Source organism: Cryptomeria japonica, chromosome 4, assembly GCF_030272615.1.
Source record: "Cryptomeria japonica chromosome 4, Sugi_1.0, whole genome shotgun sequence".
Lineage (NCBI taxonomy): Eukaryota > Viridiplantae > Streptophyta > Pinopsida > Cupressales > Cupressaceae > Cryptomeria > Cryptomeria japonica.
In genome coordinates this window covers 493,608,915-493,753,093 of record NC_081408.1, presented here as the reverse complement: position 1 = coordinate 493,753,093, position 144,179 = coordinate 493,608,915, and the positions used below count along the sequence as shown (strand labels likewise).

At 35.7% G+C, this 144,179-nt stretch overlaps 1 protein-coding gene across 8 annotated transcripts; it reads left to right on the top strand.

Moving 5' to 3' along the window:
- The first annotated feature begins 68,868 nt into the window (after nucleotides 1-68,868).
- Nucleotides 68,869-115,994, top strand: LOC131060381 (uncharacterized). Of its 8 annotated transcripts, XR_009110346.2 has the most exons (14): nucleotides 68,920-69,199; nucleotides 72,200-72,265; nucleotides 99,642-99,703; nucleotides 100,065-100,198; nucleotides 100,815-100,873; nucleotides 102,405-102,428; nucleotides 104,495-104,577; nucleotides 104,709-104,773; nucleotides 105,026-105,075; nucleotides 109,114-109,215; nucleotides 110,042-110,101; nucleotides 111,843-111,974; nucleotides 112,081-112,138; nucleotides 112,253-112,451. XR_009110346.2 is itself a non-coding variant. In XM_057993576.2 (13 exons), the coding sequence occupies exons 1-12, from the start codon at nucleotides 69,197-69,199 to the stop codon at nucleotides 111,951-111,953; spliced, it is 819 nt and encodes a 272-aa protein (XP_057849559.1). In that variant the 5' UTR covers nucleotides 68,920-69,196; the 3' UTR covers nucleotides 111,954-111,974; nucleotides 112,081-112,298. The 8 variants fall into 8 exon arrangements, 7 of the variants coding, with proteins under 7 accessions (XP_057849561.1, XP_057849560.1, XP_057849559.1 ...); XM_057993576.2 differs by having other exon boundaries at nucleotides 112,081-112,298; XM_057993574.2 differs by lacking the exons at nucleotides 112,081-112,138; nucleotides 112,253-112,451 and adding an exon at nucleotides 115,628-115,994 and having other exon boundaries at nucleotides 68,922-69,199.
- Nucleotides 115,995-144,179: the final 28,185 nt, after the last annotated feature.

Here is a 144,179-nt window from a genome sequence, read left to right as displayed (position 1 = left end):
ACATTAGGATAAAGAGTACAACAACAGGAACATACCAACCCAAGGACCAGCATTTGTCAAGGACAAGTTGGGACTAGATGTGGAGGAAGTGATTGCTGTAAAGGAGAGAGGATTTGGAAAAAGGAAGTGGAGAGAGTTCTTAGTTCATTGACAGGGCTAGTCCCAGGAAGAGGCAACTTGGGAGAAGGCTGAGAACCTCTAGAAATATGAAGCCAAGGTTTTGGAGTTCTTGGAACGGAACTCCAGCCTCCCCTTCTAAGTGAAAACAAAGTTGGGGACCTCAGCAGCACGAGTCTGAGACTGTGTTGCCAGGGTCAAGGACTTCACCTATTTTAGGTGGGGGAGGATGTAAGGGGTTGTTGTCTCGGGGAGATCAGTAGGCTTCTGGGGTTGTAATTCCCTTCTGATTCTCAGTAGGTGGAAGTTGTGGTGATTTACAAACAGTTAATGCCAAGCTACAGTTGTGTGAGAACTGGATGAAAAACTTATATAGGGGGGAGCAGAGTACCCCACTGTTCATGAGAGAACATTTCTATAGTGTGCTTTACTTTCCCAGGTGAAGGTTCATGGTGGATAAATTCAAGGAGGACCAAAATAGCATTCCAATGAGAAAAGGTGTTCATAGCGATTGTAGAGCAGAGGTGTGAAGTAGAAGCAGCAATAGAGAAGCAATGAGACTTGGAGTCCTTGTTCAAGGAGGGGGTCTGGGTCGTGTACTAGGTAAGTCATCATGGGCTCACGAGAGAGTCAGTGGTGCGCCAGGTTGAGTTCTGAAGGAGACAGGGTCTTTATGGATTTGGAGTCTATGTGAGAAGCTATAGCCAAGGGCGAGGTGCAGTGGGATTTGTACCAGTGTTTCAAGAGTAAGCGCAGATCCAGGGGTGGGAACTTGTAATCGATTGCTTGGGAAGTACTCAGGGTAGTGACCAATGACATAGTTGGAATTGTTTGTAGACCAAGCCAAGGGTCATTTCTTCATATCAATAAAGCTATCTTATTGCCCCAACATTGTGTTCATTGTGTAAGGATTCCAATGTGCAAGTTTGTATGTGTTGTGCAAGTGTGTGTGCAGATTCTGGATCTTGGGAGTGCTTACAGGCATATTCGAGTTCTTGGAAGTGCTTGGATCTCACAGACAAGTACTTAAGAGATTGTCGATGTCGCACGGGTAAATCTAGCCCTGTGACAGTATGTATATGTATATGTATATGTATATGTATATGTATATGTATATGTATATGTATATGTATATGTATATGTATATGTATATATACATACACACACACATATACATACATACATATACATATATATATATATATACATATACATATACACACACATATGCATGTACATACACACACACATATACATACATACATACATACATATTATGTGTGTATAGGTATTTATATGTATTTATAGGATAGAATCAAGTATATAGCAAGATAAATTTATTACAAAGGGAATGCAACATACTCAATCAACTATTGGATCATCCAAAAGACATACCAACTATAATCATACTTAGATATAATGACTACAATATACAAGAAAAACACATGAATTAGAGAAATATATGATGTGGATGAAAGTAAATATATGAAAAAAGAATGAGAATAACTATGTATAAGTGAGCAATGTATATTATATACATGTATGTATATGTATATGTATATGTATATGTACATACTATTACTACTTATCAGATTGCCATTAGTTTTATGTCAAAGTTATACTATATACTCTAGTCGGTTATCTATTACCGAAATATTCAGTCGGTATGTACAGTCTAGTCGGTTACAAAAGAAAGCAGTCATAGAACGCAGTATACACCAAGCTTTCTACCGAGTATCTTTACATGTCTACCGAGCAACAAAGATGACATACCGAGTTGATTTACACCGAGTGAAACGTGTTACCAGATTCATTGAACCTGGACATGCATATGAAAACGTGTTACAAGATTGAGGCACATCTAACCGTTATCACATTGGAAATTGCACTTAAAGGTTGTGTATGATTTTGAGGTTATCTAACCAATGAAATATTTTGCATGGTTATTCATTCAATAAATCATGTTTGTAAGATCGAAGCAATGAATTGGATCACTGTCATAAGAGATCTATTTATACAGCATGAGTTAAGAGTTAAAGGTGTGTGCATGAGTGTAAGAAGACTGTTACAGAGACACAGAGGTCACCGAGAAGGTTTTCAGAGAACAGTCGAAGAATAGAGTAAACAGAAGGGTTTACCAAGTTACTATATGGGTTACCGAGGTATGCTATAAGCAAGGTAATCTATTCTGAGCACATAGAATCTGCTATAACATTCCAGATGTAAAGTTGTAGATATTTGTAATGATTTTATTGTAATATTTTGAAGTTGTAAGAGAAACCTTTAATAGGGTAAAAGACTCTAATCAAGTCTATAAATTGTAAAGCCTCTAACCAGGTGCAGCATTTAGATGAAGTGTTGTAAAATCCTTTATCAAGGTAGATCTAATAGATCTTGTTACTCCTAACAGGGTATGCTATCAGAAATAGCTAAACATGTAGCTCTAACCAAACACTCTTTATTATTGCAGTAGTGAAGTTGTGGGTGCCATCCCCACTGCAGTTTTTCTCTCTAACCAAGAGTTTCTGTGTAATCAAAAGATGTGTTATGGAGTGAATCATGTATGATTGTTATCTATTTGTTTTAGTTTTATATTATGTTGCTGCACTATTCGGTTTATGCATAATAGTAAAGATATTGTTGAAGAAATGTTTTGAAGTACTGATTCACCCCTCCCCTCTCAGTACATTAGCTTTCCATATTGGGCCTAACAATTGGTATCAGAGCTTGAATCTTGGAAAAGGGTTTAACTACCTAAAGAGAAAAATCTTATCAATGAAAGGCTATAAACAATCTCGGAGGATTGTGTATCTGCAAGAAGAGCTAGATCATGCTAATCAAGTGATTGCAGACATGCAAAGGCAAATGCAAAAATCTCTGAAAGGGAGAAGAAGATTATCTGATGATTTGCAGGACTCTCAAGAGTTAATGGAACAAATTGAGACATCATCTAAGAACAGTATATTTGAAGAAACTGAAGAAATGATTGGAGTATTGAAAGAAACGAACAAAGCACTGGCTGATCAACTAAAAGCAATGAAAAGAGAACATGAACATTTCAGCACATAGATGACTGAAAATCTTGATGCATTGAGAACAGCTAAGGATAAAGTAAGAGATCTAGAAAGAGAGAAGCAACAACTTGAAATCTTAGTATCTGATAAGAATGATGAAATTATAAGGTTGACTGGAATTCAACAAAACCTATCAGATCAACTAGGTTATGCACATCATGAAGCAATTCTGAAGAATGATGAGAATCAAGCATTGAAACTTGAAGTATCAAGGTTGACCGATGAACTTGAAACAAAGAAGAAATCCAAAGAAACACTGAAGAAGAGCTATGAAACATCAAAGATGTTGGATGAGCAACTAAATACAAGAAGACCCAACAAAGATGTAGGACTCGGTTACAAAGGAAAAGTCTCTACCGAGAAAGGAATTCATACTACTGAGAGAGGAGAATCATCAAAGCAAGCTGGAAACAAGAATAACATCAAAAGAAAGAAGCCTATTTGCAACTACTGTGGAAATCAAGGTCACACTGCTAACATATGCCAAATCAGAAAAGGTAAGCAACCGAATGCCACTAAGTCCAATGATTATTGTTACAATTGCAATAAATGTGGTCACACATCTAATCAATGTAGGACAAAGTTTGTTAACAATTATCAAAAGGCAAAATTCAAAGGGTTTTGTAAAAACTGCAATAGATATGGACATAGTACCGAGAAGTGCTGGTTTAAGCAAAAGAACTATATGTGGTATGCACACCGAGCAAATGCTAGAGGTTACCAAACTCACACAGATCCTTACCGATAGTATTCTACAGTACCATGGGATTACAATACAAGGATATGGTGTGAATGTTGTGGAAGATATGGACATATAAGTGCCAACTGTTTTATAAGGTTTGGGATGTACAACTGAAGATCATGGAGAAATCCTGGTATGGCATGTTTTCATTGTCACAAAGTGGGACACTTAGTTGGAGATTGCAGAGATCAACCTAGAAAAGACACTGAAGAAATAAAAGAAAAATTAAAGATGATTTGGAAAAAGAAGGAAATTGTGTCAAATGAAGAAAGCACCTTACCTACCGAGTTAGGTGCACCTATTCCAAATTAGTCGATAAAGGTATGAAGGGTCTGCATTCTCTGAAGGTTAAAATCTTAACAATTCCTATTCTATTATGTACTTAATTCAAAATCTGCATAGTTAAGATGTAATAGTAAGTTTGAAATTCTATCAAAGTCTTTTGAAGCACTTTACAGGAAGTCTGTCAAGTCGGTGAATATAGGAAACCTATCAAGTCGGTAAATGAAGGAAGTTTGGTTACTCGGTTAAAATGAAAAAAAAGAGAGTAAATCGGTTAAAGAGGAACCGAGTGCACTTAATGTTTTTGACCTAACCCGCACGGAGCCCAATAAGGTATTTTATGTACTTAAAAGCATTTTCGCGGTCATTTTCACTTACCAAGTTTTTGAGAAAGTAGAGCAAGCGATTCAAAGGCGATCAAACCTCCTACAAAGCAAATTCAAGGTATTTACATCAAATCTCAACACATTGTTAAGCTGGTTTACCGATCTTATCTAGTTGCCATTATTTGCTAAGTATAAAGCGTCTGTTGTTTGAAATCTTGAAACCCTAAGGACTCTTGCTAGTTTTTTAATCTGAAATCTTCAAATGGCGCCCAAGATCCAAGATCCCATAGTTGTCAAGAATGTAGAGAAGCCCTCACTGAAATACTCTTTGACCCCCAAAGTCGCTTCTAAACCGGATGAAAAAATCACCTTTTCACTCATCCCAAACAGAGTGTTGTTAGTCGAAGATGTGAGATTCTTCACCAAATGTCGTGTTTAAGAACTCGGTCATGTTGAAATCAGAGACACCTATGATGAGCTATGTACTGATGGTATATTGAACAGCAAGTATGAGCACATCAAAGTCAAGGGATTAACTGAAGCCCTAACCTATCCAAGTGTGTTCAAACCCCAGTGGGTCAAGTTTGTTCTGAGCAGAGTTCGTGATGATTTCATGTGGCTAGAAGAACAACCATTTAAGATTACCAAGGAAATCATTCATCTGATTACCGGTTACCCTATCTATGATCATGCCCGAGCCCAAAAGATGATATCACAGAAGGAATTGATCAGTTTAATCAGAGTGGAATCTAATTACAGAGGATTGAAACTGAATAATGTCACTGATGAAGAACTAAAATTTGCCATTAGAGTAAAGGGCTACTATTTCTTCCAATTGGCAAGGGAAAACAGTGTTCCCTATGCAGCAGTAGACTTGGCATACAAAATCATGAAAAAGGGAATGAAAATTGACCTATGTGAGGTGTTTCTGAAGAACCTATTTGAAAATCTGAACACCATCAGGAAGCCGAAGAAGAACAACTCGGCTAATACTCTAAAGTTTGGATCACTACTAGTATGCATGTTTTTCTACTTTGAAAAATTCTTTCCATCAGTCGGTAAAGTTGTTTGGGAGCTACACCAACCTATCACCCATCAGATTAATGACTTCATTCAGAAGTTAGGTGATAATTTCAATGATATCATGGATGATTACTTCAGTAAATTTCAAGAGAAAATGCATAACAGATATAGGATTCCACCCCAGCTAGTAGAGAAATACAAAAATGATATATGTTTTGAAGTTGACACCGATTACTGTTATGTGAATGTTGTGGAACTGAGGACTCAATCTTTGTCACCAATGGGTTACGAGATTGATTTTGACATCACAAAATAGCAAATTGATGCATTTCTTACATTTCCCAGACATGCTACCGAGCTGAGGTATGGTACCTATGAGGAAGTAAAGGAAAAGGTAAAGATGAATATTGTAGTACCCAAAGCTACAAGAAAGGCAACAAAAATGATAAAAGCATTGTCTAAGAAATTCAGAGAAGACTCTTCCTCTACACATGTCAAAGGCACCATTGCCATTACCGAAGAGGAATCTGAAGCCCAAGAGGCGGCTATAACACTGAGCACTAAATTGCCTAAGGGTAAAGTGTTAAAGAGAAAGAAACAGGACACATCAAAAGTCTCACCAACTCCACCTCTAGTAAAATGACCTAACACTAGAGCATCTGCAGCTTCACCGAGTAAGAAGACAAAGAGTGTTACTATTCCCAAGGTAACAAAGACATACAAGAAATCTACTCGGAGACTCATTTTGGCAAAAGAGTCTAGTGATACCGAATCAGAAGATGCAAGCAAGTTTCAGATTGTCAAGAGCAAGAAGGTAAATATACATAGTGTTGAAAACTTATGTGCTAATATGAAAGAATATGGTGGATTTGGAGGATTTAGATATGTCAAGTATGAAACCAGGAACAATGATGAAAAGAGACAAATTGAAGAAGCTATCATCTTCTAAAGTTCTGGCTAGCTCCATTAGAACTAGCTAAGTCACTTCCAAATGAACTGTATCTGCACATTGATAATAGGTGGAAGTATGCAATAGACTAAGAGAAACAAATCAGAGAGAGAAGTCTAGTTCATTTATTCCCTGATATGTCAATAGCTGAAATAAAAGAACATCTGACAACCTACAATTCAAAGTTTCTTGTCAAACAGAGAGCCTTAAAACTTATGAATGGGCTATATATTGAAGTAGAAAATGAGACAAAAGCAAAGTGGCAGGAAATCTTTAAAATCAAGGATGTTGGTGAGAAAGGTATGTTAAATTTTGTGAGAAACAAGAATTGAGCCAGGATCTGATGTTGGTCATAGATCACATGCAACTCCAAGCAACGGATGATCGAAGATCAAAATAGCTGAATGAAGATAAATCTGATATGAGAGAAAAATAGAGATAAAGAAGAGAGTTTAGAGAAGACTCTCACCGAGCTATCACTTAACTTGTGAAGGTGAGAGTATATTGCTTATTATATAGAAAAATAATAGCATATACAACCAAGAGGTGCATTAACTCCCACCTCCATAAAAAGTGGGAGGTTTTACCTACTACCCCATAAAAGGTGGGAGGTTTTTACCTACTTGGTAAATGCCAAAACATGTGGCATAACCTCCTTACATGAAAACAAAAAAGGAGTTATAAGAGGTGGCACATAAGGCCAAAAGAGGGTGAGAAACCCAACTACCCCATAACCCACTTAGGAAATGACAAAATAGTGGTTATGAGAGGTGGCACAACAAGCCAAAAGAGGGTGTGTAACTCAACTACCCATGTGAGGTGGAGAGTTACACATGTAGCTAATGTATTCCGCCACGTGTCCTCATATTAACCACACCTAATAACCTAAGCAAGCTTAATAATATATGTGTAGGAAAAATAAATACCCCCTAACATAAGGAAAATAAAAAAACCTACACTAACACCCCCCCTTAAGCGTAGCTTAGGTGGGTGAAAAGATGGGTCCCGGCAAATGAGGCCATGTTAGGTACCCATGTACATAAATATCCCCCCCAAAAGAAGAAGCCCCCCCATAAGAGGAATAGACCCCCCTAAATAGAGAGAGAAAGAATGAAGGACTAAGAAGCCCCTCCTGAAGTAGACACCTTTTGCATCCCAAGCAAAGATCGCAAATGAAGGAACTTGCTTTCGGTGAAAGGTTTGGTGAAGATGTCCACAGTTTGCTCTGATGTAGAACAATACTTAAGATCAATGATGCCTTCCTGAATGAGCTCCCGAATATAGTGCATATGTATCTTAATGTGTTTCGTCCTCTGATGATGAACTGGATTTCTTGAGATCTGTATAGCACTCTGATTATCACAAAAGATGATGGTAGGCTTTCTAACTGGAATACCAAGCTCAGTAAGAATATTTTGAAGCCAAATAGCCTCAGTGGTGACATTGACTACCCCTCGATACTCGGCCTCTATCGATGAAAGAGCAATTGCAGATTGCTTCTTGCTCGACCAACAAACTGGACCAGAACCAAGTGAGAAGCAATACCCAGAAGTAGACTTGCGATCCTGAGAATCACCTGCCCAATCTGAATCCGTATATCCTACCAAGTCAATATCCACACCTGCTACATACTGAATTCCATAATTGTGAGTACCCTGAATGTAGTGGAGGATCTGCTTAGTTTCTTTCCAATGCAACTCATGTGGCTCCTGCATGAATCTAGAGACCATGCCCACAGCATAAGAAATGTCGGGTCTTGTATGAGTCAAATAAATGAGGCTTCCAACAAGCTGTCGATATAAAGTGCCATCTACCAAGGGTGAAGAGCACTTAGCCTCAAGTTTGACCCCTGACAAAAATGGAGTAGGTGCAAGCTTACAATCAGCCATGTGAAATCTGGAGAGCATATCAAGTGCATACTTGGGTTGTCCAAGGAAGATTCCTGAAGATGATTGAGTGATCTCAATTCCCAAGAAGTAATACAAAAGACCCAAGTCTGACATCAAAAATCTATCATGTAGAGCAATTTTCACTGCTTTGATGGTGGATGAGTGACTCCCTGTGAGTAACAAGTCATCAACATAGAGAACTAGAAATGTGAGAGTTTCATCCTATTGCAGAATGTATACGTTCGGATCAAAATGGCACCGAGTGAAACCAACTGTCAGAAGAAATGAGTCCATCTTGGCATACCAAGCTCGAGGAGCCTGTTTGAGGCCATAGAGAGACTTTCGAAGTCGACACACTAGTGAAGGATCCTGAACAAACCCCTGTGGTTGCTCCATGTAGATTTCCTCCTGAAGGTCACCATGAAGAAATGCACTCTTCACATCCATCTGATGAACTTCCCAACGATGGGCTGCAGCTATAGCAAGAACAAGTCGGATGGAATTCATCTTAGCAAATGGAGCAAAAGTCTCAGAGTAATCAACCCCTGGAACTTGGGAAAAACCTTTTGCTACCAAGCGAGCCTTATACTTATCAACCGACCCATCCGCTGCAAATTTTGTTCGATAGATCCACTTGCATCGAACAAGTTTCCTTCCCTTAGGAAGAGGAACTAAATCCCACGTGTGATTCCTTTCCAAGGAATTGAACTCTTCTTGCATTGTAGCATCCCACTCAGGAACACCTGAAGCTTCTCGAAAGGACTATGGATCAGAAGCTGAAGCAATGAAGAGATGTGGAGCTTGCTGAAATTGTGACCTTGTTCTTCTAGTATCTAATGGATCACCAAGCCAATCTCCTGCTGATTCAAAAGTTTGTCGAGCCCAAAGAGGCACTGAGGCTGGAGAGTCTCGGGGAGAATCATCAGCCTCTGAATGATGACTATGAGAGGAATGTGAATCCTCATTATCACTATCACCATCTGAAGTAGAGGAAGAAGACTCCTCATCAAGATTAGGAGGATTAAGATCCTCTGAAGAACTGTCATCATAATGCAATTTCTCCAATGTGATAGTGGATGGAGAGGTGGTATGAGAAGAACTAGAAGAACTCTCCTCAAAACGAACACTCCTCTCAATGAACAACTCATGAGTAGTGGGATGGAGAAGCCTATACCCTTTGACATCATCTGGATATCCAACAAATATGCAAGGCTTACTCTGCGGATCCATAGCCTTGCATTTTTCAGCTGGAATGTGGGCCCATGCAAGAGAACCAAACACTCTAAAGTGTTTAACTGTGGGTTTTCGACCAGTCCAAGCTTGAAAGGGAGTTACCCCCTTCACAGCTTTATGAGGAACTCGGTTCTGGATGTAACATGCACAGTTGATGGCCTCTGCCCAATACTGAGGTGCCAAAGACTTGGAGTGAATCATACAATTATCCATCTCCTTCAAGGACCTATTCTTTCGTTCTGCTACACCATTTTGTTGAGGACTATATGGAACTGTGTGCTACATGTTGATACCTTCTGAAGCACAAAACTGTTCAAATTGATTATTAACATATTCACCCCCATTATCTATACGCAGAATCTTGATGAACTTCCGAGATTGTTTCTCTGCAAAAGCTTTGAAATCTAGAAAAATTTCAAAGACTTCAGACTTTTGTTTGAGAAAGTAAACCCATGTATATCTGGAAAAGTCGTCAATAAATGTCAAGACATATCTAGCCTTGCTGAAGGATGGTTGTGGAAATGGTCCTGCCAAGTCACTATGTACCAACTCCAATAGTTGTGTAGCTCTCCAAGCTTTACCTTTATCATACTTCTCCTCTGGATGCTTACCAAGAATGCACCCCTGGCAAACTCCATCAAAAAATCGAATAGAAGGCAACCCTGAAACAGTAGACCCATTATGCATTTCGCTGATTACCACTGCATCTGGTGTGAACTCAACTCGCTTGCCAGAACCAGTGTGAGTGATCTGATAAACAGATAGGAGATTAGTTGATAAAGATGGAACACAAAGGACATGTTGAAATGTTCCTTCACCCACATCAACAGACCCTCTCCCATGCACTTCAACAGGAGTGTCATCACCCATTAGGATGGAAGGCATAGAACATGGCTCTAAAGATATGAAATCATCTTCTGAAGAAGCCATGTGGTGTGAAGCACCTGAGTCAATTATCCAAGAATTTGGTTGTGAAGCAATAGCAAGTAGGGCCTTACCCTTTCCTTTCCCCTTACTCTTATCTATGTCCTTAGAAGATCCTTCTGATGAACTCTGTTTGACTGAATCAGGAACCTTGATATTATTCTTTTCAAGAAGATTTGAAAGGTAATCAATTTGTTTCTTTAAACACTTATGTTCATCATGACCAGGCCTCTTACAATAAGAACACTTGACCTTCTCCGGTTGTTCACCTTTTGATGAAGAGGTCTCATTGTCTGCTTTTGAAGTAGCAGATTTCTAATCTTTCTTCTTCTCTCCTTGGTTCTTTGTTTCTTATCTTGCTTACTAGACCCTTTCTATTCTTTTATGCCTTGATTTACAACTAAGGCATGTGACTTAGAGGGCTTTATTGTACCCATTTGAACCGATTTGTCCTGCTCCCTAGTGAGTTCTGCAGCAAAATCATCTAAAGAAGGCATTTTGAATGTGGTACCTAGGGCACATTTGGTAGCATAGAATGTAGAAACAAACACTGAATAGTTAGGACCAAGCTTAGAAAGAATACTCAAGATCAATTCTTAGTTCCACACTGTCCCAACTGCAATCTTATAGACTTAAGTTTAGTGAAGAAGTCTTGTATAGTATCAAAATTGGTTGGATTCAACCCTATGAGTTCATTCTCCAATTGATGACCTCTTAGTTCATCCTGCTTACCAAAGAGGTTTCCCAAAGTAGTCCATACTGCATTTGGTGTAGTAGCAGATTCAATGTGAAAAAGAAGGTCAGGAGAGACTGACATGCACAATGTACCAAAAGCTTCATCACATTTATTAAACAATTTAATCTTTTCTGTAGCATCTTGAGGTTCAGTTTCAAGTCCCACAGTAACACGATGATATCCATGTCTTTTCAGATATATTATCATCTTAGATTTCCATTCAAAGTAATTATATGGTGTTAAAAGTGGAACTGTAGATGTATCCATGATAGCAGAAAAGAAGATTGCAAAGAGTCAAGAAGAGTGCAAGAAAGAAGACACAAGAGACACCCCCCCTTTTCACTAGTCTTTGAAATCACCCCCCCCAAATATTACAAGGTTGGCACTTTATAATTAGTGCATTTGCAAGGCTTTTATCAGATTACAATGCTTTCTAAGGCTTTAATGGCCAAAATAGAAAGTTTAAATGCATATAAATTTAACACAAAATCTGAAAAAATTAGCCTTATAGCTGCTCAATGTATCTTAATACCTTTCCAACAACTATTCGTTTTTGTAAAATAGAGTTGTGAGAAGAAAGATATGATCTATAGAAGGGAAAAAAACATGCAGCTGATTCAACCTGCAATATCTAACAAAGAAGGGTAGAATATTTCAATAAGACCTGCAATTATGAAGAGTGCTCATTTCCAGCTTTCCGTAAAGTACTCTGATTTTTTTTACTGTGTTCTCCAAACTCTGAATTTGGTGAAATAAAAGTCACTTATGATTTTCACAAGCCTTCCGGACACTCTGGAAATGCTAAAGAAGCCTCCAATATTACCAAAAATGCTGCAATCGCCCAGATCTCAAAGAACACATATATAAAACCAGATTTAACTAGAAGCTTATTTTCCTTTAAACTGTTCTGATTCTCCAGATCACACGAAAATGTAGGAGAAGAGCATACTTGATTTTTAAGAAAAATATTAGCTATCTAACAATCTCAAATCTCTCAAATAAATCAGAAAAGCAATGAGCTATACCAGACAACACGGCTCTGATACCATGTTAAATTCTGTGAGAAACAAGAATTGAGCCAGGATCTGATGTCGGTCATAGATCACATGCAACTCCAAGCAACGGATGATCGAAGATCAAAATAGCTGAATGAAGATAAATCTGATATGAGAGAAAAATAGAGATAAAGAAGAGAGTTTAGAGAAGACTCTCACCGAGCTATCACTTAACTTGTGAAGGTGAGAGTATATTGCTTATTATATAGAAAAATAATAGCATATACAACCAAGAGGTGCATTAACTCCCACCTCCATAAAAAGTGGGAGGTTTTACCTACTACCCCATAAAAGGTGGGAGGTTTTTACCTACTTGGTAAATGCCAAAACATGTGGCATAACCTCCTTACATGAAAACAAAAAAGGAGTTATAAGAGGTGGCACATAAGGCCAAAAGAGGGTGAGAAACCCAACTACCCCATAACCCACTTAGGAAATGACAAAATAGTGGTTATGAGAGGTGGCACAACAAGCCAAAAGAGGGTGTGTAACTCAACTACCCATGTGAGGTGGAGAGTTACACATGTAGCTAATGTATTCTGCCACGTGTCCTCATATTAACCACACCTAATAACCTAAGCAAGCTTAATAATATATGTGTAGGAAAAATAAATACCCCCTAACATAAGGAAAATAAAAAAACCTACACTAACATGGTACAGTTGAAATCATTGATGTCACCGAGCACGATCCTGATGTCACCAAGCAAGGTCCTGATGCTACCGAACAAGACCCTACTGACACCATTCAAATAGATGAAGATGTCATGGATACAAAGGCACCGGAATAGGAAATGATAGAAGGCACTGCATATGCAAAACTTGTATCTAGTGAATCCATTTTGGAACAAGTTCAGCCTTATCCACCGGTCAAGCAACTTGTCTCAACCAAAACTCCTCAGGATACCGATCAAGGCACTGAAGGTCACAAGTTTGCAACAGGAGAAGGTACTACTCAAGAACAGACATCTCAACCACCTTCTGGCACTGAGAATGTTCCAATTGAGACACCAAGTATCGAGACATCGAAGGACTCTACAGAGGCTAAAGGAACCGATCAAAGTGTTGCCTCTATCGAGCAACCTATCGAGGGTAATCAAGCCTCACAAGCAATTGTCTTAGTTCCATCAGTGAAAGGTAAAGAAAAGAAAGTGAAGAAGCATAGTTTTAAAGTTGATTTGTCAAACCCCATAGTGTTGCCCAATGTAGACATAGCAAAATTAAAGGGGCAAGAACTCATTGATTTTGGTGAACTGTGCAAAGCAAAGGCCGAACAAGAGAAGCAAATGGCTATTCAAAAGAGAAATAAAGTACTTCAAAAGGTAAAAGCACTTTTAATAGATATGCTACCTGAAGCTACAATATCAACTGATGCAACCATCCACATTCAACTGGATGAACTCCTAACAAAGATAGAGACATCTGGAGTAGATGCATCAGAGTATTTGAGAAAGTTGAAAGACAAAGAGCTCACTACCAAAATGATAGAAGAGGTACAAAAAGCTATAGCTATTGGCAAAGTTAAACTTGTCAAATTTATTGCTGAGTTGACTCCTCAACTCAAGCACATTCATTATTTATTTTAGAAACTCTGCACATTTTCATTATTCATTAAAGACATTAAGAATAAAACAGAGGAAATTGAGGAAGAGATCACCGATCTCTCAAATAAGTTGACCACTGAGCCAAATTCAGTTCAGAATTTTTATACAAAGCTTCAACAGCTCATGGCTCAACAATTGGACTTAAGAAATGATGAACACAAGATCCGGATGGACATAATGACCCTTCAGACATTATTCCTTCCACATCTTTCATCAGTCCAAGAACAGATCAACTGAGCCACATACTTATCTACTACTCAAGAGCGAAGCATTCTAGATGGCTTAATATCACTATTGGCTAATATTCAAGCACAGAATTCTTTAATGGACAGTGTAAAGGATGCACTCTCTGTCGCTCTCACTAATGCCTGAACCAAGTACCAATCCATTTTTGACCAGTTACTGCCCCCGAATGGAAATTAAGTTTTTGATGTTTGTCAAAAAGGGGGAGTGATACTATATTTGGGAAGTAATATGTTACAGTACTAGGGGAGTAATACAATATATTTAGGGAGTGATTCAGTATTGAGAGAATGGTATAGTTTTCAGAGTATAGTATACAGGGGGAGTATACCGAGCAGAATAAGCAGAGTATCCAAGAGCAGTAAACCGCACAGTGTACAGGACAGTAAGCACAGAACAGGAACAAATCACCAAGCATGCAAAACTCAAAATTTTATACAATATATCGATAAGGGGAGTATATCTGATATATTATTTTATTGACTATTATATATACTGTTAGCATAGTCAAATTTTGCAAGTATATAGATTATTGTGTTATAACTTTGAAAGTAGTTTTTGTCAAACATCTCAACTAATGTAAAAAGGGGAGATTGTTACTACTTATTAGATTGCCATTAGTTTTATGTCAAAGTTATACTATATACTCTAGTTGGTTATCTATTACCGAAATATTCAGTCGGTATGTATAGTCTAGTCGGTTACAGAAGAAAGCAGTCACAGAACGCAGTATACACCGAGCTGTCTACCAAGTATCTTTACATGTCTACCGAGCATCAAAGATGACACACCAAGTTGATTTACACTGAGTGAAACATGTTACCAGATTCATTGAACCTAGACATGCATATGAAAACATGTTACAAGATCGAGGCACATCTAACCGTTATCACATTGGAAATTGCACTTAAAGATTGTGTATGATTTTGATGTTATATAACCAATGAAATATTTTGCATGGTTATTCATTCAATAAATTGTGTTTGTAAGATCGAAGCAATGAATTGGATCACCGTCATAAGAGATCTATTTATATAGCATGAGTTAAGAGTTAAAAGCGTGTGCATGAGTGTAAGAAGACTGTTACAGAGACATAGAGGTCACCGAGAAGGTTTTCAGAGAATAGTTGAAGAACAGAGTAAACAGAAGGGTTTACCGAGTTACTATATGTTACCGAGGTATGCTATAAGCAAGGTAATCTATTATGAGCACATAGAATCTGCTATAACATTCCAGATGTAAAGTTGCAAATATTTGTAATGATTTTATTGTAATATTTTGAAGTTGTAAGAGAAACCTTTAACAGGGTAAAAGACTCTAATCAAGTCTATAAATTGTAAAGCCTCTAACCAGGTGCAGCATTTAGACGAAGTGTTGTAAAATCCTTTAGCAAGGTAGATCTAATAGATCTTGTTACTCCTAACAGGGTATGCTATCAGAAATAGCTAAACATGTAGCTCTAACCGAGCACTCTTTATTATTGCAGTAGCGAAGTTGTGGGTGCCATCCCCACCGTAGTTTTTCTCTCTAACCAAGAGTTTCTGCATAATCAAAAGATATGTGTTATGGAGTGAATCATGTATGATTGTTATCTATTTGTTTTAGTTTTATATTATGTTACTGCACTATTCGGTTTATGCATAATAGTAAAGATATTGTTGAAGAAATGTTTTGAAGTATTGATTCACCCCTCCCCTCTCAGTACATTAGCTTTCCATATTGGGCCTAACACATACATACATATATATATGTATATGTGTATATGTATGTTTGTGTATGTATGTGTGTGTGTATGCATGTATATGTATATACACATACATACATATACACACACATATACATATATGTGTGTGTTTGTATGTATGTATGTACACACACACACACACACATATATATTTGTGTGTGTACATATGTATGTATACATACGTACATATATGTGTGTGTATGTGTGTGTATTTCTCACTTATACTTCATTCTGCTCATTCTTTTTTCATATATTTTACATTCATCATCATATATTTCTCCAATTCACGTTTTTTTCTTGTACATTGTAGTCATTATATCTAAGTATGATTATACAAAGAATTATCTATCTTATAGTTGGTATGTCTTTTGGATGATCTGATAGTTGATTGAGTATGTTGCATTCCCTTTGCAATAAATTTATCTTGCTATATACTTGATTTTTATCCTATCAACACATATGAATACCTATACACGCATAATATGTATGTATGTATGTATGTATGTATATGTGTATGTGTATGTGTACACACACACACACACATGTGTGTGTGTGTGTGTGTGTATTTATATATATATATATACATATATGTACATATGTACATACATATATAAATATGTATGTACATATGTACATGTGTGTGTGTGTACATATATATATATATATATATATATATATATATATATATATATATATATATATGTACATACATACATATACACATATGTATGTATATATATATGTATATATATGCACATACTACCTAAATATAAATATGTATGTATGCATGTACATATGTATGTATATATGTATATGTGTGCATATATACATATATGTGCATAGATATATGTATATATGTATGTGTACATATGTCTATGTATATATGTATGTGTATATATGTATGTGTATGTATATATATGTATGGATGTATGTGTATATATATATATATATATATATAAGTACATGTACATGTATATGTATGTGGGTGTGGGTGTGTACACACACACGCGCACATATATGTACATGTACATATATATATATTTGTACATGTACACACACACACACACACACACATATATATATATATATATCTGTACATGTACATATATATATATATATAGATGTAGATATATAATATATACATGTACATATATATATATGTATATATATATATATGTATTACATATATATATATATATATATATATATACATATATATATATGTACATGTATATATTATATATCTACATCTATATATATATGTACATATATGTACATATATGTACATATATATATATATATACATGTACATATCTGTACATGTACATGTACATATATACGTATATATGTATACATTTATATACATACATATATACATACATGTACATGTACATATACATATATATATATATATATGTACATATACATATGTACATGTACATATTTGTACATGTACATGTATATATATATATGTACATATATATATATATATATATATATATATATATATATATATATATATATATATATATATATATATATATATATATTTGTACATGTGCATGTATGTATATATGTATATGTACATATGTATATACACACATATATATACATATATATATGTACATTTATATACATACATATATACATATATATGTATAAATACATATATATGTATATATACATATATATGTATGTATATATGTATATGTACACATGCATACATACATACATATAATTATTTATTTACTTATGTATTTATATACATATGCATATATATGTATATTATATATGTATGTATATACATGCATATATACATATACATATACATATACACATATATATGTATATGTATTTATGTACATATATATGTATGTGTGTGTGTGTGTGTGTGTGTGTGTGTGTGTGTGTTTTGATTGTTAAATTACAACTATATGGGGTTGCACTATGATATTATATCAAATACTAGTTCATATCCAATTTTAGTGACTATATACTCCCCATTCCCTATTAACCCAAATCGAGTACTCACTACAACATGACACCCTGCATACTCCAGATGCATAACCACTAACAAACCCAAAATTTGGGATACCCCCAAACAACTAGCACTTCTACTATGAATATATACATCATGTCTTATACAAAAACCTAGAAAAAGTCAACCAAATAGAGGACCACCGATTCCCAGCCAAGCAAAAAGTAACCTATATTCGACCACAAGTAGTGATAGTTGCATGTGCCTTCGTAGGACACTCTATCCATGAGTGCTATGAGTAGCCATTTCCACTTTTGAAGGCAGCCACCCCAAAAGTGCACACCATGTTTGTGTTCCCTTTGTACTCGTCCCCTTATCCTCAACACCATTGACCAATCACTCAGACACCACATACCTCTACAACCACCTAAAACCTCCTTTCTTTGATAGGTCCAACATTTTTTTAAGAAACAAGGCATTTCTCTCCACCACCTTACATTGTTGAGAAGTCCTTGTTTCATCACCAAAAACAAGAAGAGGAAATTTTATCACCTCCTTATCATGCCGATAAATGATGTAATGATCCTTAGGAAGGGGAATCATCCTCATTTCATCCCCATTCTATAGGACATCCTCTAATTCACCAAGATAGAATCTTTTGATTAATTTTCTGCATAGAGTGCTCACCATTTTTTCCTCACCCGCATCTAACAAGCATCCAACAAACATCGCAAAGATGTTTGTATTAACTCTATACTAGTGCTTTGTTTTCAAGAAAACATACCATATAATTATTTGGATTGGATGAACCACCATCCCATGACTAGAGTTAAGAACTTATTTCAATCTCTTCTTTGAGATGTCCCCCAAGAAAGACATTTGTCTCTTTTTGCATCGAAGCCTAATAGGTGTATCCATTATTGCTAGACAAATTCCTAAAACTCACTAAGGAAGAGAGGAATGAATTGTCAATATAAGACACACACACCACAATATATAATAATGCAATTCAATAATCTAATGGGAACCACTCATGAAACTTTGTACCGTCTCAACCCTCAAATGCTAGAATGAAGCACTAATACTACGATTTCATATAGGTGATACTAAACATATTCGTCCTCCTAGCATTGTTGTCTCAAGCAATAGAAAACACGTTTCCACCCACCACACCACCCTTGCTTCCATTTAATCTTTGTTGGATTCAATCAAATCTCATAATAAATACCATACTCATCACATTTCACCACTTCAAGCCCAATTAAAATGTGTATCCTAACAACATATGGGGGACAACAATAAGCTCAACATCTGACATCACACACCCCATGATGAGCCTATAAATTATCCTATTAATTTAATGGTTTATGACACCTTATCCATGTTTATAATGTCATTCTAATACATTTCAAAATATTACCTTGGTTTCATGAAGCGTTAGCTATGATTAATGATGTTTAATTAGCATTTGTATGTCTAGCTAGTTAATGTTAAATAATGGTAATACATTGTGATGAATGGTTATTATTAAATGTTAGGTATTTTGAAAGAATTAACTTTTTTTTGTGAGAGGTTTGAGTCATTCATGCAGTTGTAGAAAAATAGAAACAAGTTGATAGTCGTCACCATGTATTTGTTGCTTAGACATTCAAAAAAAGTCAAAAACCTTGTTTCAGTAAAATGGGCATGTCTCCCTTGTTTCTTAATGAAATTTGGATTTTAAAAATTATTTAAAATTATTAAAAGGATATTTACCAACCCATTAAATTATTTGAGTTGATTCACAATAGTTAAGGAGCAACATTCACCAGAAGTTGATTGAGACAAAATTGACAAATTTGGAGGCAACAATTAAGGAATGAATTCTAATTCAATATGGACTCTTCTGCCTCTATCTAATCTCATGGATTTGTAGTTATTGAAGTCAAGTAGCATTGGAGAAACTTGTGGAAATAATAGATCATGATTCATAAATGATTATAACATGTTAGCTACACATTTTCAGTCATAATTGTATTAGATCACTCTCAACTCATTTGGTTTGATCTATATTATTAGTTATATAAAGAATAAGTCATCTCATTATCATGAGAAAATGGACATGTGTTGTAATTTGTTTTAGGTCTATAATTAATCCAACTCTCGGGCCTCATGTATAAATCTAAGACCTTGTTGAGCTGACAAAGAGAGAGTATTTAGTTAGTGCTAGATTTTGTTAATGGTGTCTTTGTTTAATGTTGAATTCTAATAGCTAATTTATTATAGCCACTCAAGCAAGGGCCACTTGAGGAACTATGACTCCATAGTACTTTAGATTGTTATTCATTATGCTTTATTGTTAGTAGTGAGTTGTTTAAGATAGATTTTGTTTCAATGTATTTAATTCCGTTAGTTTTATAACAATCAGCTTGCAACATGTTGGTTTTTCCAACTGATGTTCCAGAAAATCCTAAGAATGACCCTATTTCTATCCATAGATGATTGGACTCAGTGGCCAGTGAACAAGGCTATGGAAACATTCTGCACTTTACGTTTTGTAGGACCAAGATGAGTATACCTATATTGACACCACTTTCAAATGTTTCTCTATGATAGACAATGATGTTATGGGAGATATACTTCATACAATATGGTATGGTCTCCATACAAAATGCTTTTTGAATAACACGTCCCTCTAATCTATATTTATAACTAGTATGAAGTGGAGAAAAAGAAAAACAAACAACAAATAACAAAGGAAATGAAAGAAATGATTTTCAAATTTGATTGTATGGTTCCCTTCATGATTTGCACAAGGATAACCTCTATGACAACCCCTTATCCACTTACAAATTCAGAAGTTAAAGCATGCATTTATGATAACAACTTTCAACATAAAACTAGTAGCCTTTAGAACATCGTTGCATTACAATGATAGGACACAAATGAACATGCTAATCATATTATTATTTATCCTAAAAATATTACAATAAATCCCAGCATTTAATTACAAGCAAGCTTTAACATGCTCCTTGAGCATGAGCCTCTAAGATAAACACTTATCACAGAAAATGTGTGACAAACAAATTAAAATCTTTTATTTCTTTGATTTAAAAGAGAACTGAAATTATTTATCATAGCAGGTACAGGTATCATATTCATTGCTGGATTATTTTACACTGAAATCTAATATCACAGCATGTGGAGTGAAATGGGCTTCCACAAGGGTTGAGCCCAGCTTGTTGTCATGTCATTATTTTCATTATGATACCAAGACACAGATAAATATGTGATATTGCAGTAAGTTTTTGAAAAGGTTCTAAGCCAAGGAGGTAAGAATACAGTGAATAAGCGCTAGTATGGTACTCCATTAGAAGGCATGACAGTGAATGAATACAGTTTGCAGCCCTATAAGCATGACAGAGACAAATACTAAGAGAAAAGAACAGTAGTCCCAAGTATCAACGACAAAGATCATAATGGTAGAGTTTCAAAAAATAAACAACACAAGCTTTCAGAACATCCTTTAGCAATATACAACAGTTCATAGTGCCTTCAAGGCAAGGTTCAAAGAGTCCAAGAAGGTATTATGGTCATAGGGTAACCACTGGAAGGAAAATTCAGAGGTATGATGAACAGATCAGGGATAGCTATCATGCTATATGGTAGACCTACATCTCAAAGGAAAATAGTGTGCTCCCTTCAAGGCATCAACATCTAAGAAGAGCAATCATTAGAAGATTTTGGCCGCCTTAGATATAATTTTTTTGTCAAATCAGTGAATATAGTTGATAAGGATAGCACAGTCAGCACTAAAGGCAAATGATGAAGAAAAAATTACTCAAGCAATGGAAAAAATATCATGGCAACCGTTATGTAGAAGATTTGCATCTATTAGTTACTATTCATCGATCCTCAATACTATACCTATTCACTGTACCTAATTTCACAAGGATCAAGAATTGAATCATAGTTAGAAAAATCAGTCAATTTTGTCTTTTATTGACCTTATTTGCATTAGAAGGATGATCATTGTCATAGTGATAATCAAGAATCACATGATTGAAAATTATAAGAGAGTAGCCTCGAATTTGATAGGATTGTCAAAACAGTAAGTTTAGCAGGTGTAAATCAAAATTAAAGCAGTCAATGCAACACATTAGAAGCATCTTCAACAAGTAATATGAACACTGAGAATAGAGATAGAATATATTCTCCTACAAGGTATGCAAAGAGGATAGATCATAAGTGCAACCATTATTCCTATGAATTCATTCTATGCAAATCATAGTTTCAATGACAAATCAGGTTATAAACCCTTGAGATTTCACAATGAGGTGACAGTGGTATGTACTCCACTTAATAACAATCTAATGTAGGATATGACGGATTATAATTGAATAAATTCTTCTTCAATCCATGTGATAGTCCTTTCACAAAGCTTCAAGGATTGAATACCAAAGCTTTATCAAGTCATCAAAGAAGATACTGCATTCACAACTATTGAGAATAGTGAATAAAGAGGTGAAATTCTGAGATGAATGAAAGTCTCGGGTCTTTAAAGACACTCAAGAAACAAGATCAAGTCATTACCAATAGCAAAAAGCAAAAGAAGTATAGCCATATGAAGACAAGATTGTAATGTATGAGCAGCCTCAAAGCACATGTTATGATACACAAAGACAGTCAAAAGAAAATCATCAATCCTTAAAACTAAAAATAGAGATAGATTAGTGTTGCCCAAAGTCCATATAAAAAAATAACAAAAACAATCGAGCAATCTCATCAGTGAGCCTAAAATCTAAAGATATTTATATAAAGCTTCCTAGAGCTTAGCAAAAGAGACAGTCAAAAGAAATGTATCAGCCTGTAGCAAAGGAATAAGATTGAAAGTGAGCAAATCTTACATGTATCGGCTTGTTGATGGATGCAAACCGCAAGTAAATCCTCCAATTAGATTTCCAGAAAACCCTTGAGATCACAGCAAAGCATGAATTTTCCCACACATTTTCTTCAAACTTCGCGACCAAAAACAAAAAGAGCAAAAGGAGAGCAAAATAAGATAAGAGCCTGATGCATCGTAGAAGGGAATAAGAGTTCCATGAAATCTTCATGTTGTGCCAAGTTTCGCGGCCTCACAGAGAGAAAAATGTGAAATGTGAAATGAGAGTGTATGGTCGTAAGTTTGTCATCTTTTTACCCTAAACTCATTCAACCATCGAAAAGGCATTTTTGCCTTTCTTCTAAATCTTGTCATAAAAATCTAATATCTTCCTCGCATCCTTAAGTCTTGTTTTATGCCTTTGAAAACAAGTATCTAGCAAGTTAAAGTGTTTCTTTTTGTTTTTTATCTTTATAACTTGTTTGTTATGTAACTTGCATGTTACTAAAGTGATGATTTATGAATTACCTTAGTAAGTATTATGAGTAAAGGGAAGCGTATATTCAAGAGTGCATCAAAGCAGTTTTGAGAAGGTGTTTAAGAATTTATGAACATTTGACAAATATTGAAAAGTGTCAAAGTGTGTGCCAAGGATATAGGGAGGTTGGAAAGGTGGCAAGATATATGGAGGGAATATAGGGATTGTTTATGAGTTGATTTAAGGATGTTAATGATTTTTTGTAAAAGTCATCATGTTAGACTAAGTCAATTTAGACATTTTCACCTATTTGGAGCTCATTTGGGGGGAATCTAGTTGCTAGATTTTGGGTTTTTTGAGGGCATCCGACTCACAGTAGTTTTAGTTTCTCATTTGATGGGTTTTGAGGAGAAGTGGATATATTCCCTTTATGGACTCATTTTTGTACTTAGTTCTTATTTTTCTTTTTGTACTTAGTGACTGTTTTGGAAAGGTCTTTTGGCAGTTTTGAGCATTTTTTGTAACTCATTTGGAAATGAATATTCAGTGACAGACTTGAAGACCAGTATTTGAGTTCTTTTTCCTTATTTCCCATCTGTGTGATTTTGTACACATACTGATTGATCAAATTTCTAGTGAATGACTTTGTTCCTTGTAATGTTGTCTCATATTCAACACCTTTTTGCAAAAAAGTATATTGTTTGCAGGTTATGATATGTGTCAAAAGTGCAGGTCTCTTTAGCTATGAAGTTTTCTTCCTCCTAAGAGTCTAATATTAGGACCTTGTTATAAAATATTTCTGCAGGGATATGCAAGTGTAGTTTGTGCAATTTTAACTTAGTCGTTGCAACCAAGAATCTGGTTTTATGAGTTTCACGGTCCTTCAAATTTGGTGTATCACCTTTGTTTTTATTTCGAGTTTTTTAGTTCAAAGTCTTTTCAGTTTATGTTCCTTACTAGCCTTTTCCCTCTAAAAGCAGTAGAGTTAGATTAGTTTAGGTGAGAACCAATATGAAGCCAACCTTCTCTGGAGGTTGATCTCATTTTGTTTTCAAACCCCACACTTTGAGAGATCTTCCATTGTTTCACTGAATGGTTGAATGTAATTCAACAGAGGGTGCACATTCATGTGATAATAGTTACAACACTAATATTTCACACTAGCTTGCTTATTGTTATCAAAAATATCATTATAACACTCAGAAATTGAAAATATCAAAAGTTAAGTCCTAAGCTACCCTGCACAAAAACATTACATAGCTCACTTGGAGCCAAAATTTGGAACCATTCAGAATGAGAAAATAAAAGAATAAAAAGACTAGAAGAAAAACCCTAGAGAAGCCCTAAAATAAACCACAAAATGACACACGACTTCCTTTTGAAATTTTTGAATTTCACGTCTTCAAAAATCTGCACTTTTCTCTCCCATCTCTGGCTCTTGACCTACACCTTGAATTTACCCTAAGAAATCTTGAAAATCTAAAAAATTATCTCTGCAATCACTTATCACATTCAATACTTTTCTTTTTTACTAGAGATTTCCCCATTTGGCCTCTTTGTCTTCTCTACCAATAGTTCACCTTTTATCTTGGATCTAAAAAAATATAAAAAAAACCCTTTTTGCTAGTTTGACTTTCAACATGAATTTTCTCTTTGATTAATAATAGAAAATATCTCCCCATTGGCTAAAAGTGCCCTGTCCCTTTCACTTTCTGCATACTCTTCTTTGATGCAAAACACATCTTAAGTGTAATCTACACACCTCACTCAAACTAATGTTAGTTATAATTGCACCTCTTTCCTAGATAGAAATGAAATCCCATTATCTGCATAAAATGCCTCATTTTCATGATAGAGCAGCCTGTTTCTTTGAAATAGAAACACTTAATCTTAGGTAAAATAATTTCCAATTACTGCAAGCAATTTCCAGATTTATTGAAAGTGTTTTGTTGCCGCATATCACCCCTTTAGTGAAAAGCTACTTCTTCTAAATGAAAAATATTTTACTACACAACCTTTTCATATTCTGAGTAAACTAATTCCCTCCAACCATATTGAAGAAAATTACTTACATATCCTTTTGTCAAACAAAATCATTTTCCAATTGTAGTCTTTATTCTTCAAGCTAGCTCTATTTTCAATTGAAGGCAAACCTTACCATTATGTGAAATAACATTGTCTAACATACACATTTTATTTCTTCTAGTAACACTCACCTAGTATGCAATATTCAACATACGCCCAACATCCACGCTCTATGACACTTCAAAATATTTAGTGCATCTCAATACTTATCCTTTGCTATACCCCTCTCAGTATACCAACTATATCTTCCATCCTCTGGCTTGTACCTTTTCGTTCACACTCACCGATTTCCCAAGATGCAGAAATTCCACATATGAAAAAGAATGTCCATTTATACATCCATGCTTGAAATACTCAACGCAATCATCAATGTTGACCATACATCTCTAATTTCCAGCATAGGCATCTGAATTCTGCTCTTGCCATCATCATATCTGGAAGGATCTTGCATTATGGCAACCTCCTTCTCACAGTCCTTAGCGTTTGTGGAATGAAGATCATCAATAAAATAAAACTAGGATATATTGATTTGTCCCTAATCACAAATCAATTTTATGATTTGCATTGCACACATCTATCATTCCACTTTACTCTTTATGCATGTTAGATAGTGCCTTCCTATTATGTGCATATGATTAGGCCCAAAACCTTTACCCATAGCTTACATCATTGGAAAAAACTTGGAATTTGACCCCTCTTCCCAATGTCATCCATTTTTTTACATTCATCGGGCACTAGCGTCGCTTTTTTCTTTTGGTCCTTCTCATAGCCTTGTGACACTGCATGCTATGCTCCATGCACCAAAGATTCAAACAAACATTACATTGTCCATGCCCCTTATATCTTCGCAACGCTACAAAGGTATGCTCCTGTGGAGGGATTCAACCTATTTTAACTATATCACTACCTCAAATCATTTCCAGTTTCTACCCAAAAATTTGGGCCCGAGAGAATGCATCCACACAACCACATAATGATCCTCACCCAGCGCACAATCCAAACATTTGTCTGAACTTTTTGCTCGATGATCATCCCATTAAAGCACTCAGGAAACACACCAACTATCGGCTATACATGGCTCCCCCAAGCATCAAACTAGTGCGCAACATATCACCAAACACAATTGTTTATCCCCATGGGTTTCTCCTGCATAAGCCTAACATTTCACTTCCTAAACTACCCATAAACCTGTGTGTGCATCCCACATTTTGCTTGTGTATTCCTTTAGAACACAATACATTCTTTAATGGTGAAGTTTGAAGGGGGATTTTGAAGTATTGCTTTTCCCCATACTTATGATGTGTATGATGAATACTAAGAGGGGGGGTGAATTAGTATGCCAAAAATCTCTGCACTTAAATGCTTTGCAAGACTAATAGTAAACCGGTAAAACAATTTAGCAGACAAACTGGTTAACACACATGCAAACCAAATAGCTAATAATGCATTCACCCACAGAAGCAAAAACACCATAACACAAGAGATTTTGACGTGGAAACCCAAATGGGAAAAACCACAGTGAGATGGAACTCACAAGTAACTATCTGCAGAATAGGAACCAGACCGGTTAAGGTCAGACTGGTTAAGGTCTTACAATGTTCTTTACCAAAATAGATCCTATTAGGAATCTCAATCTCTGTTAGGAGATAAGTCCGATTAAAGACTACCTTACTAGAGGATTTTAGATCCACGAATGTGAACCACCTTGTAAGAGGATTTACAAAAGGCTTTTGGGCCTACCCGATTAAGGGCTACAGACTTGTCAAAGATGTGAGTAATCAACAAGTGTTTGATCTACCTAGTAGCACAGACTGCTCGGTTAGATCCTTGATAGCTCATTCTTAATGCATTCCAGCATTACTTTAGTCTTCTACACATTCATATTCTCTCCAACTCCTTAACCACCTTAAACCCTAGCAACAGCATAAACTTTCGCTATAATCACATCAACAACCTAAAACCCTAGACATGATGTCCTTATAAAGGAATCTGATTTCATGTCGGTCCAATAGGATTACCTAACAATTTCCTAGGTTCAATGAACCTGGACATATTTGGTACCATGACACAAAAAGCACCGTTTAGGTGTCGGCACAATCAAACAATCGGTGGATGGTAACTCATCACAAAATGTCGGTTGGTAACTCATCACAGAGGATTACCAGTTCATATAAAATGCTAGTTGTCAGTTTGACAAAAATGAAGACTAGTAAAAATGTGTTATGCCGCTTTAATCCCTCGTACCGCTTGGGATCCATGAACTGCTTGGGGTCAACATGTCACTTCAAACCGCGAAACACATTCTGCAAAACACCAATAGTCTAAAGATTATAATACAACATACCGGTTGGAACAAATACCGGTTGTACTCTAACTCATACATATAAAGGAGATCTCAATGCAAGTGTGTGTCCATCAATGACAATCACAACATAAACATAAAAAATGCCAACAATCTCCCCCTTTAGCATTGATGGCAACACTTAGGAAAATAAAATTTTGACATCTAAGTGTTTTACAACAAAATCATGCCATTAGCAAAATTGCTCCCCCTAAGCATATACACTATCCCTTTAACAATACAATGTATAACACTTTTGCATATAGAGCATAAACATTGAGATATTCAGAGCATATATCAAAATTTTGATTACCAGATACTTCTCCCAAATAGAATTCTTCTCCCCCTTTGCCAACAATGACAAAGTACAGCTGAACAGCCCTGTTTTCATTTGATATTAAAATAATAAAATTTTATGACAATAAGGAATAATACTTGTCAAAAACATATTTAAAGTCCTGCAAGAATTGTTTCATCGATAAAGACCAGGACTCAAGTAGGGAGGTGGCTACTTCTTTTTCTGTCTGCATCTGGGAGACCTGTTCTTCCATGGCATCAATTGTGCTCATCTCCTGTGTAACTGTTAAGGCATCCAGGTTCAGATAGAACTTTTGAAGAATTTGCAATCGTGGGAGTAGAACTAGTTGTAGCTCCTGCAAATCTCTAGACCGGGTGCTGATCTCTTGCTCCATTTTTGTTGACTGGATGTGAAACCGGTGAATGGTTTTCTCATAAGTTGTAAAGGAATCATAAGGTGGCTTGAATGTGCTCATGTAGGATTGGAAGTCTGTTTGAAGCTTTTGCTTCTGAGCTAGCACATCATCATAGAATAGATGGTGTTGGCAGATCTTGCTGAGTAGAAGATTCCCCTCATCTAGAGCGTCCCTTATATCCTTTTGTTCTTTCTTCAGTTCAGACCGGAGCTCATTCAACTTCTTCACTAGAGCTATATTAAGAGATTTTTGATGCTCCTTCTTGACATTTGCCTCTGCTACCTCTTCTAGGCTCTGCACCTAATCATCCACTACTGTGCATAGGAGCTTAAGTTTAGCTAGTGATGAATCGGTGCTGGGAAGATTTGTACCGGGTATCAAACCGATAAGAGTGTCCACAGCCACTTGAATTACATCCTTCTCCTTCTTCCTTCGAATAATTTCAAGGCGCTCTTGAGCAACCTTGATGCTCTGCATTAGCTCTGTTTCACTTGTAGGCTGGAGATCGATAGGACTAGTGAGATCAGCTCGTTTGGCTTGACTCCCAGTTACCTTCAGAGTCTCCATCTGGGTGCTCTTTTCCACTTCTCCTGCCTTGTCCTCTTCCACTTTCTTCTTCTTCGCTTCTCTCCTCTTCTCTGCTTCCTTATCCTCCTCTGCTTTTTTCTTCTCTGCTTCTTTCCTTTTCTCCTCTTCTTTTTCTTCCTCTTCCTTCTTCTTCTTCTCTGCTTCCTTCCTCTTCTCCTCTTCCTTGTATTCCTCTTCTTTATTTTTCTTTTCATCTTCTTGCTTCTTTTTCTCTTCTTCATCCTTCTTCTTCTTCTCCTCTTCATCTTTCTTCTTCTTCTCTTCTTCATCCTTTTTCTTCTTCTCTTCTTCATCCTTTTTCCTTTTGCTCGGCCTGTTCCTTTGTCGCTTCCTATTTGTCCTCGGCTTGCTTATCAACCTGTTCAGCCTATTGCTCCTGTCCTCTTGCCTTAGATGGTGTTTCCTAAGTAACATCTTCTACGTCCAGGGCATCGACATCAATAGTGTCGACCGATTCATCAACCAGATTTCCTTCATCATCAAGTACTTTGTCCGATTTGGATATAACCGGTTCTTTCTCAGCTTGCCGGTTGGCTTCAGCCACTCGATGCATCTTCAAAGCTTGTAGAGTATGAGTGTGTGTATCCTTGAGCACTTCCTTACCCTTCCCTTCCAATAACAGGAGTCTTCTTCTTCTCATGAAGAAAAGACCTTTGTATTTGTTCATTACATCGAACAGTTCTGAATTTGATACATCAGGAAAATGTTCAGCAAAAACTTTTTCTCTCATTTCCTATTCTTGCTCTATGGAAATGTGCCATTTATTGTCTAAGGATTTATACAAAGAATCCGGTGTTTTGGATCTAATTTCTGAAGGCGGTCGATTATTAACACATAAATACTGAATTATTTCCTTTTCGACCGCTTCCTTTTCATCATCATTAAAGTAATCAAAATACTCAATTAAATCATGTAGCAATTTTCTCCTAATATTCTTTATTGTTCTTTGACAATGTGTCAAAGGTTTATAGGAGGAGATATCAATATTTACCGGTGCAGATGACGTCGGTTCATTCTTTGTCTTCTTTCTTGTTTGTCTCGCCTTCTTGGGCTGCTCCTCAGACATAGTTTCCTCTGAGTCCGATGTATTGCTTTTTGTCTTCCTTTTCCTTTTGAAGACTTTAGCCGGTGTTGCTTCTGGTTTCTTCTTGGCCGGTGACCATTTGGTCACTTTTGGACTTGTTGTTGTAACCGGTGCTGATGTTGTAGGTACTACCTTTGCCTTCTTTACTGCAGGTTCTTTTCCTTTCCTTGCAGAGGGTTCCTCGACCGATGTAACCCTTTCTAGATAGGTTCTGATCCTCTTTGCCTTAGGGTCAAGAGGTGAGGCAATAAGGGTAGAGGCATACCCTTTTAGCATATTGTACATCACCTCATAGCCCATTGGCTCCACTTCTTCCTGTCTGGGCTCAACAGCCTCCATTATGCATTTATCCACTCGGATGGTGAAACAGATATCATCTTCATATTTCTTGACGATGTCACCTGGTATCCTCATTCTTTGGCTCATTTTCCATCTGAAATCATCAAAATACTTGTTCAAAACATCAGGGTAACCAGTTCCAATTGCTTGAATGCTTTCCTTGATTTGCTTGGTCACCGGTTGGTCAGCAGACCACTGAACATCTCCTACTCCTGGAAAGTAGCCTTGGAAATAGAAGAACAACCCAACTAGTAGTTGTCCAAACTTGAACCTTAGTGCATTATCCTGTTTGATCGACTTCAGATTCAACAGGAGTTGTCTCTACATACCGGTGCACAGGTCAAATGATGCATCCTCCTTTATCATCCGGTAAGTAGCATTTACCGCTACAGCAAATATAGAGTTAATTCTGCTGGCAGAGAATGTCCGGTAGCCTATCACCATGCAGGCATACTTAACCAGATCGTCCCTGATAAAATTGACTGTCATGCCTCGTGAGTCGCTCACTGAACCGGTGAGCTTGGACATTTCAGTTTTGCTTACCGTCCTTAGGGCTGGCACTTCCCCTATGTTGTAGAAACCGGTGACTGCATGAATTGCCTGCGGTGTGATATCATGTGTTCTTTCCAGGTACATCTTGTCACCATGGACTCTGCTCAGAATGATCCATATATGATCCTTTGTGAAATCCTCCAGGAAGTAAACAGCATTGTGGAGCTTCTTCTTCTCCAAAATATTATACTCTGGTTTGATCTTCTTATCCTTTCCACAAAATAAACCTAACTGGGAGTGGATAGCTAGAGACCCTAGGTCTTCAATCTTGCAATCTATGTAGTCAAAAATTCCCTCTTCTACTATCACACCAGCCGGAACTTGTAATAGGGCATTATACTTAGACTTTCGTTGAATAAAACTTGCAGACTCGAGAGATGCACTAGAACTAGTATGAGATGCGGAAGCCATGATAGAAATTTTAAGAACTCGAGAAATACCTTTTGAAACACGTGAATTTAGGGCTTGTAGATTCTCCTTCACTTCACACTTCGTCGGTTGCTGAATCGTCACTTTGTGTTCTCCACTTGAGCATTTGCAGTTTGGATTTGAGTCTCCTTCGTGGTTTCTCAATTTCTCAAAATCTCAGCTCAAATCGCCTTTTCGTCGCTCTGCTCTTTGAAAAACTTTTCTTCACTCGAAAACTGATAGTGAGAAATGATTTGAAAAATGCTTTTAAGCATATTCCTCACCTACCATCATTAATGCTCCTCCATTAGGGCGTAAACCCTAATTTGCCTTTTTACCATTTTTGGTCTTCTGCCAAATGATAGGTATCACATATTGGTTAAGGTCTTTTACCGGTGTAAACCAGGGGTTCGAAACATTTCATCGTTTGCTCCCCCTAAGCTTTTTCTGAATCTTAGTTTGTCGGTTCCGTGATTTCCACACTAGGTGCAGAAACCGGTTCCTCTTGTAACACCGTCGGTTTCTTCTTCTAGGTTTTGTTCATGTCCGCTTGAACAATGTCAACATCAATATTTCCTTTCGGAGTGACTGGTATATCATCATATATGTTCTTTCTTGATCTACAGAATCTGGTAATGTGACCCAGTTTGTTGCAGTGATAGCAGACCAATCCAGGTGCTCTCCAAGGTCCATTGTTCATGTTTCCATTCTTCCTTCTGCATGTTGCAGCAATATGACCATGACCATGACAGACCATACAATTTGCTCTCCATTCGGTTGCCGCTTGATAGCCACCGCTTCTTTGCTGCTGATTGAAGGCATTAAACTGATTGTGATTCTGGTTCACAAAAGGTTCAGGACCAGCTCCTTGGGTCCTCTAAGGATATCTATCAATGTTGTTCATAACTGACCTGCATTCAGATGCTCTATGCCCATACTTGTTGCATGCATAACAGTTACCATTGAATCTATAGGATCTAGGCTTATCATTTAGGAAATAAGGAAAATTGTTGTAAGCCTTACTCCTACACACATTTGCAATATGTCCTTCTTTAAGACAGTTGAAGCAAATAGGTTTAAACTTTTTCTTACCTTTATCCTTTGATGTCAGTTGTTTCTTTGGTGTTCCAGCATTTGTACTAGAGGTCTCACCTTCCTCATGACCAGAATAACCAAGTTCATTGGTATTCTTGACCGGTTTGGCAGATTCAAGCTTTTGCTCTAGCTTGACAGTACTCTTGTTGAACTTAGCAAGTATTTCCTTTGACTCAGAGAGTTCTTTGGAAATAGCAGCATTTGTTTCTAACAGGTTTTTATTCTCAGAGATGGCAATGTTTAGTTCTCCTTGCATGTCTTCCTTTTCCACTTTGCTTGCATGGAGTTGAGCAGTTAGGGCACTGATCTCTTGTTTCAGCTTGGAGATCTCATGATCTCTTTCTTTCACCAGATCTTCAGCTTTCCTCTGGTTCTCAAGCTCTTGACACATTCGGATAGTCAGTCCTTCCAACTCCTTTCTCAGGTTGGAGTTTGACTCATTCAACTTATTTACTTATGCAATCAGGGCTTCCATGTCTGCTTCATCTAAAGAACTATTTTCAAATAGCTCCATCATCTTTTTCAGCATGTTCTCTCCTTTTTGCTTGAGATGCCTTGTATTTGACCATAATATCATCATAGGCTTGCTCAGACTGAGTGAGTTGATGTGTAAGTTCCCTTATAGAATATTCCCCCATATCTCTTTTCAAGTGGTTAAACTTATAGAAAGGTAGGCTCTGATACCAATTGATGAATACTAAGAGGGGAGGGTGAATTAGTATGCCAAAAATCTCTGCACTTAAACACTTTGCAAGACTAATAGTAAACTGGTAAAACAGTTTAGCAGACAAACCAGTTAACACACATGCAAACCAAATAGCTAATAATGCATTCACCCACAGAAGCAAAAATACCATAACACAAGAGATTTTGACGTGGAAACCCAAATGGAAAAAACCACGGTGAGATGGAACTCACAAGTAACTATCTACAGAATAGGAACCAGACCGGTTAAGGTCAGACCAGTTAAGGTCTTACAATGTTCTTTACCAGAACAGATCCTATTAGGAATCTCAATCTCTGTTAGGAGATAAGTTCGATTAAAGACTACATTGCTAGAGGATTTTAGACCACAGATGTGAACCACCTTGTTAGAGGATTTACAAAAGGCTTTTGGGCCTACCCGGTTAAGGGCTACAGACTTGTCAAAGATGTGAGTAATCAACAAGTGTTTGATCTACCTAGTAGCACAGACTACTCATCCTTGATAGCTCATTCCTAATGCATTCCAACATTACTTCAGTCTTCTACACATTCATATTCTCTCCAACTCCTTAACCACCTTAAACCCTAGCAACAACATAAACTTTCACTATAATCACATCAACAACCTAAAACCCTAGACATGATGTCCTTATAAAGGAATCTGATTTCATGTTGGTCCAATAAGATTACATAACAATTTCCTAGGTTCAATGAACCTGGACATACTTGGTACCACAACACAAAAAGCACCATTTAGGTGTTGGCACCGTCAAACAATCGGTGGATGGTAACTCATCACAGAGTATTACCGGTTCATATAAAATGTCGGTTGCTGGTTTGACAAAAATGAAGACTGGTAAAAATGTGTTATGCCGCTTTAATCCCTCGTATCGCTTGGGATCCACAAACCGCTTGGGGTCAACATGCCGCTTCAAATTGAGAAACACATTCTGCAAAACACCAATAGTCTAAAGACTATAATACAACATACCGGTTGGAACAAATACCGGTTGTGCTCTAACTCATACATATAAAGGAGATCTCAATGCAAGTGTGTGTCCATCAATGACAATCACAACATAAACATCAAAAATGCCAACAGTGTATGTCATTGTATCAGATACCACCATTGTGTTGCTCTAGTATTAATTCACATACAAATTACAAAAACTCGATCTCTCTTTTCTACACAACTGCAAAAAAATGGAACGGTATTTTTCATCTCTCCGAGTGGTATTTTTTTGTACACTTCTTCAACTATGTTTCACTCTTCACATGACCTTTCGGTGAGTGACCCATCACAGGATGATTTACAACTTGGCCACCTACTTTCAAATCGCAGGCATTCGATGGGTGTTCTCTTCTAATGCTATGACTAATCTTTCATTTGGCTCCTTATGTAGTACACCCTGTGATGCAGAGGCCTACCCAAACTCCTAATGCCAAGCCCAAATGAGGTTAGGCTAGTGACCCTTCAACTACTCACAAGGGTCCTGCAAGGAAGGACTCTACACCTTGGATGAAACTACTCACACACTCACTAGTCATGGGTCTACTCAAGATGAGTAAAAGGCTCCAACTCTTCAAACAGGCCTTACCAGTCAAGCTTTACCGGTAAGATGAGTAAAAGGCTTCAACTCTTCAAACAGGCTTTACCGGTGATCCCCACTCCTTGGGATTTGGGACATGGTCAACACACAACATCTAAGACCTCTTTCAAGCACTAGTTTTGATCTTGGGCATCAAATCCCTATACTTCCTTTGTAAACGTACCCCTCTGGCTAGTAGCCCTTTTATACCGGTGTTTTGGCTTGAACTTAAAAATATTCCACACACTCCTACAAAAAACTTAGTATTCCAAATACCCTTTTGGAAGTTAAACTGATCCCCAAAATTGTTTGGCCAGATCTGCAAATACAAGGTCTACTCCTTCAGAGGCTAAGAGACCTAATAGGGGCAATTAGCCCTATTTTCCAAAGTAACTACCTCTACCAGTAGACCAAATGAAAAATAAACTTAATAGGAATGTGGGGGGTAGTGAGAAACTTCTAATTCTAGAGTTGCACACTTGGAATCCATCGCTAGGACAATTTATGATGACTGTCCTAAAACTTGTCCTGGGTAGTCACATAGAGATGCCTACCTAAATCTGTTCATTTCTCCACACAACAAAATCTTCCCTGCAAAAAAACATGAAAACACTAAAATACAAAGGCTTATCCTGCATCCCTCCAAAGGAGGAGTCTTCTAATGGACCGGAGTGCAAGATAAAGCCATCTTGGTTCAAAACCCTCTCCAAACCCTAGATTTTTGGGTTACAGTCAGTAGAATGAAGGTTTCTCTCTACTCCTGAATAATTAAGACCTCATACCACCACCAAAAGAAAACTATTTCATCCTCCTATATACTCCATGGATTGTGTGGTTCAAATCAATCCATACAATCACGTACAACGCCTGCAAAACTCAAAATTTCAGAGAAAACTGAAGTATTTTGAATATTACTGATTCTCAAACTCCAACTCCAATCACAAAAACCTTGGTAATCAATCCCACAAGGATTATACAACTCTCCAATGGTTTCCCACCAAATTTGGAGTAGGTTGGAGCCGTTGAAAGGCTTCCCCAACCGAATTACAAAAAGTTGCACTTTTGCACTCAAAAGTTGCATTTTCAAAAGTTGTATTTTTGCAATTTTACTCACAAAGTTGTCATCCTTCCTAAGGTTGGTATCCACCCACATGGACCAACCAAACACACACAAAACTGACTAAATGGTTTGTAATTTTATACCCATTGACGTCATTTAGGAAGATTGAACTAATTCCTTCTCCCCTTTTTCTTAGGCTATCATTTCACTAAATCGACTAAATGGTTTGTAATTTCATTTCATATGCAAATATCCATTTATTTGAATATTAATTTATTCAAATCAAAATTATTTAAATAAATAATATGCAAAATTATTTTCAATGGGTTCCAACTAGTCACACTGGGTCTTATCACTAGTCGGGCCCTCGGTGGACCCAACTAAAAAAAATCATTATTAAACAACATACCATTGAAAACACTCGAGAACACCAATTGGACTAAATCTAGATGCAAAAATTTGAGCAGGTAACCATTTTAAATTTGACGTTTAGCACTTCTGAATTTTGAATGAAACAACCTGAGTAGCCCCTGGAATCAGCTTCAAAAACTAACCAAATCACCTCAAAGGATCTTGAAAGTTGGCACACTAATAGAATGTTATAAAGAGAATCCAAAGAATCAAACAAATGCTTATTATGATACTTGATGTCAAAGATATTAATCTTCGAAGATGCCTACTCGGGCTTTTATGAAACTGCACTTTTCAAATCACACTGAAAGCCATGCAAACATTGATTTGAAAAAATATTAAAACTTCATTTCATAGGCTACCACTTGGCAAGCTAGCACATTTGGATACCTTGAGCATTTTTGCAAGAGGTATTGACCCAATTCCACCATATGTGCAAAATTTTAATGCCCAAAGTTGCCCTTTCTGAAAATCTGGAAATGTTGATCGTGAAACCTTGAAAAAATGTATCTGGAATGGACTTTGCAAAAATATCAAATGAGGAGTTGGGGGGATACAATCCAAAAAAATGATAGATAATTATGTAGAGAATCATGGGGAACTTTCACTTTTGCGTGAAGTTTAGCAAGTGATCGAATATAAATTCAAATGTAGGGCCACTTTCTACAGATTTGCATAGCCCAGTTTGCAAATCTAAACTTTTCACAAATGGAATCAAGCTGGGAAACTTGACAAATGGATTCATGGGGATTTTCCAACTGACAGGGGGATTCGTAAAGATGCAAAAAATCACTAAAAAATGTTAGTTTGGCTTAATATTCAATCGGCACAAAGATACAACATTACAAAGATGGCCTACTCAAAAAGGTGCAACATGTGCAAATAGCAAACCAACTTTTGGACCTCCAGACAAGGGCATTGAAAACACATCAAATCTGATCATGGGAGGATGCAAATGGATATATAGAATCTCTGATAGGTTCTCAACAATATTCCAAAGAGATTTTGCATGACAATACAAGGGTGCCAAAATACAAGCTCTCAAAGTGAGCAACTTAGGCTTATTCTGCAGGGTACTTTCTAAGTGCATTAGACAATTTCAAACTTGGGTCCTCAAAATTAGGCAAATTTTTTTGACGTCCCAACGTAACCATTGTTGTGTCAAATAACCAATCAACCTGCAACCACTATTGTATATTTAGATTTATTTCTAGCATTGTTATCTTTTCAATTCAGTTTATTGCTTTCAATTTTATTATTATAGATAATCGATTTTAACAACCTAGAAGACTTCCCTTAGTGCACATATAATGTTGGCATCATCTTTGAAGATATGTCCTTGGTTGATAATTAAATGATTCTCTACTTAGGACATTCGATTACTCCATTAGGCACTCTAACCGAGTTGAGTGCATGACATACTATGCCAACCTTATGTATATAGTGGAGACCAATCAAGCCCAAGCCACCCATTATGTCCCTTGTGACCTCACTCCTTATTTGTCCCCTTCATCCACCTCAGCCACATTATTTTCTAGATTGTATGTTTCTTGATTCCTTCATAGTGTATGTGAGATATTTTAAACTCATCAAACCTCCTAATAGCCTTTATAATTGGCCTCAACCATCTCTCAAGTTTCTAATTTAGGATAAAATTTCTACTAATAGCATTGATCATAATGAGGGAATCCCCTTTCTAGATGAATTCTTATTGCTCTAACTTCTATCCCACACTTCAAACCAAGCAACACAACTCTAAATCCTTCATTATTTGTTATATCCCCTAGATGTATATACTTTTCACAAAGGACTCTATCTTCATGATCTCTAGATATACACCCTACTCCACTTAATCCAATGTTACCTCTTGAAGCCCCATCAAAGTTCAACTTGATCAATCCTTCTTCTAGTTCCATCCATTTGATTTTCTCCTAGTGATTGAGAGGAAGATTCATATCATCATCCAAATTGGAGTAGCTTCACTACCTGTCTTTCTATATTAGCCACCACCTCCTCCCTTTTCATCTCCTTATCCTATAATATTCTCCTATTTCTTACTTTCAATATTTCCCACATGATGCTTCAGAGCAGAATCTCCCATATATAGCTAAATAATGTTTTTTTCTTATTTATTGCCCATATCACTAGCCAATCCCTAATATCCTATGGTATCGAGCACTTCCAATTTAGTTTCTTCATTAAAAACTTCTAGTAGTATTTCTAATATCGGTATCCCAATAGCAAATGGTTAGCACCATCTTTTGCCTCTTTGTAGAGCACACACCACCTCGATCCCTGTATACCAAATTTTTTTAGCCTATCTCATGTCAAAATATTCTTCTTCTTCAGCATCCAAGTGAAAAAACCAACCTTTGGTAGACACCGTTTCCCCCAAAACAACTTTATCAACCAATTTTGTTTCACCATCACATCTCATTTTATTTTGTATCACAATTTAACCTTATGCCCACCCGTTTTAGAATAGCACGAGCCGATTCAGTCTTCTTCTTAAGGTATAATTGTCTTATTTTGTAAAATATTATGGAGAGCCTCTTTCTATTCTTTAGGTGTGTTGATCTCTTGAAACTACTTCCCTCTCCATTCTTTATGATCATCAAACGTCAACCATTTCCCCTAGTTACACACTTGGCTACCCAAATCCTACTAGTCTCATTTTTAATACTCTTTAGGTTCATGTTCTTGTCAAGGGGCTTAAAGCCTTCCCAAAAATACTTCCAAAAAGAAGCATTTTTCCCTTTCCTAATCTCCCATGTGATGTTTTTAGTGATGATGTTGTTGCACTCAAGGATAAAATTCCAAATTGTAGATCCTTGCGGTGAGTCCTTTATTACAAAGATCCTATTAGGATGATTATAATATAAGTACTTTCCTCTTAGTATTTTGAACCACTTCAAACTCCCTTGAGCAAAGATATTCCATACTAACTTCACCCCCATGGCTAGACTCATCAATGTGAGTTGTCTAATTCCAATCCCCCTGGCCTACTTTGGCAAACAAATCTTATCCCATTAAATAAGCAAAAAATAATAATTGCTTCATTGTACCATTCCAGAAGAACCTATTCATGACTTGAATCAATATCTCTTCCACTGATTTGGAGATCTTCATATAAGACATTAAGTATATTAAAATTGAAGACAAGATAACTTTTAGCATCAAAATTGTCCCTACCAAGTTTTAAGCCACTTCCACTTCCATGATTCCATTCTACTTTTGAAACTGTTAATCAAGTTTTCCCAGTAGCATTTCTTGTTTACTCCTACAAGCAACTAAATCCCTAGGAATTTTTTAGAGAAGTTAGTGATATGTAGACCAAGGATCGTGGCAATGTTTGAATGCAAAACTAGTTAATTATCGAGGAAGAAGACTTTTTATTTTCTCTAGTTGTAGCCCTTTGTTACAACTTGGTGTCGTATGGGTCCATAGACCCAAACAACACCAAGGGATGGTGTTGTTCAGGTCTGTGAACCTAAGTGTCACCTCTCTTTTTTTATGTGCCCTAGTGTATGTCAGGCCTATAAACCCAACACACACAAACCCAAGTCGATTTCATTTTTTGTGCTAATCGGGTCTATAGACCCGATTCACACCAAAGCCATGTTCTACCCCAAGTGTAAATTGGGTCTATAGACCTAATTGACACCAACACTTGAAACTTTTCTAAGTGAATATGTAACACAAAATAATTACTTAGATATTTTCTAAGTATGAAGTTGAAAGTTTCATCTATGAAAGACCATTGAAGACAAAATATTCTCAATTTTTTTTATGAGAATGTTTGGGCTAATTTGAAGACTTTTTCTCAAATATATTGCAGTCACAGGTTCCAGAGTATGACTTCACCTTCTCCAAGCCAGAAGAAGATGAAATTTATAAAGCAAGATCTACATCCTACCTTTCCATAGTCTTCAATGACCTCTAATATTGAACATATTAGAGATATACAAAGATAGGTCATGTTTGTAGTGCCCCTCCCTGACTCATCCTTTGTGAGAGGATGTAATAAACACTTTTGGATTTGTGCCATGATATTTTCTTTGACATTAGTCCCTCCTTGACTTGCAATTTGATTTATGCATCGACGGACATGTATAGACTCTTATCTGATGCTAGATACTTTATATGGACATATCCTATCTGATAACTTATGAAGATGATTAATATATCTTGGACTATATTGATGATGAAACTATATTTGATGATTTATATGTGTCTGTTATTCATGATGGATCATATTTCTTATAGCATTTTGATGATATTATGATTACGCTAACCTTACTCTATGTTAATGATGATTGATTTGATGCTTCAATGATTGTGATTGTCTTCTAGTGTGTCTATGATTAGAGACAATGTCATACCACTCATTGCGAGCACGATATAACGTTGCAATTCTCTATCACTTTCCTAGTCATTTATGATGTATATGTGTTGTATATATGTTTTATTGCGTTTAATAGTGGATGAAGGTTTACAAGCAGCAGACATCGACTCCACCTGGTCACACCGACTCCACCTGGTCTCATAGGTCTGAGCATGTCTTTATCCCAATGGAAAGTTGTTGGAGATGGCATGTGTTTCCCTCTCATACTCTAGGCTTAAGTTGTCTATCTTGTCTATTTTGTGTTGTGGGGCAAGTTGGTGGCTAGAGCCTTGTGTTGTTATTCGACCCTATGTCAAGTTCCTTGAGGTGTCGTGAGCATGTGATTATTTAATTAAGAATTTTATTAATATAATTTAGTAATGTTTAAATTAATTTATTGTATAGTATGGTTATTTAATTATCTCGATAATTTATTATTGAGATTTTATATTTATTTTATTGACTTGATTATTATTGACTAAGCTTGATTTATTTAATTTATTTATTTATTGTTTATTGGCTATGTGTTTGGTTTATTTAGTGATTAATTGATTGTTTGATATTTAACTATTGTTGAGATTTTATAATTATTTAATTGAGATTAATTTATTGATTTATTTTTTAATTGATTATCTAATTATTTATTTATTGTTTAATGGTTATTTATTTATTATTTATTGTTTATGCTTTATTGTTGATTTGATTTTATATTTTATTATAAGTTTCTATTTACTAAGCTTTTATTTATTTATTTATTATCAGGATTTGATTTGTTATTATCCCATTTATGTTTATACTACTACCTTATTATTATTATTTGCATAACTGGTAATAATATAAAGTTTGCCTACCCTCTATTCTGATTGGTTGTTTCATATGAGGGTAAGTAAATAATATAGTTTTATATTATCTACCTCGTATTCACGCATGGTAGGTATAATATATAGTTTTATGGAATTTTCTTATTAGCCAATGGATTTCTATAGTTTAGTTTAATTTTCTATTTAATGGATTTTTTTGTGCGTTGTCGGGGTTGGAATTTTCTGGAGATTTTAGGATTGAAGCTTGAAATTTGATTGAATTTTGGATTGGATTGCTAGAAGTTGGATTGAATATTTTGAATTGGAGTCGCTGGATTTTTGGATTGCTCTTCACCAGTTTGATTCTTGCCTTGGTTGCAATTTTCCAGGTGGGAGCTTCATTTCCTTTCTGCAATTTATTTTGAAATATTGGTTGCATCGCATTTGTTGAAAGATAGTTTGGGAAATGGACTTTGATGTTTAATTTTTCAATTTGGTTTTCAGTAAAATTTATGGATGATTGAAATACATTTATGAAGTATTGTTAAAATCTAGGAATAGTGAGTTGTCGGGAATGCATATTCTACATTTTCCCATAATGAATCTTGTTTTCCCTTCTTTGTGATCTTGATTGAGATTAATGAGCTATTGGATTGATATTTTGAATTCTATTATGTCTTTTTGCATCCCCTTATTCAATTATGTGTGCATTGACAAGATTAGTGGTGTTTGAGGTTTTGTTGGGAGTTGTTTTCTTGAGTCTTGTGAGTTGCAATCTTGTCTTAACCTGCCTTGTAGTTGGATTGAGTATTTTTTGGGCATTATAATGCCTTTGGAATGTTTTTTTGTATCTCTCTTGACTTTATTTCATCTCCCCAAGTTGTTGTGCAAGTTTGGTGGAGTTTTGTGCACTTCTGAGTGTGGTTGTGGCTAGATATTGATGATGAATTATCTTAGTATGATAATATTATTTTATTTAAGTGTTTTCCCTTATGTTATTTCATCCTCTTGCACCTTCTGGGAGTGTCTTTTGGTCAATTGAGAGTCCTTATTCAATTCTAGGCAAGTTTCACTACCTATTTTGTCTATTTTCTCTGATTTTTGCATTATGGACCCAAAACGCTATTCTTTGGCTCCAAAATGCTAAAGTATAAACCTTGAACACTGTAGGATGCCATGGGAATGATAATTTAGCTCCCAAGAATGTTAAAATGGGTTTTTGTTGTGCTCAACTGTCTCCAGGGTACAGGTTTTGTCAGTTTTGGTCATTATGATTGCTTTGTCAGATTTTGGGAATTTACCAAAGAAATTTTGTGATTGCATTGAGCTCCTCAGAGGTGTTTATGATGTTATTTGGTTTGTTTTATGTTGTTTTTGTGCTCCAGTAAGATGAATTATGCCTTACCATTGAGGATATTGTTCATGTGTTGAATTGGTCCAACGAGAGGAAGAAAGCCTCATTGTTGAGGAATGAATATGAAAGCTCCAGTGGGATGAGTTTGCCTCACTATAGTGGATTAGAATGACTTTTAGATTATCTTTTGATCTCATATTTATGTTGCAGTTCGTATTGGTAATGTTGAGACTATGTTTATGTCTTAGAGAGCCTTCATGATGTTGATGTAATGTTATTTTGTTTGTGTTATACCCTAAGGTATTGGTCCATGGTTAGGGAGAGTGGGCTCTTGCATGTGTAGGACCAGAGTCATGAGTAATAGGCTTCTAAGAGGTTCCTAGAGAGGATGCTTAGGGTCTAGACCTGTCATGGAACCACATGAAGAGTTTTCCTATGTAATTTCAAGTGATAAACTTAATAATTAATCATTTGGTTTGGGTAATTAGGAATTTACTTAATCAAGATAATGAAATTAGTTTATGGTGCCCCACCTCATAGCCCTTGAGTGATGACTCGGAATGAGCTTGGGAAGACCGTTGGAGTAGTAAATCAATCTCCCTTGATTGGCTCCAAGGTGGAGATGGTTCCACATGTCTATCAAGGTGTGATGTAGACCCTTGTTTGTGAGGATAGCTTGTGATGACACTCTTCCCTACATGTGTCCATTATCCTTATGCCTTCATTGTTGATTATGCCTCTAGGAGTTTATTGATTTATGATTAGCCTTGTGATGTGATTTGATTCATCATTCTTGGTTGTTATCTTGTGGATGTCTTATCGAGTCCCTTGATTGTTAGGTGGCATCCTAGGTCTTAAGTGTAAGTTGTAACCTCATTTCATCTCCTAGCATGGGGGGTGGTTCCTATTTGGTTTCATATGGTCGGGTGGTTTGATGCCTTCTTCCATTAAAATGTTCTTCATTCGATGCTTGCATGTATGGACATGGATTTATATTACCTCATCACGTGGATGGATCTTTGGAGCATAATATTTGTAATTGGAATTGTTATCATGTGTTATTGTATCTCGAGAAATATGTAATAGTAAAGAAAACTATGTAAATAGTATCTTGTGAACATATGAATTAGGACTTGTAGTAGGTTGATTTCAGAATGAGATGTATTAGATGAGATTGCTATAAATGGATAATCAATGTGTATTTAATTCTATATTAGAAGGAAATGAAATGATTAAGTGATACAAATGTAATTATCTTGTGTATATATTGTGAACGTTAGTGGTTATGTTAACGATCATGTATGTTTTGAAATATGTTAATCCTTAATGTTAGTTATCTTTGGATTATGGAAATGAATGAGTAGTTGCAATTTTGTAAGGACTTTATGATTCTTCATTACGTGGAACTAATTCCTAGGTGTTGAGATAGTATATTGTATCATGATGATATTGTAAATGTAAGAGAGATTATGTTTTTTTATGCCATGTTTTCTAATGTAATAGGACATGATGATGTAGAGACGATGATCTTGTAATGGAATAAGATGATGTATTCATTGTATGGTTCATGTTGTAAGAATGTTCATTATGTTAAGATTCAGGTCCTAGGTTGGATTAGGAAATTGAATGATTAGATTATATGCATTCTTGTTGTATCATATGGTTCTTGATTTGGTCTAGTAGCATGAAATCATATTTGAAAGAAGATAAGTGCTAATTGTTATAATCATGCATAAGTGTACGGATAGTATTCTTGATGAGATGTGCAATGGTCTTTCTTAAGGAAATAATCTAGTTCCATATGTAGGAGAAGGATATATGTATATAGATTAACGATGGGATAGGTGAATAATGGATAATGATAGGAGATAGGAAGATTTGATTTGGTGATTTAAAATGAACTTAGATAGTTGATGGGATATGATGATATGCATTGATAGATCATAATCTCATTATAGGAAAAAGTATTGATAAGATCTTAAATGGGATTAACGTTAATGATTTCATGGTATGGATGTGTTATTGTTATGTTGTTAGCAAGTAGTGGTGTTAGGATACCCTAGGGAAAGAATGAATGGACATATGTTTATAGTTGTGATATTTATTCTACTTGTGTTATATGTTATTTATAGTTATGGTGATGTTAATGATGTTTTATGAATTCTTGTGAAGTTAATCTATGAATTGAAGTTATGATATCTCACTGTGTTGCATTAGCAAATGATTTTAAAAAAAAAATTGCTGGTTAGATTAGTTATTTTCTCTAGGGTATTTTGGTTACAATGTTGACCTAGAAGAGTTTCTCAAAAGAGTGGAGAATACTCCAAATTACTATTTGATGGAACCTACTATCAATAGTTGTATACACCAAGTTGCAACTTTTCCTATGTCAATGCAGAATCTTGAGTTTGTCCTTGCAATAGTGAATCATTTTGATCATGTGAGTAGAAGTGTTAAGGATGTTGATGGAAATAAAGTATTGGTCCTAGATGAAGAATTGTTTGATTCATTGTTCAAGTGTCTAGACATAGATTCTTTGCCAACCTGGATATGGAATCAACTGAAGTATATTATGAGAAGAATCCAAATAGGCATAGAAAGAAAATTAATGACAATTGGTTGAGAACTCCCAGGCTGAATATTGCAAGGTGGCCCAATACAATTCATAGGAGTGATTTCATAGAGGAGGTGAATGATCTAATCACTCTCCTGAGCAAGATTAAAGGTTTATCTACTTTAGATACATATTATGTATGGATGTATTAGTACATTCATGTTATAAGATAGAACAATAAAAGAATCTTTTGGGGTAGACAAATAAGTGACACACTCTTTGATCAGCTCACCAAGGTTCCCACTACCTTGAAGTTTTATATGATATCATATTTGGTATATACAACAATAACTATGAGGAATTTTCTAGGTTTGTTTACAAAATGTGATAAAAGCTCTATCCTTGTTTGGAAATATTGTCCACAATTGACTTTGAAGAAAAGTCAATATCATTTTAGGAGAATCAATGATGCATTTTTTAGTCATTTCTTATGTTTGTTTGATAAGAGCCTTGAAGATAAAAGAGTTTCATAACAGGCTTGGGAAATGGTGAACAAGTATGGATGCATGTTCCTTCAATTTCCTACTTTCACTTACTTGAGAGTTGGTTTCTTTGATGACCAGCCATTCACACTTCCCAGGTACCCATCTGACAAAATTTTCTTGATGGATTTGGCATGACAAATGGTTTATGTTCATGAGAGGCAACCAAGTTCACATAGGCCAGGTTTCAAATTCTCTTTGACCATTGACAAGTATTCAATCAATTCAATTTTCAAGGCTAGAACCATGGATGAGGAAATGATAAGAGTCATAATGAGGTTCTTCAGAGCTCAAAAAGATTTTAATTATAGGAGTATAACGAATAAGTTGAAAAGGTCTTATACGCATGTCCATAGAGTTGAAGGTGTATGACTAGATCATAGAATAGAAAAAGAGATTAGGAAACTTGATTATTGTCATCTTACTAAAGATCAAATAATCAGTTTCAATTTGGTCGATGTACCAGAAGAATTATGATGGCAATATTCTTGAGCTTGTATATGAGGATAAGAAAATAAAAAGTTATCTTCTTTCTTTGATCCAATGGTCACAAAAGGAAGTGGTGTCTATAAAAGCCCATTTTCAAAAGATCCTTGCAAACACAAATGTGTGGCTCGCCTCAAAGGGCATTCAGCTTAAAGATTTTACTACAAGATCAGAAGAAGATATTGTCAGACCAATTGGGAAGAAGTTAAAATTGAGGACAAAGAATAAACAAGATCCCAATGCCCTGATTGTTGTTCCTAGATTCAAGTTCACAGTGGGTAAAGGTAAAGGTACAGAGCAAGCTGAAACATCTGCTCCTAGTACTCAAGAAGAAAAGGAGTCAGAGTTCTTAGGTGAGCACCCAGACTATGAACCTCTTGATTTGGATAATGAAGATCTAATTGAAGAGCAGTCTATAGAAGGAGAGCATGTTGAAGAATTGGAAGAAGAATTTGATGAAGAAAGTTTTCTAGAGACTTCAAATGATGGAGTGCCATAGAATATTTTAAAACAATTTTCCCAAGCACCCGATCTGGTAACTATCATTTAATCTTCACAAGTTTCTATTACTACCTTTGTACCTTTTGGGTCAATAGTTTCATATGTACCCATAACTATTTTTGAATCAATAGCTACTAGAGTCACTCTTGTAAATAGCATTCACATACCTACCAATGAGTCTACATTAGAAACTCCTCAAGATAACATTGTCAATGTTTTCTTATCTCTACTAGAAAGGACATCCAATATGTTAGATGATTTTGACAAATTCATAGTAGAAACCTGATCCAAGTCTAATGAGAAATCTATTGAAAACCCTCTAGTTTTGGTTGTTACTACCTCCACTTCACCTATAATGGCTATTGTTTCTCCAAGTCAAGGGGTTGCATCTCAAACATTAGTTTCTGGTTCTAAAAATGTTTATGTACTTCCTCCTTGGTTACTTTCAAATACTCCCAAAGCAAAGACATAGGCAATTTCCCCCAATGAGTTTGATTTTCGCCAATTAGTTCCTATGAAGTGAAAAACTGCCAAGAAGGCCAAAACCATCTCAAGGGTAAGAATTGAACAGGATAGGAACAAGTATGTTGATATTGCAGAACCTCCCTTGGATAAGAATGTGGACAAAGTTCAAACAAAATATTATAATGTCAAAATAATAGATCTTGGAAAACAAACTCATGATGGTACCAAGCAGGATGCACAAGAGGCTTCTAAGTCCCTATTAGTTATGATGAGGAAAAGATTAAGAAAGATAAAATCAAGGATCAAGTGGAGTTGCTTACCAGTGTTTTAGCGAAAATTACTAAGTCCACTGAGATAGTTGAGCTAGTGACTTCATCAATTGATGAAACAACCACCAGGCAAGTTGAAAGACTCACCTCAAGGGGTACTACAATGGGGGATGGATGGATAGGATGCAGAGTCAAGGAGCACATCTTACGACTTCCACGACCAAGTTGATTGACATCATTTAGAGTGTTGAATTTGAATTTGACATAATGTTGGAGACATTAACATAGGGAATAGAAACACATGAGAAGAATTTTGAATCTTGGCTCAAATTGAGAGGCTTCCCTTTAGATGTTCTTGTTGACAATAATATTGTTCCTTCTAGTAAATTCTATGTGCAACCTAAAGAGATTCCAAAAAATAGAATGGAGATTTTAGAGAAATTGGTTGGAGATATCAAGAAGGCTAGGAAAACAAATAAAAGTACTATCAAAGAAATCCTAGCCAAGGTTATAGAATTTCCTTGTAAAATGTTTAGTGAAGAGAAAAAACTGCTACCCCTGGATTCATGCATTCAGGCTTTCAATTTGTTCATTCAAATTGAAGTCGAGCGAGAATATTTCCCAATAGTCTCGCTTGACAAGTTGATAGCAATCTAAATTATTTTGGATGGTCTAGAATCTCTTTTAAAGAGATCTAAGAAGGAATGCACCTTACTAGAAAATTCTCTCACCAGGATATTGGTTATCTCTGGTTATGAAAATGGACCAGATGAAGTTGAAACTCAAGTTTCTCTATAGAAGTATGAAAAATTTATGAAGAAAGATCGAGATGATGAGACACAAAATGGAGCCCTAGTTACTTAGTCATTTTTGCATTCATGTAGATAGTGTCATTTTTTATTTTCAATTGGCATCTTCAAGTGTCAGTTTAGATAATAGTTTTGCATTTAGGAGTGCATATGTCCTAAGTCAAATCGAACTCTTTCTTTGACTTAGTCATGAGTTAGTTGTAACTTTCCTATGTTTTCTCGTTGCACCTCACCTATATATATGAGGTTTCTCATTGTAATTAGTATCTTTATTTTTTGCAATAAAACTCTATTGAAGTGAAAAGCAAAGTGAGACTTTGTGTTCATATTGTGAACTTGAGGGCTTAATCAAAGAGAAGACAAGTTTGGCTTTCAAACTTTGTGTTGGAATAAATCTTGTGTATGATATAGATGTTCTTATGTCATTTAGATTTATATGTTCTTGGAAATTTAAGTTGAGTAGTGTTATTTGTGTGAAATATTGAAGAGTACTTTGAGTTCGTATAAGTAGACTTTGTGTTACTTTGAGAATTAGAGAATAGGAACTTGGTATGGGTAATAGTTTAAAGACTTTGAGATTTTTCTCATTATCTACATTGTTTATTGATAATTTGTATATGAATAGCAGCCTGAAGACTTTGTGCTTTAGTTGTTATTTTGAAAAAATTGTTAGAAAAAGAGTCATTTGTAAAAGTTTGATAGGACAATAATTAAAAGAAGACTTTGAGCTTGGTACTTTCCCATCCCATTAGTTATTTTCAGAAAAGAGAAGCAATGGGAGGCTTTGTACTCTTATAGAAACTTTCCTTCTTAATTAGCATAAATTTTACTATTACTGCAAATGAGAAATTGTTTTCAGTTTTAAGGAAATAATTCCATTCTAGATAGAGAATTGGGAAAGTACTTACTCTAAAAAAGAGAATAAAGTGATTGTATCATCCTGGATTAGCATAAAATTAGCAAGTAGATTATTAATAAAAAAAATTACAATAGAAAGGAGGAGCCTTCCATTATAAATAGGAGAGACTGTATCTTGCCTTCTGAGAGATATTGTCTTGCATACTGTGGTGAAACCCACATTTTGTAAACCTCCCTAAGGTTACAAAATTTTCACCCAAAAAATCCAATGCTTCTTCCCAAAGCCTCAACCATAATGATAAACATCAAAGGAGAGAGTGGGTCCCCTTGTCTCAATCCTCTTGAAGATAGAAAAAGCCTACAGGCGCCCCATTGACTAGAACTAAGAATTTAGGATTAGATATACAACCTTTAATCCACTTAATCCATAACTCGCCAAACCCAAACTTTGTTAGAATATCCATAAGAAAATGTCTATCAACTAAATCATACACTTTTAGTATATCCAATTTGATTATCATACTCACTTCCCTTGCCTTTCTAGTAGAATGAATGGCTTCACAAGAAACAATCATTCCTTTAGCAATTGATCAACCTGAGACAAAACCACTTTATTTAACTAAAATGATCTCCAAAATTACCTCTTTCAATCTATTCACCATGACTTTTATAACAATCTTATAAAAAAGTTTGCAAATGGATATGGGCCTATAATCCCCCATTTCCCGTGCATCTTTTTTCTTGGGGATTAAATCTAGAAAGGTGTGATTAAGAGAGCCTAACATGGTAGATCTCTTTCTAGATTCTTCAATAGCCCTAACCAAATCCAATCCAACAATATCATAAAACTTCTAAAAAAATCTAGTAGGGAAGCCATCCCGACTAGGGCACTTTTCCAGACAAGGTTGTAAAGTAATCAATCTCACTTCTTCTAAGGTGACAACTCTTTCAAATCTTCTATCATTTTTATTTGAAATGAGTGAAGGGATGCATCCGAGAATGTGTTCCTTATTTGTAGTGTGCTCCACTATTGCCTTATTCAACATTGTTTCAAAAAATCTAGTTGTCTCACTATTCACTTCCTCATTGATTTGTGTAAAACTCCCATGCTCTTTTTTAATTACCACAACTATGTCCTTGCATTAATTAGTTATGGAAGAATCTGGTGTTTCTGTCACCCTCTCTTAGATAAACCTCCCTAAACTTATGTCGCCAAAAACATTATTCCCTTGCCAAGATTTTTGGCAGCTCCTATTTAAGTCTCTTCTCTGATTTAAAGTCATTGTTGCTCACCCCCTTCTCTATAACTACCTCATTGAGCTTAGTTAGCTCACTCTAAATTTTTCCCTTCTCTATAGAGATTTTCTTAAAACTTGATTCAATACACTCTTTCAATTCATGTTTAACATGTCGCAATTTTTCACTTAATTGATACATCCATGTGTGATTTCTTTTTTTTGACTTCATTCCATCATTCTTTCATTCAACCTTTTAGACCTTCATCATGAAACTACATAATCTCAAACTTGAAGAGACACTTCTCTGGTGGTTTATTTTGAATGATTTGAAGTTGCAATGGGTAATGGTCAAACCAAGTGAATAGGAGAATATTTGCCTCATGTTCCATAAACAAGTTCTCCCACTCCCATGCTACTAAAAAATGATCAAGCTTTTCCTTATATTTGTCCATGCAAATATCTCATTCTTCGACACTATATCTGTCAATTGATTATGATCTGTTTAAGGTTATGGAATTCCAATTGAACCTAAGAGAGTTGTGAAATACCCCCCCCACCCCCACCTTTTCAAGTTATTCACTGTGACATTTAAATATCCTACCAATATCACCCTTTCCCCTGACAATCTCTAAATATTTTCTAAGATGCAATTCCATACCACTTTTTTGCTAGAAATAGAAATATGGTTGCATATATTTAAGACAAAGACATTGTCTCTTTTGTAGATTAAAAACTTTAGCCAATTTCCAAAATTAATTGTCCTCTATCATCTCCCCCACCACCATTAACAAGGTTCCATAAAATGCCTAAGCCACCTGAAGGATCATTGGTTCCTACAGAGCTTCCTTTTCACTACCTCCAGTTTCTCAATCTCCTTTCACTCTCCTCCTTACTCCGTTTAGTCTCCTATAGAAAGACCACCTCAACTTTTTCTTGGTCAATTTGGCGCTTGACCATACACCACTTGTTAGGGGTATTAATTCCCCTAAAATTCCATGTTAAGGCCCTCACTATCACTTGGGAAGAAGGATTTACTTCCTAGGTCCAAGCTTTCTTTGTCCCTTTGCATTAGTTACAATTTCTAGTTTTTTCTTGTTGGACTTAGGTGCCCTCTTGCCTTTTGGCATGATATTTGGTTTCTTCAATTTGGACTAATGCAAATATCAATGCTTATTGATCTCTCTCTCTCTCTCTCTCTCTCTCTCTCTCTCTCTCTCACACACACACACACACACACACACACACACACACACATGTACATACATGTGTGTGTGTGTGTGTGTGTGTGTGTGTGTGTGTGAGAGAGAGAGAGAGAGAGAGAGAGAGAGAGAGAGAGAGAGAGAGAGATCAATAAGCATTGCCATTGGGGGTAGATCCCTCTATTAAAATTAAAAAGATCAGTTGCATTAAGTACATCATTCTCTTTACAAACTCCAAAAGTCACATAATCACTAAAGGTTCTCATGTACCTTTATTCTAGTCCTTATACAAATGCAATGCCATTGTGGAGACTTTCTTGTGATTTGTTGCATAGGCACAAAAGATCTATGGAATCGTTCATATATATATATATATGGGAATATGTCAAGAGAGGAGTGATAGGAGATGTTATATATGTGCATATATGTGTGTGTGTGTGTGTGTGTGTGTGTGTGTGTGTGTGTGTGTGTGTGTGTGTGTACATGTATATATATGTATATATGTATATATATGCATACATTTACATATACATATACATATACATATGCATATGTATGTATGTATGTAGATTTATATGTATATATATCTATACATACATACATACATACATACATACATACATATATATATATATGTGTGTGTGTGTGTGTGTGTGTGTACATATCTACATATGTACATATGTACATATGTAGACATGTAGACATGTATATATATCTATATATATATATATATATATATACATATATATATATGTATATATACATATATATATATGTATATATACATATATATATATGTATATATATATGTATATATGTATATATACATACACATATGTATATATACATATATATATGTATATATACATATATATACATATATATATACATATATATATATGTATATATACATATATATATATGTATATATACATATATATATGTATATATACATATGTATGTATATATGTATATATATATGTATGTATATATATGTATATATGTATACACATATGTATACATATATGTGTGTGTGTGTGTGTGTGTATGTACATCTATACATATATATATGTATGTATATGTATATGTATATATGTGTGTGTGTGTACGTATACATATATACATACATATATATATGTACAGATATGTATACATACATACATGCATGCATACATATATATAGATATACATATACATATACATATACATACATATAAATATACATATACATATACTTATACATATACATATACATATACATATGTATAAGAGGCCCCAAAATGGGCCTTGATTGGGAGGACCGGAGCATTGGGTGCTCTGGTCCCTAAGGACTAGGGTACTAGCGCTCTATTCCTAACCAGTTAGGGACACAAGAAGTTGGGGAAGAAAGTGTGCATGATGAAAATTTTGAGTTTAGTGCATGGTGTGAGTAGAATCAAGACTCCAATCAAACCTCAGGAGGCGAACACCACGGTGAGGGCCCAAATAAGGACAAAATTGTAAGGGAGTACAATTTGGGATGCTACACACACACACGCACACAGGTGTGTGTGTGTGTGTGTGTGTACTTAATGAAAGTGATCTTTTAATAAATATATGTATTTGATCAATAAGATTTGCCATTGGGGGTAGATCCCTCTATTAAAATTAAAAAGATCAATTTCATTAATTACATCATTCTCTTTGTAAACTCTAGAAGTCGCATAATCACCAAAGGTTCCCATGTACCTTTATTCCAGTCTTTCCTTATATAATTGCAATACCATTGTGGAGACTTTCTTGTGATTCATTACACTGGCATACAATATCTATGGAATCTTTCCAATTAATGGCCTTGTAACAATGGAGGGTAACTTATTCTTGATTTCTCCCACATAAGCTTCCACTACTTGGTCATGGGCGGCCATAGATCCCCATATCGGTGAACCCATAATTTGCACTATATTGGAGAATAAAATCTTAAACACCCTCCCATCATGAAGGTAACCCTTGACAAATTAGATCACCACCTTCCTTGTTTCCTCCTCCTTTGCTTTGAATAGCCTTCAAATGTGTTCCTCCTTTGTTTCCTCCATGTATGTGCAGGTAAAACCAAAGATACATGACCTCGCCATATTCCCTTCACATGTCTCTCATACTGTTTAAATAAAATACTGGCACAGGTGAAGGGAACCCCAAAGGATCTCAGTATTGATTCCCCATGTAAAACTATCATTCATAGTATCGTCAAAGTTGAACTACCAATGGCTAATTATACTTATCATTCATCTTCTGTCATTCAATTAGGCCAAATATTGACACACAAGATCCCAAATTTATTACAAATTTATTGGAGAAGAGTACCATTTTCGTCCCCCCTACACATCAACATCCTCGTAAGCCTTTCCTCCTCCACAATTCCAATAAGTTCCTACCACAAATTTGCTTGATTGTCTATCACTTTGATTGATTCTCGAATGACTCCCACATTTAATAAGAAGTCTGCAGTCTTATTCACCTCCCTATTGACATGTCAAGTAGAGAAATCTTCTATTGACATGATGTCATTAGTATCTTGGATCACTTAACCTATGTCCATTGGACCTGAGTTACCTTTCACTACCAAAATTTAATCTTCTCTGGGTGGGGTGGGCACACACACACATACGCATATCATGTATGTAGACATGTGTACACACACACAATTATATGCATATATGTATATAAGACATGTCATTTCTATACGTGTTATATTTTATTTTAAAAAAAAAATCTTTCTTTCTTAAGCTTCCTAATCATTATTTTGTTGATAAAATTAAATTTAAAATATTTAGAAATACATCATTAAGATAAACATGATTTCTCCTTGAAGATAATATATTAGATCACTTATTGATTAATCATGTTTGCTGATATTTGTGCTGCGTAATGCAATTGTGAGGGACTATAAATACTAGGTTATAGATATTTGTATATCTATAAATATACACATGCATATATATACACACACATAGATATACACATGCATATACATGCACATATTTATTTATCCATAAATATATACACATCTATATATCCATAAATATATGTGTGTATATGTGTATATTATGGATATACAAATGAATACATATATACCAATAAATACACACACACACACACACACACACACACACACACACACACACACACACACACACACACACACACATGTGTGTGTGTGTGTGTGTGTGTGTTTATTTATTTATATTTATATTTATATGCATGCATGCATGTATGTATATGTATGTTATACATATCTATATATCTATAAATATAAACATACATCTACATATCCACATATATATACTCATACATATACATACACACATCTATATATCCATAAATATATACACACGCGTCTATATATCCATAAATATATGTGTGTATATGTGTATATTATGGATATACAAATGCATGCATGCATGTATGTATATGTATGTGTAATTTGTGGGTAGATTTATAATAAACATTGTAAGAAGATTTTTAGAGTTAGAGGTTGGTGATTTTTAATTACCCATGTGAATGTCAAGTAACATAATATAGACACACACGCGCGCGCACACACACACACACACACACACACACACACACACACACACACACACACACACACACACACACACACACACACACACACATATACCTATACATACATACATACAACATATATACATATACATATACATATACGCACAAAGATATATATGTTACATGCACATATGTACATGTATATATCTATATAATCTCTAGCTAACTATACATGTGTGTATAGATTGCTTATTGAGCAACCCTGTTTTTTGATATTTGTGTTGCTCCTTCTCCCATATTTGAACATACAATTATGAGGAACTAAATAAACACTAGAGACACGCACACACACGTTTGTGTGTGTGGACGTGTGTGTATATATATGCATATGTATATATGTATTTATATATGTACACATGCATGTATCTATATTATATGCATGTGTATGTGTACACATATATGGGTGAATTCACAATACTGGTTCCCACTTTTTGACCAACTTTGACACTTAGATGAATATTTTGAAAAAAACCTTTACTTTCCGACACCTATAACTTTTAAACCGTTAAGAATTTGAAGATGATATAAACTAGTAATTTTTAGCATCTTGTTTGTAGATTCTAAATATGTTTTTTTCAAATTTGTTTGAATAAAATTTTATTGATTTTTCCATCTCCCTCAAAAAGTATTTTTTTACAACAAACAACATTTTTTAAGAGTGATGTGTATCCCAAAACGCATAATTTTTTTCTATAAATGATAAAAACTCAATTCTTTTGAATTTTGGTTTGTAACATCAATACCCAGGGCATGCAGTTGGTTTGATAGTGATATGTTGAATATTTTTCATTTTATTAAGTTTTGAAGATCGGCTAATTATAATTCAGATATAGGTGTACGTTTGAACACATAACTTGTTCTATATATATCAAAATTCAATATTCTTTTTTCTTTTAGAAAGAAAACACCAATACCTAGTGCATAGATATTTTTCAGATTTTTTTTGAATTAGTTTACTATTTTTCCCAATGCATTGAACAAAAAAGTTCATGTTCGGTGAAAAACCTACATTCATAAGAAATAAAATAAACATATATTAATGAAATTAAATATATTAAAAGTTATACTATTTGGAAAGCTTATAATAAGGACTAAATACCTAAAAAAATTAAAAATTAAATGAATTAATTTGACCCCCCAAAAGCTAATATAAAATTGGTTTTTTATTAGCATTTGATAGATGCAAATGAGACTCCATTGCAAGTATGATTTAGAAGTAGAGAGGTTCTATCCAAGAAATTTTGATCTAAGAGCCTTTGATTTAACTCTCTTCAATTAATTGCTTGAAATGGGACCTCTTAAAGCTTAAATCATTATATTTTCTAAAAAATGTACGATTTTAGCAAAAATCAGGACATACCAAAAAGTGGGAACCAACTTTGTGAGTTCACCCATATACTTATGTGTGTGTGGAAAATATTCTGATTTATATGTCATTAAGATAAACATGTTTCATCCTTCAAAACAATATGTTAGATTTCTTATTGGTTAATCATGTTTGCTAATGTTTGTGTTGCTTTGTCCATTATAGTTGGTCATGCATGTAATGATGAATTTTGAAAACCAAAGTGAAACACAAACGATGTCATATACCGATCTTTTTCTTTCATAGTTATGACATTATGATATATGGGAAAACTAGATTAGGCCTTTGATGGTGTCACATGTTGATCTGTGTGTGATGTTATGGATGATAGTTAGATGTATTTGATTTTGATGCATATGTTATATTGTATGATGATATAATGCACATGCATCATTTTGTCTATTGGTTTATAAAATAACACTACTAATGAAATTAAGTGCAAATGAATGTAGGTAAATTGTCGAAGACAAAAACATGGCCAAGGTAGGGGTGTCTAGCCAATCAACATCTTTGAATATGAAGGAATCTTGCACACACTGCATAGTTTCAATCATTCTTGCATCACATTTTGTTGGCTCAAGCATGGTCGTGAGTGTATTTGTTGTGTTCAATTAAAAATGAAGAAATAGATTAAATTTTATATTTATTTCATTATGTTAGTCAAAATTTAAAGTTTGATTTATTTAAAAAATTAATTATAGTTTTAATTAGTATTTATTTGATAAACTATTATATTTTTTGTAATGTTTATTTTGATAAATTAAAATAATCCCACATAATATAATTTCATAACTATGAAAGCAAAAGATTTGTATGCGACAAACAAATGCATGCAAATCCCCTTTTAAATCAAGCAAAACCTCTAGACAGAGCTCACAATTAAGGAATAAACAAATGAAGATAAGGAAATTTTCCCCAATAGAGTCACCAAAATATAATGCTAAATTTTGAAAATCAAATTGGAGCACAAAAAATGCATGCAAATTCCCTTTCAAATCAACCAAAACCTCTAGATAGAGCTCACAATGAAGGTATGAACAAATGAAGCAAAACACAATCAATCAAACTCGACGGTTACCAAAGCCTCCATTGTTGAAATATTTGATCCACTTGATGGTATGTGGATTTTCCTTTGCTTGAATATTACTTAATTTTACAACACATACTTAGCAAGATGATAATGGATGAGAAACAAGGAGGATTGCCCTAATTTATAGATTTTTCAAGGACTGAACGGATGGCTAAGATTTAAGGATTAAATCAACGATGGAGAATTCTTGAGAGGACTCCCCTAGGATAGAGGAGGAGATGGAGGGATGAGATGGAAGTAGTTAGAATGTGAATGACTAACATTGATTTACTAATTTAGCAAGTTGTTTTGACCATGAGAGGAATAAAGAGCATGCACATCTAGAGAGGCTAGATTCTTGGGTTGGTTGGAGGGAATATTGGAACCCCAAGGATAAATGTTCTTGTGTCCCCTTTTTTCATTGATTGTGTTGAGGGAATATAGGCCTAATTAAATAATATTATTAGTTAATTATTTTAGTCACATGGGTGAGGTGGATAATAGGATGAAATAATTATTATTTATTTATTTGATTTGTTGTGAAGAGATGGAAAAGGTGTTTAATTGAATAATAAGAACTAGTTGATTAAGCATGAAGTTTAGGTGAAGGGGAATTAGACTAAGTGATGAAATAGGTAATACGGACTAGGTGATGGTGGATCGGATTAGCGAATTATTTAGGTGTTTAAAACACAATTGTGAGGCATTAAATAAATACTAGAGGTGTATACACACATCTATATAACATATAGATTGTATATATTCATGGTTATATAGATGTGTGTATACACCTCTAGTGTTTATTTAGTGCCTCGCAAATGCATGAGCAACTATGATGGACAAATCATCACAAATATTGGCAAATGTGATTAACCAATAAGCAATCTAACATATCTTTTTTTAGGAGAAAATATGTTTTTGATTAAGGATCAAACAGGTTTTGAAGGGAATTGAAATCATAATTACAAAACATTTCCATCAGCATAACAACGGTAAAAAGGAAACCAACCAACCAAATAGACATAATTAATATTCTTTAAGGCCTCAACAACTTCAACTTCTAGCTGGGTCACATTCATAGAAATTTTCTTGAAATCATGGATCTCTTGGTCAGGTTGCTTCACAACCCTCTTGAGGTTGCCATAGGTACATTTGCACAAGCCCAAATCCTCATCTATCAGTTGTTTACCTTTATCCTCAATGTCCACATCCACCACACTATTCTTACTCTTATACCTTTTTCTTGAGTTTGTCAACCATAGTGTTAATGCTTTTTGTGCTGCTCTTGACAACCTTGTGGCTGAAGGCAACCACAGTAGTAATATTGTCATTAATGTGCCTCATTTTTTTCTCTAAACCCGTGATTCTTCCCTCATAATCCAATTTCATGGTCTCAACATTATTGACAACTTTATGAAGTGGAGCAATCCGATTTCTACCTTCATTTTCATCCTGGGGGGCTCCTCGTTCTCTTGTCAGCTAGAAATGGATTGAGCTTGAGGTTAATATTCTTAATCTCATGGAACACCCACTTGTTCATATGAAAAGAGTCAACAATTTAATTCCTTACAATGACTAACAAATCATTGGGGATTTCTTGCTCCAAATTAAGAAGGGGGAATCAACATTCAAATTCAGAGGAAAAGACATTCTTCCCTCACAGTTTATAGCAGGCATGAAATCCCCCGAATCACTATGAATAGACAGATCTGTCTCCTCCTTCCTAGCCATAATAGGGGAAACCCTTTTCTTAATTACAATTTTCTTTCCCTTGTTGGCTAAAGAGGCATTATCAAAATTATCATATGTGATCCAATCTCACATGAAGTAGATAGAGTATTAACATATGGGTTAGGCAAAGCTTTACAATGCTAAAAAGTAAAAAGCATAAGCCACTCGTGAAGAACATGGATTTTAGGATATTTGAAAGAATGGAATGATGAGTGGGAGTGGAAGGACAGAGAGTGGAAGTGGAAGGAAGGGGGGGTCTAGGGTTTTAGCTGATGCTGCAGAGCCGAACAAGGATGAGGATGATGATGGGGAGCTGGATTATGTTCCCCTGTTGGCGTGTTTCATGGCTTGGAGGGCTTCCTTCTACTGGGTCCCTGTTGGTGGGAAGCGGTGTGGGTGGTGCATGTTTGTAGTGGGTTACCCTGCCTTGGAATCCTTATCTTCTCATTGTGCAATCTCTGTTGGTGTGGTGTGCGGCTATGGTTGCAGATGGTGTCAGCCAAGTTTGGGGTGTCACTGCGGCTTTGTTTTTGGGCTGTAGACCCCTTCTTGATGGAAGCTTCAGTGGCCCGCACCCTCCCCTAACTCTCATGGGGGTGGCTTTGACTCTGATCTGGTTCATTGGGTGCATGCTCTCGCTGATGGGTACGCTGATTTTTTGTGGCTTTGGAGCTGGTGGGAGAGAGAGGTGGAACTTGGCTTCTTCGTGCAAAGCGGGAAGCATTCTGAGAGGCCTATGGTGGGTGTTGCTTATGCCCATTTGACTGAGCCCTAGAGTGAGGGGATTGTCTGGGACCCAGGTGGCATTTTAAGGGTTTGTTTCTATAGACTCCTTTTTCCCCCTCTTCTTTTGGGTTGTCTTTTGCCTCTGGGGTTGTTTATATTGATGTTTGGGATCTATGTGCGGGAGATCCAGGTTTTTGCTTGGTGTGATTTTTTTGAGTGTCCTCTTGTAGGCTTTGAATGCTTTTATGGTTCTATTTGTATCAAGAGGTCCTCTATTTTTTCTCAGGTGGCCATCTATCATTCTTTCTCAGTTTAACCTTTAGAGGTGAACCACTCTTCTATAGAGGGGAAGAGTGGTGTGTTGAGGTTTGGCGGATGGCTCCTGCTGGGGGTTTTTCGGACCCTAATTTTTGAGGCTAGGTGTTCTATTAATTTGGTCTCCTTGTTGATGGGTTTATCTCCCTCTTCTCCTATTGAGGTGGAGATTTTGGTGGAGTATGTTGGCATGGAGTCGATTTGGTGCATGCCTCTCTCTATTTGCAAGGTTTTGGGAGCCTTTTCAAAACCCTTCTGTCCATCTAAGCATAATGAGTTTTTCCTTTGGTTGCTGGTTTTTGCTTGGAGGATTTTATTCCTTTGTCTGGTTATGGGATCCAGGTTAAAACCCATCGAGATGGTTGAGGATGGGGTGGATTGTGTTGGGTTTGAATGCTATATCATTACCCCTATCTCTTTGATCCAGAACAAGACTAAGGGAGTATTTTTTAAACCCTGTTTGGCTCTGAGTTTGGAGTTGGGTGTTGTGGTGCAGTCTGGGTGCTCCTATCCTATTAAGGTGGATAGATGCTTTGTTGTTAGAGGTGTGGCTATCAGTTGCTTTGAGATTGTTGGCTTCACTTAGTGGTTTTAGGAGCCATTTCAAAACCCATTCTAAAAGTTAGGGGAGCCTTTCAAAAACCCCATGTTTTGGTTCAACTTTTGGTGGTTTTGGGAGTCATTATAAAACACAAATTAAAGGTTAGGGGAGCCTTTCAAAAACCCCTTGTTTATATCTGGCTGGATGCTAACAGTTTTGAAGGGCCCAACTTAGATTGTTATAGTTTTTGGTTAAGGGTCGGGCTAGCCTTTTCCTGCTTGGTTTTTTTGTATATGGGTAGGGGAACCTGAAATATCCCTAATGTTCGGATGTGGGAGTCTATCGACTTCATATAAAGGCTTAGGTTGTATTGCCAACAGGTTTTGTAATGTTTTTCTCTTAGTTTGGCTGGCTTATTTCTGCTTGTGGTTATGCTGGCTTTTGGCTGGCACTAGCCAGATTTGTTGAAGTGGTTTGTTGATTTTATTTGCCTATATTTCTTGGCAGAATTTTCATTGTAGGTTCCAGATCCTGGTAAAAGCTGAGGGTTTTGGGTCCCTTCAAAACTTGTTGTTTGGGGTTTCGGGTCCCCTTCAAAACCTATTTTTCCCTTAATCAAAAACATGGATTTTAGGATTCTTTTTATGATCCTAAATACTTGAATCCAACGAGGACCAAAGATAAAAAGGGAACAAGATTTTGCTCTTATGCCTGTAGTGTTGTAAATTGTACACCCTTAATTGGGTGGTACAATTTCACACTTAGGCTAGCACTAGCCTCAGTGTGTTGCATTTTGCATTTTAAAATTCCCTTTAAGCATTTAATTAATTAATTTAATTAAATCTAAAGTCCTATGTTATCACTACACACATCATAAAATTGGGCCCTTAACCCTAAGTGTGCCCCTTTTTATTTTATCCTTTTATCAATTAATTCATCAAGGCCCTAATTAGGTCCTATTTTGACCCTCAAGGCCCAATTTTTCATATCTAAACAGCTTGAATTGTCACATCGAGTTAAGGATCACCTTATAATCATGATACTTTGCATCCCTAAAAATTTGGAAAAAAGTAGGTTGGACTAGGATGATTCATCTTGGTCCCAAATTTTTCTCCTCAAATTTTGGGATCATGTTTTGGCGGTATTATAATATTTAAATCCAGCTTTATGTGAAAATACATCAATTCTAGGTTAGCCTGTGATAAAAAAAAACAAAGTTAGGGTTTCATACATATAGCCTTTCCTTTCCTCATTGGAAGGATCCATTCTCTAGCAATTGAAGCAGCCTCTTGTGAAGTGAAAGTACAGGTTATGTGAAGTTTTCATTCAACAAATCAAACATTCATTGAGTCTACATCAACCATTTTCATCATCAATTGAAGCTTTGAAGATATTGAAGCATTCTCATTTATATCTAGGGTTTATACTCACAGCAAAGGGTAGAACTCTAACTCTTGCATTCTAGCTCATTTAGGATCTTGTAGACACGTGAGATTCTAGCACACACACACATTTCAATACATTATTGGCTATTTGTGGAGGTGGAAATAAACAAAACAAGGGGTTAGAGTAAGGAAAAATCCTATATAGCCACCCAAACACCATTTTTCAAGTTGCAGGTGTAGGTAGAGAAATCTGACAGAGCTGCGATCTTCGCGAAAGCCAAAATTTGCAAGGACAGGTCCAAATCCAGAAGGAGGCCCTAGATCCCTGGGACTGGAGCACCCAACACTCTGGTCCAATACCAGAGTGCCCAATGCCATAGTCCTCTGCATTATTGGGCATTCTATGGCTGTTATGCATCTCAAAGCATCAGTTTATAGATTCCAAAGTTTTAGATCAGTACAGTTTCCAAGACCAGAGCACCCAATGCCATAGAGTCTCTTCAAAAAGGGTGCAACACCCCCCTTTTTAAGGATTCTCCAAATGCTCATGCATTCTTCTCCAGTTCATCACAATTCATGGGTTTTAATTACTTCCTGTTTTCACCCGTAGTTCTATCCCTACACAAGACCTCTGCTAACTAGAGACACTAGTGCACAATCACAAGTTCCAAGTTGAGAATAACCTAGAAAGTGTGTGAAATACACTTCAAATTATTACTAATCTTTACCAAAATCTTCCACATCATCATTAGAAAATGCTCCTTTAACACAAACTTAGAAGACATTTCCATCAAAGTTAAGTAACCCTAATAGGATGCACGTGTATCCTATCATAGGCTACTAGTTGGGCAACATCCTTTGGACATCGATCACCCTCATACCAAAAAATGATTTTGTCACTTTTAACACCATAATTAGCAAAAAGGTTAGCAACCCCATTCTCTCCTCTATAGATATGGGAAATATAACATTTATCAAAGGACCTTATGATATATATGGAGTTCTCGATCCAATAAGATTGAGACCATGAAGGATTTTGCTTTCCATTTAAACATTGGATAATATTATGAGTCACCCTCTATCCACACATGGGTGTAGTTTAGCTGTTTAGCAAGACATAAACCATAGTAAGCAACAATAGCTTCAATTAGGTGGTTAGTCTGACTCCCCAAGGGGAGTGCCACTACCGATAATAACCTACCATCTTCATCTCTCACCATGAAGATCCCTGTTAACCCCACAAAGATCCTTCCTTGTTAACCCCATGGGGATCCTTCCAAACACCATTTGATATGTAACCAAAAACATAAACCCCAAAAAAATTATAGCAATCCTCCATGAAGGCTCCAAACTCTTGGTCCCTTGTAAGGGGTTCATGACCAATCCAACTATCCTCCCAAAAACAAACCTTTCCACTAGATCCCATACTCCAGTGGACCCCTTTATCAATAATTAATATATTTAGCATGAATCACATTGTTCCAAAGGAGACAACCCGAGGGCAAATTTTTCATGTTGATGAACTCTCCCAAAGATCTTGAGTTTTGCAAATACTTACTCCACCAAATACAATTCCATTTTCTAGTTGAGTTAAAGAGCCTCCAAATTTGCTTAGTCAACAAAGCAAAGTTGAAATTCCTCAGTGTCCTCAGACCCAGACCTAGGCCTGCAAACACTCTCAAAACCAATGAGATCCTTTTTCTATCTTCGACTCCAGACCAAATAAAATGCTTTTGAATCTTTTCTAAAAACTCAACATATTTAGAGGGAATTTTAAACAAGCTTATCGCATACTGTACCAATAAATTTTGAAGAGAAGCCTCTAGTAGTTGAACTTTACCAGCTTGACTTAACATATCACATTTCCATCCAACCAACTTGGAGTTAAATAATCAGGTGCCTCAAGGCACAAAGGTTAAGGTAAATAGAAGGAAGCACATCAACTCTACATCCCAATGTACCGACAATATTTCTCTATCTAGCCTCAAGAGAATTAAAAAAGAAGATAGAGCTTTTATTCATATTAACCTCTTGGTCTGAAGCGACTTCATAAGTAGATAGAGCTTTTTTGAGACTCCTAGCTTCAACAACAAAAGAATCACCAAGTATGATGTTATCATCCACAATTTGCTGATGGGAGCAAATAGAAAGGCTAGAAGATTATATTAACCCCTTCAACAAACCCCTATTCATGAGGCTAAGAACATATATTCCAAGAGTCTCAACCATGATAATGAAGAGGAGAGGGGAAATAGGATCCCCTTCTCTTAGGCCTCTAGAGTTACCAAAGAAACTCGATGGAGAACCATTGATAATGATCGAGAACCTAGTGGTAGAAATGAACTTCAAATAATCTCCTAAAACCTTTTAGTTAAAATCAAAAGCTCCAAGAACTTTAATTAGAAAAAATGAATCCACCCTATCATAAGCTTTCATGAGGTCCAACTTCAGCAAGAAACCCTGCTTCTTATTAACTTCTAGAGAATGCATGTTTTTATGTACCGTAGCAATGGAATATAAAATCTACCTACCGGGAACAAAATCATTCAATTGATCAACAATAATATGAGGAAGAATGAGTTGAAGTCCATAGGCCAAAACTCTAGAGAAGATCTTGTAAACATAATTGCACAAACTAATAGGCCTTAAGTTATCAAAAGAGTTAGCCCCAGGAACCTTATGGATAAGCATGATGAAGGTGGAGTTAAATTCTTTTAAGATATTCCTAGACCCAAAAAATTCCTCCACAACATCTCCAATATCAGCCCCAACAATGTCCCAGAAGGTCTGGAAAAAATATCGGAACCCATCTAGACCTGGGGCTTCACTCCCTTCAAAAGAAAATGCACGCCTCTCCTAATTTCTTCTAAAAAAGGAATTGCCACCAAAGATTAAAGTACTCTCATTGATAATTCTAGGGATAACCTCAAGAAGACCCCACTGACAACTACCATCCAACTATCCATCCACAAATAGGAGATTAGAAAAGAAGTGAACAACTCCATGCATGATATCCTCATCCTTATCAATTTTATTCCCATTGAACATAATATGAGAGATTCTGTTTGATGCCCCATGTTTAAGAGTAGTCATATGAAAGTAGTAGGTGTTTCTATCATATGAAATTAAAGGAGAAAACATGTTTATCTTAATGATGTATTTCATAATATTTCACATATGTGTACACATACACATACACATACACATACACGTGCACATACACATAAATATACACATATCTATGTGCACATATATAAATAGATACATACACATACATACATTTATGTATATACACACACATGTGCATGCACACAAACGTGTGTGTGTGTGTGCCTATAGCGTTGATTTAGTCCATCAAAATTGCACATTCAAGTATAGGGGAAGGAACAACACAAACATCAACACACATGGTTGCTCAATAAGCAATCCATATACACGTATATAGTTAGATATAGACTTATGTAGATGTATACACGCACCTATATGCATGTAACATGTATATCTATGCGTATATATGTGTACATGTATGTATGTATATATGAATATATATGTACAAATGTCTACGCACACACACATTTATATGAAGTGTGTGTTTTCACATCTATATATGTATGTATGTGTACATACACATATTAAAAAAGAGGCTACAAAAATACATCCTATGATGTATGAAAATGGATTCAAGTGGCTAAGACCTAATCCCACTCCGATGCACACATTGGAATACGAAAGAGCCTAAGGAGATGATTCACTTTGACTTCTTCTTGCAAGAGAGAGTCAAGGAATATCTTTAGGGTTTCTATTCCTTTGTTGCTATGAAGAGGAGATGTGCAAAATGCAACATGGTAATCAACTAGGCTAGGGGATGAACAAGATGTAAACATAAATTGAAAATGCAGAAACTTTCAGATCTGAAACTAAATGATTGAGTATAGGGCTGTAAAAGGAATTCAGATGTGCACCTATCCCTGAATTTTGGTGCTAACTGTGCCAAGGCGGTACGTCCTGGTCATTGATGTCACAGAGGGCTGGATTTTTGGATATGAGACTTTGAGAGGCAAAAATGCATAACTGCCCAAAAACACTGCAAAACCTTGTGGACCAAGACGCTATGCCCTAGTCATGGACTAGGGCGCCATGCCCCAAGCTCTGAAATTTGAGCTCAAATTCTATAGCTGAGTCTACACTTGTGTGTTCAGTCGGTCTTGAAATTCGTTCATGTGCCAGATTCCTGTACCTACACCCGCAACTTGAAAAATGGTGTCTAGGTGGCTATGTAGGATTTTTCCTTAGTCAAACCCTTTGTTTTGGTGGTTTACACCTCCATAAATAGCTGATAACATACTAAAAATGTGTGTGCAAGAACTTGTGTGTATGCAAGATCCTAAATGAACAAGAAAGTAGATCTAGAGTTCTACCCTACACTTTGAAGAGCAAACCCTAAATGATGGTAAATGCAAATGTAAATGCTTCAAATCACAAATGCCACAATGGATCTAAAGCATGAATGTAAATCTAAAAATGAATGCTATGAAGCTCATACCAAGACATGAAAATAACATGAAACTATACCAAACCCTAAGGGAGAGGTACAAGCCAATCAATAATCGGTGATCTCCTATTATTCTTCACTGTCTTCAAAGCTCCTAGTTGACGTTGAGGATGATTGATGCAGACTTGATAGATGCTTGATTTGCTGATGAAGTCTTCACATATCCTGCACTTCCACTTCATAAGAGGCTCCTTCAATCACTAGAGAATGGATCCCTCAAATGAGGAAAGGAAAGGCTATATGTATGAAACCCTAGCTTTGTTTTGGGTCATAGGTTGACCTAGAATCAATATAATTTCACAATCTCCTGGATTCAAAGATTAAAATACAGCCAAATCATGCTCCCGAAATTTAGGGAGAAAATGTCGGGACCAAGAGGCTGCCTCTTGGTTTGACCAACTTTTTCTCAAATTTTTGAGGAAACAAGATATTGTGATTCTAAAGTGAATTCCAAAAGGATGTGGAGATTCAAGATGCCTAGATATGCGAAATTAGGCCTTGAAGGTCGAAGTAGGTCATAATTAGAGTTTGATGAAATAATTAATTGGAAAAATAAAATAAAAAGGGGCACACTTAGGGATAAGGGCCCAATTTTATGATGTGTAGAGTGATGAAAAAAGACTTAGATTTAATTAAATTAATTAATTAAATGGTTAAAGGGAATTTGAAATGCAAGATGCAAACACACTAAGATGGGTGCTAACCTAAGTGTGGAATTGGACCACCCAATTAAGGGTGTACAATTTACGACGCTACACATCCAATATACAAGTTGAGACGAAAATAGACTTTGTGAGAATGAAGAAAGGTTCCTAAAATTTATAGTTGATTCTAACGTGCCTAGACATGAAAATTGGTTACTATACGTGTGCATGCAAGTAAGTACGCGCGCGCGCGTGTGCATACACACATGCATACATATAAGCGTGAATGTTTCCCAAAGTCTATTACTAGTCTCAATTTGCATATTGGACATGTTTTTCTAACCTCCTTTCTAGTCCTTTAATAATATAGTCAATTTTAATAATTTACTCAACTCTTATATTATTATTAAATTATTAAAATTGAATAATTTTAACAATATCTATTGCCACTATGTGTGTATACAATTTGGTTTGTAAAAATGTTCAAAGAATAGTTGATTTATGCTTAAGCCATACTTTGCATGCTACTTAATGTTCATGTAGGGGGTTAAAATTCTACATTTAAGTATAAGCTTCTTAAATTTCTAAAGACGATTTAAACAATAATTATCCATCTTCAAACCATACTTTACATGTTACTTGACATTCATATGGATAATTAAAAATTTAACTTGAGCAAAAGCTTCTCATTGCAACCATGTACCAATATTAGAGTTAGGACCCAAATTTGATGATCAATCTTGTTTGTCAAACAATTTGTTTTGACTTTTATTTGCTTAAGGTTGCCTTTAAAATACTATTACTCATTCTCTTTAAAAAATACATGTCTAGATCACACACACAATTTCATAAAAGTTTTGATAATTTATTAAAAGTCTCTTCTTTCATATCATACAACTTTCTTAAAAATATGAATATATTTTACAATAAATATACCCAAATATAACCATATAACCACCAAATTTAGCGCTATATAAAATAATCACCATATAACCATCTTCCCACAACCTTCCTCTATAACATTTTTTTTGAAAAAAACTTCTTTACTTGAAATAATAGAGAAAAAAACACCTAACCTCTCTTTTGCCCCTTATTAGAAATGAGATGGATCCCATTAACAAGTTATAATTTTTAACACCCTTAATAAGGAAAATTAAAAGATCCTCCTAATTGTATTTTTTTGGTAAGGCGTATAATCAATCTAATATAATATCTAAACCAAATACCGGATTCTCGTTCATCATTTCGAGATGTGAAAAAAAAATGCATCCAGAATATATGCAAAGGGGCGGGCGCTCTCTGCTTTAAATATAATAAATAAAAATTTATAAAAATTGAATTAACATATATAACAGCCTCTGTATATATCTACAAAGAGATATACATTGTATATACACACAACAACGATCTGCCTCGGTTGGCCTCACAAATCGCTCAATAGCAACGCCGCGTTTTCTTAGCCAGCGGAGAGAAGGTTGCAGGAAAGCCCACGGATCGAGCTTGCTTGGCTGCAAGAATCTAAATTTTTGCTCTTTATTAAGCCGTGAAGGCCTCTGCATTTCGTCTGCCGCCAAAATGGTTCGTATATTTCATCTCAAATTTATTGATCACACAGCATAAGTTTTATGCTTTTATCGGCACTTCATGGATATTATGTTTTTACTACAAATCTTTCATGCTAGGGTTTAGAAAGACGTTAACGAATAGGTGAATTTCAGTAGTAAAGGCGGAGAGGAGTTATTTGGAATACTTTCTGGTGGATTTTGTTTTCGAATATGACGATTCATAATTCAACGGATCAGACTGCTATAGCTTTTTTGATTTGATTTTTTGTTCTTGCCTGATTGAAAGTGTTAAACAGAACGACAAGGTAGGAAAAGTAATTATTTTTCTTTTTTTCTTTTTGGTTTAATCTGACTGCTCGAGAGGATTGCGAGGCTAGAATGAGTAGATTTAGCATGTTTTGTAAAGGAGTGGGAATTTGCGATAAAATCGATAAACTGAGAGTCTTACCTTGTGTTTATTGAGAAGAGTAAAGTGCTTTTAGTACGAAGCTCATTTACAATTTAAGTAAGGCGAAGTTTTAAGTTCGTAGAGATAGGGTTATAGTTGAACCAAAATTCACAGATGTGGGGAAGCAAAGAAACTGTAATAATATGACTGGTTGCGGTTGCGTTTTGTCAAACTTTACACTATGGAAATGGTGGTCCATAGCACTTCACCAATACCAGGCAACAATGTGTTGTACTGCTTGGTGGACTTTACCCGTTTATAATATTTTTTCTTACTTCACTATTTATGATGTCTTGCTTGTTTGCACCTGCTACAATGTCTTTTAGCTGATAAGCCCTTCAGATTTTGTGTTTCACAGCTTGAATTTTGTAGGTTTAGTATTCCGTGAGTTTGAATCTGGGTTTCTGGTATAAAACTAACACAGCCACTGCCTTAAGAATATTTGTGATATTCTGCTTATTAAGTACACCAAGAAAGGCAAAGATTGGGGAGGTCAGGATTCAGCTAAATTAAATTTACAAACACAAGGAACCAAAACCATTGTGTCAATATCACCATCTGTGATTGTATTGTAAAATTGCATAAAATCTGCCGAGAATTCAAAACAGTCCGTGTTATTTGTTTGATGTCTAGGCACCTACGTGTCATAATGTTTAGTGGACTTCATCCATTTGAAACACTTTGTTTGATGTATCACTTGCAATATCTTGATTGATTGCATCATTTGCAATGACTTTTATAGTTTGTTTTTGTACTTTAATATAAATGCCAGAAGAGGTGCAAATTGGAATGGCCGGAACTTTTTTATTCATGGATACGCCTTAAGCATGAATATGTATTCTGTGCTGTAACTTTTAACTAAGAAAGCTGATGATAATGTTGCCTTTATACTTTGTAAGAATAATGAAGAATCTGTAATATAAAGCTAATTAGAAATTCATGCAAGGATTAGGTTTAGGTTTGTAGAGATTAAGGTTGTAGTCGAAATAAAGTCATAGATGACAGGGACCGGAAATTGTTAGTGAATATCATTTTTTGTGATTGTATTTTGTATAATTGTCTACAATGCCCCAGTACGTACATAAATACGGAGACATACTATTCAGATGAACAAAAGGAAGGGTCTCCCCATTCAATTTCAATGAAGCCTTTGAATTTTCCAAGGGCGGTTTTCTCCATTTTCTTTTTGAGTGGAAGATAACATTTTACATATTGAGTAAATAATATTTTAATTTAAAGTATCTCGTTTTATAACATAATGTTGCTATGGTCAATTGAGGTCGGTATTTGAGTGGAGATATACAAAAGGAATGCCATATATTAGGTACTAGAAATATATAGCTTACTTATTTGTCATAGATGTTTTTTTATAACATTAATAAAACTTGAATATGAGTGTCTTTACCCCGTCGAGGTTGGTACTTATTGGAGTTTAACAGATATATTTATTTAGGATATCTGAGCTAGTCTTAAGCATACTACTCAGAATTCTGCATCGATCCTTTTCAAGAATAACTAAGGGTTTGGAATCAAAAGCTAACTAGAAATTCCTAGTAAGGCTGAGATGGTAGACTCTAGGGTTGCACTTATGCTATGGTTTATACATGCAAGGAACCAAAAATTCTTTGCCAATAAGACTGTTTGTGTTTGCATTTGCATTTACAGCTGTGTAGAATGCACTGATGATCCATAGTATTCCACAACTTAGTGTTCAATAATCAATGCTTAACAAAGTCCACCCATTTGCAACGTATTCTTTTGATGAACAATTTGCAGTATCTTGTTTGATTGAACCATTTCCTTGCCCTTTAGCAGCAGCCATCTTGTTGTGATTCATGATCTCTCTTAAATGGAATAATTGGTAGAAATGTAACCTGGAATGAGTGGATTTATTTTTGAATATAAATAGCAGATTATGACATTGAAACTGAGTTAATTTGATATAACTAAAAAGCTTTTGAGAATCATACCTTGATCTCTGTAAGAACAATGAATTATTTGTAACATGAAGCCAATTAAACAGTCCTAGTAAGGGCATGTTTGGAGACCTCGGAGTTCATAAATTCACATGTATAGATGCAAGGAACAAAAATACCTTCCAGATAATTACTGTTTGTGAATGCATTATAAAATTATGCAGAATGTGTTGATTATGCATGACATTTTATATTTATCTATTCAAAGGTCAGGAACTTATGTTTTGTTATGGTGCTTAATGAAATTCACCCCTTTGCAACATATGGTTAGTGCTCCCGGTGTTTATATGGGCTCATTCTAGGGACAAGTGGTGTGGTCACTTGGCTGGCCTCTTAATTCAATCTCATGGTTCTTGTCCCAGCATAAGGCCAAATTTCAACATACTGTGCAGCATCTGGTTGAATGCTATCATCAGATTTTAGGGATATAACTGGTTCACCACAGCTTGCACAGCAGTCACTTTCTGACGGTTTCTACCTTACGACATTGCCAGCATTTTTGTTTTATATCATAGTTTTTCCTAGGAGAACATGAAAGGAATCAAAATTAGCCTTCTTCTGTTTACTGGTTGTTCCATTGTTTTTCAAGGTGTATCAACTACTGAGAGAGCAACCATTAATCTCCAGGCCTCAATATTCTATCTGTTTCCAAAAGGTAGACTCTTCAAGCAGCAGAACATTTCTCAATGTATAGCTGTGTTATTTACGTAAAAATTGCAAGTACTTAATTTAGAACTTTCATTTTTTTGAATCTTATGTGATTTTTCATTGTTGAAGATCAAGTGTTCAGATAGCACTAGATTATAATTGTACAGACATCGAATTTAATCATATAGAAAAGAATTTAGAACTTTGAGAAAGGGAGAGAAGACAGCTGATGTGTCCAGGTGTCATTTGCAGGCAAGCTGACTGTGTGCTGTTATACACCTGCTGATATCATTGTCTTGAATGCTGACATTACTTCTCTAACTATTGATGTTTCTTTCCTAAGGCTGTTGTTACCTTTTCCAGCTGTTCATGACACCTTTTGCTAGAACTGATGTCACTTTTTGATTGCTGATGTCACCTTTTTGGCCCCTGACATCACCTTCATGCCCTCTAATGATGGCATTTTGTGGTTGCTTTGTCACCTTTGCTGCTGCTGATGTCACCTTCTTGATTGCTCATGTCCATTGAAGTCACCTATCTGATTTGTTGCAACAACTGCTAACCCCTTGCCAGCTCTGAAGATTAATGTTAGAAAACCTCAGTTACTCATTCGGGTTCGGGTACAGATTTACAGATTTGTGTGTATGGCAATTTTTTTTTCCTTGGGTACTGGTACGGGTATATATATATAATTGCCAAAAAGTAGAATATTTAGATACCCCATATTCACAATTTGCAAAATTGAAAATACTCAAAAGTCTCAAAATGTCATATTACACAATGAAAATTCAAATTACAATTGATATTTAATATTCATGTTCTTCTTCATCAGAAGCATCAAGGTCAATATCAACATTTGGTTCAATTTTATTTGAACCACAATTAATTGGATAGCCACTACCACTAGCTGTGTCAAGTGCAAAAGCTGGTTCAATCCCATTTTTTAAACATTTGACAAAATGCCAAATCATTAACAACAAAAGGAAAGTGATTCACAAAATATAAGCAAACAGCTGCTAAATATGCATAATGTAAATCAACCGAAATCAATCTCATTAATTCTGATATAAAGTTTACTAGCTCCGTGGTCATAGGTATAGCTCACAAATGCAACTGAAATGATATTTAACTGCTTGCTTGCCGGCATATTCTGATTAAAAAAGCTGTCACAAAGATATGAAGAGTGAAACTGAGGTTTCAATGTATGAAACTATGTTTGGGTTCTTCTTGGGTGCCTGGGTTTTCTGTGGGTCCTTCTGGCCATACCTGAACTGTACTTGTACCTGTACCCGAAACGTACCCATACCAGGACCTGGGCTTTACTAGCAGTACCCAGTGACTTAGTAGAAAACCTTTGGGGATAGAGTTGAGGGCCTACACAAATGAGTTTATTGTTGAACAAAAAATGGATCTGTAATGACTTTTTTGCAATAAACTTAAAAATTTAGTCAGATCTTATCAATGCCACACCTGAACAAAATAATTTCACACTGGAGAAGTGATCAGACTGATATGGATCCAAATCTTTTTGAATGAACTCTTCTTTGTTCCTTTGGCTCACAAATGCCTTGATCTCTCACTTTAAAAAAAACAACCCTTTGGAGAACAAAAAATTGGGACTTGACAAGCAATGAGGTAGCACCACTTTTCCTTAAGCCATCAGTGCATTCAAATCAATGAATGTTAACATGGGTTGATGCATTCTTAATTTTAGTCCTTACATAATAAGATGATGTTGGAATTTTGAAGACTTGCAAGTCTAATCCAAAATTGATAGGTATTTTAGATTTTGATTATTAGAAAGTTGATGCATTTTTAATTTGAGTCCTTACGTAATAACATGATGTTGGAATTTGGAAGACTTGCAAGTCTAATCCAAAAATGATAGGTATTTTAGATTTTGATTATTAGAAACATTGCTGAAGCCTGTGAACTTGTAAACGTTCCCATGCACTTTTTAATAGGTGAACTGAGTGTTGCAATGGATTCCTCACCCTTAAATGATTGAAAGATTCCTTTTGTTTTGGTTGTTTTTATTTGAAAGATATTTGCCAACATGCACGCTTGGAAGGTTGCTTCAGGACATCTGCAAGCTGCTACAAGTGTATGGGAAGTTGCTGCAGGCAATTGACAGCATTCTACAAACATCTCAGAGACTGCTAGAGTCATTTAACAGTATGGTGTAGGCATTTGGGAGACTGCTAAAGGTGTTTGTGAGCTGTGTGCTATTCTGACTGCTATTGGCGATGTGTTAACATGCTACAGGCCTTTGGTTGATAGTGTATAAGCTGGGTTGATTCTTTCATTGGATTATCACCGCTTGAGCAATATAAATTTTCGACTTTCACTAGTTTAAAAATTTAACATACTGCTGAAATTCAACATCTATTATATTTAATATTTGTTGTCATGTAGAATTGATAGCTATATAAGCTTGATACGCATTGTTTGTTCCCCTAGCCTGTGGCCGTTTGTTTCATTTCTGGTCACTATTTATTTTGCCAAGTCTTGTGGCCAATTTGTTTCGCTCATGGCCAATAAAAATTAGCCGCAGGTTATAGTAAACCAAGGATTGTGGGAGATGTATATTAATAGAAACATTGCAAACTAATGATTGTAGGAGCCCAAATTGTTATTATTAGCAGGAAAATGGAAGAACAGCTGAATGGTTTTTTGCCCCATAAATTGTCAGAGGATAGCCCACATGTTAACATTTTCCACAGGGTCATGTCAGGTTTTCCTGAAGATTTCCTCTTTCAGAAATGCCAAAATGATCATGTTATTGAAGATTCATGGCTGCTAATCGATAGCCAGTCTAACTCCATATCTGGCAGAAATCCCAATTTATTTGTTTAGTTGCCATAATTGTAAGGGCACAGCAGAAACTAATACCCATTACCACTTAAAAGGAAATGCTTAATTATGAGAAAAAACATACATTCATCCAAACCTTTGATGAGATGGGTTTCTAATGCCACCTAGTAGCCTGAATTGTAGCTTCTGCTTAATAATATCTGAAAGTGAATTCTTTAATTTCTTTCTCTTAATAGGAATATATGCACTTAGCTTTTATGTTTATGTTCCTTTAATATTATGTATTTGGTTATACTTTCCTGTAATCTAGAGTTTCATTACTGTAGTATTTCTCAATTAAAATTGAATAAACTTTTGTAGCCTCATTAACCTACTGATGGTCATTTGTGTACATTAATATAATTCCTTTCATTATCTCAAATGCTGTGGTCCACAAAGGAAAAAAAATGAAATCAATTTTACGAAAAATGTTAATTTACTAGCAGGGTGGTACAATTTATCAACATAGAAGTACTTTTTTTCTGTTTTTGAAAACAAGAGATTTTATCATTACTGTACAAAGATTACAAGGAGATGAGAGAGGAGATCAGAACCAAAGAAACACCATAGATTTGCATGGTTGTGAGATTGTCAGTGGGAAGTTTAGCACCAATATTGGCCTTAGAATCAGCAATTGTATTTCTGGCTCTTTGAAATGCTGGTAGCCAATAAAAGAAAATGTTCACCCAATCTAGACTACAAATTTGCCTGTGTTGCAAGTGGATGTTTTTGTGATGAGAGAATTTCATCACATTAATGACAAGCTGAGTGTTGTCCTTTATGCTGATTTGTTGTATTCTTTACAAAGCAAGTTGCAAGGTCAATTTTTAGTGCCTGGGCTTCAGCATTGCTATTAGAAGCAAGACCCAGGCCAGCAACATATTTTAAGATTATATTTCCATCAAAGAATAGATTGCCAGTACAACCAACAATTCCAGGATTAGATTTCAAAGCTCCATCAAAGATGTAAGATTTGGCTTTGAAGGTAGCTGCCCAAGATCAACAAAGCCTAAGAGCTTTTTATGGATAACACAAGAGACCGATATGACAGAATACTGCTATTTTTCAAAAGGATGTAATGTGCAAATATAGAAGAGAGATATCGAATTGCTCATATGAGAGCAAGATGTGGGTATATATAGGATAAACCACCACGAGATGTGAACCTACAACCAATGTGGGATAAAGGAGAGTACATGTTTTCACCAAAGAAGGAAAGTACAACCACAATTATTAATGCAAATGCAACCTACCCAAGGAGATACCAACGTAAATAAGCTTATAGATGCATATGCAATAAAGTAAATAAACTAAATGAAGGGAAAATAATAAGCACCAACACACCCCCATAAGTGTAGCTTAGGTGGGTAGGAAAGATAGAATATGAGAGAATATAACTCATAATGAATGTCTTGGGAAGCTGTACAAATTGTACCATGTTGATATTAAAAGTTGCACTAATCAAAATAGTCTTAGGTCTAACCAAAGAAAGTGACAATCTAGAACCATGTGGAAATTGATGTGGAAATTGATGTAGAATAGGAACCAAAGATGTTGATGATGCATTTGGATATTGCTCAAGTCCCTTCAAGTTTGTAATGTCCCCTTTTGGTTTCACCTCATACTTTGCCCTAAATTAACAAATCCAAAATGCAACAAGGGCAAAACATAGTTAGAGATATAATATTCACTTAAGAATAATATGAGATAAGCTTGTTTTGGAAACCTGCAACTAGATTAGACAACAATGTAGATATAACTCATGAAATACATCCAATTTTGGGGTTAGTACACACACACACTAAGTCACAAGGTTCGAATTTGAATTCAGCAAGGGTAAAAATTCGGTAAAACTCTTCTATCCCAACACAATTGAGATGGCCATTTCGTGTCCCTGAGTCTTCTCCTTTGAACTGCATAATCCATATTCACCTTATATTCCCCTCTTTTCACATCACACCATACCAACGAATCCTCCTCCCCCGAGTAAATAACCGTTCTGTTTTTCAACAATTCACCCAAAAATCTACAATTCTCCTCATTACTAGATCCAACCGACTTCCATTTTACTTGAAAAAGTCTATTTAGAGGGAATTTGAAGTAATCTGCAACCAGTTCTCCTATTCTCCCCTCCACCTCATATATCCATTCCTTATCTTCTATATAGTCAATCAAGGCATTCTCCACATTCCAAAATCTCTCTAGAAATTACCAATTTTCCAAGATAAATGATCAGTCATCAATAACCTGCTTTCCCAAATGAACCTCCAAACCGCCGATCCTGAATCGGAATTAGCTAGAGTGAAAATTCTTTTCGGATCGTTTGAGTCTAAATATATTTTCCTCATGATTTTGCATTATGTCTTATGAGGGTACTTGTACATCTTCCAGGCCAATTTGGCTCCCAGGGCTATATTCTATAAGTCCATTTTCCTTAGTCCAACCCCTCCCTCTTCTTTCAACAAGCAGGCCTTGTCCCAATTGATAAGCGGAATTCTCCTGTCATCCTTTGAACCTTCCCATAAAAACTTATTGAGCTGTCCGTCCAATGCTCCAATGGCTCGGACATAAAGTCTAAAGCAAGACATGCTATAGATAGGGACTGCAGATAACACTGATTTGATCATTTGAATCCTACCTGCCTGCAATAGCCACTTGTTCTTCCATAGCGATGCTTTTGCTTGACATTTATTAATGGTCTCCTCCCACAACAACATATTACTCCGTCCTAAGAAAAGAGGAACTCCCAAGTACTTCGAGGGGAAGGTTGCTATATGCAACTGTAGTAACTTAGCAATCCTGTTCTGAATCCTTTTGCTCGTGTTGACAAAGAACACCTGTGACTTTGTCTTGTTCATACATTGGCCCGATACCTCCACATAATCCTCCAATGTGCTCTTGATCGCCAAAGCTTCTTGCTCCGATGCTTCTCCAAATAGAATAGCATTATCCGCAAATTGCGAATGAGTTATTGGATCTAAATCTTTATGAGCCTGAATGTCCTTCCAGCATCCCATCGAACATTTCTTCTTAATGTTCCTACCCAAAACTTTTGCCATGAGAACAAAAAGAAATTGAGACATGGGGTCTCCTTGTCTCAACCCATTGGAAGCTTTGAAAAAACCGCAGATCGATCCATTGACCAAGACTGAAAAATGAGTGGAAGAGATGCAATGTCTCACACAATCTAGCCATCTCCTATGAATTCCAAACCTCTCCCAATACACTCAATAGAAAATCCCAGACAACCCGGTCATATGCCTTGCTAACATCTAGTTTGACCACCATCCCTTTCAAGTTTTCTTTGGTCATGGAATGAAGAGTCTTCGCGGCTAGTATGATACTATTTGTGATCTCTCTGCTTGGGGTAAAGCCATGCTGCTCCTCCGAAATGAATTTGTGCAGAATCTTCTTAAGCCTTATAGCCATAGCCTTCAAAATAATCTTGTAGATTGAGTTGCATAAAGAGATGGGACAATAATCTGCCATCGATTCATAGTTTTATTTTTTAGGAATGAGAATAATAATGGTATTGTTGATCCCTTTGACAAATCTCTTCCTTCTAAAGTCTTCCACAACTCTCCAAATATCCTCCCCCCATGAAGTCCCAACATTTTTGAAATACTTCTGCAGTAAATCTGTTAGGGCCAGGTGCCTTATTTTGATGCAACGAGAAAGTTGGCCTCTTGACTTCCTGAACAGAGAAAGGAAACATTAAAGCTTCGTTAGAAACTTTCTTATTGATCACTTCCAACATGTAATCCATCCTCCCAATATCACTACCCACAACAGTGCCAAGCTACTTTTCAAAATGCTGAACGACAACCCTCTCTATATCATTTGTAGTCGAACACCACGATCCAATATCATCCTTGATCACTTCAATTCTGTTAATCGACCTTTTAGCTTTTATCGAGGAGCGAAAGAACTTTGTATTAGAGTCTCCTGCCACAATCCACAATTCCCTAGACTTGTCACGCCAGAATATCTCCTCCCTTTTCAAAACCTCTGACAAGCAATTCTTCAGTTCCTTTTCTTTCTCGAATTCAACATTGGACATCCCCGAACACATCACTTTCTTGTTTAGAGCCATGATCTTTTCTTCTAATCTCAATTTCTCAGAAAATATATTCGTAAAAGTCACTACATTCCACTTCTTTATTTTATCCTTAAGGAAATGCAGCCGTTTCACAAAGCAAAAATTGGGCGTTCCCACAAAAAGATTACTCTCTTTCCACCAACTTTTTAAATTTGTCAAAAAATTCCTATCCCGCCACCACATACTTTGAAATTTAAAATTCCCTTGCAGCCGGGCCTTCCCAATATCTATTACCAATTGAATTGGGAAATGGTTGGAGACTGAAATCGTAAAATGCATGATACCAGAGAGTAATGTCCCTCCATCCATGTTGACCCCACCAAAAACCTGTCTAGTTATTCCGAAATCTTGGTAAAATTCAATCTCCTATCTGTCCATGTAAATTGGCCATTTTTAGGAACAACATCAGTCACCTCATTATCTGCTACGAACCCTCTAAAATCTTCCATGATTTTGTTGGATTTCCTTAGTCCCCCATTTTTATCATTCAGATCTAGAATAGCATTGAAGTCTCCTGCTACCACCAACCAATCCTTACCGATATAATTGATGTAGTTTGAAAGTTCTTTCCAAACTCTTGCCTTTTCCTCTGTTTTAACAGATCCATAAACATTGATCAAAGGGAACTCCAAATCGCCAACAAGATACTTCACTCTACAAATCATCCAATATTTTGACATATCTCTAGGGAAAACTTTCACCACATGAGGGTTCTAAAGAATCCCCAATCCCCCTGTTGAACCCCTCGCTTCTTGGAAAAAACCTTCCCGTCTTGAACAATAGTGCCAAAAGCTAAGCGCTTTATCTATACTCAACTTGGTTTCTTGAAGCAGAATTACGTCATTAGAGACCTTCTCTAACGAACTCTTGACCAAGCGTTTCTTGTCAGGAGCCGAGAGGCCCTTGACATTCCAAGTAAGGATCCTCATGATTCTCCAAGGGAGGGTTTACCTCCCTTGGATCTTTTCATAAAATCAATTAAACTGATGATACCTTTCTCCTTCACCTTGTCTTCTTGCTTTTGTTTGTTTTTCCTTCTGCCTTTGCCTCCTTTGGGTCTCCTCAACAGGGCATCAGCCGATTGATTGATACATCTCGAATCTAAAATATATAATTCATCTTCTTTGTCAATCTCCTCCTCCGACCCCAAATCATAATCAACCTCCGTATCTGACACACCCATGCAAACATCTTGGGATTTGCTAGAAGTCCCACCTTGGTCTAAGACCCTGCTAATGTGAGGACCACCATCCCCTCTAGAGATGTCTCTATCATTGTTCCCTTCCTTGGAGCCATCCGAACCTAAGGGGATCATAGCCCTTGAAGGGACATTAGTCTCCTTCCTCTGAGGCGTAACTGCCTTCTCAACCGTCTCCTGTCTCTTGGGTCTTGGAACCCATCTCCTTGCTGGTCTAACAAAGACTGCACTCTTCAACCATGTGATTCCTACTCCCACAGCGACCACAATAACACTTAATCTCTTCCACTTCAATCTGTTGCATCCAATTTCTACCAACCGACGTCAAATCTTTTTTTGAAGGAATTTTCTTCATTGCCGCAATTTTTATTCTTGCATATAGATAAGAATCATTCTCCACCAATTCTTCATCAATTTCCATTAAAGTACCCAACATTCTGCCTATCCTCTCCAAACTCCTCTCACCCCAATATTCAATCGGGAGGTTGTACAGACGGATCCAAACAGGTCTTTCATACGGGACCAAAGAAACCTAGTGAGGGCTTTATACCGTTCCCCTCCATCATGTCAACCTCTCACCTCTTATGATTGATTCACTTCAGCAATTGATCAATGTAGATATAGTAGGGGAGCTGCAGTAGGGTTCCTTGACCCTCAACCCTAGGCCTAAGGTCAAGATTTTATCCTCCTTGGCCTTATGTGGTCCTTAACCATCATCATGAGGCGGTCTTGTGGTCCTTAACCATCTTTACGAGGCGCCATACCTAGTGAGGAATCTTTCAACATTCCCCCTCCTTGCACTCCCTTCCTTCCTTCCACATGATCGATAAGTGTATGGATATTTAGATTCAAGCATATTTCTAAAGTAATCTAATAGTTTATTGACCATCAGATTTCCACAATCCATTTTGTTCATAGTTTGCAATTTTTGGATTCGATTGTGTGAGTTTTTGCATCAACATTTTGGATCACACTCCATGATCCATCATCAAGATTTGAGAGTGCATAAGGAGGAGAAATGGTAAGTTGCAGACCAAGACACACTAAAAAGGAGGGGAGGGGAGGGGATGGGGGAAGAGAGGGAAGGAGGTACACATGAGAACCAAAGCGAGTTGACCAAACAAGAGAGGGTTATTGAGGAGTTACACACAAGAACCAAAGTGAGTTGACCAAACAAGAGAGGGTTATTAACTCGTTGTCTATTTTTATAACCTTCTCTTGTTTGGTCAACTCAGTTGGGTTCTCGTGTGTACTTGCTTCCCTCTCTTCCCCCCGCCCCTCCCCTCTTTTGTAGTGTGTCTTGGTCTGCAACTTACCATTTCTCCTCCTTATGCACTCTCTCATCCCGATGATGGATCATGGAGTGTGATCTGAAATGTTGATGCAAAAACTCTCACACAATCGAATCCAGAAATCGCAAACTATGAATCTAATAGATTATAAGAGATAGCCTTTCTGTAGATATGATTGCATTTGCTGATGCAGATGTTATTCTGGTTTGATTACTGCTATAATCCTTAAGTTCTGCTCACAAGTCTGCTATATATCTGGTCATAAGTCTGCTATAATGATCTTCAAATCTGCACATAAATCTTCTTTCGAAATCTGCTATAATTTACACTCAGATCTCGTCTAAATAAAAGTCTATGATCTTTCCTTTATACTTTATTGGTGAAAGAGTCACCACCTTTCATAGGGATTGAAGCACCACCTTTCATGAGATTTGAGTCACCACTTTTCATTGGTGCCTTTGAGAATAATATTGTTCTTCAAACTGATCTCCCTTGGATCCCTTCCTCCAATGAATCTTCTTCCCTTTATATCTCCCAATGTGAGGGAGAGGTTGCACCTCTTCATCATGTATGCCTTCTGGCAAGAGACACCTTACACAATCAGCACCCTTTGGAAAGAGTGCAGCCACTTCCTTATCTACTTCCCATTCCTTTTCTTCTTCCATTATTATTTCCTTGATTTAAATGCTCCCCTCCTTCCTTTCTCTCTCCTCTCCCTCTCAAATGAGGTTCTCTTCTCCCTTTTATATCTCATGTTTGAGGGAGTCACAGCTTTTCATCTAATGTTTTTTGACCATTCATTAACTTAATTAAATTTTTATTATATTCTTTTATATTTTAAATTAAATTTTATTTTTATTCTTTTGTATTTTAATTTTATTATTATTATTTATTATTAAATTATATTTCAAAGTGGGGACATTACAGTCCACCCCACCCAAGATTGCTTGTCCTCAAGCAATGATCATGGAGTGTTCAAAATGATTCCCAATATGAAATGGCTCTGGAAACACACGTGGAATAAACATGGTGTAAACACATCAGCTATGAACCTATCATGGAGCATACTTATAAAAACACGTAGCATACACGGATATTTTAATGTCCCTTACTTATAGGCTGTCAATTTCCAAAGGGAAACATACATTACTACCTAGTATATTACATTAATTTGGAATAGATAATCAAAGTTGTCCATAATTCAACTTAATATTGTCATTACTCCGGTCCTAATTCGTAATCCCTTCTCTTTCTTAATCTCGGAAGAGGGCATTGGCTTGTCTAGGGCGGTATGACACCGCCTCCCTCATTCAGCCCAGACATCAGGAATATCTGTCCTTTTATCCTTGGGGCTCTTTCATCTTGGAGTGGATTTACTCTGCTTCTCCCTAACAGCATCTGTCTCCCTTGGGGAATATAATTAGAATGACTGTAAATATATTTGTCTTTCAACTATTGTGAATATATATGAAATTAAGTACGACTGTCATACATATTGCAGTCTATATTAATATTATTAATATTACTACTGACTTCTGCATAGGAACATTATCAGGCTTCATATATTAAGCACATCCCATGCATATCACAAAGAACAAAGATGTTACTGACTGTAACTTACTTAGACTGTAAATATATTTGTCTTTCAATTATTGTGAATATATATGAAATTAAGTATGACTGTCATAATATATATGAAATTAAGTATGACTGTCATACATATTGCAGTCTATATTAATATTATTAATATTACTACTGAATTCTGCATAGGAACGTTATCAGGCTTCATATGTTAAGCACATCCCATGCATACCACCAAGAACAAAGATGTTACTGCCTGTAACTTAATAACAGTTCTGATCTGATCTGATCGATCTTGCCGAGTATTAATATCTCATATATTATCAGTCTCAATCCCTTCAATGCTGTTCTGGGAGTGGTGAGTTTATCGTATAAATATCTTTCCATTGGGATGAGAAGTCGTGTCCTTTCATAAAGCCACAGCCTTAAAAGATGCGCCTTCGTATGTTGACTTTTCATAACCATGGAACCTTGTGAGGAACCGCACCCCTAAAGGGATTAATAACAACACTTGTCAATATCATTACTAAACACTATAAATAATTTATGAGATCACTTCTATTTATGGGTTGTTCTTTTTCCCTGATCGCAGTGAACTAAGTTAATATTTATATTAATGTTTATGGTTTGCTGTCAGTGCCTCTCTATAATGATCACTGCACCATAGGGGAGGAAGGATTGATCCGTAAGACTGATGTTGTTTAATATCTAGCAAGCCTCCGTACATAAGATAAGCGATTGAGGCATAGTGTTTGATCTTGTGAAATTGCGAAGTCTTACTTTGTAAGACAATTTCACACTTAGGTTCGTTGATTATTGGATATCAGATTGGGGGCATGACAGATATATGCAAACACAGAGCATACATTGACTAGAATGCATCCATTTATTTATCTTTTTCCCTGCAGGCTGGCAGGATCATGCTCATACAACTTGTAATGTCCCCATTGGGATTCCCTTATACTTTGCCCTAAATTCACAAATCCAAAATTAAACAAGTGCAAAACATAGTTAGAGATATAATCTTCACTTAAGAATAAGATGAGATAAGCCTGTTTTGGAAACCTGCAACCAGATTAAACAACGATGTAGATATAACTCATGAAATACATCCAATTCTAGGGTTAGGAGATACACGCTCACACACACACAACAAATCTCAATGATTACATGGAAGCTCAAACATAGCGAGGGTTGTGTTGGGAGACATGATGAGGTGCCCCAAGTATCCTCTACCCTAGGCACAACAGCAGGACCTTATCTGTGTGGCCTCATGAATTCCTTAACCAATGGTCCTTAACCATCATCATGAGGTGGTGTACCCAGTGAGGGCTTTACACCGTTCCCCTCCATCATGTCAACCTTTCACCTCTTATGATTGATTCACTTCAACAATTGATTAATGTGGAGATAGTTGGGGAGCTGCAATGGGGTGCCCTTGACCCTCAACTCTAGGCCCAAGGTCAAGACCTTATCCTCCCTGGCCTCATGTTGTCCTTAACCGATGGTCCTTAACCATCATCATGAGGTGGCCTCGTGGTCCTTAACCATCTTTACGAGGCACCATACCTAGTGATTAATCTTTCACCATTCCCCTTCCTTGCACTCCATTCCTTCCTTCCACATGATCGATAAGTGTATGGATATTTAGATTCAAGCATTATTCTAAAGTAATCTAATATATTATGACAGTTTGCCTTGCTGTAGATATGATTTCATTTGCTGATGCAGATATAATTCTGGTTTGATTACTGCCATAATCCTTAAATTCTGTTCACAAGTCTGCTATAATGATCTTCAAATCTACACATAAATCTCCTTCAGAAATCTGCTATAATTTACACTCAGATCCTGTCTAAACAAAAGTCTATGATCTTTCCTTTATACTTTATTGGTGAAAGAGTCACCACCTTTCATAGGGATTGAGGCAACACCTTTCATGAGAATTGAGTCACCACTTTTCATTTGTGCCTTTGAGAATAATATATTGTTCTTTAAACGGATCTCCCTTGGATCCCTTCCTCAAATGAACCTTCTTCCCTTTATATCTCCCAATGTGAGGGAGAGGTCGCAACTCTTCATTATGTATGCCTTTTGGCAAAGAGACACAACCTTTCATGAGAATTAAGTCACCACTTTTCATTTGTGCCTTTGAGAATAATATATTATTCTTCAAATGGATATCCCTTGGATCCCTTCCTCAAATGAACCTTCTTCCCTTTGTATCTCCCAATGTGAGGGAGAGGTCACACCTCTTCATCATGTATGCCTTTGGCAAGAGACAACCTTTCGCAATTAGCACCCTGTTGAAAGAGTGCAGCCACTTCCTTATCTACTTCCCATTCCTTTTCTTCTTCCTTAATCTTTCCTTGATTTAAATGCTCCCCTCCTTCCTTTCTCTCTCCTCTCTCTCTCAAATGATGTTCACTTCTCCCATTTATATCTCATTGTTTGAGGGAGTCGCATGTAATGTCCCCATTTGGGATTTGCCTTAATTTATTCCTGAGACAACAATTCTAGCTTAACATGAGAGTTGTAATATATTAGTAAGTATAATTTTATCAAACTGAATGCATTTCATTATAACATTTAACTTAAAATTCTAAGACTAGTTCGGAAGATAGAACTTATCTTCACAATCAATGCTATCAATTTTTCCTCTTCAAGTTGCTTTACAAATCTGGTATGGATCTGCAGAATACTTTCTTCTTAAATTTTCTATGATGGAGCTCTTTATTTCACCTTTAAATACACACACACTCTCTTTCAGATCTACAATGAAATTCTTTATTTATTCCTTGACAAGTCTATAATAACATTCATACAAGGCTTCTTTATCGGTGTACGTAATCTGTCAGATTCTTCCTCTCTCTTTTTTCCCCAATCATTCTATTTCTGATTTCCATATATATGTTTAATTTTAAGAGTCATGCCTTATTGGAATGACATGTATTGCAGTTATGTTTTCGTTTAACAAAATACATCACTCCAAATTGCAACTCTTGGAGGATAATCGCACCTTCTTATAATCCCTGATTTCTATTAACAAATAACATTGTTTATGTTTAAGGATGAAATCATACTTCTCAACAAATCGCACCTTCTCACTAATGCCAATCGTATCTTCTCATAAATCACAACCCCACCTGAATGTTTATTAAAATAAACACAAGATACTAGCTCGTTTAGTTGTCTTTCATGGATCGCTACTTAGTCACAACTACTCATATATTAATTACGTCTTTTTTTTCTTTCTTTGACCAATCGGTCAGCACATTACATACGTTGAACAAAATATTACCGCTACCCATCATGAAGTCAATTCCATCTCTTAAATCGTCATCTTTAAAAAAGTCTCCACCTTTGCATATAGTCTACCATCATATGGTGTGTTATTTGTTTGCATACTTTGATTACTTACCAACTTGATTAATGTAATCGCAGCCACAAAATTTATTCAAGGAATTCCCAGCCCACGAGCAACATGACTTGGCGCTGCATATACATGAATTGCTATGCACTATGTCTTTTTCCTTAATCACGTCACACCTGAGTCTCCCATAACAGATCGCTGCTTATGATTGTTTAACTATTAACAAACCTTTGAGGTTGTTGCACCATAGCTTTTCTCCACTCGCTGCTTATCTGAATTGTACTTCTTTGGAGAGCAGATATCGGTTCTATTAATGGCATTGTATTAATTCGATATTATTCCAAATAATACTTATAATGTATTTTGACAATTCATGTTTATATTTTATATTTATTAAATAACACGTTATATGGTAAGTGTAATATATTCAATATATCTATTTTATGTTTTAATAGTATTTTATGGTAAAACTTCTTTAATAGTTAATATAATAATAATAATTGAAATATGAACTTTACATTAAAATAAAACAATAATAATAAATAATAATCATAACAAATAATAAACATTAATAATCATATATTAGAGGAAAATCGTGAAGTCTCATAAATGAGACGATTTTCCAATATCATTAAATGTTAATTAATAAATGTTTTAATTATCGTATTTATTTAATCCAATGTCCAAAGAGGGGTTATGACATCGCAACTTTTCATTTCATGTCTTTTGACCATTCATTAATTTAATTATATTTTAAATTAAATTTTATTTTTATTCTTTTTTTATTTTAATTTTATTATCAAATTATATTTCAAAGTGGGGACAAATTGTTGGAACATTTGAACTCTCAAAATTTTGCAAATTAAAATTTCGTATGATGAATCTGGATCAAATTTGAACAATTATAGAATTAAAATTTGAGAACAAATTGTTGGAACATTTGATTAAACCCTCAAATATTACAATTTTGTATGATGAATCTGGATCAAATTTGAATAATTATAATTGCTGGTATGTCTGGTATATACCCTAGGTTGCAATATAATCTCAGTTTTAAGCAGTGTTCCACGGGGACGCATCTCCCCCCTTTTTGGGTGCGTCCCCCCGTTAGAAATGTCTTGGGGACGGGGGGACGGGGACATGACGTCCCCCGCCGTCCCGCCACCGCCACCCAAGCGCCGCCGGGACGTCTCCGTGTCCCCGCGTCTCCCAGGGAGACGTGGAGACGTCTCCTTGGGAGACGTCTGGGCGTCTCCCAGAGAGACATGGAGACGTCTCCACATCTCCTTGGGAGACGTTTGGGTGTCTCCCCGTCCTTTGAGAGACGTGCAGATGTCTCTCCAAGGATGGGGAGACGCCCAGATGTCTCCTTTCGCCCCCACGTATATGCAATGTTTAAAATTAAAATTTTAAGAAAAGTGACTTTTTAAGTTTTTTGAGGGTTAAGGGGTAACTCTAATTGGACATGGGCCTATAGAAAAATAACACCCGACGCCTTTAGGGGAACGCGCAAGGGGCGTTGCCCCTTGACCCCGCAAGGGGCGATGCCCCTTGACCCCAACTTGGGGGCGTTGCCTCCAAACCCCTGTTGAAAAATATAGGGGGAAACCGCGTCGATAAAAGTAGGGAAAATCTAACCTCCGAGTCTGATTAGGCTCCATATAACAACACAACTTAGAAATCTTGGTATTTAGATATAGTATTTCAAATTTCCTAGTCAAATTCCTTATACTGTAATACTGTCATACATCTTTTCAAAACTAGTTTTTCAAGTACTATATGTATATGTATAACTATATCAGCCGCCGTCCCCCCGCCACCCCCCGCCGCCGTCCCCCCGCCGTCCCCAAACTTAGGCCCTTGGTCCCCCCGTCCCGGAGACGCATCCCCGCGCCCCCCCCGTCCCCAACGCCCGTGGAACACTGGTTTTAAGTTGTTTCAAACTTTCAATTATTAGGAACACTAATATAAACTCAATTCCACCAATGCAGCTTGTTGAGTAAGAAGAAATGTAAATGACTATAGCAATAAAACAATTTGGAACTCCTCATTTCATGGTATTCATATTTGTCATCTTTAGCACATTGATAAACAATGTTATATGGCAGCAACTGAGGTGACACCCCTCTTAGTTACGATATAGTTATACCATAATTTGGAAACTTATATTTGAGAAGCTACAAAGAATCGCAATTGATATGCTTGGAACCCATGGTAGCACCTTAGACAATTGCTACAGCAGCTGTTAAGCTGTGATCTAGGTAGAAAAAGAAGTTGCCACTCCAATATTGGCTGATATCCCTGTGATTTGGACAGAATATGATACAAGCACTTCCATATGTGCTGAGTGGCGTAACCAACATGGTATGAATGCTGTATAGTTAATGTTAGAGTTATCTTGTATTAGCTAATAATTTATTTATTTAATTATTAGTCTATTATCCTCTACTAAACTTAGGCATTTAATAATATGGTAGGTATTTAATAATTATTCTAATTATGTCAAAGGGGTTGAGCTTAATTGGTTAAAACACTGGGTTCTCATTGTGGAGACCCAAGTTCAATTCCGAATAGGGACATCTGAAGTGGAATTCTAAGCTGTGACTCTTGGCTTTCCATAGGATGGGGAAGGTCTTGGGGTCAATCTAATCAAACATAATAATAATAATAATTCAAAGATATGTAATGGGGATGGGGCCCCCTACTATGTCCCCATTGGTTCATAGCTCCAGTCAAAAGTTATTTAGGCTTCGGCCAATTACCGATCAAAAAAATAAAATAATTATTCTAATTATTAAATACACATTATCCCTTTAGGGTTTCTTTAAGGTTGCATAATATCCTTTTATAAGGATTGTATTGTACTTTTTATTTGTTTCCCTCTCTGAATGATAATCTTCTTCTTCAGAGCCATTATTGTTTTTTGCCTCCATTCTTCTCTTGTGACAGGTATCTTGGGATCTCTGAAGTTGTATTTCTCAACTTCTTCATGGTATTAGAGTGGGAATCCGTTGCTGCTTGTTCCCGATTTTTCAGAAGATTTTTTGGAGGAGGGTTTAAGTTTTTTTTAGAGTTTTTTATTTGCATCCGGGGAGCTTTTTTGTTTCTAGGCATTTTGGGTCAAACGGACCTTATCGTTGAGCTCATAACATCCAAAAACCCATATTTTCATATAAAATTTGTCCAAATTGGACAACTTTGGCTCTGACAATTTTTTTTTTTGATTTTTGCCCTTATTGGGCATGATTTTCGAGAAAAATAAAATCTTTGGGCAGTTTTACGGCGTGCCCAAACTGCTAACAGCATTGCCGACGGTCTCTTAACCGCCGAGGCTAGCCTTGGTGGTTGCCGTTGGCCTTCCCAGTGGTTACTGCCGACCTCCTCACCGCCTGACGGTCTCCAAACCGCCAGCCACCCCCACCAGCCGCGACCACCGCCTGCTGCTTCCAGTTGCCCTCACGACTGCTGCCTACCGTCCGCTTGCTGCCCTCCCGACCGCCCGGCCAGTGCCGCCCCACCCAGGGACCACCAGAAGGGAGATTTTTTTCCTTAAGGCCTATTTGACCTAGAGATGGTATTTTTTGTCATAACTTGGGCAAACGGAGTCGGAGTTTCGAAAACGAATAGGTGTTGGAAAGCTATTTCCAAGCTCTCTTCAAATTTGGAGGTTTGATCTTCCGTTTTTGTTGTTTTGATGTCTTTTTTTGACATTAAAGTCGGAAGTTCTTTTTTGCACTTCGGGAGGTCTATCTTGAGCATCCAGACTCCGTTTTTGGCACACAAGATATCGCTGGAAAGCTGGTTCTGTGCACTTTCCAGTGGTATGGGTCTTCTTTTCAAATTCTGATCCAGATACATTTTATTCAATGTTTTGCATTTATGCACTCTGGTGAATATCTTGGATGTTTTCAGCTCCTAGGATCTTTTTCTTTGTGTGGGATGACTCATCTTTGGCTACTATTTTTGTATTTCAAGCCTTGTCTTTTTTGAGCATTGTATACATCATTTTGTAAGCATTTTCTTTTTGCAAACGCACTGAGATAAAGTGCCACTATGCCTTGCATGCTTGGGATCTTGCACATCTTGTGCCTTATTGTACTCGCACTCCATTATAAAGTGCCATGGGGAGGTTTGATGTTTGCCTTTGTTTTCCATCTACCTTTGTCACGTGAGTGTTCCTTCCACGACATTAGCGTCATGATGTGTGTCAAGTGAGTGTTCCTTCCATGACACTAGCCTTCATATGTGTTTGTACTTTCTGCTGCACTCTCGCTGTTCCTGGTTCTTCGTCATGCAGCTTTTCTTGGCATTCAGTTCAGTGTACCTGTCACCTCTCCCTTGTCAGCATTATGGGGGGGGTTTCTCATGTTGGTTGTTGGTTCTAATGCTTCCTTGGTTCGTTGGAGTACACTCTTTCATTCCTATTTTTGGAGACAACCTTCCATCTTCGATTGATCAGCTCTTCAGACTTTGGAGTTTTTTGCCATCTGTATCTTCGAGTTCAGTTGTTTGCCTTTGTTTGCCATCTGATTCGAGTACTGTTATTTGAGGGCACTCATGCAGATTACAGTCTTCTCTCTGATCATCTTCTATTTTAGAGGAGGTTCTTCAGATCAACAGTTATTCTTCGAGAGTGTTTGCAGGTTCTTCATGCTTCATGATTCTTTTGCTCTTCTTTTGTTCCTATCTTTTGGAACATTCTTGTTTGGAGGCTTCTTCAGTCCTTCACTTGCTTTTTCCATCTCTTTTTGGAGTAGAGTTTTTCCCCACGCGGTTTTCTCTATTTCTCCGATTCATAGAGATTTGGTTGTGCTTGGGTACCTCATCAGGCTTTGTTGTTGGGACCCAAATTTGCTTTCATCATGTAGTTGCATTTTTTGCTTCATGCATTTAGTTTTTTAGCTACTCCCTAAGTTCATCTTAAGGGGGGGTGTTAGAGTTATCTGGTATTAGCTAATAATTATTTATTTAATTATTAGTCTATTATCCTCTACGCTTAAGCTAAAATTAGGCATTTAATAATATGGTAGGTATTTATTAAATACACATTATCCCTTTAGGGTTTCTTTAGGGTTGCATAATATCCTTTTATAAAGATTGTATTGTACTTTTTATTTGATTCCCTCTCTGAATGATAATCTTCTTTAGAGCCATTATTGTTTTTTGCCTCCATTCTTCTCTTGTGACAGGTATTTTGCTTGCAGGTGTTCTTGGGATCTCTGAAGTTGTATTTCTCAACTTTTTTAGTTAAGATGACATAAAAGCTCACAATTTATCTCCTTTGACAGCTATGATCACCCTTGATACATTAAGTGACAACTAGGATGATGAATCCAGTGGAGGTGTCTTTATTTTACTTCGTCAATGTGACACTCAATTAGGGCGACTCAAGTCGAGCTCATAATGATGTCCAAAATCCATCAAAAACCTTAATATATAAACCTTTAGATATGCTTTGGTGATGAAATGGTGATATTTGCTTGCGAAAAACACTATAACGACACTGCAGCAAACTCCAATTTCTTCACAAATCAGCACAACTGTGTTTCTCAAATAGAATCACCCAAGACTAGAAACAAGGGTGTTTGACATTTTTCTTTGATCCCAAATGTGGAATTCAAGAGGGTTTTCATCCTCATAAACCCCAAACACACGAAGAAACACACAAAGGGTTTCAAAGGGTTTCCGTCCTTGGATGCAAAAGATAAGTTGAGTGAATGATTATCAAACGAAGATACCCACCTCATTTAATAGTGCCAACAAATGGACGCTCGAGATCAAATCTCCACAATACTTTTATTTATTTTATTTAGCGTTTAAAAATGTCTTTTATTTTAATTTTAGTTTTTAAAAATACTTTTATTTTAGTTCTAGTACAAGTGTTTAAAAACATCTTTTATTAATACTATGATAATATTATTAAGTTTTCCTTAAAATTAGAAATTATTGGGCCTAACTGAAATAATATTTTTAATTATTTTAATTCAAAAAAGTGGCATGACACGAAATGGTCCAGAATAATGACTACTTGCTAGATCTTGCAAGCAACTCCCAAATGAAAAACCTCGTGGATTTGGCGTCAAATGTTCAATTCGGACACAACAAAAGGCAAAATCTCTTATTTTAGATGTTCTGGACTCAGTGTTGAGCTTTGATTTGCTTTACCAATTTCTAAAATGCACCTCAAATACACAATCACAAAGAGAAACCACCGTCAAAATCCAGTATTTCTATCAAACCTTTCTAATTATCTAGATCATCTTAGGATGCAAGAGAAGAGCATGCTCGGTCTTTCAAGAAAAAATATCTTCTATCCTAGATCTTCCAAAATATTAACACAAGGTACTAAATTGCTCTTATATTATGTAAGATTTGTTTATGAAGATAACCACCCAGGATCAAGAAGGCCTAAAGGAAAGCATAGATTACTTAGATCGCTATCAGTTAAGTTGATAAATGGATTTTCTTCTTGCTATTATCTTTTTCCCCTTCCCAAAGGAATTTGCATATAAGCTGTTCTATTTTTTGAATCACACCAAAGGGGGCAATGATAATGCTTAGTTGGTATATTAAGAGAGCAACTAAAACATAATTGATAAGGAGCACCTAAGTAGGAGGGATGTGCCAAAGAGTTAGACCAGCTACAAATTTTGACTTTCGTTTTTCTTATCAACTTGTCCTTATGAGAGGAGTTGGGTTTGCTAAAAGAAACAGGAATGTCAAGATCAGGAAAAGAATGATCTTTTCTTACTTTGTATCCCAATATCCAAGAGATACCAGCAGCCCTAGGGTTATGAGGGTGAGAGAATTAGATAACATATTTATTGGTGTTGATCTTACTGCTTTTGACTTCGTGAGTTCTTTGAGAATTGAGGCAAACCTCTTGGTAATTTGAGTCAAAACCTTGCCAAAGAAGATAGTATCATTTGCAAATTGAGCACGGTTAAGCTCTTTCCCAACCTGGAATGTAGGGATACCTAGAAGAAGATTTTATTATCTTTTTCCTTCAATCCTTCTTCCAAGTAGCCTGACAAAAATAATTTGCAAGGGGGGAGAGGGGGCAGCCTTGTCTAAGCCCCTTTAGTAGCCCATAGAATCAAGTGAGATTGCCATTATCAAGATGCGCAATACAAGGGTTGTCCAAACAAGCTCTTATCTAATGTTCTATTTTATCATAATATCCAAACCTTGTTGTTTGAACTTTGGACAATGGATTCATGATATACTCTACCAAAAGCATTTGCTATGTCCAATTTGATGGCCATGATGCTTTTATTTTCCATTTTACAAGAATGGATTGCTTCCTGAGATAGAATATTAACCTTATAGATGTGTTGAGGAGGAACGAAACTGTTTTGTTCTTTAGATATCAAGTTAGTAATAAAACTTTAAAATTTTTGTGAAAGAATTTTAGAATTATCTTTGTAAGAGGTGTTGCAAAGGGAAATGGGCTTGAACTTGTCAATACTAGCAGCCTAGGATTCTTTTGGTTTGAGGGCTAAGAAAGTAGATTGACACTCCCATGGATCTTTGAGGTCTTGCATGAGTCTTCCATCATTTCAAGGAGATCACCTTTAATGACATCCCAAAAATCCTAGTAAAATTTAGCATTGAAGTCGCTGGGTCGTAGAGATTTATATAGTGAAAACAATTATCTTTTATTCTTCTTTGTTAACCCCTTTGTTAAATTCCATGTTTTGGGCTTGAGAAACAACAAAAAGTATGTTCTGGGTGTGTTTAGAGAGCTGATTTCTGTTGATATTCTCATCTTTGTATATCTGTTTGAATAGAGTCAATCCATTGGCCATTAGAGTTGTACAACCTGGTGATTGCATTGAAGTTTTTGTGTTGTTGGGTTCCTCTAAAAAAATATCGTGTTATGGTCATCCTCAAACAATCACTACATTCTTGTTCTCTAAGTCTTCTACAATTTGCTTTTCTCGTTGCATTTGGAGTCAATTTCTGATCATGGATTAGGTGTATTTTGTTTTGTGTGCACAGTTTTGACCTAGAAAATTGCTTCAAGCTAGGCTTTTGAGAGAAAATTGGGAAAATCAGTCTTCCTTGAGCCAAATATAGGAGTATTTGTAAGGAATAGGACGCCAATTCAATATGTTGCTGAACAATAGGGCAATAGGTTTATGATAAAAAAAGGGATTAGAGGATTTTAGTATAGAGGAAATGCCTCCAAGAAACTTCTTGAAATTAGAAATCCATCAAGTTTGGTAGCTATGTGAGCTGCACCAACATGCTTGTTGGACCGTGTGTATTTTCCTCTTTAGGCTTAGAGGGTTATTTCTCTCGTGTAGGACCTCTAGGATTATTTTTTACTGTTTCTCCTAAGCTTGTTTGAAACTGTCATTATTGTCAACTTGTCAAGAGGAGGGTTGAGCTTTTTTGTGTAATCTCTTGTGAAGTGTTTATTTTTATGGTACTGACTACATTTGAATGATATCTATTCCTAATCTAGTTTCTGGGTGAAAATAAGATAATCCATTTGAGATTGATGGCTTCTAAGAGTCCCTTGATGAGATGAAATTCAACATAAGTCTGGACTATGGAGTAGGTTTTTTTGTTGGTTCCACCCGAGTCTTGAATGTGCTAGTTGTGTTACCAATGGCTTTCAAGGCTTCTTTGTGTTGATGTTATGGCAGCAGGAGATATCTTTCCCCTGACTGCTATCTTTAACTTTAATTAATATCTTACTTATCGCTGACCTATTCTTGACTAATATTTAATTAGTTTTCATCTCATTAGTGAGGGAGTGTTGATCAGATTTGTTTATCCTAATCGCACTCTTGTTTTGACGGGTTACCCCGTTTAGGGTCATGTCCCTTCATATGCTTTAGACAGATATTATTTGTTCGATCAAGAGCCTTAGAATATAGTGATAGTAGTTGAAGTATATACTGTGTGTATCCACTATACCTGTGAAGGCTCTGCTGCGTATACACTTGTATTGCCTGTGAGAATATTGCTGTGCACATCCGAATCATCTGTGAGAATTACCTGCTGTTCTTAGACATGCGATACCTGTGGATAATCAACATGGTCAGAGCAGGCACGATAATGGGGGTTGAAGAAGATTTTGTGCCTATCAGTGTTACAGATTGCAGCTGCAGATTTGTTGGCAGCTTCCGAGTTCTTAGACTCCATCATTAAAGTCTGAGATAAAGGAGGAAAGGCAGTTGCATGAGATGTCTCCTTACATTTTAACTGAATTAAGATCAACTGTGATTTGCTTGATTCGAGCTCAAAACACTACAATGGAGATGTACTGTGTTGGATGATGGCTTGGGATGCTTGTTTCATTGTGTTTTGCCAAATTTTAAATATTGACAAGTTATTGAGATCATGAAAGATTTAATCAAGTTCGAGAATCAAATACCACTATTCCTGAACCTCTTCCTGGTTTGGAGATGACGGTTTCAGAAGCAAATTCCAAAGGTGTTGCTGCAGGGTGTGTTCCGCGACATCTACATTGGCCCTTCGGGTATTGTGCGGATGGCAAATTACCCAGGCGAGACCATATTTTGGACATTTATTACTGCAACGAAAAATTGACCGTGAAGCACCGTTGAAAAGATCAGTAGACATGCCTTTCGCTGTTCAACAATGTGACATCTTGATATATATTGGGCAAAGATGAATTCTATAGTCTCGCCACCTTTACTACTACCGCTTCTCAGTCGTCGATCTAACAATTCCAGCTTCCCTTTCTCGTCAATGTAGACTTGACTATATATTTTGAACATGTATTTTGTGTTTAACAGTAGTTAAACGGAGTGTCGTAGGTCGAGTATGCACCTGCAAGTATCGCGAAATGAAATGGCAAGCCAGTTGAGTTCAAGAATCGGGGGCATGGCGATTTTAAAAAGATTTCCTTTGAATTGTTCTTTTGCATTGCCTTTGACTCGGGCCTTGGCCTGTATCGAGGGAGATTCATTCCGGTGTGAGGTGAATATAAGAGTGATTTTCACTTCGATAGGGGTGGAATGGAAGCACCTGACCAACGATTTGCAGCCATGGGACTGAGTTGGTGGCTGGAGACATCTCTCGAAGAGGAAGAACCTATACAGATTGTCATTACGATCAGTTTCTTCGAAGAAGAGGAAATAACATTCAGAGGGAGTCTGACAAACCAACAGAGGCAACCTTGGACGAGGAGGTCAAGAGCTTGATGCAAGTACTTGGAGCTTTAGAGGGAGTCACATTATCACTTGTTAGTGCATTGTTTCTCTGAGACGGAGAAATTTGAGGTGACAGCCCTTGTTAATGCATTTTTCTTTGAGACAGAGAAATTTGAGGTGAAAGCCCTTGTTAATGCATTTTTCTCTGTGCAAGAGAAATTTGAGGTGAAAGCCCTTGTCTTTCCACCCTCTGGGAGTAGCCGTGGTGGACGTCATGTTGAGTGACTCCATGACGATGTGTTTCCTTCCACTAATGGGAGTATCCATTGTGGACATCACGTTGAGTGACTCCATGACGATGTGTTTCCTTCCACTAATGGGAGTAGCCATTGTGGACATCACGTTGAGAGACTCCGTGATGATTCTCTTGTACTTGTGTTTATCCACCCTCTGGGAGTAGCCATGGTGGACGTCATGTTGAGAGACTCCATGATGACATCATGTTGAGTGACTCCGTGATGGACACTTGTGCACTTGTTTCCTTCCACTCATGGGCGTAGCCATGGTGAACATCATGTTGAGTGACTCCATGATGATATCACGTTGAGAGACTCTGTGATGGGTACTTGTACGTGTGTTGCTTTCCATGCATGGGAGTAGCCATGGTGGACGTCATGTTGAGAGACTCCATAACGTTATCATGTTGAGAGATTCTGTGATAAACTCTTTTCCACAGATGGGTGTAGCCATTGTGGGTGTCATGTTGAGAGACTCCATGACATGGATATTTGGAAAGATACCTCCCTAGCTAAGAGGGAGTGTTCATGTTATAGCAGCAGGAGATATCTTTCCCCTGACTGCTATAGTTAACTTTTATTAATATCTTACTTATCACTGACTTATCCTAACTAATTTTTAATTAGTTTTCATCTCATTAGTGAGGGAGTGTTGATCAGATTTGTTTATTCTAATTGCACTCTTGTTTTGATGGGTTACCCCGTTTAGGGTCATGTCCCTTCATATGCTTTAGACGGATATACTATTTGTTCGATCAAGAGCCTTAGAATATAGTGATAGTAGTTGAAGTATATACTGCGTGTATCCACAATACCCGTGAAGGCTCTGCTGCGTATACACTTGTATTGCCCGTGAGAATATTGCTGTGCACATCTGAATCATCTGTGAGAATTACATGCTATTCTTAGACATGCGATACCTGTGGATAATCAACACTTTGTGCCATAGAAACCACATGGACCAAGGAACTAGGTGCCACATTTAAAGATCATGGCTTTTTCTTCTTTTATAACAAATGTATGAACGAAAAACTTTTAGTACAAAGAACAATTTCAATGTATCCTTTCACCATAGAACTCCATTTTTTTTCAACCTAATTAGTGCTTTTATGTGAGTGCCAAAAGCTAGTGACCTTGCTTGCCAAAGCCAACTTTGTTAAATAGATGAACCAATCAAGTGTTTGGTCTTGAGAATCTCTACATTGGGGACTTTGTCCCATCTCTTCACTATTCTAAGGTCTTTTCAGTCTTGGATCATTTTTTCATTAGCCATAGCATCATAAATTATTTAATTGATTGAGGATTGTTTACCTTTCTAAGAAAGGATGCCAAAGGGGGCATCTTTGAAAGAGGGTCTAGATCCCTAGTCATAAAGAGAGATTCAAGCTTTCTTTGAGATCCACCTCCTCTATGATCGCCAACATCAAACAGCCCATGAACAACACCAAAATTAGGATTTGAGACAAAAGACACGGTTTATCAAAACAAAAGCAATCACCAAGGCAATATATTGTAAGAAGAGGAGTGACTGCAGCAATAGCAACTAGAGAGATGAACTGCACATCAGCAGGTGCAGGAGTCACTTGAGGAAACTCTAGTATATGAAGTTTGGTTGATTACTTGCTAACATAAATGTATGTTAGCACAAAAAATAATTAATTGACCAAAAACATTGTTGAAAATCTTTCACAAATACCTAGACAAGTAATGTTAAAACAAGTTGATTTGGCTTTGCCAAATTGATCAACTATGGTTGTTACCACTTGACTCTCTACCCATTGGTTAAGGTCCCCAACCTTCTATATTGATTGAGGTTCCTCATCCTCCTAATGGTGGACAAAGCACTTAAATATATCTAATTAATTGCTAGAGCAATTAGCTTACCCATATGCCACTTGGGTCCCCAAGGATTGGCTAGCTATCCAAGATTGTAATTTATAGGCATTCCTTGGATAAACCGGATGGCCTAGGTCAATTCTTTGAGGAGTCTAATTAATCCTAAGGAACATCCTTGATTTGTTTACAACTTTACTCTCTCACAATCTTATCATAGTTTGAGTAACCCTTTATAATGCAAAGATGCACATAATTGTGGTCACATGGTAGACATGGTATTTAAACACATCTAAGGTAAAAATGTAGTTCTATGTTAATATTTTTTCGAAAAAAAATTGTAGTGAAATTTTATGGCATTACAACTTAGCTTTTGGAAAGCACAGGAAAGTTTAAATTAGACACTAGGGAGGTCAATTTGAGACCTGATTGAAAGTAAAATGGCATACTCAATCAATGCTGGTCTAGTTAAGAAGGTGGGAAGCATTTGTACAATAAAACACATCAATACCATACACAGGAAGTATTACCTGAAAAACACGTGTCCTTAGTCTATATGATAAGTCTCTGCCCTAATTTGAGCCTCAAATATGACATGTTTTGTCCATTGTAGCTTCATTCAATGGTTATGTATTGAATCATTTTATATTTCCTTGTTTTATTTTTCTATTGTAAAGCTTTTTTCATTTGGCATTAGCTTTTCTCACTCGTGTGGGTTTCCTTGACAGCATAAGCTGGGTAGAGGACACCGTGACAAAGTCCAGCAATTCATGGCGATTACCGGATCAAGGTATTTTAAAGGATTTTCTCATTTTTACTTTATGCATTTGAATGTTGCAGGTTTGAGATCCTTCCATTTATCAACTAAGCAACACCTTTACAGAGGATAGATATATATTTCTCTTTTGTTTTTGGTTGATAGTTTTCTGGCCTTTCATAATCAGTCTGAAATTTGTTTTTTGATCATATTTTGTATGACTTTGTAGTTTCTAACCAAATATTATTGTCTTCAGCCTTTTGTAAGATTAAACCATAGGTTTGTGGGTTGTTTTGGCATGGTTGTAGTTGCAACTATGGTGCATGAACTATTCATACCTGGTATTTTTCCACTTTGGAAAATTTATATGTTTTCTTTGTTTCCTTATGTGTAGTGAAAAAGTTGCTATTCAGGCATTAAAAGCAAGTGATTGGATCCCTGAAGGGGCTATTGATCTGTTCTATAACCAGCAAATAAGATCCTTGCCAGATACACGTCATCTTGAAGAGCTTTATCAGGGATACAAGGGTGAATTCTCATTTCACAAATATACAATTACTAATTACTCCTGAAGTTAAACTTTCTTCAAGAATGCATACAAGTCTAATTGAGCATGATTATGTGTGATAATTTAAAACCATGAAACAGGGAAAGGGAACCTATTTCATGCTTACTAGGTCATTTCCATTTCTAAATGTTAAACAGACTAAATGGATGCTGCTAGCGTATGAATTTAATGAATATGAAATGTTTTGGATAATTAATAAGTTTGTAAAATATTTATATTGTTAATGCATGTTTGGTGAATTTCTAAATTGCTGAAAATTGGAATTTGGACTTAGGTTTCTTGACAAATAATTATTTTCTCTCAAGCTTAAATGGAAATATAATTTTTTATGATGGTTCATTTATAGGTAATGTTGATAGTGATGTGGAATTTTGATGGGCATAATTCTATAAAAAAGTTTTGTTTGCACAAATTCAGATCATAGGGAACTGCATTGTGTAGAGTAGATGTTACTAGTTTGCCTGGAAGTGATTTTTGCAAATATGTCCATCCACATTATGCTATATGTTTTGATACCTCTTTACTCTTTTGTAAAACCTGCTTGGTAATATAATTTCACTTGTGACTTCTGTGTAGATCAATACACAGATATGATTATGGCAGATGGTATCACTTCGCTTTGCACTGATCTACAGGTAAATTCTGTTACTTTCTCCATGTTTGTTTTGCAGTTTAGTGTATGATCAATGGTGTTAATATCTGTTGATTAGTTAAAAAGTTTATTAAACAAATTTGTTATCATTGAGATGCAGTTTCATATGAAATCACTTTTGTATGTGGTAACTTTGTGTAATTTTGACTTTGCTTCTCATTATTTGTTTTTGACCCCAAGGCTACCTATAATGATGTGTAAGTCAGCCCAACTTCAATTTCTACAGTATAATCAAGTTGGAACTAGACAATAGATGTAGTGCCGCTTAAATAAAGGATCCCCTATATGCATAAATTATTGTTAAGATAATTGCATAATCATGTTATCAAATATGTTTTCCTTTTGAATTATAAGAAAATGACTGATTAAGCAAATGAGACCATACAATTTTGTTGAAATTAAATTATTAGCATTTTAAAATGGGGTTCTAGTATAATTGTGGTGACAATTGGTAGTATATGTTACAAGTACAGATATTGAAGTAAACACAAAACATTCTTGAAAATATATGGAACTTTTGGATTTTGTTTTTATTTTTGCAAAAATGGAGATTGAGTTTTGGGTAGCAAGCATTTTACTGGGTAGACAAAATATATGTGGGAGGATCTTTACCATTTTACCTGAGTTTGATATGGATCCTGTAAACTACATAAGAGGTTTAGAGAATTTCCTTTTTGTCAAGGAATTGACAATTAGTTTGTTTCTTTATGCTTGACAATTAGTTTGTTTCTTTAGGTAGGGTTTTCAATTTTCAGCTTAAAGGATTGCTCTTTTTTAGCTTCACAGTGTGGGCTGGGATTTCTCATTGTCTAACAGGAAAACTGTTGGAGTAATATTAACAAAAATGAGCCATGATAGCCCATGCCTGATGCTAAGAAACTTTGACTTCATACGAAGTATCTACTCTTTTGCCCATAAAGAAATGAGATGTTCATAGGAAGCTCCTTTATTAGTGATTAAACAGCCACTTGTGATTACAAAGTGAGGCAAATGGAAGACAGTTGGGATTATGATATGATCTAACCTATTGGGATACACACTGTATGGATATTTGGTCCTGCTAACTACTTAAGTAACTATAAGAAGTACAGTATTTATTATTTTCTTTTCTGTTTTGAGCACAAAACAATTTGTGATGTATTTTAGAAAATACAATCCAAGGAGAATATAGAGATTTATTTGAGTTGATGGTTGGTAAATTATTTGTTTGCATTATATGTTACTCATGCGAAATGAATATTACAATATAATACTCTGTAGACTAGGGTCATGCTAAAATGAATAATTATGCAAATATATATATATATATATATATATATAGTGCATAAACATATACACACATACTTCATCTAGAATAATTGGCTGTACAATGTTCCTTGACCAAGCTAGCTTCTATTTTCGTTCATATTATTCTGTGTTTGGTGTATCATTATTCTTTTGAATGTTTTGCATTTATTTCTCTTATATTCCACCGCAGAGTTACAGATTGTAACATCTTCATTTGATTATGGCAGGTGGATCCAGATGATATAGTGATGGTATGTTCAAATATCTGAGGCTATATTACATTCTATCTCATTTCTCATCTTTACATTGTTTAAATATTGGCATTATGCCATAAACACATGCTGTTCTGAAACTAATTTATAGTTGTAGTTGAAAATGGAATGTAATTTACTAAAGAGATAGAATGAGCTACATGTTTAGCATAGCATGTCTTATACAAAGTGCAATAAAGTGCGCAATATGAGGCCTAAGAAAACAAATTCTAAATTATGTTCTGGTGCTGTCCATCCACTCTTCTCTTCTCTGTGTATCTGGATGGTAGTACAATTACGGCTTACCTTTTTTCAATGAAGGAAACTATTCATCAGATTGCTTGGAAGCTCCACCTGGTATAACATTTCATTTGTATGCAAATGAAAGCATCCTGCCATTACGCCAATTCAGATAAAGGCTGATATCTGATATTATTGTTAGTGGTTTGCAGGACTTCAGAGCAATCTTTCATTATTTGCAGTGTTCGACGGAAACGCGTTTTCCCTCCCTCAGACCTGCGTTTCTGAGATGGGGACATTTCCGGCATAGGGAGATGGGGACTGGCATCTCCTGCCACCGCCACTAGTGCTCCGCTGGGGAAATCTCTCCACGTCTCCAAGGATTCTTGGAGATGCCGAGACGTCTCCAAGAATCCTTGGGAAACTCCTTAGGAGACTCCCAGGCGTTTCCATGACTCCTTGGGAGGCTCCCAGGCGTCTCTTGAGGGGTGGGGAGATTTCCAGGAGTCTCCTGTTCGAACACGTGAAAAAGCAATTGAAATTTTTATTCTTTTAATTTTGAGCGATTTTTGGGGGTTGGAGGGTAACCCTAATTTGACGTGGGCCCGACCCCTTCCCACAATGCAATCCAAAACCACCAAAACTACCGATTTCATTCACATTTCTAATTCTGATTTTTTTTTACCAGCTAGTTGAAGAGGAGAAAAAACTTAGAAATCTTCGTATTTAGATTTAGTATTTCAAATTTTGCTATTTTATAATTTTACTAATTTCCTATAGTTTCATTTGAAATATAATTCTTGTACTGTTATACATCTTTTCACAACTAGTTTTTCAAGTACTATATGTATAACTATACCAGTACCACCACACCCCCCTGCCGCCTCCAAACTTAGGCCCTTTGTCCCCCCGTTCCCGAAACCCGTCCCCGCATCTCCCTATCCCCCTATCCCCCCTTTCCCAACGGCCGTGGAACACTGATTATTTGTTGCTAGAAGCTTGTTCATCATGAATTCATTTTGGACCATCAACTGCTACTTTTGTGATGGCACACAAGCTTGCTGATTATGTTGGCAAGCCCAAGAGGGTTTGAGGTTTGATATATCACTACTGTTGAAGGAATTGTAGTTAAGAAATCTGAGGTCTAGATTGTTCAACAAACATTCCAACTTTATAAAAAAATAAAAACAATATTTAGTTACATGAAAGCATTATCGTAATAATTCTTCAAAGTCATTTTACACAGAACAAACGAGAGTGGAACCCATAAACTAATTAATGAAAATAATTATCATGGAAATTTCATTATCTGAGATCGTCTGTATGTTTTTAAAATGCTAACCACAAGAATAGACTATAATAAACTATTTAAGATGAATAAAAAGAACTATCTAAGATGGTCATCTTACGAAATGGTGATCGCTAGACAATAATTGATTTCATTTTCTATCTTAATTTGAGAGTAAACCAATGTAACATAGGGCATAATTTCTTTGAGCTAGATTCTGTCGCCAAAATGTTCCTGTAACATAGGGTCTTCCTATAGTACTGAGGCAACACCACTGTCAATCTTCAGCCAATTTCAGGCTAGAATGAGAACAATCTCATGTAAATGCTTCCATTCAACCAATTTAATGTCACTGCAATCTTTTGTCCAAATTCCACTAGTTAACATTTTAGATATTCAAATAACATGCATATTTAAGCTATTGAAATCTCAGTGATCATTGAAGTTATCTATGCTCTGATTTCAGTATAATTTTTTGAAATGTTTAGATTTGTTGGTTATTAAATTTTTTTTAAGCCTATATTTTCATTTTTTGCAGTTGGTCCTTTCTTGGCACATGAAAGCAGCAACAATGTGTGAATTTTCAAAGCAGGAGTTTTTTGTAGGTCTGCAAACGTTGGGGTAGGTGTCAAGTCATCATGATGCTCTAGTGAAAGTTCTTACTAACCATCATAATTACATTATTGAATCAGAATGGATATCTTGGCTGTTTTAAACATAAAGCAATTACAAGTAAAACTGTGATTGTGCAGGGTAGATTCAATTGATAAGTTGAGGGAAAGAATCCCATACCTACGTACTGAACTGAAGGATGAGCGTATGTGCCCCAATGTTTTACTATTTTCTTCTATGCAAAAATTAATTATCTTTCTATTCTTGACACCTACAATTTATCTCAGGAAATTCTGTTCTAGTTGAGAAGGTATAATATGCTACCGTGTGGTTTTGTAATTTAGCAACTATTTAGTGTTTAATGTTATGACAATGTAAGTTTACTGTAGGCATTCAGCATTGATAACTATATCTGATTGCTAGGATATTTTTTTGAATTGCTTGTTTTGTTATGCAGAGAAGTTTCGTGAGATCTACAACTTTGCTTTTAATTGGGCAAAAGAAAAGGTATTCAAAATGAATGCTTTGTTTCACTTCAATTTATATGTATTGATGGAATGGAGAAAAAGATTGATTCACACAAAGTCTAATGTTTTTTGCCATCACATGTTGGTTGATAGGCTTTCCTCTTGGACTTTCAAGGCCAAAAATGCTTGAAATGTTGTCTTACGCTGGAAAAATTAAAAAGTTAGGAATCCCATTTTTATTTGGTGTATATTTTGTTTAATAAATGCTTCTACCATGACAATTGTGTTAGTTTCTTTTACGGAATTGTAAGGTTTGGATTGATCTCTGGTGTTGAGCTGGTCATCGTCCATTATCAGATGGTGGAATGGAGAACATTACCAGTTGCAGCATAACAAATGATGCTGAGATGATGTGGAAGATGGAAGTGTGTATTTTGGTTTAACTTGACCAAATAATCTAGCTTTTCTTAATGATTTCCTCCATTAAGAAGCTCAGATTTGATGTCAAATATAAAACTCATAAGGTGAAGAAAACCCATGGAAGATTTAGCAAGCGCCTGAAAATATGGCAAAGTTAGTCAACCACTTTGATTGTATATCTTTTTACCATGTAAGTAAATTATATATAATTTTTGAAGCTCACTGGAATGCCTGGAATCAGTGATATCTACTATCTCGATTTATATTCAGAGGTGGCAGATTTGTATATGGGTGTTAATATGGATGTGAAAGGAAATAATAACCATCCATCCCAGAATACTGTCACAAAATTGCTTTTAAACAGCCCTGTCTGAGATTGCATAACTGAAAGTCTGGAACAGCATATGGTGAGAACCTTGCTTACAATTCAGGTACTGTTATTTTTGGGATCTAATGTGGAAGAACAAAAAAAAAAAAACCATAGTGGTGCTTGCCAAAAATCATATTACTATATATGTAGGAGCTTAGAGTAGTGAGGAAAAGAAGTAGAGGAGAATGGGTTCACTACTGCAAAGGTTGAGAGTCAAGACTGAGGAGGAGCAGTTTAAGGCAGAATGACGACATGGGTCTGGAACAACATATAGAATTAGTTTGAATTCAAAGATATTGTTGAGGCTGTGTGTTTTACTATCCTTTAGCATATGGATAGACATCAAAAGTCATTAGGGTATTCTTGAAGTTTCTTACAAGGTCTATTTAGGACATGCTCAAGATAAGAGGGTGGATGGATTTTGGGATGTAATTATATTCAAATCTTTGGTGTAATTAGTCTTAATGCTAATGGCTCAATTAAGAACCAGCTCTCATCACTCGAGGTGTGAAACAGGTAGATGGATGATGCCTATAGAAGAGTGGGAAAAGAGGATATGCTTATTTGCAACACAGGAGCAGTAGAGACAGAGTGACATTTTGTTCTGGAATGCTCGGCTTATAGTGGCATCCGGGTTATTTTTGAAGACATTTTGAAAACAGACAATTTAAACACTTTGTTTGAAGAGACAAAACTCGAAAAAACAGTGACTCTTGATAAAAATTCACTGCAGAAGAGCATTTCTTGAAAAGAGGTTACAGGCAGATTAGGATTATGGTGCCCTGACTTTGTGGGGTGTGTGCTGTCTGTGGGTCCCATAGGCGACTTTGGCCTTGTGGACGTTATTAAAATCCTTCATTTCATTTCATTCAATTTGTCTCTTGATTATGTAATTTGTATTGTTCCTATTACTCATGCCCTTGCTTGCTGGCTTCAGGAGGAATTTCCTAACAATTGACCACATTCACACTTTGTGCTATCATTAAGAGGTTTGTCATTAGTCTACTAAAGTTTTTTGTCTTGTGGGCTATAAGAAGGCTTTTGACGCCATCCCAAGGCATTTGATGATGGCAGTATGAGATACTGTTGGATGATTTTAGACATAGTGTGGCCTTTTTGATTTTGTTAGAGGTATTATTGGAGTCAAGTAAGGTTGCCCTCTCTCCAACACTTTTTGGTTTCTACATTAATGAACTCGAGAATTTTCTTTGACAAGATATTCACTATGTTCTGTTTCCTAAATTTCTCTTCTCTAATGACATGGTCTTCCTCTTTTGTTCTAATAATGACCTACAAAAACATGTTGATGCCCTTGTCAAGTTTAGTTGATTTCGGCAGCCTATGGCCAACCTTAGCAGAACTTTGGTTATGGTCTTCAACACCACCAAGTATGCTCATTCCAGGTTCCATTTCTCGTACAAAGGGGGCTGATGGAGGTCACCACCTATACTTATCTAGTAGTTTAGCTCACTTGTCAATTTCTTTTTTTGTGTATAGTGTCTAAGAATTGTCTTTGCAAGAGATATGCCTCACTTCTGTTCTTGAATGCTAATGCTGTAAATTTTTAGGATGGTTCACGGTTGAGGCCCTAGCTTGGGATCTTGTGATAGGGATTGGGTTGAGAAGATTTAGGCAATTATGCTTCAGCATGATTTGTCAATGTATTGCTTAATCTAGATTTGCTGCCCAACCCCTATTCCTTGAATGTACGTTTAGACTTGCTTTATACAGAAGCTTAGATCTATTGGTGGTTCTGCTTTGTCCTATGGGAGGCACCCTTTTTTGGCACTTTGTTACTGATAGGAGGTTGCCTTTTGGGTCCCTTTTGATGTCATCATTGTTGGTTCTTTGGGGTCTATTTGCTTGTCTTCTCTATGGACAGGTACTTGCTTTTAGGTACTTATGTGTCCCTCGTCAACTTCTTAGGAAGAGGTGCACAAATGATCCATCAACATTTCCAAGCTGCTTGGACCTTCCCTTTGAATTCTCTTAGCCTGAAATTATCTTTCTTTGTTGAGTCTTCTTATGGATGGGATTATTGTTTGACCCAACTATCTTCAATGCATCTGTCTCATGGTTTGAGGATTGCCCTTGGCTAGTTGCAGGTGCACTTCATTGAACTTCGACCATATCCTACAAAGGAAAAGGGTCAGCTGCTTTTGTTTCTCTTGGAATTGGAGACTGAGGAGGATTTTATTTTTCTGTGTTCGGTTTACTATGAAATTCATGGAAGAAAGTCAAGAAACCATTCTTCAAACTTTATACAAAGATTGTTGTGGTTCGTCTTCCACTTTCTTCATCTTGATTAGAGATAATTGTCCTTTTTTCTTTGTGAGATCACCACGTTTAGGTAAAGATCTTTCTGTGGAGGTCCAAGATTCACCAAATTGATTACTTCCTTTGTTAAGCTTGTCACAGATGTTGGCATTAAATGCCCTTCAGATAATATTGATTCATGCAAGATGGTGGCACATTGGTGAGACATTACTCATTCTTACACTCCAACTTGCATTCTAATGGTCATGGCTCTATCTCTTCTTGATGACGGAGACCTTCTTTCATGACAAGCACATATCAGCAGTTTATTTTTCTACCTTCATCAGTTCGTCAGCCTCGAGTGTTGGTTCTATGCAGAATCAACTGCCTCCAGGTTTGTCCAACCTACTCCCCTTAGCCCTAGACCTTCCTCTACGAGCATTCTCAGGCTCTACATTGGTACTCCTATGGTGATTGATGATAATATTGTTTGCTCCTCTAATGTGTCCCAGAATACAGATTTATAACTATTTTTGTTTCCTGCTTCTGTGGTCTCTATCTGCTTCTACTGTGTTGTGTTGTCCTCTCAAATATCTATTTATACATGTATTTGCTTTGGTGTTACCATTTTTAGGTTAATCCTCATGTGTGTATTTCTTTGTTTTTCTTATTTTTCTTGCTTTCTCGTGTGCACTTTCAGTCTACTCCCCCTTTTGCTCTTGTTCTTTGCTAACAGATGTGTGTTCCAATCCCTTTGACTATCCTTTGCCATTCCTGGACATTAATATAATTTATTATTAATTTGTCTTTGTTGACATTATTATTAATAAATTGTTACAAACTTTTAGCTGTTGAATTTCATTTTTACATCTCGTTTATTAATAGGATTGCACATCACTGAGAATTGACAGACTTGTTTTATCAATGGGCTTGCATATTACTGGGCTCCTTTTTATTTTTTATTTAAATGAATTTTGATAGGTTCATTTTTTCCTCCTCAAGTTATTCTTTCTATTTTATGTGTTGGTGCAGGGTCAAAAGTCTTTGGCATTAGATACAGCTATAGGCATGTGGCAATTATTGTTTGCAGAAAAGCAATGGCCGTTGGTTGATCAGTGGTGCCAATTCTTGCAGGTATCTAAGCAGAATCATTCTATCTTCTTTTACAATGCATAGGAATCTTCACAACTTGTGGCTCTGGGCAACTATTTGCTAGTGATGATTTGTTATTATGGTTGTGAACTGTATTAACTTGTATGGTCAAATCTGGGTGCATGATTGTTTTATTATCCAGCATATATGCCAGAAGTTAGTCATATAGAGAGTTATTATTTATTTTTTATGAATTTTCAAACTGATAGATGCTAACCCCTTTGTACACTTGTTTTATATTTTATTCACAGACCACATACTATATAAGAGCATGGAATCATGAGCATGTGCTTTAATTTTCGAATCATGAAAATAATCTCCTATACATTGAAACTCATGGAAATAATCTCTACCTTTGATTATAATGGATATTTTGCTATGATTTATAGTTTTATACAATGGAGTGGAAACTTACACACATACACACACTAGCTCAGATTGACTATTGCTATTACAGAACACAAGAATAATACTCGCTTTTTTTTTTCACCATAAATGAGGGTGTTTCATTGCATTGCGCTTCATCTGGATTTCTAAGGTTGCAGTGCACAATATTTTAGTATACTAGTGATACTGTTTTGCTTGTACCTCTTCATTATTTTCCAAATTGCTATCTGAACTCAATTTATTATGTTTTTATTATTGTCTTTAGTTTTCAAAGAAATTGAATTCCTAAATACGTGGTGCTTCTTGTGTCCCAGTTTTGTGATTAAAAACTTTAAAGCTAGTATATTTATGATATATTCCATTGAGGAGTGTGCAGTTAACAATATAGGTTTTATAAGAACTGTTTTACTTGGCTTTGCAGGCCCGGCATAACAAAGCGATTTCAAAGGACACCTGGTCGCAGCTTTTGGAATTTGCAAAGGTATGAAAGATTTTGGAATTTATTTTAGTAGCTTGGAATGTTGGTTGCTAGAGCCAAAAAAACCTTTTGCCTATCAGATACAGATTCACAACAATAGAGGAAGCAGAAGATATTCAACAAAATAATGATAAACCAAAGTTACCCCGAGTTTCCGGGACGGGGATGGCAGGGGATGGCGGGACGTGTTTCCGGGACGGCAAATTTTTTTGCCAAATTTGGGGACAGCGGGGGACGGCAAAGGGGACGACTATATAAAATATAGGAAAAATTTAAAATATATAGGAAAATTTCAAAATTCTAAATGTTCATATGAAAACATGGATAAAGCATGCATACATACATTATATTCATATGAAAATAATAAAACATGGATATAGCATGTGTATGATACTATGAAAAGTTGAAAACATTTTAGAATGTAAATTCTGAACATACAACATTGTTAATACTCAATACACAATATGCAATTATGCATTCATAAATCAGAATTTCAATTCATTCACATTGTCAATATGCATATCAATAGACTCGGAGGTTAAATTTTCCCTACTTTGATCGACGCAGTTTCCCCCCATATTTTTCAATGGGGGTTTGGGGGCAGCGCCCCCAAGGTGGGGTCAAGGGGCATCGCCCCTTGCGGGGTCAAGGGGCCAAAAAAACTTATACTTTAATAAAGGCGCTGGGTGTTATTTTTCTATTGACTCGCCGAGTTTGGCGATTTTTTAATCTCTGTGTCAAAATGCCCAAAGGCTACACTGCTGCCATATAGTTTCATTGTCAAAATTATGAATTAAATTAATAAATTTAAAATTTAATTAATGTTATCTTTTAATTTTTTTAATTTTTAATAACAATTTGAATTAATAAGGGGCCTATATTAGAAAATTTAAATAAAAAATTAAAAATACAACTTTTTAAATTTTTTTAATATTTTTTAAGGGCCTTAGAATGGGGGACGTCTGGCCGTCCCCGGGACGGATTGGGGACATCCCAGCCGTCCCCAGCCATCCCCGGGACGTACGGATGTCCCCCAAAGCTAGGCTAGGCGTCCCCCCGTTTCGGGGACGTCCCCTCCAAAAACAGGGCAATTTGGGGATGGGGGGAAACGTCCCCTGGCCATCCCCAAGTCCCCGAAACGTCCCCGGGACGGGGACGGGGGTTTTCAGGTCGGGGATGCGTCCCCGGGTAACTCTGTGATAAATTGCTAAATTAAACAAAAAGGAACTTCCTCCTTCGAAGTCTAATCTTTAACCTAGGTTTGTCCATAGCCTGTTCATGATCAACAAGGCTTGTTTTCATGGCCATAACAATCCTCTATGTATAGCAACTTAAAGAAAGAGGACTATAGTAGATATCTATCAATCACATTGTATCACAAGGATGGCTGGCTTCTGACCATAAAATCACTTTTTGATAAGAGCAAACCGTGACCCTCGTTCAAGTTCATTGAAGAAAATGCTACTAAACCTAGTTTTAAGTTTTAACTTATAGTGAAAGACCCAAGTTAAACTTTCATCACCAGGTCTGCAATATTTTACACTAACATGGAAAATACAGAAACTAGGCAATGCTTTTTCCCCATGTGTTCTGCAATTGGCTTACCCAAAATTTTTCTTTAATAACCAGAAGAGGGATGAGGACTTTCATTCTAAGAGAATGATTAGAAATTCATAAATATTATTATTGTTGTGCTTACTTGAAAGTCACTAAATACTAACCTAGTGCTGAAATGTTGTTGCAGATGGTAGACCCTTCATTGTCCAATTATGATGCAGAGGGTGCATGGCCGTATCTAATTGATGAGTTTGTTGAGTACTTGACTGAAAATGGCCTCATTCATAGAAGCAGTTGACACATTTAGTGTTTCATTAAGGTGAGGGTGCCCTGTATACTAGTGCATTAAATAGTTACATGTGCACTTAAAGTTTTCCACTTGGAAATCTCATTTGTGTACATATTTGTTGCTTCTGTTCTTCCAGAGTATCAGAAAATTGAAATCAATGATTCATTGAATTAGTTAATTTTTCATGTCAATTGGTATGTATTTCTATTTGGTTTTGATGACTATCTCTGGTATTCAACTTGAGCATCTTAATTTAACTGAAATTGTCACAACATGCTTAATCTTTCACTGAACTAAATTACTGGCAGGACCAATATTTATTCCACTGTTCCTTTCATCCTTTGGATTGCTAAAGATGAGGTGGTTGTTGGTTTTCAGGAGAGAACTAATTGTGGGACTTCTATTATGTGTTTATTTGGTGGTAGTAAACTAAAATTTTGTAAGATGAAATCATCCTGGAATATGATACCTTTGTCCTTTATCATATATTGCAGTTTATGTTGAATATGGCAGTGTTGGCATTTGACCTATATTATATTGCAGTTTATGTTGCCTAAACCGAGGACATTTAATTTTAATTTCTGTAAGAATACCACAATGGTCATTAAAGGGTGGTGGGATTTGTAGGGTTAGAATTCAAAAGTGCGATAGAGAAATTAATTTTGATCAAAGAGGGCATGCGGGGTGGAGTGGAAGGAGCGATAGGAATTTGGGTAGGGCACAAAGAAGCCTTATAGTATAGGGTTTGTCATGCTCGACGACCTGTACCCATTTCTTAGGTCTATGTGGGGTAAATTTAGTTTTGTCAAATTCAATCAGCCTATAGATAAAGGCTTTGGTGAAGGGGAAGGTCAGCTTTCCCAAGCAACACGTTGGTGATCTTCTTAACAACATTTTTTAATGTTTGCTTAGTTTGAAGTCTCAAAACATGCTTAGCCTTTTTATGTTGTGCAAGATGTCTAAGAATATGGTGACTTAAGTGGGACAATTTAATTTCTCACAGCATTGTGGCACTTTTGCTGTTTAACATTTATAAATTGTCAGGGTTCTTGTTAGGAATAAAGATTTAGTGTGTAAAGGTGGCTTATGTGGGACAATTTTATTTGTCATAGCATTGTGGAGCTTGTGATGTTATGCTCCACAGAACTTTGCCGTGATTCTTGTTAGAAATAAAGATGGAGTGTGTTATACTATAGTAACAATCTAATACACATTTAAGACGCTGTTTTAGTGGGTTGGAATTTTGGAGCTCATATGTGAGACAAGAGGCTGTATCTATACATAATGAGAGTGGTCATTACTATGTTGTCAGAGTACACTTGAATCTGTAAAATGCCTGCTATGGAAATTTTGGTATATAGCTATTGCTTACTACAGAAACTCGCATGCACGGCTTATATATATATATTTTTCAATTTGTAGATTTATAAATTGGAGTGCAAACATCATTTTTCCTTCCAAAGACTAGATCCTAATTGGGATAAACTAAACATTTCATGTGAGTACTACCTTACTACTTGAGGTTTGTTCTTGCAAATAGTTTTCTATGGAGCTGGTATAATGTCACACAAGATCATCAAAGCTATACATCATTTTTCCTTCCAAAGACTAGATCCTAATTGGGATAAACTAAACATTTCATGTGAGTACTACCTTACTACTTGAGGTTTGTTCTTGCAAATAGTTTTCTATGGAGCTGGTATAATGTCACACAAGATCATCAAAGCTATATAGTTTGTATAAGAGATAACATTATTTAGGTCATTTTTTATTACGATATTTGTGAATAATGATACTTCACATTTGGGATTGGGAGATTAATTGAGGGCCTTTGTTCGATAGGAAACGAATGATGCTTAGTTATATCCATTTTGGAGGTTATAGGTTTAGACAAGATTATCATTAAATCATCCAATACAGGAATTAAATGTAGTGTCTATTTCCATATTTTGGATGACCAGGTGCCACAAGTCTTTAGATTAGTTCAGATTGACCTTCTAAATTAAAAGTAATATATAGGTATATATATAATGTTTATTATACTCTTAAAAATAGAAAAATAAATAAATACAAGATTATCATTTGATTATCCAATACTGGCATTAAATGGTGTAGTTTATATTTCCATAATTTGGATGAGCTTAGGGGCCACGAGTCTTTAGATTAGTTCAGTTTGACATGCTTTGGAGTCTCAAATTTGAATCCTAACGAAGCATCATTACAAACTTTCTCAAGTGTTGGGCGTATAAAACTTAACAATTTCTGATTAGATGGAAGTTTTTAGCACCACTCTGCATTTTTATTCTTTTTCTTGTTCTTATTTGATAGTATGTTAAGACATGTTTACAGACTGTCTAAATAAAAAGTATTATACAAGTATATAATTTATTATACTCAAAAATAAAAAGTAACATATAAGTATATAGGAATATTGAATAACTTTTAAATAAATATGTTTAGGATATTTAAACTAAAATAATGATTTAATAAAATAAAATAACTTTTAAATAAATATGTTTAGGATATTTAAACTAGTTGTATGACCTTTCTTTTTATGTTAAATTTACATATAATAATCAATGGTTGTAATTTTGTTTAATTTTTTAATTTATTCTAAATTTTGAGAGGCTATCAAAGATATTGCAAACATAAACAAGTTAATGTACTGACAAGCATGCTAGAATATCTGGTGGTTCTAGAAAGACTTCAAAGATCTTCACTCAAGTCGTTAAATATAGAGGTAACATTTTGTAAATGTTGAGATATTCAATTATTCTATTGAACTCACTTTGATGTTTTGAAGTGTCATAACTACTATGACTTTTTGTACCATTTTATCACCACTAGCTTCTTGATGTCTTCAACTGTATTTATAACCTTCAGTTTTTTGTTTCACTTGCCATCATTAATGTGTTTATGCTTCCAATCTTGTATGTAGCACTTTTCCCCTTAGTTTAATTTACACTTTCTTCATTTGAACTTCCATCCGATGTGTTTATGCTTCCAATGTTGTATGTAGACCTTCATTTAATTTTACACTTCATCTAAACTTCCATCTTCCAATCTACTGCCCCTTTTCAAGTAATTTTGATTTGAAGAAAAAAAAGAAATCTTTGAAGTGCTCTCAATGATCAGATTAGTCTTTAATAACATGCAAAATTAGCCTTCAATAACATTTTTTATTTTAAATTTCTCAGTTGCACTTTAGTATAATTGAAGTATGCCCAACAATAAGACTGTCCCATGCTTCTAAGAAAATATGATGGATTATTTTTCAACCATTTCATTTATCAACAATAGTTAAATATATGTTTTAGGCATGTGACCAAGTGAAAAGTATTATTTGTGATATAGGTGGGTTATTTTTGCCTTTATATGAAAAATTTAAATTAAAGAATATGTGAAAAATTATATTTTTTAAATAATTTTTAAGATTAAACAATTTTTAAGATTAAACAATAATAGAGTGTGTGTTCTTTATTAAATTTTACTAATATAGAGTTTAGTAAAAAATTGTGGAGTAACATAGTTTTTAAGAATGTGGTTCTTATTTTTTAATATAGAAATTATGTATTAGTTTTCATGTAAGATATTTTTGTCTTTGAAATAATGTCATTTTTAATGTGTTTGTTTAATTTAACTCATTTTTTTATATAAATTAATTTTTTAATGATTTTGTGCAGATAAATAGTGGATATGTTACTCTGATGTGATGGATCATAAATTGTTCTCTCTCCTATTTTTCTCTAACCTTAAGAATGGGAAGTTCTTAGACGATAGTAAGATTTTTATGATGCTATCAAGAAGTCTAGACTAGGTTTGGGTTAAATTTGTCTAAGAGGAGACATTTGTTCGATTGAGAATTTACTATTCAAACTATTTGATATTTTGATGAAAAGTAAACATTTGAGATGGTAGGCCAAATTTTAGAGGCAAAGCTTTAAGTCCAATGATGTAGATAACATCCTTTTTATATGTGGTGTTTGTTTAATCCAAGGGACATTTTTTTTCATTGTAAATTAAACTATATAATGATTTTTTTGCAAGTGACTAGTGTTATAAACAATAGTGTAACATTTATTATGTTTATTATGCAATTGAAATATTGTTTGAATTATATATTTTGATAACTATTTATTTTTTTAATGAATTGAAAAGAATTAACATATGAGATGGTAGGCTAAAATTTATCATCCAAAGGCATGGATAAAATGAATACACAATGTTATATATATCCTAAAACGGTTTAATTTTTTATAAAAAAATATTATAGAAAATTGAACGATTTTTTACAAAGCTTTAAATCTAATTTGGTAATTTAGAAGTAGACTATCAAAATCTAGAACTTGACTATAATATTCTAGTTGTAATTTGTCAAACTAAATTTAAAGCTTTTCAAATTACATTGTATTTTTTAATAATATTCTTTTAATGAAAAATGGATTATGTGTGAATGTATCTATAGAAGTACTTGAGGTAAAAAAAGACATGTTTTAGTGGATTAGACACTTGCACTTACATGATATATACTTTGAAGTAATATTTTTAGCTAAGGAACACAACATGAAAAGAAAACTCATGAGCTATTGAGTTTTGAGATCGATGTTTTGAAATCAGTGCTTTGGGGGACTTATTATTTATATGCTTAAAACATACAACGATTGATTAATTATATTTGATTTTTGAATTTGGGTGTGAATATGCTTAGCTAGCGGGGTTACAAATGAACCATCTTTAACTTAATACACTTAGACTAAACCCACGAGTCAATTGGACCATTGGAGGCACAAAGTCCATGAGCTCAACAAACCAACAAAAGATTTAATAGGACCAACCCTTAAACATGATAACATACACATATTGACAAATTGAGTTGTAAGTAATTATTGGAGCAAAATGGGCGTCGAAAGAAAACTTTACATTTTTGGAAAGTTTCCATTTTTAGAAAGTTTCTATTTTTTGGAAACCCTTTAATCTCTTCAAGCCCTAATTGACATGCAGTTGGTTTTTTGGCCATAACTTGATCATACATAGTCGAAATCATGGCCACATGATATTATCGAAAAGTTGGTTTTGACGCCGATCTATGGTGTTGGATTTAGCTAGAGATTTTATTTTTCATCTATAGTTATGCTTTTCTATCTAGAGTTGTGTTTTTTCTAGCTTGAGTTTACTTAGTGATACTTTAATTTAAACTTAGTTGAGATTTATTTAGCTCCTTCATGATTTTAATTTAGTTCTCCTCAATTTATCTTAGGGCATCTTTTTACTTTCTATAAAGAATGCCTTTATGCATTGTAATCTTAATTCTGTAATCTTTTTTTTTGAGGAATATAGCTTTCTTTTGCTGCTCTCATTTGTGGAAGGCATTCTTCGTTTTGTGTTGATCCTGCAGGTGCCTGTGTTGCAAAATTCAACAAGATCTAGGGTGCCTCACTCCATAGACCAACACTTTTAGGCCTAGACTTTAGTGATAGGTCCTGTTCTGCATCTCATTTCCAAATCTAAGCTTACATTCTAATTTATAGGACCACATATCTTTTTGTTTATGTCGATTCTTGTCAATTTCCTAGCACTTACCTAGTTCTTTCATCATTTCTTGTCATCATCATATCCAATCATATCAACATTAAAAGAGAACAATTAATCAATGTGGCTAACTCTCTTAAGGGATTGAAGTTGGGCCTAATTGGTTGTTCTCTAATAAATAATGGGAATGAAAATGATTCCTAGTTTGCATGCTTAGACTAGTGAACGTTAATTCCATCCTTTTTAGGTGTGTTGGATAACACTCTTATCATATTGACCAAAAATATAACTTAATTTATTTGTGTTTTCACATTTAACTTTCTCTTATACCTTGTTTATTGTTGATCTCCTTTTCCTTCTTCTCATTTTACCTTCTTTATTTTGTCTCATGTTTTTTTATGTGTTTCTTTATTGTGTGTATCCTCTCTTTGGGAATTTTCACTTTTGTTTTCTTATCTCACTTTAGTGAAACGACATGCCTATATTATGATAGTAATGATTAATTATATGCTTATATTTATCTTATATTATGATAATTACAAATTTTTATACTTACTATGATTATATATTATTCTTATTATATTCATATCTTATGAACTCATATTTGCAACTAGTACACTTTATCAATGTTTATCATGATAAATCCTTGAATTTCCATGCTTGCATGTTTCTAGCCTATTGTTTCCTATTATCGTTTGATTATTGTAATAAGCTTATGAACCTTTTTTTTTGAAAAAAAAGTGTAGTTATAATTATGATTAATTAATGATTTCATATTTTTATTGATGGTAAATTGACATTTGACATTTTTTTTTTGTTTTTTTGTTTTTATTTTCTTAATTTTGAGTTTGATAGATATTGTTTATAGATAATTGGTTTGCCTCATAGGCACATGTTCAAAACTACACTTTAGTATAGTGGTGGACATATGGGGAGGTTTCTAATTGTTCATGGTTCACATTTGCATGTTGCTTGTGTGACCACTTTGTTTGACTATAGACTTATGTTATGTTATTATCATTTGTAATTATTTTGATTGTTCATGATGATATAGACTAACATGTTACTCTTATTTAACTATTGTATAGTCATTATTTATGCATCAATCATAGGTTATGTGTTGTAGAACATGGTTAGTTGATTGATATTATTTTTTGGTTGATTATTTAGTGCTTGAATGATAATGTTTTAATTTTTAATAGGAGATTATGTGATATCTTATTACATAGTTATAAACTAAGTTAAATATCTAAAATGTAGCCTAGAACTAGGTCCTAAGATACTTCTAACACATTCAAAAGAAAATATTTGTTTCATGACTTGATGGACTTGGGACTATCTATATATAAACATGTGAAAAATGAAGGAAACTACTATAATATGGAAATATGAAATAAACTTGCAAATATTAAAATTATTATAAAATATCAATAGAGATTTGAACTAATATGAATCATCAATAGAGAAAATTAGAAATAATCAATAGCCACACACATAATACAAATATTTATGTAAACGTCTAAAATTAATTAAATTAATATTTAATTAATTTAATCCTTTCCACATAATGAATCAATTTAATTGTGTTGGTCGCCTTCCTCTTAGGGTTAATTAAATAAAATTTAATTAATTTTATCACTATAATCCTATAATTTATTTATCAAAATTAATTATTCCCCTACCCTTCTAAAGTCATTCCAATGATTATTCCTTCTAAATCTCTATTAGTTAATCAATTTTAATTAACTAAGCAAATCATGTGATTCCTACAAATCACTTTTCCTAATCCTATCATCTAGCCTAATTAATCACTCTCTAATCATGCTTATCATTTTCCTCAATTTTATATTCCCCCACTCATTATCTCTCCTCATGTCACTGTTAGGAATTGCATGTAGAAAATATCAATTATATGCAGATAAATATTAAACACATGAATGAAAACACACATAAATAATAACAATGAAGAGACAATATTTAACATGGTTCACCCAATCTCGGGCTACATCCAGCAAACAGAGAGTCCAATATTATTATCCAGTAAATCAAAACTGATTATAACCAACAATCCCCTTGCAACTCAATACCTTTGCAAAATGCTACAAAATTCTCTACAAAAAACCCTAACCCTTAGCCTTTTAATCAAGACTTATGTTGGTTACAAAATTAGGGTTACAACATGTCAGCCAATAGAAAAACAACACCTGATGCCTTTATAAAATAATAAGTCTTTTTGGCCTCGCGGGGTGCTACCCCTTGACCCCACAAGGGGCATTGCCCCTTGAATCCATCTTGGGGGTGCTGCCCCCAAACCCTCGTCAAACAAATATGGGGGGAAACCGCGCCGATAGAAGTAGGGAAAATTTAACCTCTGAGTCTTATTAGGCTCCATATAACAATAGTCACATCCTTCTAAATTTCCATTTGCACTCTAATCCCTCATTAACCCACCTAATCAATACCCTTAATCATTTGCATATCCCTAATCACCTTGATTAAGGATGAGTCAACTCCTTGCCATAAATGGCTTTCTTCTCTCACCTTCCAAACCTTAAATGCACCAACTTTGTCTCTTCCAAGGAATGCCAAATCCTTGCACATTCCCATGCCCCCTCTTCGCAAGGAATTTTTAATTCCTTTTCCCATTTAGTCTTGCCACACAATCTTCTATTTTGAAATTTTTAATTCCTCCTACCTTCCCCCAAGGGATTTTATATTCCTTTTCTCTTCCCAATGAACTTGGGGAACTCTTCCCCTTGTACTTGTGGGGCATAGAGACAAGAAATGCCTTTATGACATATCTCTTGGATCCTACACCTTGTCCTCTCAGTCCTCTCAGTCCTCTCCCACTTTCCTTCAATCCTAGCCCTCCATTTCAAATCAACTTTGGCCCTCCATTTTGGCCTCCTCCAATCTATAAATTGGAGTCTCTTTTCCTCACAAATCATCCACCTTTCATGTAATCTAATATTGTTAGTTTGAGTCCTCAATCCATCAATCATACTATCATAATGCCCATTTGTTGCCTCACACAATCCATTTCATCCATACTCATCCTTTGAATCCAATCTATCTTGTTGTGTAGTGGAGAGCAATCCAAATCTATGCCATCTTGATGGAGAAAATCAAGTGGAGCAAAAGGCTCCTCTACTTCATCAAGCTCAATTGGAGGAATAAGTGAAGATTTAGGTATAATGGTTACATATTTTATTTCTTTGAATTCTCTTTAGTGTTTTATATATGACATATGCAACTAATCATTGATCTACATTTTGCCCTCTTCAATTTACATGGGAAAAACCCTTTAGGGTAAAAAATCCACCCAAAAAGAGGACAAGTTTGTATCATCTACAAAGAGATTATAATACATTCAACTTCTGTCAATTCATCAAATCTAATAATATCTATTTACTTGTAAAAATCCTCATACTATCTCACAACCTTAATATATAGGCAAATACAAAACATGATACCACAAATGGTATTGTAAACCAAGTGCTAAAACTATTGGCCAAAACTAGGTGCCAAATGGTCATACAAAACCAAAAATAGCTCCAACAATGGAGGTAAAAATTCTCATGTCCCTCACACATTTGGAATATCCATGAATAATATGTAACCGTATTTTATCACAAATTATCATTAATAATCCATGAATGTAATTCTCACATCCAAAATGATCTCCCCTATTTTTATCCATTACAATTGTCATAGAATATGTCATAGTATCTTCAAAAATATGCTTTGCATATTATACCATCAAATGGGTATTTTTTGATATCTAATAACTTATTTTCTATGACACCAACATATAGAAAAAGTGCGAACTAAAAAGATCACACCCTTTTTTTATGGATCACAAATATCCAATAATATAAAGTCCAAATATCTATAAGAAAATATAAAATAATATGCAAGAAATTGGGGAATCACACCATCATGGAATTGACAAAGGTGAGTACGCTCTTTTCTTGCATTGTATGATGAATTTTGCAATAAAAAAACTTGAAAAAAATACCAAATTTGGGGCTTTCCCTTTTGTGAGTTTCTATTGTGGGTTATTTTTGGTGAATGCTGGAGGAGATCTAAGCTCGCTGGTAGAACCCCTATAGATTTCCTAGGTTCTCTACTATTTCAAGCCTTAGAAGAAAATTGCAGAGAGAATACAATTACGATAGATGACATTGATTGTTGGCTACCGTGGAAAGTGCAGTTTCACATCGCACGTTTTGATTGGTTCGAATACTTTAAAAGAATTTAAAGGCTTCTCAAATTTGATTAAATTAATCCTAAGCATTAATATTACCATGATTTGATCAAATCAATGATTCACATTCAAAGTTGAGAATGACAAGTTCTAGACTCAATTGTTCGAGCACACAAGAAGTAATGGAAAAATTATTTAGTTTTAGTCAAATTTTCAACCATTTGAAGCAAATAAATTCATTTTTAGGAATGTTTCAATGAACACTTTCATTTGTAATTAATCTCTCTATGAAGTTTGTGGTGAAACTAGGGTTTGCTGGGAATTGATGTGTAAGTGGTCATATTGAGGTCAAATTCACTTGATATTTCTACATTTTATGTTTTTGATCTTGTAATTGTTAGTACAATATGATTTTGTGGAAGAATTAAATCGAATTATGTAGAATTGTTAAACCTTAATCGTAACTAAAAATGCTAAGTCTCTATTTATCCTATAAAAAATGAATCAATTAGTTGGATAGTATTCGACAATAAAGAGATGAATTGAGGAAGATATTTTCATGCAATTGTCTTGGTTATCCGAGGGACATGCCAATGTATATAGCTAGGAAGATCCAAGAGACAAATTGATCAATTATCTAGGAGGCTACAAAGATGCAAACTTGTCAGTGACTGGATGGATGGTCATTGTTTTAGCATTGGTACATTAACAAGCTGGCTCATTTCCTTGTTTGTAATCCCCAGGAGTTGGAGTTGGAAAAATTGGTGGTGCCAAATGTGTTTGTCAATGCTGATTTTGTAAGGGAAGTTGCCAAGAGGTATGATGTGTGAACAAGGAGGGTGTTGGCAAAAAATGGATATTAAATGGTATGTTTCTCAAAATATTTCACTTCAGTTGTCTTTGGTCTGAATATGACAGTGAGAAAGGTTGTTAGTTTTGATGCTTTCAAAGAGAAATATCAGACAAATAAGGGTGTGTACAAGTTTTTCTATGTTCTAAGGCATAGAATAAAGGGTTTAAAAAAGAAACCTATTAAGATCTCACAATTTGAGAAAGAGCCCTTTAACATGCATACCTTTGAAGACTCTTTATCAAGATATATTATTACTTGTGCCACATATGGGAGAAGATGCATAATTGAAGGTGCACATCATTTGATGTATATATTTATAGATATTTCAGATTTAATGGTGAATATAGAATTTGACTTTGCTACATTTCTAGCAGAAATGATACATTAAAAAATGGTGGCCATCAAGGCCAATGATAAGATGTTTGACTTCAAATGGTACTCTCTATTGTGTCACATGTTTCTCCATGCTAGTAGGGATCTTTGGGACAAAATTTTGCAAAGAGAATATACTTATGAGAATAAGCTTCCCCTTCTTGTCCCAAGTTGAACATACATTTAGGATTAGGGCTACCAAAATTCAAACTTTGTGATTTTTGAGGAATTTTTTGTGAGAAAGTTGCTAAGCTATTGTAATGTCGAAAAATTGCACCCTGTGCAATTCCATTTCACATGGTGCCTTCGCTTTAAGCTGAATCAGAGATGATGATCAACCCTTTACCTTTCCCGCTTTCTCACCTTGCTCTGTCACCTTCCTTATCTGACCTAACTACTTGGACTAATATGTTCACAAACACATTTGCCCCGCAGAGATGTTTGTGCGTTGTGTATTCATCTAAAAAATATTCAGACTGAAGGTGGTCATTAGGATGTTACACCTCATAATTTTGTTAGTCTGATGCCTCCTACGACCATCGTTGTCAAGATGTCTTCCAATCCACTTTATCTTACCTTTTAGTCTTCATTATGTTTCTCTGTAGCTCTCTCTTGGTCTCTAATCAATCTTTTTGAATTCTTTTGCACTCTCTAACATCTCACAATTGGTTTTTATGCATCTTTCTCATTATCCTTCACTAGTTCATTGGACTACCACCATTGTAGAAGCTCCATCTTCTTGGGAGATTCATTCTTTTCTTCACTACAAAAAGCTCCATCTTATTGGTGTTTAAGGAGAGTCTTTCCTCCTTTTCTTGTTACATTGTTCATCATTTTTGATAACATAACATTTGTGACATTTCCTGTATCGATTTTCTATCAACTAATTAACCTTGGATATCCATGGAGGTGGAAACACCAAAATGGGGGTTTATTGTGGCAAACCTCTAAATTACAACCCTAACATTTTCATCTCTATTCATTTATGTGCAGGATTGGTGAAGGAAGGTGTTGTGTTGGTTGGAGGCTACATTCGCAGGACCCTTTCTAAGCTTTCCTTTTCATTCTCTTCATAATTTTGTTAGTGTGTTTCATGTTGCTTGTTATCATTTTGTGTTTTTGTGGCATCTAGTGTGCAAAACTTTAGATTCTGGTCATTTTACACTTTTTGTACAAACTTCTATATTTCATCCCATGTGCATTGCACTATCATCCTAGACCCACATGCACTTCTTGGACAAAGAGCATACAAAGTTTATTAGGCAATCTCAGTGACAAGTACTTTTAGGCTATGTGGTTAAAATGCATTCGTTTGTTAATATTAGATAGTTGTGCACTTTCTTTTCATCTTGGTGAGTAAACTTAGAGGTTAAGGAACCTCAAAGGATTACTCAGAGTGGAGAGGATGTTATTGAGTCTTTGAGGGATTTAGCCACCCTTCATAGTGGTTCAATTTTACCACTCTACATTTTGGTGAATCTGAAGTGAAACCACCTCTTGATTTTTCAAGCTTTTAAAAACTTTTACATGATTTTTATTTAACAATCAGTGTTTGTGTTAGGTTTCTCTCTTGTGAATTCTTGATATGGTGGGAGTGTTGTGGAGTTCATCTATGAGATTTATGACCTATACTACTTCAAGGGTTATAGTGAGGAGAACTTCTAGACCTAGCATTCCTCTTATTGATATAGTCCCAAATGACCTAGTCTGATGTTCTTGAGAATTGTAGATTCTAATGATCCTTTTTATCCTCAACCCCTTACATTAGGTCTTGGTGGTTCTATTACATCTATCTCTCAACCTAACTCCCGAAATAGTACACCAACAAATGCCTCTTTATGATCTCCTCCTCTTGTTCGATTAGATGAAATCCCTTAAGGAGAACCTAAGAGATTTTGAATTCTTCTTAAATTAGGAGAATTTCCTCCCCCAGACTGGTTCTATTGTTATCAATTTGAGAGAGATTCTCATCTCATATCATAAGGGTCTAGAAGTGTTTAGGGAATTGTCTATGATAGTAGGCTCTCATGTGTCTCTTGTTGTCCCTAATCCTAAGGAAACTCAGTCTGACATCACTAGTCCTTAAATTGGTGTTGCTATGCTTGAGTTGTTAGTTCATATGGTGGATATAGGTCCTAATATCGATCCCTTATTTGGTGATACTATTCTAAGTATTAAGATCTCTCAAATTCCCTTAGAGTTATTAGTCTTGCCTCTAGCTCCGTTGCTACATCCACAGTTCATGTTTCTAGTGTTAGTGTTGATCAAGGCACTGGTACTAGTTCTCCTATTGGTGCAAGTGCTATTTTTTCCATCGACATGCAAAATGTGCCTCTTAACCCTATGCTTAATATCATATTACAAAACATGGTCCGTCTTCAATAAGAGATTGCTAACCTTTCAAATGCTGCTAACTAGCCTTTGCTTCCACCATGCTATCATCATAGTCTATTGACTTTGGATTTCCACAACACTAACCTTCCCCAAGGGGTTGAGAGACTCAAATTTGATCGATATAATGGTGATGGAGATCCTCATGTGTACATCAATTCCTTTCTTACATTATGCACTGATTATTATAATTAGGATCATATTCTACTTAAGCTATTCTCATGGTCTCTTAAAGAGACCGCATTAGAGTGGTATAATGCTCTACTTGATTATTATTCCAAACTTTTGATCTTCTAATAGATTCATTTCTCAAATGGTTCCAAGCTAACATTGACAACAAGTCACCATTGTTGGCCTTGTTCATTGCAAGCAAAGGCCAAATGAGAAAATCACTCTTTACCTCGAGCTATCCAAATTTTACCAATCTTTGATTTGCACTCATTGATTATTAACATACAATGAGTTAGTCTAGAGATTCCACTTCAAATTTTCATGTTGATACTTTTGGAGGTGTGTCTTCATCAAGAGGGTCTCAAAAGAACAAAGCTATGGGTAATGTTATTACAATTCCATAATCTAATGTGACAAATACATAAGAGGTTCAACAAAATTGTGTATTTACTAATTTATTCAATTCTTACATGAGTGTACTGAAAAAATTGTTAAGAGGCTACCCTAGTGATCTTCCCCAAGATTAGACTTCTTCTAGATAATAGAGCATACCCTCTTTGGTATGATGGTTCAAAGTTGTGCCAATATCACTATGTTCCTAGACATGATACTAAATGACATATCAATACCATATAAATGATGGTCCTATCTGGGTCACAAATAAAAAGAAGAAATATGATAAGTTTATTGGCAAAACAAATAGTGCATTACAGATCTATATCGATCCGTTTTTGTTGCATTCTTCAAATTTTATTTCTGCATCATCTGCTCCTACGTCGAGTGATTGTCCGTATGCCAATATAGTCACTATTACTCCAATTTCTCCCCTGAGCTAGAGGAGGAGGAGTATGGATATATCATTCACACCTTTGGACTTGTCATAGAGTGGATAACTTGCTCCTCTCTACATCCCTACTAAAATAAATGGTAACACTATTATAGGTGTTATGGTTGATCCATTAATGTGTAGAGTTGATGGTATTATGGAGGAGGCCCTCTTTATTAATGGTGTTCATAAAGAAAAATACGACAAGTGTCATGCTACCATGCAAATGCATGGAAAAATTTCTATTCCACCCATGGGGTGCACCACCTTGATGATCCTTGTGGGACCCAAGGTAGTATCTATTACATTTGTTGTTATCCCTAAGTTTGACCTATTTCGTGTGAAACTAGGGATTCCTTGGTCGGTTGCTATGGATGCGGTCCCCTTAGTGATACATAAATTTCAAATTTCCTAACAAGGGCATCCTACACACTATCCAATATACTAGCTATCAGCCACTGGTGTCATGTGGGGGATTTGTTTTGGATCATTTTTGGCTTAATCTAGTTGGACCTATGCTTCCCCATGGTTATCTATTATATAGAGCTTATTATAAGTATAAAACTAAGGAATTAGCATCGAGATCGTTTCAACTTGTTGTGTCTTTGTCTCTCCCTGCATTTGTCTCTACTCCTCCATCATTGTATACTCTTTTATTGTAGTGTGTTGTGTCTTCCACTCCCTCTTAGTTGAGAGTTAAGGACAAACAAACCCGTTTCTCAGGGTATATATCCTTGTTCATTGAGGACCACACTATCTCCAATGATGTATTCTATTCTTGCAACTATGGCTAGCATATAATAAGGAAAGGTACTCACTTTGCCGATGTCCAAGGCTCACCCTCCGTTTGAGTTGTTGATCCTTGTAGACATCCCTTGCCCTACTTTGTATGATAAGGGTAAGAGTTACCCCATGCTCATCCTTCTCTCTTGGCTCTTGTATCTTAGGCTTTGAGGGCACCTCTTGTTTCTTTGAATTCTCCTAGAGAAAATCAGAGAAAGGTGTTTGCATTTGAGCCTACAATGCTTTCTATAGTGACACTTTCTACTTTATCAATTGAGCCTTCTTCTCTTTCGACAACTACACCAATGGCCTCTCATATGGATCAGGATGCTACTGTGTCTTCTTAGACTTCTCTTCCTATTCCCAATCTACATTAGTACTATCTTGCACATGATAATAGGCATCATTCATGGGTGATGGCTAGGGAACATGATGTCACCTTGAAGACTAAGGGCAAGTCTTTAGTGCTTGCTTCTTCTCGTTCTACATCTATGCTTGCTTATGTTTTTGTTGCTCCCACCACTAGCTCTACTTCTATTCCCACTTCCTGCTCCATGCTTCCTCTCATTTCTTTGGGGAATATTGATGAGCCTCTTTTCATTACTACCTCCTTGGAGCCACCACTCATTACCTCTTTTCTATATACCCCCCCATTTTCGTAGTCAATTGACATGTTGCATACACAAGTGGTGTCTAGTTTGGCTTTGCCCAGTCCTCCCACTTCATCTCTGCATCTTCATCTCAAGTTTTCAAGGGTCCTTAGAAATACTATGATTGACGTGAATTCCTTACCTTAGCCGCATAAGCACAAGTTTGATCAAGGCCCTATTCCTAAGTTTGATCACTTGAATCTGATTCCTACGACCTCTTTGTTTTCTTTGTGCTTGTTATTCCACCTTCTTTGGAGTTTGTCATGACCCTTCTTCTAGAGGTTGGAAACGTGGCTCTTGCTTTTCCACCTCAAGCTGAGTCACTTGCCTATTCTCCAGAGAGGTGCTTGCTTGACTCTTTAGAGGATATTTTAGCGTTGCTGACTATGTTCATATGATCATTAAATCTCGCCTCTCAGGAGGTGTTGGATGAGAGTGTTGAGGAAACCTCATTCTTGGCTCTTGTTGTTGGTGAGATGCCTAGTACTACCTTAGTGATTGTCCCTCTTTGGGCTCATCCTCCCTCCTTATATGATCAATATTGAGAGGATGATGATCCAATGGGGGGATTTCTAGAATAATACTCTTCTTATATTTTATATTAGAGCATGATTGTCTTGTGTTCCCCCATTCATGTCTTTATATGTTGTGCTCTCCTGAAGGACCCGAGTTACTTTGTGGGTACTTGGATACATGGGATTATATTTGTTGTTCCCTTCCTCTATTTGTCTCATATTTTTTAATTTATTTTCATTTCTTGACTTTTGGTATTCAAGGATGATGCAAAGTGATGGAGGCATTTAGGCCTTCTTCCACGTTGACCCAAATTTTTATTTTATCTTTATCTTCATGTGTCTTTCTTAGTTCTTAAAAAATTGGGACCTTGATGAGTAACTCATATGCAACCATATATATTCTAATTTCATTGATATGAGTTTCACTGATGCAAAATAACTAGATCCCCTATCTCTTTTTGTGTTTTTGTTGATATGTAGGTATCATGTGCTATCGGTTGAAAGGTAACATTCCATGGATACATCTTTTTATGTTAACATGACACAACATATCCTCCTTAGAATGACTCATATTCACTTTGTGTAATTCATATCATTCTAAAGGTGGCTATCATATCTACATTTTAGTATCATATTTATCTCAGATCTTTTATCTTATTTTTTGCCTTTTTGGGAGCCAAACCACTATCTTATTAATCTCGTATAATTTGTGTGGCTATCCTATAATGCAGTTTGTAGTAGTCACATGCTACCCAATCGTATGGTTATCTAGCATAAAAAAATTTCTACCCATATCGACACCATCTAATGATCTTGTAGCCTTAATTATCACTATCTTGTAATCTATATTTTGTTTGTAATAGTTTTTGTATCCAAATTTGCACTTTTCATCTAACATATTTGTTTGTAGATAAAAAAATTGTGATGATGTAGCTTGACACTACTTTTCCAAGGTTTTACTTAATTTTCTTCCATGGGGGCAAGTCCGCATGGATAGAAGACTCTACTTCCCCTTCTTGTTTTGGTATAATTTTCTCAACTCTCTTTCTACTTTAGCTTGCATCTTCTTTTGATATGCTCGCTAAAGTGGGGGAAAAATGTAATGTTATAAATTATACACCATACAATTCGATGTCACATGGTGCCTTTTCTTTAATCCAAATTATAGATGGTGATCAAACCTCCACCTCACCTACTTTCTCGACTTGTTTTGTCACATTCTCTATCCAATCTCTTGACTACTTGTATTGATATATTCACGGACACATGTGCGCCATGGAGATGTCTGCTTGTCGTACATTCCTCCCACAAATATTTAGACCAAAGGTGGTCACTGGGATGTTACAACTACTAATTTTGATAGTGTAATGCTTCCTTCTCTCTACTCCCCTTTATCTTGCATTTTTTCCTTTATTTTGGCTCTCTCACAATTTCTATCAATCTTTTAGAATTGTTTTGCTCTCTCTAACATATCATGGTTTTTTTTTCTACATATTTCCAACTATCTTCCACTTGTTCATTGTGTTACCACAAATTTAGAAGCTTCATCCACTTGAGAGATTCATTCTTTTCTTCACTCTAGCAAGATCCAACTTCTTGGTGTTGAAGGGGTCTTTCCTCTGTTTCTTCTTACATTGTTCATTTGGCCATCTCTTTGATAGAATAATTGTTTTGACATTTCGTATATTGCATCTCTATTATTATCTATCAATCAAAATCTTGATAGTTCGTGGAGGTGGAAACATCAAAATGTGAGTTTGACTATGACGAACCTCTAAATCATAGCCCCAACATTTTTGTCTTCATTCATTTGTGTCCAAGTTTGGTGAAGAAAGGTTTTGCGTTGGTTGGAGGCTACATTTGTTGGAACCTTTGTGAGATTTCCTTTTCATCCTCTTCATCCTTTTGTTAGTGTGTTTCATTCTATGTTTTTGTAGCAACTAGTGTGTAAACCCTTAATTTCTATTCATTTTGCACTTTATTTATGAAATTATATAATTCATCCATTTAGGATGTGAGCACATCACACTATTGTCCTAGACTTGTGTGTATGTCTTGGACAAAGATCGTACAAAGTTTATCAGGTGGTCTCAATGACTAATACTTTTAGGTTTAGTGGTTAAAATATACTCATTTGTTAATATAAATAGTTTTGCACTCTCTTTTCATAATAGTGAGTAAAATTAGATTCTAAGGAACCCCAAAGGTTTACTTGGAGAGGAGAGGAGGTTATTGAGTCTCGAGGGGTTTAGTTACCCTTTTCAGCGGTTCAATTTTCTCATGCTATAGCTACTTTGAGACCTAAAAAGAGGATCCCAAATCTCTAGATTTAACACAATTGGGGTGATTGATATTTTAATATCTATACCATTTCCTTTGGAGTATATGGGAGTCATGCGAATCCAAAAAAATTGCCAAGATATGTGCTAAGAAGAATTTCTTATCTAGAAATTATCTAGCAACTCAATGAGTTAGATAAAATGCACCTAAGAGGATAAAATAAGGTATCCTTATTTCCCACTTCTCTCACATTTTGTAAATTTTTGGCAACCAACAAGGATGGTTTAGATCAAATCTATCAAATTTTGTAGTCTTACAAGATGTCCTTTGAATGCACAAGGGTTTTTGGTCTTGAGGGTTTCATCTACCAAGTCAGTGCAAGTATCAAAAGGCCTCCATTTTTGTATGAGGTGTTGTTTTATGAAGATGAGAATATAAATTTCCTCACTATTAAGGAAGTGATACAAAAGATAAGAAAATAGATGGGAATTATTAGGGGCGATGAGTTCTAGACAAGGAAAAACCCTAACTTCCTAGGATCCTTTATAGAAGAAAAGATTCCAATAATTATAACTTAGAGGATGTTGGTTGGTGTTGACCAATTATATCCACCTAAAGAGTACAGGCTCATGCTCAAAATAGATCCTAGTGCTCCAATATATCCCCATGCCAAGCTCAAAGTGAGGAGCATGAGGAGAAATAACAAGTTGTTGGTGCCCCTTGAGAAAAACCTATTAAAAAGAAAAATATCATTGATCCTAAGGAGAAAGGTAAAGCCATTCAAATCATGAATGTAGAGGATGTAACATAAGAAGTTGTACAAAAATAGGATTTGGAGCCTAAATTTTCACCTTCAAGGGTTATTGTGTCTATTTTCCTAGCAAGCAGGAAATGAAATCCTCAAGTTTTCTATAGATAATATAATTTAAGACTCATATTCACTTTGTGTAATTCATATCATGTCATCAATTTTTGACAGATGATAATTTTGTGAAGATCCAAGAGTTCAAGGACTTTGTGATGAGTGTTATAAAGGACACGTATCAGAGAAGGTTTGTTGAGGAAAGGAATAAGACCAATTCTTCTCATTGGAAAGAGGTGGCAAATAAAATATTGCCACAAGTTGATTTCAAAGTTAATAATATTACTCCTAAGAAAGGAAGGAAAATGATGTAGGAGAGGATTATCTCTAATATCAATTTGTATATTACCATTGTATTGGATTTTTGATACCATTATGAAGAAAAATATAGAGATTTATAGCACCAAGGAAAAAGAAGATCAAGGCTTATTGGGGTTAGGTTTTAGCCCTAGGTTTGAAACATTGGCAACTGGGGCTTTGGCCCCAAATGTGACAAGCCAGATATTGTTACTAGTGTTGAAAATATAAGAGAAGATGTGATAATAAAGAGAGTATTAGATACTCATTATACACAAGATGCATAACTAGTAGTGAACGTTGCTCTCTTCAGTGAGTCCATAGTCAAGAAATTGCAAGTACATTATGATGAACTAAAACAAAGTATATGCAGGCGATGATTGAAATAATCAATTAAGTATAGAAACTTGGCATCAAAAAGTATACCTATGCCAATAATATTAGGCCCTTCAAGCTCAAAAAAATAAAATCCATTATATAGAGAAGAATTACTCTCAGATATTAAGGATTTGAAGGTTCAAATAAAGGAGATCAAGGAGAATAAAACTTAGATAATTGGTAAAGTGGTGTCAAAATCGGTTAACCATAGGTTATCCAAAATAATTAGCAAGGTAGATGATACATAGAAATAATATGTGGATTTGAAATATGCCTCTACCAAACATGAGTTTAATTCTGAAAAATATCAAGGCAATAAATGCCATGTGTATGCCAATGACTTCAGTATTAAGGCGAATTGCCAAGGTGTCTAGGTTTGATCCTGACAAACTTATAGAAATCAAGCCAACTAGAAGATGTAATGGAGATTATAGAATAGGTGTAGCCTACATGATAAATCTTGAAAAAAAATTTGAAGGATAAGCTTAGATTAATTGGTTTAGTTGAGAAGAAGGCGATGCCTGACATCAAAGAAGAATTTGGAAGGAAGAATTTGGTATCAAAAGCCCTAATCTTGTATATGTGCAATGGAAGGAAGAATTTGGTAGTAGAATACCTAATCTTGTGTTATTTGTATGTCCAACCGATAAAATGAATATGATTATGTTCAGCCATACATTGAATGATATGCATGCTCTGGAGGTAAATTTTGATGGTTTTAGAAAAGAAAGTAGGGAAATGTTGGATAAAAAATATGTAGGACATAATTATTAATGAGATTCAATATTTAAAATAGCCATTTGAGAATTTTATGTGTCATGAGAAGAGAAAAATGGAGGGTAATCATATTTGCATTTGAATCAGTAATTAGATTTCAACAAATGAAATCCAACTCAGCAAGTGACGTGATTTTGGTAGTTTGGAGGGGTGCAACACTTTTGGCCCAAGGAGGTGGTTTAATCATTAATATTGGAGAAATTCATCAACAAAATGAGATCCTTAATATATTTTCGAATGAAAAATCTTATATTGTAATGGACACAAGCTCCCAAGTATATTTTGTAATTGAAAAGTCAAATATTAACAAAAAGATGTTATTAGGTCCTAAGATGACATGTGTTGCCTTTTCTATAAGGAACTTGTAATATTGTAGAAGGGATCAATTCTTTAGTTTATGATTGGATATAGTTGAAGTATTTGTGATTTTTGGACATATTCAATGAAAAAAGTGATTGTTCAATGTTGCTGAACAACTTTTGCATGTAAGTAGAACACTTAGTATGGAAACTTTTTCTATTCAAATTGAAGCTAATATGAAAAACACTTTATGTGTGTTTGGTCTACAACTATCTCTTTTAAAGCACAAATTTTCATTTTAAATAAGATAAATCAAGGGTTTCTAAGATTATATATACAATTTTAATATTGTGTATATTGTTTTTTGCATCTATCCAAGTAATGGATTAATGTAACATCGTAAATTACATCTCGTGCAATTTCACGCTACATAAGCACCTTCTCTTTAAGCCGATTGGAGTCATTCTTCATCTCCTTGTCCTTTTGTCCACATGGATTGCCTTGTTAGCTTAGAATATGGCCTTTTCCGGACCATGCTGACCATTTGGATTATGGACACTAGCGCACTGCATAGACGTTCATGCACTACACGAGCGTCCCACGAATATGTCAATCCATAGGTGGTCATTTGAGCATTACACCTATGCTTGGAGGAGTATCCACTACCACCAATGTCAGGATTCTTCCTTGGACTTTATGTCTCACTCATTTGAGATTATTTTGAGACTTCCTGATCATTTGAAGACTTCTGGAGATTTTGGCATCCTATACTTCATCTTTCACAAGTTTTTCCAGCATTTGAAGATCACTATTATCATAGTTTTTAGAGAATTATTGATGCTTGGCTCTATTCTTCGGGGTGATAGTTTCTTGAATCCTAAAGGGGATATATTTCTCTCTTTGATTACTTGCACGCCTATTATTTCCATCTAGCATATGTATATCTTAATTGTTTACTTCTATATTTATCATTTTCCTTTCATTCGTGGCTATTATCTTGGTTGTTCATGGAGGTGGAAACACCAAAACGAGGGTTTGACAAAGGTAGTCCTCTTAACACAACCCCAACATTTTCCCTTTTTGCTTGTGTGCAAGTCTGTGATTGAGAGAAGGAGATTACATTACTGGAGGCTTCAATTGTGGATCAATTGTAAGCTTCCTTCATCTCTTTCTGTCCATTTTAGTTGTTGTCATTTCGTACTATTTATTTTATTCAACATAGTGTTATTAGTTTATTTATTTTGTTATATCCACAATCGTATGAATTTCATACTCTGCCCATGTTGGACGTTAGCGCACCACATTGGTGTCCCAGTTCTACATATTCATCCTAGAAACAAAGGCTCACCAGAGGTTATTCAGAGGTCTCTATGGCTTATTCATTTAGTTTTAGAATATCGTATCCCCTAGCTCACTAGAGCACTGATAAAGTGAGGTAGAGCAACAGTTGGTTTGTTCCTTGAAGTTCATCACTTCAAGAGTAGAAAATCCCATTTCTATATTTTGGTGAACCTGACGTGATCAAATTGCATTTTTAATTATCTCATTGTGTGTGTGTGAGTGGTTATAAAGTTTTGAAATTAAAATTAAAAAATATAATAAAACAAATTTAAACAAAGTTCCTTTTATCACCAAGTATCGTGAGACCATTATAGTACCCTCATAGAGTGGTCAAAGTGTTGTAGAGCTTGTCTATGAGCTTTATGACCTAGACTACCATAGGGGACGTTGTAAGAAGGACTACTAGCAAGAGCATTCCTCCAAATTGTTACAGTCCTCCTTGGCCAGATACAATGTTTAATGAACCGCTTCTCAATCCAAATTAATTTATGGCCTCTCACATATTAGGACCATTTTGACAAGGGGTAATTCTCCATCTAGTTCATGATCTAATTCTTGGAATAACACCCCAACAAAATATCCCCCATATTCTCCTCCTGGTATAGATCATGACTCCACCATCACTATTGAGTTTGACCAGATTCATATGTTAGAGGAGAACTTGAGAGATTTTAAAGATTTCTTAAATTGAGAGAATGTCCTTCATCAGGTTGGAAATGTCGTGAATACCTTGAGAGACATGTTGATTTCAAATAGAAGAGGCTTGGAGATGTTGAGGACATTATCTTTGATTGTTAAGAGTCATGTGCTCCTAGGAAGTACTCCTCCCCAAGACAATTAGTTTGACGCTTATGGTTCTCAAATTGGTGTTGACATACCTGGGATGACAATACACATGGTTGAATCAACACCCACTATCCCTAGGATCAATGCTTCTACCATTCCCTTGGGTTACACTGGCATGTCTAGTAACTCCACCACCGCCTCTACTGCGACTCATATGACTTCTGTCATTGTTGGCATGGGTGCTAATATTTCCCCTGGTGGTGGTATTGGCCATCATGTTAGTATTGGTGGAGGTGGTGGTGTGCCTGGTGCTCCTCCACCTAAATATCCTATGTTGAATACCATATTGCAAAATATGGGTCAATTGAAACAACTCACAAACCTTGCATTTTGTCTTTGGCCAGTATTCTTTACCTGCTTATGTATACACATAAAAATGGCTATGAGTGATTAAATTTTAATATTTATTCTTCTATTAAATAGTTAATTTATTTAATTCATTTCGTGTCTTTCTATTAATTAATTTAATAAATATTTTATTAATTAATTCATCTATCCTATTCCTCCAATTAATTAAATATCTAATATTTAATTATTCTTCTGATCAATTAATTGACTATCTAAATATTTAATTATTTCCTCCAATAATTTGAATATCTAATATTTAATGGTTATTCTTCTATCCTATAGTCTCAAATATTAAATATTTTCTTAATTATTTAATCTCTTTTCCAACTCACCTTCGATCTCCACTTCATCTTTTTATTGCCAACTCATCAATCATGTGGCTAAAGATATTAATATTTATTAAATATTAATTCATCATTTATCTCCAACCTCCAAACTAAATGAAATATTGTGTACATACACATATTTCATAACCTCCTTCTATATTCTCTCCAACATCCCTACATCTTAGGAAGGACTTGAGTCCACTTGTCCTCTCATGCCTAAATATTCTCCAACCATCCCTAGATTCTCTCAGTCAACAACCCAATCAGGGTGATATGAGTGACACTTGTCTTCTCCTTCTCCCTTTCTCTCAACCTTCACCTTTGCTCACACCCATCCAAATCTGTAGATCTGATCATGACCGTTGATCCAGGCCACATCATCTTATCCTCTCAAAGTCTATAAACTCAAGAGTTTGAGTTGAGACAGAGTTAGTCTTCAAGTTAGTCTTCAAGTGAGTTTTCAAGCTAATCATTTGTGAAAACTTATGCATCCTTGAGTTTTAATCTTGAAGCAAATAGCATAATCATTTAGCATAGTCATTTTAGCATTGCATATCGTAGTATCAGTTAACTATTAGTTATTAGTCCATTCTTCATATGCCATCTTGGAAGCTCTCAGTGTTTGTCTGAGAGCACACCATCTGCAACTAGGAACAATGGAGTTAAGACACAATGAGACTTAAATCATGAAGGTAATAATAGTGTTTTTATTTTAATATCAATTTCATGTAGTTTCATTGGTTGAGTTTGGATTTCCTATGGCATTTGTTTTGTATTTTGTGAAACTAACATGTTGCAGGTAGTATTCTGATGATGAACTTCAAGTCGTCACCCACCATGGGGCTCAGAGCCTTGCATATTCTTTCTAATATCCTATCTAATTCTCGCAAAAAACAAATTTAACACATTTGTAATACAGATTCATGCCTGTGTGAGTTCTGATAGTGCCTTTATTGATAGGTTAGCTCTTTTGTCCTTTAGGTTAGCGCATTTGTCATTTAAGTTAGCACTTTTGTCTGTAAATCAACGCATTTAATCTTCATAACAATGGTTTTGTCCTTCAGGTTCGCACATTTGTTAGTTTGGTTAACACGTTTGTCAGAGAATTCTCACTTCTTAGTCCACAGAGCAACGTTTTTGTGTTTCAGGTTAGCGCTTTTGTCATTTAGGTTAGCACTTTTGAAGTGAAAGACAACACATTTGTTAGGATAGCACTTTTATTTGCAACTGACAAAATTTTCTTGCAGGTCCGTATGTCCAAGAACTTAAATTTTTCAAACTACTGACATGCATGTGCAGGGTTATTTTAAAACAAATTTCATGCATTTCCTCACCTAGTTAATTAAGAGTTCTAATTTGGAAAGTAACACATCTTGTCATGCTCATTTAGCTTAACTAAGGGGGATAAATTAACAGCATGCAACTTGCATTTTTGAGTGACTTCTTTAAAATAGTTGCACATAGATTTTACAAAAGCTAAAATGGACTTGTGTTTTCCATGCTTGATGAAGTAGTAGGTAAGTATGCTCTCACCGTCATACGGTGATCAGAAAACCAGACCTACTTTCTTTTATGTATAACCTTTAGAGGGCCTACCTTCCTGAGCTGCCTTGAGGGGGCCAATGAGAGGGGAACGACCTAAAGTGGAAACAGGATAATACAGAGTCCTTCCAATCCACTCTAAATAAATCGTGTTTGTGACAAAAGTCACAAGAAACATGTGCTGATAAGTTCATTCGACACTATGTTTCCCCATAAACCCTATGGAGTGTAACCTCTATAGGCTAGGAACCTTTTCTATTTATAGAGCTGAAAGTGTCGCACGTATGGCCACATGACTCGAAGCCTTTACTAAAAACCACTTGTACTAGTTGCCAAAATCCTTCTAGTTGCTGGCGCAGGAGGTTGAACCTCTGAAGCGACTCACACACATACAGTTCTTAGTAGAAATATAAAGTTTTCTATGGGGAGTTTTCATAGAAACTGGTGCTTGGCTGCCTCAGAGAAGTGAGTGCCGAGGGTGGAGCCAATGGGGTCAAGCATCTAAAAATCTAATTTGAATAGCATAGCCTCGGGGGAAACCCCATGTGAGATTCAACAAATATTGTCTCAGCCTGCCATAGGATTTGTACTTGCTTATGCATTTTGTTTTTCAAAAACATTGTGTCTTCTATGTCTATGACATTTCAAAATGGTCAAAAATTTGAGAAAATCATCATCTAAAAAAAATAAATGAGCGAAAATCCAGCAACTTGCTGAAGGATTTGAGAAGAATCCTTGAAACATAATCAGAATAATGCTTTCAAACAGCAAAACAATGCTTTTATCCCATAAGTTAACACTCTTTACCACAAGAGTTAGCACAAAAGCTTTTTCACATCTAAAAACCATATCAAACCAAAATTTTAACATCAGTATCAAAACACTTCTTGAGTAGATTTGTCTCTAAACTATCACACATTTTCAAACTAGTTCAACAACTGGGTCACTAATCCAACATGCTATTTCCGAAAGGTTTCCATAAGCATAAACATTCAACAAGCTATTGATTCAAACATTTTAAAGTGCAAAAAAATCAACATCATTGTCAAGTCTCTCATCAGGATATATGAAATTCTCTATCACGAAGCTTGATCAATTCATCTCGTGTTCATTATCTTGGATATATCTTTCTTATTTTGAACCTAGGTCATATCAAAATCAGAATTGCACCACCATTGGAATCAAAAAAACTTGTAAACTATCAGATGCTTATATGACTTTTAAGTATCGCCTTAAGAAAATAAAACCTAGTTATAAAGCTACCCAGAAAAGAATAAGATTCTTGTATATCAATCGCAAGATCTTATTAAAACATAGGACATTCCTACACTGTTTTCATCACTATTTACGTGGCTGCGGGACAGAATTTGACTGAGAAATTTTGCAAAGACATTCTTTTCAACAAAGAGACGCTTTATCATAACGAACAAACAATAGTGGTAAAATCAACAAAGCACATCTTCCTAAACCAAAAATCACTTATTGAGTTGTCCTTTGGAAACTTCAATGTTTTTGAAACAATCACATGCCAGTTTGGACCAGAGCTCAATACGAACAACTTAGAAAACAACAAAAACAAATGGAGGAAGAAGATAATCCGATATTCCAAACTTTTGGGTATACCGCCGTTGATGAAAAATTAGTCAATAGAACCATCAGAGACCTTGAGCAAGATTTCAAATTTGGTAGACTAATGGAAAAATTATTGGCAAAACAAAAAGAGAAATATCTTTTGATGTTGGCAAAATCAGGAGCTAAATTGCCACAAGACTTTAACATAGAAAGCTTGAAACAAGATGCGGAGACAAGTAACACCCAAAATGCAGATGATCCAAATAACGAAGATGTAAACAAAGAAAGTCATGAAGAGACAAGAAAAGAACAAGATGACACAAGAAAAGAGCGTAGTGATAAAAGAACTTACGAAGAAACAAGGAGAAACTATATGGATAATCTGTTGTTAAAAATCACTCAACAAATGCAAACTCTACAACAATAGATACAAGATATGCAAAAGGGAACAAGCTCCAAGAAGTATTCATTAGAAGATATATGCCCATATCCTTTCGATAAAAAATTGAATATGGCACCATTTCCACAACATTGCGAGATCCCTAAATATGACAAATACGATGGAAAATATGATCCTTGGGATCACATTAGGGAGTTTAAATGGGCATGATGAAACTTACCTAATGCGTCTTTTCCCTAGGATTTTAAATGGGCAATCAATGGAATGGTTTTCAAGATTACCATCCGAAATCAAATCTTTTGAAGAACTCGTGAATAGATTTATTTCACAATATTCCTACAATGTAAGGAATGAGATAACAATGCTGGATTTATGCAATGTTAAACAAAAGAATGGTGAATCTTATGATCTTCTTGCAACGATGGAAATGAACGTTTAATAGGTATCCAACAGATGTACCTGATCAAGAAAAGATGGACATATTCATTGATAATCTTATCAGTGAAATGAGTTATCAACTAAAAATGCAATGTCCTCCTTCCTTCGCCAAGATGAATGAGAATGGTCTGAAAATAGAAGATGCGATGGTAAAGAAAGGAGAGCTAAAAATTTACAATAACTCTTACACCACCAACAACAACAACAACAATGACAAACCCAAATTCTGGTCAAAGAATATGAATGTCATCAATAGAGGAAATGACGACAATGGTGCTATGAAACAACAACCAATTTTTAATTTATCAAGTCAAATCCCAAACAATAACAATCAAGAAAGCAATAAAGCCAAGTCTTTCTTCTCCAATCCTTGCAAAAAATTCACAAACATTGGAGAACCATTAGAATCAACTTTAAAAACTCTTCTTGCAAACAAGCTAATTGTTTTACCTGAAGCAAGAAGTTATGAACCACCAGCCAAGCCTAATTGGTGGAATGACAATCATTTTTGTAATTACCATCAGAATAAAGGACACCAAACAAATGATTGTCAGAGATTGAAACACCTTATCCAGGATCTAATTGATAATGGAACCATCACAGTGGATAGCCATAAGACAAACGAATCACACCTAGCTTTCAAAACCCCACTCTCGAATTATGACAAAGGTGAACCATCCCAATTAAAAGATGACAAAGGAAAAGCCAAACTGAACTAAACTTATACATATGATGATGTGGTAAATGTCATCATTGTTAAAGATAATGCACCTTTAGAGCCAATCAATATCATTACGAGAAGCAAAACAAAGGTCACCTTTTCGGGTATAATAAAAGACTCAACATCCACTTCACAACAATACAATTTAGTAGAGCAATTACAAAGAATACTCGCTCAAATATCAATTTTGGAACTTCTCAAAGTTTCACCTATGCATAAGGAAATTTTGGAAAAAACTTTAGTGGAAACAAGAGTTCCAAAAGACTTGGATGTGGATCAGTTCCAAAACATGGTGGGACACCTTATAGCCCCTCATTGCTTATCATTTTCTGAAAATGATGACGCGTCCTTGCAACATCCTCACAATGCTCCTTTACATGTTGAAGTTGCCATTAATAAAACTCGTGTCAAACGTGTACTCATAGATTGAGGAGCGGGCTTAAACATTTGTGCATTAATTTTGATAAAAGCTTTGGGATATTCAGAAAAGGTAATAGATCCAAAGAAGATAACCATTAAGGCTTATGATGAAGTAGAGTGCTCTTCTAAAGTAAATGTGGTGTTGCCAATCAAAATAGGACCTGATGCTTTGCAAAATGGATAAAGTTAGTCTAAAACCTGTGGTCGTATAACACACAAAAACACAAGAAACAAAGACAAATGTTAGTGTTAATCAACCAAAAACAAGTCTAAGCAAGCATACCAAAAGAGACACTAAAAACATGATGAAATATTTAACTATGGAAGCAAATACAACAAGGCATCTCCAAATGCCTTCTACCATGCTCTTAGCTCCTTCTCCCTTGTTCCTCTCCTCTCCAAGTTCCAAATTAGTGTAGCTCTCAGTAGCTTTTTGCACTATGGATGCCTTATGAAGATTCAAGATTGAAATGATGATTAATCTAAAATGTCATGCAAATGTGAACAAAAGCTAAAATGAGAGATTTATCTAATTAGCTAGTGTTGATTTTAAACCAAAAGAGTGAACATGATTGATTTATGCTAAATGCTCTCTAAAAATGACTATAATGTAAATGCATACAAGTTTTCAGGATCTGGATTATGAAGAAATGGGCTCTATTTATAGAAAAAATGGAGCAATGGATGGTTGAGATTGAGTAATCTCAACAAGGGTCAGGATTGAATGATATTCAATCCATGTGAGGGATTTCAACCCAATCCCAGGTTGACAAGTGTCAACATGAGAGGGGTTGAGAGGAGAGGGAAGAAGCATTAAATGCTTGACATGACCTGAGAGTTAACTTGGGAGTTAAGGTTAAGGTTGGGTTGAGTGAATAAAATCATTATCCAAAGAATAATGCTTTTATCCAATGGATAAACTCTTGTACAAAGGTTAAAGGGATAACCATGGTCAAAGCAATAAAAGCTTGAGAAGACACATGGTTCACATGAGGGTTGAGTTAGGGGTTAACCATAAATGGTCATGTAAGAGCCATTAGTGGTTTGGAAGACTTTAGAGGTTAAATTGTTGAACACACAAAGCATTTAATGCTTTTCAAAGACTTTGAAGTCTTTGAGAAGTGACTCCAAGTTGCTTAGGAATGTGACAATAATTAGGGGATGGATTAGGCTAATTAAGAAGGGTTTAGAAGAATCTAGAAGGGGGTTAGGATTGCAAGTGAATTTGGTGGGTGAGGGAAAATAGGATTTTTATTAAAATAAAATTAATTTATTTCAACTTGTGGTTGCAACTTGCATTTGTAAGAAAATGCAAGTGGGGGGGTGAATGATTTAAATAAATGTTTTATTTAATTTATTTAAAAGAGGAAAGAGGGTTAAATTGAATAAATAAGATTTATTCATTTAATTGATTGTGATTTTGGTTTAATGAATTAATTAAAAAAATTTGAATAATTTATTTAATTAATAGAAGAATGTTTGGAGATGAATTAATTAAATGTTAATTTAATTAACTGATGGCTAGTGGGTTTTTTTAATCAAATAAATAACAAATATTTATTTAATTAAAATGGACAGATTAATGTGACTACATTTGCCCCTCTTTGAGATGGTGCGGTTTATCGCGTCATTTCAAAGAAAGAAAAATAGGTGTGAAGAAATATGCCCCATAAAATGTTAATTTAATGGGTGGTATGCCCCTTCGAGAGATGGGCCGAAAAATTTCAAAAAATCGGGCGATCTCTTGAAAAAGAATGAAAATTGGCGGGGTGGTAGAAGAGAAGAATTTAGCAATACTGGTGAAAAATAGAAGAAATCGGAGATAAAATGAAGAAAAAGGAGGCTTGAGAAGTTCACGGGGACCACGACAGTGAGCGAGGTAAAATTAGGGTTATGACGAAGGGTATATATGGGGGGAAAGAGGTGAAAACAGGCTCATTTGCATTCTCGTCCATAGTGAAATTGAAGCTCTGATAGTGACCTTTTGGAAGAACAAACAACAATCAGGATGCCGATGCCCATAGTAGAACACTGATTAGAGTGAGTCTGTTGATTCTAGCAGCCAGATGACTACGGACCACCACTATGTGAATTTGAAAATTTGAATTTCATGCATTTTTGGTGCGTTTTTGGCTTGGTCCAAGTTGAGTCAACACAATAGTGCTAAAACGATGTTTTGGCGCTATTGTCAAGTAAATTAGTGCTATTGTGCCGCTATAGCACTATTGCATAGTGGTTTTAGCGTTGTTGTCAAAAGTAGTGCTATTGCATAGCTGCTTTAGCGTTTTTATTTGTTTAGCGCTATTGAGTAGTTGATTGAGCGCTGTTGTTGTGAGGTGGTGCTATTGTATAGTCAATGTAGCTCTATTGTTGACTCAGCGCTATTGCATAGTTGATTTAGTGCTTTTGCAAGCATATTAGCACTGTTGTGTTCAAAATAACATTTTTGTTTAGGAAAATAGATGCCCTAGTGTGTTTGAACAAGAATCTCCTGATGCCAATGATGGATGGATGGAGATGTGAGGTGAGAGTTTTTTTGAACCATAGCAACCCTGATGAGACTTAGGTCATTTAGGATAAATGTCTGTTGTAGTCTAGGTGTGCCATGATTGCGTACCTATTGAGACTCGAAGATACTTGATCAAAGTATCTGTTGATAGTCTAGGTTTAAAATTAAGAAAGTTTGAAGCAAAACAACTGATGATGATGGTCGATGCACATGTGTAGGAGGATCTTCGTGTCTTACAGATGCGCAAGAGGCATCCCGCCACACAGGTGCTACATGATCGATTGACATAGGCTGAGGTAGATTGCATTGCAGCAACAAGCCTGTATGATGTTATGGATATGCCCATGATTCAGACAAATCGCGGGTTGATCACAACATTGACAGAGCGATGGCATAGTGAGACATGCATGTTGCACTTGGCGCAGGGGGAGATGACAGTGACACTGGAGGATGTATGGCGCATCCTGCACATTCCCATTCGAGGAGAGCTAGTGACATATGACTGAGTGTGGGGGACAACAATAGTGTATATATTTTTTGATGAGGATGTCTTCATTGATGATAGATCGATAGCCTAGGAG

Coding starts and splice junctions, on each gene's coding strand:
- LOC131060381 (XM_057993574.2), top strand. Junction 99,704..100,064: donor ATGGCGATTACCGGATCAAG/GTATTTTAAAGG, acceptor CCTTATGTGTAG/TGAAAAAGTTGCTATTCAGG. Junction 100,199..100,814: donor GCTTTATCAGGGATACAAGG/GTGAATTCTCAT, acceptor ACTTCTGTGTAG/ATCAATACACAGATATGATT.